Source organism: Camelus bactrianus, chromosome 29 (assembly GCF_048773025.1).
Source record: "Camelus bactrianus isolate YW-2024 breed Bactrian camel chromosome 29, ASM4877302v1, whole genome shotgun sequence".
Lineage (NCBI taxonomy): Eukaryota > Metazoa > Chordata > Mammalia > Artiodactyla > Camelidae > Camelus > Camelus bactrianus.
In genome coordinates, this window is record NC_133567.1 from 25,906,441 (window position 1) to 26,050,619 (window position 144,179).

The 144,179-nt window shown below is 43.6% G+C and overlaps 1 protein-coding gene, 1 long non-coding RNA gene and 2 pseudogenes across 3 annotated transcripts; 2 read left to right on the top strand and 2 right to left on the bottom strand.

Moving 5' to 3' along the window:
• The first annotated feature begins 23,123 nt into the window (after positions 1 to 23,123).
• Positions 23,124 to 46,507, top strand: LOC105064736 (uncharacterized). Of its 2 annotated transcripts, XR_012503193.1 has the most exons (4): positions 23,124 to 23,527; positions 39,032 to 39,114; positions 44,736 to 45,403; positions 45,805 to 46,507. It is a non-coding gene; the product is annotated as an uncharacterized LOC105064736 (long non-coding RNA). The 2 variants fall into 2 exon arrangements; XR_012503192.1 differs by having other exon boundaries at positions 23,133 to 23,527; positions 44,736 to 46,507.
• Positions 46,508 to 47,629: 1,122 nt separating this feature from the next.
• Positions 47,630 to 55,636, bottom strand: LOC141575558 (eukaryotic translation initiation factor 1 pseudogene; annotated as a pseudogene).
• On the top strand, positions 54,388 to 68,334 carry LOC105069317 (tubulin-specific chaperone E). The gene is made up of 14 exons (XM_074354984.1): positions 54,388 to 54,776; positions 55,261 to 55,509; positions 57,216 to 57,346; positions 57,663 to 57,759; positions 59,033 to 59,135; positions 60,229 to 60,305; positions 61,462 to 61,557; positions 62,060 to 62,124; positions 62,213 to 62,277; positions 62,595 to 62,747; positions 63,143 to 63,296; positions 64,514 to 65,145; positions 67,789 to 67,949; positions 68,049 to 68,334. The coding sequence occupies exons 1-12, from the start codon at positions 54,388 to 54,390 to the stop codon at positions 64,609 to 64,611; spliced, it is 1,677 nt and encodes a 558-aa protein (XP_074211085.1). The 3' UTR covers positions 64,612 to 65,145; positions 67,789 to 67,949; positions 68,049 to 68,334.
• On the bottom strand, positions 68,327 to 116,320 carry LOC105069318 (UDP-GalNAc:beta-1,3-N-acetylgalactosaminyltransferase 2-like; annotated as a pseudogene).
• Between the last annotated feature and the right edge of the window lie 27,859 nt (positions 116,321 to 144,179).

A 144,179-nucleotide genomic window follows, 5' to 3' on the forward strand; every position in this document is an offset into this window, starting at 1 on the left:
TGAGTGGTCTTCAGACCTCCTGCCAGTTGTTTTGGTACAATCTTGAACAAATATCAGGAAAGATTAAGGAAAATACACTTGGGGAAAAGAATACATTTTGAAGAACTTTTTTCTGATACGAATTCACGAAGTGCTAGTGTTCTCACCTTTTCTGTTGCGCATCCAACATCTCTTTGGATCTCTTGGTGGCTGAACAAGGTAGGAGTTGTGATAACTGAATCTGTACCTGCGGTGGCACTAGACTCACCATGATTAAACTTCCCCTTATCAGCTACTGTTATTCTGAACTTGTGATACTTTTTTTTTGATGTGTGGTATTTCTTTTCCTTTATCTAAATATAGAATCTGATACATGATCTTAATGGCTATCATATTTACTAGATGTTGAACACTGCTGCACACTGTAACTCATTTAGTGCTTACGACAGCTCTGTGGGGCAGCCCTAATCTCATGCATGTTTTACAGATGGGGAAACTCAGATGTGGGTTAAATTATCCAGGGCTCTGTGGTTAGCATGTGCTAGGAGAGGTGGAATTTCTCTCCAGCAGACTGGCTGCATGGAACGTCCCTAGAACATTAAATTGGAGCAAATATGACATAAATTCTTATTTATTTTTCAGGATTTTTTCAGTTGCAGGAGAAAGAAAGCCAGCTCAAACTGATGTAAACAAAGGAAGGAATTTGGTGGTTCATTTAACTGGGCTGGTGAAAGGCTTTGCGCACAGCTGGATCAGCTCTGCTTTCCTCTTTGGCCTTAGTTTCAGACAAGTTTCTTCCATGTGCTGGCAGGCGTGACCCTCAGCTGCTCCAGGTTTAAGTGGTCCTTTTGTCTTCAGGTTTTGGGAAAGAGAAAGATGAATCCTCCATTCGGGGTCCTTCTTGTTGACCGAGAACAAGTACTGCCAGCTGTTTCTCCAGTCAGGATGGGTTAATTTGGGATCAGCAGAGAACTGTGCTTTGGAGTCTGCGGTGCTGGTGGGCCGTGGGGAAGGAGAGTGCTCTAACAGAGAGAAAGGGAAGTTGGGAGCCTAGATGAACAGTGTCCATGGTTTTCCGTTGGCTGCAGCCATGCAAGGAAGGAGTCTTTCTTCTTCCTGCTGGGCTCCACTGTCGTCACAGGGTATGAGAGTCCCCTCTTCTGGTCCTTTGACTCGGTTTAATTGATGTTTGTGTTTATTAATTTTTATGATGTTATTTCCTAAAAGATTGGCTCTGCTTGGGTTAGGATCTCCACAAGGAAATGGAGGTGAAGAGTCATCACATCGGCTGCCCTGGACACATGTCCTCTGCTCTAGTGGGGGAGGGACAGCCCACTGGACAAAGAAAGTGCACTTCCCAAAAGGGGAGAGGATGTGGGGCTGAAAGGGGCAGCAAATAGGTGAGGACCATTTTGGCAGGGTAGGTGGGGCTCCTGCTCTTGGTTCGCGTGCCTTTCCCTAGTTAAGATTCTTCCACTGCAAAAAATTAGTTGTTTTTAGAGAACATGTTAAAATTTTGAATATTGTACAATTAGGATAAGGAAAATGAAAGCAGTTTTGTCAAGTGCTGTCATTTACTGTCAACAATATGTTTTGTTGTTGACGCTGGAGTCTCACCACTGAGTTCCTCTCGTGTCCTCCTGTCTTCTTAATTGATTCTTTATCTAGGATAAAGACCCTTTTAGCAGTCTGATGAGGCCGGTGAACTCCTCCTTACAGTGTTTTTAAATACAGAAAAACATGGGATTTCACATGAAATCCTTTATGTGAAATAAAGTTATCAAATTACTTTAAACATTGTAATATAATAGTATGTGTGTTTCAGTATCAATATATTAAATAACAAAATCCAGGGGCAGGTCTAATAACTATTGTAATTTTGAAGTGGTGATGGATGTAAAGTTCATTTCAAGATGTCTGTAACAGCTATAATATGCTATAAAATACTTGTGATCACAGGTGCTGCTAATCCATCTGATTTTTTCCCCTATTTTTATAATTTAGGGAAGTGCTAAATTTCAGTTAGAACTTAGTGAAAATCTTCAGGTAGAAGATACGTTAACAGTCCACTGACCGCGGGTGAAGAACACCTTGCTTAGGCTCTGCGTGGGTGATCAGACTAGCCCTCCAACTTCCTGGTGAGACTGACGTCCCACTTTCCTCTTGCTAGTTGTCCCTGGTTCCCTGTCTGATGACTTCTGTTATGTTTCTTCGACCAGTGTTCCTTGGTGCAGCCTTTGGGTTTCTGAGAACTGTCCGCTTGGACTGTCCATTACAGAGCTCTCCCCACTTTCGGGGAGAGTCATCTATGTCTTGTTGAATGCACTGATGCCAGTTGTTAACCTTGACCTTCCTCCAGCCTGAGTTTCTGGTGTTCATGGCTTAACTGCTGAGACACATTCCCTCCCAGATTTCATTCCTAATAAACATATGTAGTAACTCAGATCTTGGCCTTGCTCCTCCTTTCTTGTCTACCCAGATAATGGTCAGCTTCATTCTAAAGTATTGTGCCTCTCAGGAATTGGGGAAAATAGTAGAATCTGAAAAAAAAAAAGACACAAATGAACTTATTTACAAAACAGAAACAGACTCACAGACGTAGAAAGCAAATTTATGGTTACCAGAGGGGAAGGGAGGTGGGAAGGGATAAATTAGGAGTATGAGATTTGCAGATACTAACTACAGTATACAAAGTAGGTAAACAGGTTTACACTGTAGAGCACAGGGAACTATGTTCAGTATCGTATAGTAACCTGAATGAAAAAGAATATGAAAAGGGACATACGTATGTATATGAATGAATGAAACATTATGCCATGCACCAGAAATTGACACAACATTGTAAGCTGACTACAATTAGAAAAAAAAAGAAAACATGATTGAGGAGAATGGATGCTAAAATTTTATGAAGAGGGAAAAATTGTTTGTGAACCATTGAATTGCATGCTGTTGGGAAGAAAGAGTGTGACATATAACCAGAGCAGTGGAGGAAATAGCCAGCAATTTTGATTTAGGAAGAGATATTATAGCAAAAGCACAGTAACTGAACTTGTGGTCTCAAGTGTCCTTTCTAGGAAGATATATGCAATACTGTGAATATCACTGAAACTTGCTGGGATAGAATGGACTCATTATCTGAATTAAAATACTTATCTTTGTTCCAAACAATCCAGTGTAGAACTTGGGAGATGAATAGTGTGTATCAGGAAGATCTGTGTACTTGTTTGGGGCCAAGAGTATTGGCATTAGAGTGGAAAGCATAAAGGACAAGGAACAAGAAGTGGGAGGATCCTCAGTGATGCTACAGATCATTTGGGAAGGAGGAGAATAAGGTGGTTTCTCGCCTTACACAGATTATAAAAGTGGCACAAAAGTAGGTTAGCTTTGTGATGGAAGATGTCAGCTATCTTAAATTCTGCTAGAGGCCCATTCCTTTCTAGGGAAAAGACCTGATTCTGGTTTTGTGTGTGTGTGTGTGTGTGTGTGTGTGTGTGTGTGTGTGTGTGTGTGTGTGTGTGTGTGTGTGTTTAACCATTTAAGTTCCTTGGAAGAAACAAAAGGAGAGGAAAGATTTCTTCAGTTTGAAATCTCATTAACAGGAAGGAGGAAACAGGTAAAGGAGAAGACCCTGAAATATTGTGGGAGAAGAAACTGGAATTTTTGAGAGTCTTCCCAAACAAACAAAATGTTGAGTGTAATCAAACTGCTCCCTTGGGTATTAAGAAGGTGTACTTTGAAAAATGGAGAATAACCATACTCTTAAGATTCAGTGTCCCAGTTACAACTGAATCAAATCAAAGTTCTATAAAACCTAAACTTTGGGGAATTACATTCTAGATTTTTTTTTAACCATAGTAAAATACAGATAATATAAAACTTACCATCTTAGCCATTTTTAAATGTGCAGTTTAGTAGTGTTAAGTATATCCGTATTACTGCTCAACCATCGGTATCATCTGTCCCCAGAACTCCCTTCATTTTGCAAAACTGAAAATGTTGCCGTTAAATAAATCCTCACTCCCCTTCCCCCAGGCAGACCACCATCCTGCTTTGTCTACGAAGTTGACTCCTCCAGGGACCTCTTTTAAGTAGAATCATACAATATTTGGTCTTTTGTGACTGGCTTATTTCACTTAGCATAATGTTTTTGAGATTCATTCCTGTATGATGTGGCAGAATTTCCTTCATTTTTAAGGCTGAATAATCCATTGTATGGATAGACCACATTTTGTTTATCCGTTCATCCATCAATGGACATTGGAGTTGTTTTCTGCCCCTTGGCTGTGGTGAATAATACTGCTGTGAGCATGAGTGCAAATACCTGCTTGAGTCCCTCCTTTTAATTCTTTTCAGAATGTTTTATTTGGGGAATTATGTAGTTATCTCATCATTAAGACCATATAGGAAACAGTTTAGATTTAAAAACTAAGAAATAAACCAATAAACCCATGGGAAATGGACAAAAGATTGTGAGCTGGTGGATCACAGAAAAGGAGATCCAAATGAATGGATCAATAGATGCTCAGCTTCCCTCATGAAAGGAAAGGCAAATAAAATATGTATTTAATGTATCAGACTGATAGGTAACCTAAAGTTTGTTAATATTCTGTGAAAGGTGAGGTTGTGATGAAATGGGGGCTTAGACACTGCTGATGGGATTGTAAACTGGTACAGCCATCAAAAAGGTGGCTGTCATTGTCATTGTCATTACTTCTCAAAATAAAAATGCACATACCCTTTGAGTTAGCAATGCCCACTTTGAGAATGTTTCTTACAGATATTTTTGCACAAGTGTGAAAGATAAATATGCAGGGTTAATCCTTGCAGTATTATTTGCAGTAACAGAAACTTGGGAGTAACCTAAATGTCCATCAGTTTGAGGACTAGTTAAATAAATTGTTATATCTATACAAATACTGTGCAGCCATAAAAAATCTGAAAGCTCCTGATATGGCTATGGATAAATCTCTAGGACATACTATTGAATGAAAATGTAAAGAATAGAAGCACATATACATTATGCAATCATTTGTGTAAAGAAAGAAAAGAAGCACGTACTTGCTTATATCTGCATGAAGTATGTATGGAAATACACTTAAGATACTAGTGAGGCTGTTGCCAGCGGGAGGGGATGATGACCGGCAGGAGTGGAAGGGGAAATTTCAGTGTATTCCTTTTTGTACTTTTAAGTGTCATCTATTCCAAAATTAGGTGAAAAAGATATGCATAGAAAAATGCAAAGGGATTACTAAAATGGAAAAAGAGTTTTAAACCAGTGACTTTTAGACCCTTGAAAAGACCTTTTAAGAAAAATATCAGTCGGGGGAGGGTATACCTCAAGATGTAGAGCACGTGCGTCGCATGCACAGGCTCCTGGGTTGAATCCCTGGTACCTCCTCTAAAAATAAATAAAATGAATAAATTACCCCCCCCCAAAATATCAGTAATGTTGAACCTCAAAATCAACTTATGAAAATATGTGAAGACAAGAAAAAAGCTTTTAGGATTGATTTAGACTAAAAAGTAGTATAAGAATACATTGGGTAGAGTAATATATTTCTTTTAACTTTAAATCCTGAACATTTTTAAACATAAAAAAAGAAAAACACAGGAGCCCTCCTTATCTGTGGGGGATATGTTCCAAGATCCCCAAGGGATCCCTAAAACTGCAGATAGTACCAAGCCCTAATTATACTCTGTTTTTCCTAAAATGTATAAATTAAATTTATAAATTATAAAAATTAAATATAAATATAAATTAAAACATAAATTTATAAATTATAATATATAATTCATAAAATTTAATTTATAGATTAGATACAGTAAGAGATTAATAGCAATAATAATAAAATAGAGCAATTATCATATAAAAATAATAAAAATTATGTGAATGTGGTTTCTCTCAAAATATTTTATTGTACAAATTTAATGCCTTTTCCGCTTAAGCCCTTATCATGCACATGGCCATAACTTTTGCAGTTCGAGGTATGACAGAGTAAATTTCTTTTTCCTTCTTCACAAGTTCATGGATAGGTTTGTTCTTAATGTAGATCTTAGCGACTTCAGCATGTGATTTTTTTTTCCCTTATTACATGGAGCACTGTCACCTTTTCATTTAAAGGAAGCACATTGTGGCTACTTTCTGGCATCCAAACTGCCAGCGTCGTTGCACTCATGCTTTGGGGCCCTACTGAAGTGAAATGTGGGGTTACTGGAACACAAGGTCTGTGACACCTGGACAGTTGATCTGATAACCCAGACAGCTACTGAGTGACTGGCAGGCAAGCTGGAAATTTGATGAGAACAGTGCGTTATTCCTCTTGCTTTTCAAAATCATTCTCCTTTTCCTCCTCATTGTTATTAATAGAAAAAAATAACAATTACTTGTTCTAAAAACTCAACAACTCAGAGGAGTCTAAGTTAATAAATGAAAGTATTCTGTCCCTTACCCCTTCCCTCCTCTGCCTGATTAAGAGTGTATCATCCCCAGGCCGACAGTGTATTTTGATTTCAGTGAGACATTTGATAAAATTCATGACACTTGAATGTGAGTTGGATAATAGAAAGGCTTGTAACTGTAAAGTTTTACCCGTGGGTTTCTGTCTTTGGTCAGTGTCTTACATTCTGTTTTTTGTTTGTTTGTTTGTTTTGATGGGGGAGGTAATTAGGTTTCTTTACCCTTAGAGCAGGTACTGGGGATTGAACCCAGGACCTAGTGCATGCTAAGCATGCACTGTACCGCTTGAGCTATACTTTCCCCCCTTATATTCTCTTTTTGTCTTTGTTTTTATAAAAATTGCCCAGCGCAATGCTGGGAGAGATGGTTAATGTGTTGGATTATTGTATGTTTAATATAGATAAATGTAAAGTCCTATATTTATAATAATATTATAATTTATTAACTTCCACCTCAAAAAGTAGTTATTCAAGTACAGGATAGAGAAGACCTGATTGAAAGCTCTGGCTGGGAACTCCTAAGACTTTGTAGAAATAAGTAAACAAGTAGGTTTTCTCTTGGTGCCAGTGCCAATAATTAACTTTTTTTTTTTTGATGGACAATTTGGCCATGGCTTTCGAGAATCTTAAACATAGTTATTTATTTTGAATAATTGTCTCAAGAATTTTTCCCAAGGAAATACTTCAAAGGATATCAATAATTTAAAAATGAAAGATCTTTTTAGCTGTTTTCTCTGGGATAGTAAACAATGAAAATATATAACAGTAGAGAAGTGATTAAGTAAACTGTGGTATCTACATGTCAAGATTAAAGTGGTTAATATGATTACCTTGTGGCTCCATAGAAAAATGTTCACAAAATGTTAAAATAAGTAGAACAGAAATTATCTGTCTTTGTATTATAGTAAAAATTATATTTACATGTTAATGAAAATTGAGAGGGCATTTAAAACTATTGTAAACTGTTTTTTAGGGTAATGTAATTATAGTGAAATTTTAACATTTTAGTTTTATGGTCAGAAAGTGATGGTAACTCAAAAATGGCTATAGAGTTTATTTCATTGCAGTCTTAATAGCAAGCAACCGTCGTTTCCATGAAAAGGGGGAAAGTGAATGTAATATTAGGCTGCCTTATTAGATGAGTGATTTTCAGACCATTGAACCCACACACAGGTCAAGTCACATTTGGAATGTGGTTTTAAGTTTTAGGTGTTGTATTTTAAGAAAAGAATCGGTAAATGAATTGTGAAGGAGAACTTGGAATTCCAATGAGAATGGTTTATCCAGGGAAAGAGTTTTAGGAGGTGGGGACAGGAAGCGGAGAGAGGAGAAACAGTAACATAATGGCAGCCTTCATATATGTCAGTGTCAGCTGGGAAGGGGAGTAGTTTGATTCTCTGTAGCTGAAGAGGGCAGAGCTAAAGTCAGTGTGTAGAAATGATTGGGTGGCATGTTTCATCTCTTTAAAGAACTATTCTTACTAGTGGGGTCACCTGAAAATTAAGTGGGCCATCTTCGTTAGTGAGCCTGTATACTTAAAGTAAAAGGCTTGGCTGGCCCCCAGAAGAACCTAACTGAGGCCCAGTGCAGTGACTGGGAGAAGGCCCAGTGCAGGCAACTAGGAAAAGTCTAACTAGCTGGGTGCGCTGGCTTCAGACAGTCTGACTGGACACTGACATGGGGGAGGGCTTGGGTTGGGGTGATCAAGGCGGGGGTGTTAGCAACAGACCGTGGAGGTCCAGGGTGCACCCATCATGGACGTCAAGTGGGTCTAACAATGGGGAGTCACTGGGTGACCGGCCAGAGGGAGAGGGAACAAAAGCCTCAGTCTCCAGAACCTCCCAGATCACAGTATCAAAAAACAATTATTAGAAGAATCAAGAGACTAGACAGGGTCGTCAGAAACAGTGACATGACACACAGCCAATAATTACTGACCTTAGACCCCTTATACCTAATGGTCTCAGATCCTGTGGGCACGACTTACAGGTGGGCGTGGGAGCTGTTACGAGAGATGGAAGGGGACCAAGCAAGTGAAGGAATTTGATAATCTATGAACTGCTTGTATACGTTCAAGGAGAGTGAGGATGGCTCCCTGATGTCCTCTCTCCACACTTTTGCTATTATGTCACTTGGTTTCTCACCAGTTGACCACTGCCCCGTCCTCCTCACCAGGCCGTTGTCACTCTTAGCCTCTCTGCAAGGTGGGGCCCTTAGGCTGAGCCCCAGCCAGAGCTGCAGCCTGACTGTGGGGCTGGTTGTGAGTTTCTGGGTTTGGAAACCCCCCTAAACTCCAGTTCATGGAACCAAGCCTTGGCCTCCTGCTCTAACGTCTCATGGGAGCAGAGTTCTGCAGTAATCTTACTAGTTCTCTCCTTGGGGCCTAGAACTTTGCATCTGAACACAGGCTTGTGATTAGGGCCCTACCTGTAGACCAGATGTCTCAGCTGCTGACCATGTGTGTCTGAGCTTCCTCCATGGGAACATGGCTTCCCCACACCCATCCTACCTTCTTGTTCATTCTGTCCTCCAGTTACCAGAACTGTCTTGACTTTTCCCACCAAGCTGAGGTTCTGGGATGCTTTCCCTTTTGCTTTTCTACCCTACCAGGCAAGTTTAGATCTAGATTTTGGCCCCTTCCTGACTGCCCTATCCTCCCATATTTAAACCGTCAAAATTCAGCCCCATTTTGAAATAGGGGTCTTCTCATAAGAATTGGGGAACATTTTTTTTGTAAAAAAATTTTTATGAGAAACTAGAGAAACTGACTGAGAGAAACCAATACTGAAACTTGATAAGAGATGGCAATGCTCAGATTATTCTGTTTTATGGGAAGAGCAGGTCAGATGTGACATAGACAACTCCAGTAATAGAGGAAATGTCTACAATTTCTTTAAAAAAGATAACATAAAGGCAGAGAAGTAATAAGTTAGAGACCTCAGCTATCCAGTTAGGGTTTATGAGTAATGAAAAATGTGTTTTGAATCCCAAAAGATGTAATTAGCGGTGTATGTTTTTCTTATATTGTGCACCTATTATATGATAATATTATTAAAATAGCAAAGTATATTTTCAGTAGCCCTGAAACGTGGTCTTTTCAGAATCTTTGCATTGCAACATTGCTAACTTTTTAGGAACTAAGTTTCATTTAGATGAAGATGAGGGTCTAGTTGAAAACCATATTTGTGTCAGCAGAAGGAACACAAAGTTTTTAAGCTCTAGGCTCACACGGCCTGATACAGTTGCTCCATTTTTCCTACTGCAGTCGGATGCTGACACCAGGAATCTGGTTTCCTCTTACCCTTTCTGGCTTTCCCTCCTCTGACCCTTTAGGGATTTCTTCCTTCTCCCTTTTAAGTACTATATTTCCCCATGGTTCTGTCACTGATTCTCTTTCTTTCCATCTAATACACCTTCCATCTCATCCACTGTCATTGGCATCAGTTATAAATTGTGCTGATGACTCCCAAATATACATTTCTAGTGAAAACATGTCTTCTGAACTGGAGACCCCGTCCATCGTGACGTTCTATGGACACCTCCAATGAACTCTTTCCTCCCAAACTTGAACCTCCTGTTGTATTACCCATTTTGGTGTATGGCACCACCATCTACCCTAGACAAAACATTGAGTCTTCCCAGTCCTTGATTTTACCATTTCTATCCATTTAATCACCAGACCCTGTTCCAGCTCTTAACTTTCCCTGAAATGCATACCCTTCTCTCAGCTCTGATGGCCACTGGACTGTAAGCTTCTAAGACAGGAGTCACACATGCATGGTCAGCTGTGATGTCACGTCCAGCACAGTAGCTCACGTGTCATCAGCACTTAGCATGTGTTGGATGAATGGATGGAGGCCAACGCCTTGGCCTAGGCTCTCATTGTTTCCACCTGCATTCCAGCAAAGTTTCCCTCGCTGGCTACTCTGCCTTTTACTTTCTTTCAGTGTGTTGTTTACACTACCAGTGTTGGGATACATCTAAAATACAGCTTTAAAAACTCTGTAAATAAATATGTGTATCTCTAAAAGATAAAGGCTTTTAAAGAGTCATAAGCACTATACCATTGTCACAGCTCAGAAGTTAACTATTATTCTTCCCTTTTTTCCAAAACAGATTATTTGTTAGCCTTTTTGAAAGGTTATTCCTTAAATATCACCAGCTATCTAGTCAGTGTTCAAATGTTCAAATTTCTCATCATTTATTTTGAAAAAGTATTTACAGTTTAAAAAAATTTTTAGGTTCCAAATAAAGTCTATACATTGAAGTTGATTGCTATCTCTCTTAAATTTCTTTTTTTTAACTTCAAAAAAATTTTAAATTATTTTTAGGGGGGAGGTAATTAGCTTTATCTATTTATTTTTTCATGGAGGGACTGGGAATTGAACCCAGGTCCTTGTGCATGCTAAGCACATGTGCTCTACACTGAGCTATACCCACCCCACTTCTCTTAAATTTCTCTTAATCTCCTGTGTTTCCCCATCTCTTTTTTTTCATTTGTTGAAGGATCCCACTTGTTGCAGCAGGAATTCTGTCTATTTTTAATTCCTAGAGAGATGGTACTTTTCTCCTGGGCTCCTTTTAAGAATTTCTCCTTATTTTTAGGGGTCTGAGTTTTTCATTATCCGTGCTCCTTCCTATGTCTGTGGGTCTGTGTGTTTCTCCTTCCTGGGGGGAGAACAGTGCCCATGTCACCTGTTTCCTTTCCCTTTTCTCTGGCTCCTTTATCCCCATCATCTATTTTCCTCTCCTTCCCACCCCCTTCAGTAAATGACAGACTACACAGCCGTGTGATGTGAGCTCACTGGAGTTAAGCAAGATTTTAAAAACTGCATTAGATTATCAAAATGTAGTTAGACAGTGAAGTAAAATCAAAGTATGAGTGTGCGGCGCATAAACCTTTAGATTCTTGTCTGCACCAAATACGAAGACTAAGTTGGGCAGAAGCGTTGACCTCATGAATATGTACTCGAAGTTAAAATACATCATTTTAAGAGAATTTTACTAAGTTCTTGTCAATGTTATATTTTCTTCCTAGGTCTCCTCACACTTTGGATTCTGGCTGTATGACAATGACTGACACTTTGACATCAGATGTCATTGGTCAGAGAGTTGAAGTTAATGGAGAGCCTGCAACAGTGCATTTCTCTGGCATTGTCCCTCCGGTGGCAGGTAATTTAAGATGCCGTGTGTGTGTGTGTGTGTGTGTGTGTGTGTGTGTGTGTGTGTGTATGTATTTACTTTCTGGTTGTTTCTGGGTCGGCTCCTCAGTAGTGCTTTATAACACCAGTTTTGGGGAAACTAACAGCCAAGTCATATATGCCTCTGATATACAGTTTTCTTTTGGTGACAGTATCCTGTGGTATATATACATTTATTTGATTATATACTTATCTAATTATTTAGTATTGCTATTTTGTATTAGGTCAACCTTAAAATATCTTCTGAAAAAACTTTGAACAATAACCAAAAATACTGAATTCCCATAAACCTAAGCTCAAGAATGGAGTAATTGTTTGGAAATTTCCCTTGTCATTAATCCATGTGTATATGTATTTAATGTAGTTTAAATTGCTATACATACAATTTTGTGTTACCTTTTTTCACTTATGATTTGTTATATATTTATCTGTGTTGCTATAACATTATTTTACATGTATTTCTTCTTTATTGACATACAATTTACATATATTAGTTTTGGATATGCATAATGATTCAGTATTTACATATTTTGCAAAATGATCACAACAATAAGTCTACTTAACATCCATCACCACACAGTTACATTTTTTCTCATGATGAGAATTTTAAGATCTGCTGTCTCAGTCATTTTCAAATATACAATACACTGTTACTGACTGCAGTCACCATGCTGTATGCTGCATCCCCAGGACTTAGTCATTTCATAACTGGAGGCTTGTTGTCTTTTTATCCCTTTCACTCGTTTTAGCCTCCCTGCATCCTCCACCTCTGGCACCACCCATCTGATCTGTTCTCTGTATCTATGTGTTCTTTCTTTCCTTCCTTCCTTCCTTTTTTTTTTTTTTTTTACATTCCACATGGAAGTGAGATCATAGGTATTTGTCCTTCTCTGTCTGACTTATTTCATTCAGCATAATGCTCTCAAGGTCCATCCATGTTGTCTCAAGTGGCAAGATTTCCTTCCTTTTTGGCTGAATGATATTCCATTATGTGTGTGTGTGTGTGTGTGTGTGTGTGTGTTGTGTGTGTATACTATATACACACACACTACACACACACACACACACACTACATCTTGTTCATCTCTTCATCCATCAGTGGACACTAGGTTGCTTCCATGTCTTGGCTACTGTGAATAATGCTGCAATAAACATGGGGTTGTAGATACCTTTTTGAGTTAGTGTTTTTGTTTCCTTTGGATAAGTACTCAGAAGTGTAATTCTGGGCCCTATGGTACTTCTACTTTTAATTTTTTGAGGAACCCCTATACTGTTTTCCATAGTGGCTGCACCAGTTTACATTCCCACCAACAGTGCCTGGGGTTTCCCTTTTCTCCATAGCCTTGCCATCACCTGTTATCTCTTTGTCTTTTTTGATAATAGCATTTCTGTCAGGTGTGAGGTGATAGCTCACTGTGCTTTTGATTTGCATTTACCTGGTGATTATTGATATGGGGCGTCTTTTCATGCACCCATTGGCCATCTGTCTGTCTTTGGAAAAATGTCTATTCAGAGACTCTGCCCAATTTTAAATCAGATTGCTTCTTTGCTGCTGAGTTGTATGAATTTTTTAATATATTTTGGATATTAACTCCTCATCAGATGCGGGATTTGCAAATATCTTCTCCCATCCAGTAGGTTGCTTTTTCATTTTCTTGATGATTTTACTTGTGGTTCTTAATGGTCACATTTAGTGCAGTACATAGTTTGTTTAATCATTCCCCCTTTTTAAACATTAATTTCATTTTTTTTTTTACTTTTGTAAATAACAGTATTGTAGACTTATTTATATATCTTCATCAATTAAGAAATATTTAAGTATCTTCTCTGTATTAGGAACTGGCCTGAATTAGTACAGGTAGGTTCTGTGATAAACTTACACCAGAGGGAATTTCAAAGTGTGCTCCCTGACCAGAATCAGCCTCACTTGGTTACCTGTTAGCAGTGCACATTCTAGGGCCTCGCCCCAGAACTACTGAGTCAGAAACTCTGGACATGTTCTGGGTCCATGGGGCCCAGCAGGCTGTGTTTTAAGAAGCTGTGCAGGGTATTTTGCTAAGTTCACTAAGGGTTGAGAATCACTGAACTGGACAGATACGGACTCTGCCTTCACGGACCTACGCTTCACCCGGTTGCTTAGTGTGGAGAGGGTTTCTTCCCTTGTTTGACTTGGATTATTGGTAAATTGGAAGAGAAAGTAACATGTAACTTTTTTTTCTAATGGTCAATTTTATGTTACTTTTGTTTACCACAATTTAAAAAAATTCAGCAAAAAAATGTTAAATGGTATTGAGAACCTATATGTACAAGGCAGAGTGAGAAAAACAGATTCAAAGGACCAGTTCTTAGTACTCAAGAAAGTAACATTTAATTTTTTTTTTTTTTGGTGGATGGAGGAGGTAATTAGGTTTACTTATTTTTAGAGGAGATACTGGGGATTGAACCCAAGACCTCATGCGTGCTAAGCATGAGCTCTATTGTTTGAGCTATACCCTCCCCCACCAGTAACATTTAATCCTAAAGTCAGCTGATGATCCAAACTTACTTGCTAATTAAGCAATCATTGTGTACCAGGTGCTTCTACATATGCACTCCATTTGGAACAAGAACATTGTTACAACTCACAAAATATAATAGCAACTCCAAAATACAGATACTGTTAGTCCCATTTTTATTGATGAAGAGATCAAGACTCAGATCTCAAAGATTCCCTGGCAGAACTGGGGTTTGAATGAGTGCTTTAGAGGCCATGCCTTCTCTTCTCTATTGCTTCTTAAGAAAATGAATATTTTAAGATTCCTAGTATATATTGCCAAGTAGCCATCTCAAAGTATTGGTTCAATGTCCAATTCTTGGAAAATTTCTAATACTCTAGTTCTTGGGGAAGCTGAGAGAGACGGAGATTCACATTTAGGAATTGGAGGGTTCAAAAAGTTTATTAGGAACTACTCTTAGGATTGATGCTCATGGAAGGGGAGGGGGCTGGATTGGGCTGGGTGGGGGGTACAAGCTGGGCTGTGAAGTTGTCTCCACAAAGGTTTCAGCGATGCCACGGGGGGACTCTGAAGCTGGGATGGCCTTCAGTCTTTCCTCGTTGAGGTGGGGAGCTGGGCATTGGTACCCCTGTGATGATCTGTCATTGGGTTCTGGTTACCCTAGGAGGGAGGCGTGCCCTTGGCCAGGGTGCCTTTTTCAGTGGAGGCAATTCTAAAAGAAGGCCCACAGCTGAATGCTATCTGCCAAAGCCAGGACTCCCAGCAGGTGAGGGGAATACATCCCAATTCCTAAAAGCAGATTGCAGTGGCAGATCACAAATACAGTAATTTAAATGGAAGCTATTTAATGGTAGTTCAGCAGATATGAAGTGGTATATATTATTTTCATTAATTAAATTGCCTGGGAGTTGTATGCTTTCTTTATATATGTGTTATCAGGCAATGTTTTTTCCCTGAAAATTATAATTCTGCAAAGAGAAAACTACTGTGTGTCTTTATTGCTTATATCTCTAGGGCATTCTCTCCATTACTCGACCTCAATTGGTGCTACTTTTGGATTTCTTTTAGAGATCATCTGATGGGATTGGTATGAAGATGCAGAGAAATTGAACATATTTAGTAATTACTCCTGTGGTTACTTCACTGCATGTTGTTATAGGGCTGTTGTGACAACTAAATGAGTTAAAGGATTAAAAACACTTAGACCAGTTCCTGGTGTACCCTGAGCAGCGGGAATGGTGGCGCCTAGCTCTACAAGTGCCTAGTAGGTGCTCAGTATGTTTGTTGAATGACTGAATGATCTCACATCCAGTGGAGTAGACAGCATAATCCCTGTTTTCTGGATGAGGGAACTGAGGCACAGAAAGTTTAAGTAGACCTGATATCACCTAGTTAGGAGTTGATAAGGCAGGCTTTAACACCAGGTGCTCTGACCCTTAACCCCTGTGCGGAGTAAAATGCAGAAGAACCACAAAGTAAGGGCATATTCTGAGCTGCGAGGGGCTAACAGTGCTCAGGGAGATGTCAGTTCAGAGGTTGAGTGACCTGGGCAGCAGGGATTGTGTGCTGTTGTGGTGGTGATTTCTGGGCCCTGCATTTTATCTGCTTTAGGGCTGCACAGGGCAGACCTACCAGCACAGATTCCCAACACTCAACAGGTGGTCACAGGGCTGGGAACTCTCGTGAAGTTTCTGGGCTAAATCTCGAGTGTAGGCGGGGCTGTTTGCTGAAGCCCCTCTGCGGGATATGCCCGGGTTCCTCCCCAGAACTCTCCCTGCCCTGGGGCACCTGCTAGCAGGCCTGCGTGCACCCTGTTAGCATCGAGTCCCTGGAAGTCCAAGGCTGTGGCTCCCACCAGCATACGAAGACTCCAGGTCAGATCTCTGGGCGGCCCTGCCCTTGCTGTAGTTTGGGGGAACAGGAACTTTGCATAAAAGAGCCCCACTCCTTTGCTCTGGTCCATCACCTGCTAAAGTCACAGAACCCCAACATTTGACAAATGGTGGCTCCGTAGTTTAGAGGAAGAAGCAGGAGGCACCCGGGCCCTTGGCGTGAGAGTGACCACCCGACTGAGGGCTCCCCGCCTGCCCAGCCAGGCCCCTTTCCTGGAGGGAACTGGTTTTGTTCTGCTGCCCGGTGAAACAGGCTCAGAGGGAAATCTGTGAGTTGTCCGCAGCTGGGAGATGAAGACGGCTTGGCCTTCTCTTCCGTGGAGAGCCCAGCTTCAGTGCGGGCAGGTGGGGAGGAGGAGGCCGGGTGGACCGGGCTGGGCAGGGGGAACCGGGCTGAGTAAGGAAGACCGGGAAGACCCCTCGGAGCCTTTGGGCTGCACTGCTCGGCTCAGGATGGGGGCCTGGGGGCCCTTGTTCCTCTAGCCCCTCACTGCCACCTGACCTCCAGTCGGCCCCTCGACCCCTCCCTTCACCCGGGTGTGAACACCCGACCGTGCCCCCTCCCTTAGGTGAGCAGAGAGCTCCCTGACCGCCCCTCAGGGCCAGGACTCGGCCCTCTGCACAGCCCCAGGTGGTCCTGATGCTGGGGGCGGGGGCCACCGAGCAGGCCACCTGTTAAACCACGAAACTGCCAATCCACTGCAGCCCAAGAAAGCGTCCCCTCGACACCCCGAAGCCCACCAAGCCCTGGCCGCGCGGGCCTGGGGGTGCTGCGCAGTGGGGCGGGGGTGGGGAGGGGAACTTCTGGGACGTTCCTGAAGCCTTGCTGTGGTGTTGTCTTTTTATTTTTTTAGTGTTTATTAAAATAATGCATGAACATGTGAAAATGTAGCCCGGAAGGGCTCATGATGAAAGCGGCTGGTCCAGGTGTGGCTGTTTCTTCACTCATTGCTTTGGTGTTCTCTTGATTAATCCTGCTCAAGCTATTTTTTGTTTTTGTTTTTTAATGTTTTTATTAAAGTGTAGTTGATTTCAGTTTTAGTTTCAGGTGTACAGCAAAGTGACTCAGCCATTCATTTACATACGTGTATTTGTTGTTGTTGTTGTTGTTGTTTCTTTCCTTACAACTTATTTGTTGAAAAATTTGTGTTGCTGGTCTGGTGAAATTTCTCAGGAAGCACATGCTGTCTGGTTGCGTCTCTTTCTGCTGTGGTAGCAGCTGCTGGTGTGGATGGCTTACATCCCTTCTCTCATTCAGGCTCGTAAAGTGGTGACATTCTGATAACTTTCTTGTATCATCAAACTTCTGGTGGAGGAGATGTGTAGCTGCGCAGATTATATCATGGAAAACTTCCCCGTGTTAATTACTTGCTTTTCAAAATAATTGGGTGACTGAAAGGCAGGGTAAGTGTTTGATTCTTTCCTTTTATCAGTCTTCATCATCATGAGTTGACTCACTAGGAGACTAGTGACCTTAAAAAGAATCTTTATTAAGTCGTGGGTTTAAACAAATTTGATGTGTTTCCGTCCATTGCTGCTCTTCTTACCGACGCTCAAGTTGGCCCGTCTCTGGCGTGCAGGAGCCCTTCCACGTTGGCCTCATGGTAGTTTTGGTGTGACCCAGTAGGTTTTCTTTTATTTTTGACTCTTTTTTTTTTTCTTTAGTTTTTTCTTTTTTTGTAGGGGGTAGTTGGAGGTAATTAAGTTTATTCATTTATTTTTTAAATGGAGGTACTGAGGATTGAACCCAGGGCCTTGTGTGTGCTGAGCACATGCTATGCCCCACTCGCAGTAGTTTTTTTGATACCTTATTCCTTATAGGTTAAGGAAACCATCAAATGTGCAGGTTCATCTGATACATTTTTTGCCCCATACCACGATCAGCCATTTCTCCAAGAGCCTGATTTATTTTTTCCTTTTAAAGCGGCAGAGAGTATTTGAGGCCTCAGTCTGAGCTCTAAGGTGCTCATTGCTGCTGGGTTGGTCATTGTTTCTAGGCCGTTAAGTGGCCAGAGCTATATTTGTAGGGTTAATTCCTAGAAGCAGAATAGATTTAAGGAGGGTGTGTGTATTTTTTTTTTTGGTCCTTACTATAAAAAGTTTCAGACGTACAGAAAAATAGACTAATACAAAGAGCACTTCTGTATACGTGTTCTGTTGTTAGTGTTTTGCCATATTTGCTTCATTTTTTTATTCTTTGCTTAATTATTTTAAATTAAATGATATATATATATATATTGGCATTTCATCCCTGAATACCTCACTATGCTTCTGTAAAAAATTAAATACATTTTCTTACAAAATACTATATATATTTTAAACTTAAATTTTGATTCATACTGTCGAATTGGTGAATAGAGTTCTTTTAAACCAATAAAGATACCAGATTTTTGAAAAACTGTGTTTATTAACCTCTTGGTTTATTGTTCTTAAAGATTAGTCCCAATGTGGAATAGGTCCCTTCTTTGATATGGGTAATGATATGGTCCTTCAAAATTACATGTCTTTTAATCTGCTGTTAATGTCGTTAGAATTCTACACTAGCTTTTTTCTTGATTAATGTTAGATATGAGTTTCTTGGTATCTCATGTAAAGAAAATGTATATCTAAGCTTTACCACTGTTATACTCTTTTTTCCCCAAAGAGGAAGGTTGTTTAACATTTTAAGACTTTTATGGGATTTTGACACCACTGTAGGCCATTGACTTCATTGATAAGCTGACTTCTATTGCCCAAGGTATTTTAAAAAATAACATTTACTGATTGTATTTTATTAGTGTTGTTTTGTTGTTGTTATTCCAAAATTTTTAATGTTCCTTTTTTCATAGCCTTTGTTGAAATAATACCATTGAGAATCAGAGTCTGCACAAATTATCTGTATAGTAAAACTCTGCATTGAGTATGTATAAAGTGTTCTTTTTTGAGCATTTTGGTACAGTTTTCAGCTAAATCATGCTTTTGTCCTACTGCCAAAGCAGATAGAAAGGAGTATGTGTGCTTAAATGTCATAACATAAAAAGTTTTCATGTTCTGGGAGTAGATGGAAGAAACAGCTGAACTTATTGTTGTCTAAAAGAAGATTTAAGCATCATGTCAAAATCAAAGTCCTTGTCTTTGACAGACACATGATAGTATTCTGATGAAAACCTGTAAATAATGTAATGAATTGAATAATGAATTTAATTATTTCAGGATGCATTTCATAACTTACTTACCCCTGGGATGTAACCCTACTTAAATTTTGTAGCAGATTTTATTATCAAAGAAACAAGCTTTTGGTAATTTCTAACTTCAAGTGTGTTTTAGGCCCCATATCATCTCTTCCATATTTTATGGATGCAGGAAATTTGGTACTCAGGTGTTTACTTGTTTGAGGCTTTGAACAGATGTGGGGTTGCTTCCTGAAAGAGAATTCTTGATCCTGTAAGTTAGTGGTGATTTGTGCAGCTCATAATCACGCTGAAATATTCTACCTCAAGGGTTGTTAGGAGGATCTGATGGGTTTGTGTGTATGTGTATATAAATAAATAAATATATATATAAAGTGCTTAGAACTGTGCCTGACAGACAGGGAGACCTTTCAAATGTTAGAGATAATTGTTTTTGCTGTTATGGTGTTATTACTGTGAATTAGAAAAAAAAAAAAAAGTACTCCTTTCTTAGGACACTTAATTTCCACCTATAGGGAAATCATCATAATATATCGATTTTTGTTAGAGCCTGATTCTTCATTGTCATTGGCCAGAAAATCAGTGTAATAAATACAGAAAGCTATAATTTATGGCCCTCAAGGCTAGAAAATGTGGTCTTTAATTGTCAGATTAAACTATTATCCTTATCAACCATGTGCCTTGTAACTAGGAATAGCCAAATAGAATCAATGTTCTTCAGTTTATTGTAAGGTACTTCAGCTTGGAATTGCTGACATCTGACTATGGAAGGAAGCTGAGGTAACATGTCGAGGAAGGAAAGTGATGTGGTGCTTGTTAAATGTATGAATTCTCAGGGGGTGGGGGTGTAGCTCAGTGGTAGAGTGTGTGCTTAGCATGCGCAAGGTCCTAGGTTCAATCCCCAGTGCCTCCAATAAATAGACTGAGTGATTTTAAACATATGAATTCTCAGGTTGTATACCCAGAGATTCTAAATGCAGTAGGTCGGAGTTATGCTCTGAACTCATCATTTTTCACATGCTCCCTAGGTAATTCTGATGCCCCATTTTGAGAATGGTTAAGTTTTTACTCCTTAGGTGGCACCAATGTACCAGTGGATAAGAAATCAACAGAAAGTGAAATAAAAATCACCTGAGCCCTTTGTATAACTGTCTTTACAAAACTAGGGTTTCTATCCTGAGCTTCGGCTGAGGCTCGAGTTAAGACACAGCCACTTCTGAAACCCCGGTGAATGTATTATAAAGACACTGTAAGTGGGATGTGTTCTTCACTACCTTGTTTGATGCCCCTTAATCACTCTTGTGACAAATTACTGTTAGCTGAGAGACAGGGGAAAACTGAGATGGTTCTACAACGGTCAAGAGAATTGATCTTTTTTCCTTGCTGCAGGGAAGCTCAAAGCTCTGTTTTATACTTCACTGCTAGTTTTTCAATTACTCTCTTCTGTTCTCTTAATGTTTCTTATCCATCCCCCCCCCCTTTTTTTTTTTCTGTTAATGGCTTTTGATCTTTCAGTGCCTGGTTTTCTTTACCCAGAATTTATTTTTTTTTAATTGTAAGTTATTGTAGATCTTTAAAGGACATTCTCAAGTTACAGATTCCAGAAGTAAGAGACTGCCTCCAGGAGGCATTGGAATATTCCGAAGTCAGGACTGCCTAGGGTAGTGCTAAAAACAGCCTACTTCATAATTTCAAAGACTCCAAGGTTTTTCAGACTAACCTCATAGTAAAATGATTCCAGCTACTGGAGTATTGACACTTTGACTGTGTTTCAGTTCTGAGCCATGGACAGTATTTGGAGGCTCCAAGCTAGTGCTGAGAGTCATTTTGTAAATTCACAGAGTTAATCAAATTAGCAGCATCGCTTAATGGAGACAGAAGATTCTTTCTGAATTTCTCAGACTTGGATGACTTGAGTGTAGTTTTTAAAGTCTTAACTAACACTTTGGGTTTTTGTTTTTTTTTTTATCTCAGGAGTTGGTCAGCCCAGGAAGTCAAGGAGCAAAAGAACCACCGAGGCAGATGTTGGCAGCACCCATTTTAGATGCCTGAGTGGAAAGGTGGAGGAACTGTATCCTGGGTGCAGTCCTGGTGAGGAGATAGACCCAGGAGTGAAGCCAGGGGACTTGAAACGACTCCTATCCCATTGTTAAGATTACTGACCTTTTGAGATAGACAGGTTTACATATTTTTGCCAAATACCGTTAATTATTCCACTTACGGAATTCCTCTAGTTTGTATTTTATGCTCACCAAGCAGTCTTCTGATTATGGTGTGGCTTCTTGTGTTAGTCTGTGTATAGGAGTAGAATATATTGATCATGTATATGGAATCATCATTTTTTTTTCAAATAGACTATTTCTTAGAGCAATTTTAGGTTCACAGCAAAATTAAGCAGAAGGTACAGAGATTCCTAGATTCTCCCCTGTCCCCCCAGTTGTGCAGCCTCCCCCGCTGTGGACACCCAGGACCAAAGTGGTACATGTTTTACAACTGATGGACCTACATTGATACATCATCATCCAAAGTCCATCATTTCCATCAGAGTTCACTCCTGAGGTTGTACGTTCAGTAGGTTTTGGCAGATGTGCAATGACATGTATCCACTATTATAGTACCACACAGAATAGTTTCACTGACCTACAAATCTCCTGTGCTCTGCCTGTTTGTTCCTCTCTCCCCTCTAAGCCCTGGTAACCATTGATCCTTTTACTGTCTGTACAATTTTGTCTTTTCCAGAAAGTCATATAGTTGGAATGCTACTCTAGGTAGCCTTTTCACATTGCCCTTTTTCACTTAGTAATATGCATTTACGTTTCCTCCATGTCTTTTCATGTTTTGATAGTTCATTTCTTTTAAATGCTAAATATTCCATTGTCCGGATGAAATATTTGTCCATGCATCTAAGTTTTGTCCATTATGAATAAAGCTTCTGTAAACATCCGTGTGCAGGCTTCTGCATAGACAGAAGTCTTCAATTCATGTGGATAAATACCAAGGAGTGTAACTGCTGGATTGTTGGATTCACTATTTTTAGTTCTTGTGATTTCAGTGAAGTTGGGTCTGTTTACAGTTGGTTTTTCATGTGTATTGATGTCCAGGAAGGGAATGGAGTACTCGTTGGCCAGAATATTTAGGTTTGTGTGACAGTTTTATCATTGTAAATTAGTAAACCTGTATTCTAGTATCTACTTCAGAAGCATGCCTTAGAATTTGCTAGGCTGAGGCCACCCAGGGTCTTATCGCCCTGGCAGGTAGAAAGCAGAAGCCTGGACCTTACACTGCTGGGGTGACTGGTGAGGGAGGCCTGCCCAGCCCCCACTCCTGTCTGCTCCCCAAGATGTGCTTGGAGCACTGCTGTACTTGCTACACTCGCCCGTCTTTAATGGGCTGGCTCCTGGGTAGCAGCTCGCCAGAAAGCAGGTGGTCCTCACGAGGGTCTCCGCTAATCACCACGGGGTGCTGGCAGTGCCCTTCCCACCTGGCAGCTGGAGATGTGACTTCTTCTCTGTAATGAGCAGGAGTGGCCTTGTTTGTGGGTTCTTGGTAATGTCCATCACCTCAACTCATTCCGGTAGCTTTTATGATTAATAATATTATCTGTATTTCTTATGTAAAGGCCTTTGATAAAAAGTATATTAGGACATACATTTGTGTGTGCTAGCACGCGTCTGGTTCTTTTTGTCTGTTGTCTTGGCAAGTATGAAGGTAACAAATATGTATTGGGCTCTGTCTTAGGGTCCTGACACGGAGCTCCTAAAACCCATTTAATTTCCAGAGTGTAGCCATGCTAGGCACCTCTTTTGTTCTAATATTAGATCTTTGACCCCATTTCGACCCAAGAGCTTCTAAGGCCCTTGGCATCGCCAGACTGGTAAGTCTTTTTGAATGCTGATAGTGCCTGGGGGGGCTGGGGACCCCGGAGAGCCTCAGGCTGGGGCTGGTCACGAGAAAGACCACACCTTGTGAAGAGGTTGGAACTTGCAGCCCCACTCCGGTCCTCTGGGGCGGGCAGAGGGTTGGAGGTGGAGTTAATAATCAGTCGTGCCTCCATGATGACGTCTCCGTGGAAAAGCCTAACCTGTGGGGTTTGGAGACCCTCCAGACTGGTGAGCGCACCCACACGCCCAGAGAGAGGTACGCCCCTGACGCCGCAGACAGACTCTTGCCTTCCCTAGCTCGTGATGTCGCTGTTCCTCTGCGTCCTTTATTACACCCTTCATGACAGACCAGTCAGCGGGTTTCCCCGAGTTCTGGGAGCCGTCCCGGCGAGTTCTCCAGCCTGAGGACGGAACGGGGGTCCCGGGTTTGCAGGCCGGCGCTGAGCAGCACAGGTAACACGCTGGGACTGGCGGTGGGGCCGCCCTGCGGGGCCGAGCCCTTCACCCGTGGGTCTGCGCTGACCCCCGGCAGTGGGTGTCCGAATCGGGTTAAACTGCACGTCACTTAGCTTGGTGTCGGGAGTGTTGTGGGACTGGAGGGGGAAGCAGTTCTCCCTGCAGTTAAGTCACCCGTGTTCTCTGGGCTTCAGTTTTCGGCTTTAAAATGTCGACCCTGCTTCTCCGTGCTTGCTCCGCAGGTTCTCTGGGGAAGCGGGTGATGTTCAGTCGCTTTCTGCACGCGGGCGGACCTCTGCGGACCCCCCCGCCCGCGCGCCCGCCTGCCGGCCTCCGGGCAGCGCGCTCCGCTGCAGCTGCGCGGGGCGCTGTGAGGGTCCGGGGTCGGGTGGCGCGGTCTCACGGAGGCGGGCACGCGCCCTCGCAGGCCGGCGTTCCCCGCCCCCACCCCGCTCCCCCGACCTCCTCCTCCCTGGCCCTGCTCCCGTGTCTCTCCCTGCGCCGCTCCCCGCAGCCTTGCCTAGCCGTCCTGTCTGAGCTGCTTCCATCGATCATAACACTTTTAAGTCTATGAATTTCTCTCAGAATGGAGCTTTTAGCTGCATTCGTCAACTTTTGATGTGTAGTGTTTTCATTATCATTCTGTTCAAAATATTTTCTAATTTACACTGTGCTTTCTGTTTTGATGCGGTGTTGCTTAATTTCTAAACATAGGATTTTCTAATGAACGTTTTGTTACTGACTTCCAGCTGAGGTCCACTGTGTGAGAACCTGCTCTGTAACTTCACTTTTTAAATTTTTATTTATTTCTGATTGTGGTAAAATACACATAGCATAAAATTTACATTTTTAAGTGTACAGCTCATTGGCATTAGGTACAATCATATTGTTGTGCAGCCATCATCATCATCATCATCTCCACAACCCTTTTTAGCTGCCCAAACTGAAACTTCATAGTCGTTAAACAGCAGTGTCCCACTCTTCCCTCCCCCAGCCCCGGGCAGCCACCGTTCTACTCTGTCTCCGTGAATCTGACTCCTCTAAGGACCTCATGTTGGTGGACTCACACAGGACTTGTCTTTTTGGGACTGGATTATCTCACTTAGCATCATATCCTCAAGGTTCATTTGTGCTGTAGCACGTCAGCATTTCCTTCCTTTTTAAGGCTGAATAATATTCTGTTGTATGTTTATACCACACCAAAATACTTAGGAATTAACCAAGGAGGTAAAAGACTTGTACAGTGAAAACTATAAAACACTGCTGAAAGAAATCAGACACAAATAGATATCCTATGTTCATGGATTTGAAAGTTAATATTGTTAAAATGCCAGTACTGCCCAAAGCAATCTACAGATTCAGTGGCAATCCCCATCAAAATCCCAGCCACAGTTTTTCCACTTTTTTGTGTATATACAATGTATTTTTATTGAAGTATATTCACTTGACAATGTGTCAATTTCTAGCATACAGCACAGTGCTTCAGTCATACATGAACATACATATATTCATTTTCATGTTCTTTTTCACCGTATGTTACTACAAGATACTGAATATAGATCCCTGTCCTACACAGTATGAACTTGTTTATTTTATATACAGTAGTTAGTATTTGCCAATCTCGAACTCTCAATTTATCCCTTCCCACCCCATTTCCCCTCAGTAACCATGAGTCTGTTTTGTATGTCTTTGAGTCTGCTTCTGTTTCGTAAGTAAGTTTGTGGTTTTTTGTTTGTTTAGATTCCACATATAAATGATGTCTGTGGTATTTTTCTTAATATTTGTGACTTGCTTAACTTAGAATGACAATCTCCAGGTCCATCCATGTTGCTGCAAATGGCATTATTTTATTTTTTATGGCTGGGTAGTATTCCATTGTATAAATATACCACAGTTTCTTTATCCACTCATCTGTGGATGGACATTTAGGTTGCTTCCATGTCTTGGCTATTGTAAATAGTGCTGCTGTGAACATTGGGGTGTATGTGTCTTTTCAAATTTAAGTTCCCTCTGGATATATGCCCAGGAGTGGGACTGCTGGATCATATAGTAAGTCTTTTTTTTTTTTTTACAGACTGTCTTTTAATTAGGACATTTAGTCTATTTTTGTTTTATTTAATTGTTGAAAATTTGGGTTTATGTCTACCATCTTATACTTTTTATTTATCTTTATGCTTTTCTTTCTCTTCATTGGATTGACTGGTTTAAAATTTTTCTTCTCTATTAATTTGGTAGTTAATACATTTTTTATTACTTAGTGGTTACCCTAGAGATTAAAACATGCATCTTTGACTTATAAAAGTCCAATAAAAAATTAGTAACTCTTCCTGTACTCATGCAAAGATCTTAGAACACTTGAACATTAATTCCACTTACCTGCTTCCTAATTCATATGCTAGATATTTTAATCTATGTATTTTAAACCTGAAAAGCTGATACTATTACTTTATATTGTCAATATTAATTTCTTTTCTTTTTTTATTTGGTAGCGGGGATGATTAGGTTTATTTATTCATTCTCAGAGGAGGTACTGGGGATTGCACCCAGGACCGCATGCATGCTAAGCATGCACTCCACCACTGAGCTATATACCTCCCCCCAGTATTAACTTAGATTTACTATATATTTACCATTTTGTTGCCCTTTACTCTCCTCTGTATCCTTAGGCTTCCATCTGGGATAATTTTCTTTCTTGAAGATCACCCCTGTCAATTATTTATTTGTTGAAATTGCTTTTATGTTGCCTTCTTTTGGGTGTGTGGAATTGTGTTTAACGTCTGTGCTCTCTGCAGGCAGTGAGCTCCATCCTGAGAGGTGTGCTGTGTTGCAGACCCAGTGTTTAGCACAGAAGCACACACAGTAGGTGCTGCCTTCTTTTTTTCTTTTCCAGCTATAAAATTGTTATGTATAAAACATAAAATTTGCCATTTTAACCAATTTTCCATTAAAATTTAAAAATTGTAGAATACATGTAACAAAAAAAATTATCATTTTAACCTTTCTTTTTTTCTTTATTGAAGTATAGTTGACTTACCACATATTAGTTTCAAATGTACAACTTTATAGTGATTCAATATTTTTATAGATTACACATCATTTTAACCTTTTTGAAATAGACTTTACTTTTTAGAATAGTTTTAGGTTCATAGCACAATTGAATGGAAGGTGCAGAGGTTTCCCATGTACCTCCTGCCCCCACACGTGCATAACCTCCCCCATTACAGTGTCCCCCACCAGAGTGGTACGTTTGTTGCAGCTGATGAACCTCAACTGATAACATCATTACCACTCAAAGTCCATAGTTTACATTAGATGACACCAAAAGCAAAAGCAACAAAAACAAAAATAAACAAACGAGACTACATTTAACTAAAAGCTTCTGCACAGGAAAGGAAACCATCAACAAAATGAAAAGGCAACCTACTGAGTGGGAGGAAATATTTGCAAATCATATATTTTGCAATATATGAAGAACTCATACAACTCAACAGCAGAAAACAAACAATTAAAAATTGGGCAGAGGAGCTTAACAGATATTTTTTTCAAAGAAGACATACAGATGGCCAACAGGTACATGAAAAGATGCTCAACATCACTAATCATCAGGGAAATGCAAATTAAAACCACAAAGAGATAGATGTCACCTCATACCCGTTAAGAGTGGCTAGTATCAAAAAGACAGGAGATAACAAATGCTGGTGAGGTTGTGGAGAAAAGGGAACCCTGTGCACTGTTGATGGGAGTGTAAATTGGTGCAACCACCATGGGAACAAGTATGTAAATCAAAAAATTAAAACTAGAACTACCAGATGATCCAGCAGTTCCACTGCTGGGTATTTATCCAGAGAAAACAAAACACTAAATAAAAAAAAAAGTACCCCCATGTTCATTGTAGCATTATTTACAGTAGCCAAGACGTGGAAGCAACCTTGGTGTCCACTGAGGAATGAGTGGATCCATTAGAGTTCACGCTTGGTGTTGTGTGTCCTACAGATTTGGGCAAATTTATAATGACATGTATCATACAGAGTAAGTTCACTGCCCTAAAAAAGCTCTGTGTCCCACCTATTCATCTCTCCTTCCCCTCCAAACATTTTAACGTTTAAAAATATTTAATTGTGGTAGAATATACATAATGTAAAGTGTACCACCTTAACCATTTTTAATTGTATGGTTAAATAGTGACTACATACCTCAAATAGGTAGAATCCAGTAGCGTTTGTACTTTTGGGATGCCGTATTTCATTTAGCATCATGTCTTCAAGGTTCATCCATGTGGCCTGGGTCAGAGGTCCATTCCTTTTTATAGCTGAATGCTGTTCCATCCTATGTATATTGCACTTTGTTTATTCATCAGTTGATGGACATTTGCGTTATTTCTACCTTTGGCTATTGTGAATAATGCTTCACTGAACATTGGCATACAAGTATGTGTTTGGGTCCCTTTTTCAGTGCTTTTGTTTGTATACCTACATGTAGAATTGTTGAGTCATATCATATCGTAATTCTATGTTTAGCTTTTTGTTTGAGTTTTGGGACTGCCAAACTGTTTTCCACAGGGGCAACACCATGTTACATTCCCACCAGTGATGTATGAGGGTTCCATTTTCTCCACACTCTCACCAACACTTGTTGCTGTCCATTGTTTTGATCATAGCCATCCTATTAAGTGTGAAGTTGTTGTATCTCATTGTGGTTTCTTTTTTCTTATCTTTTTTTTTTTTTAATGGAGATACTGGGGATTGATCCCTGGACCTTGTGCATGCTTAGCACGTGCTCTACCACTGAGCCATATCCTCCCCCTCATGGTGGTTTTGATTTGTATTTCCCTGATGATTAGTGATATTGAGTATCTTTGCAAGTGCTTACTACGCCATTTGTACATCTTTGGAGAAATGTCTGTGTTAATCCTGTGTTCATTTTTCAGTTGGGTCGTCTTTTTGTGTTGATATTTTTATTGAAGTATGGTCAGTTTACAATGTTGTGTCAATTTCTCATGTACACCATAATGCTTCAGTCATACATGAACATATATATATATTCATTTTCATATTTTTCACAAGTTACTATTAGATATTGAATATAGTTCCCTGTGCTGTACAGTATAAACTTGTTGTTTATATATGGTAGTTAATATCTGCAAATCTCAAACTCCCAATTTATCCCTTCCCTTCCTCTTCCTGCCTTGGTAACCATAAGTTTGTTTTCTATGTCTGTGAGTCTGTTTCTCTTTTGTAAGTTCATTTGCCTTTTTTTTAGATTCCACATGTGGGTATTTTTCTTTCTCTTTCTGGCTTACTTCACTTAGAATGACATTCTCCAGGTCCATCCATGTTGCTGCAAGTGGCATTATTTTGTTCTTTTTAATGGCAGAGTAGTATTCCATTGTGTAAATATACCACAGCTTCTTTGTCCAGTCATCTATCGATGGACATTTAGGTTGCTTCTATCTCAGCTATTGTATATAGTGCTACTATGAACATTGAGGTACATGTATCTTTTCACATTAGAGTTCCCTTTGGATATATACCCAGAAGTGGGATTGCTGGATCATATGGTAAGTCTATTTTTAGTGTTTTGAGGACTCTACATACTGTTTTGCATAATGGCTGCACCAGTTTACATTCCCACCAGCATTGTAGGAGGGTTCCCTTTTCTCCACACCCTCTCCAGCATTTATTGTTTGTGGATTTTTGAATGATGGCCGTTCTGACTGGTGTGAGGTGATGTCTCATGGTAGTTTTGATTTGCATTTCTATGATAATAATGATATTGAGCATTTTTTCATGTGCCTATTGGCCATTTGTATGTCTTCACTGTAAAATTGTTTCTTTAGGTATTCTGCCCATTTTGGGGTTGGGTTATTTGTGGTTTTTTTCTTATTAAATTGTATGAGCTGTTTACATATTCTGGAAATTAAGCCCTTGTCAGTCTGATCTTTTGCAAATATTTTCTCCCATTCAGTAGGTTGTCTTTTTGTTGTGCTTATGGTTTCTTTTTGCTGTGCAAAAGCTTATAAGTTTAATTGGGTCCCCTTTGTTTATTTTTGCTTTTATTTCTGTTTCCTGGGTAGACTGCCCTAGAAGAACATTGCTAAGATTTATGTCAGATAATGTTTTGCCTATGTTTTCTTTAAGCGGTTTATACTATCTTGTGTTACATATGTTTTTAAGCCATTTTGAATTTATTTTTGTGAATGGTGTGAGGGAGTATTCCAACTTCATTGATTTACATGCAGCTGTCCAGTTTTCCCAACACCATTTGCTGAAGAGACTCTCTACTCCATTGTATGTTCTTGCCTTCTTTGTCAAAGATTAATTGACCAAAAGTTTGTGGGTTTATTTCTGGGCTCTCTGTTTTGTTCCATTGATCCATATGTTTGTTTTTGTACCAATGCCATGCTGTTTTGATTACTGTAGCTTTGTAGTGTTGTCTGAAGTCAGGGAGGGTTATTCCTCCAGCTTCATTCTTTTTCTTCAGTAATGCTTTGGCAATTCTTGGTCTTTTGTGATTTCATATAAAATTTGAGATTATTCTAGTTTTGCAAAAAATGTCCTGGGTAATTTGGTAGGGATCACATGAAATCTGTAGATTGCTTTTAGTAGTATGGCCATTGTAACAGTATTAATTCTTCCAATCCAAGAATATGGGATATCTTTCAATTTCTTTAAGTCATCTTTAATTTCCTTAATCAATATTTTGTAGTTCTCCACATACAAGTCTTTCACTTCCTTGATCAGATTTATTCCTAAGTATTTTATTTTTTTGGATGCAATTTTAAAAGGGATTGTTTCTTTTTTTTAAGTGTTTTTTCAGCTTTATTGAGATATAATTGACATATAACGTGGTGTACAACATGATGATTTGACATATGTATATATTATGAAATTATTACCACAATAAAGTTAGTTAACAGATTCATTGCCACACATAGGTACAATTTGGTGTGTGGTGAGAACTTTTGAGATTTACTCCCTTAGCAAATTTCAAGTATATAATACAGTGTTGTTAACTATAATCATCATGCTATACATTACATTCCCAGAATTGATTCATCTTATAACTTGAAGTTTGGGGATTGTTTCTTTACTTTCCTTTTCTAATATTTCATTGTTAGTGTAAAGAAATGCTATTGATTTCTATATGTTAATCTTGTATCCTGCTACCTTGCTGAATTCTTTTATTAGCTCTAGTAGTTTTTGTGTGGAGCCTTCAGGGTTTTCTGTATATAGTATCATGTCATCTGCATATAATGATAATTTTACCTCTTCTTTTCCAGTCTGGACCCCTTTTATTTCTTTGTCTTGTCTAATTGTTATGGTTAAGACTTCCAATAGTCTATTGAAATAGAAGTGATGAGAGTGGGCATCCTTGTCTTGTTCCAGATTTTAGTGGGAAAGTTTTCAGCTTTTCACTGTTGAGTATTATGTGGCTGTAGGTTTGTCATAAATAGCTTTTATTTTGTTGATATGTTCCCTGTATACCCACTTTGATTAGAGTTTTTGTCATAAATGGGTGTTGAATTTTATCAAATGATTTTTCGGCATCTATTGAGGTGGTCATGTGATTTTTTTCCTTTTGTTGATGTGGTGTATTACATTAATTGATTTGCATATGTTGAACCATCCTTGTGTCCCTGGGATGAACCCAACTTGATCATGGTGTATGATCTTTTTTCTGTGTTGCTGGATTCTGTTTGCTAATATTTTGTTTGAGGATTTTTGCATCTATGTTCATCAGCGATATTGGCCTATAGCTTTCTTTTTTGGTAGCATCTTTGGCTTTGGTGTCAGGGTGATGGTGGCTTCATAGAATGAGTTTGGGAATATTCCATCCTCTTCCGTCTTTTGAAGCAGTTTGAGAAGAATTGGCATGAGCTCTTCTTTGTCTGTTTGATAGAACTCCCCAGTGAAGCCATCTGGTCCTGGACTTTTGTTTTCAGGGAAGCTTTCTATTGCTGATTCTGTTTCGCTTCCAGTGAGTGGTCTGTTCAAGTGATCTATTTTTTCTTGATTCAGTTTTGGTGGACTGTATGTTTCTAGAAACATGCCAATTTCTTCTAAGTCATCCAGTTTATTGCCGTGTAATTGTTTATAGTATTCTCTTATGATATTTTTGTATTTCTGTGATGTTGGTTGTAATCTCTCCATTTTCGTTTCTTACTTTGTTTATTTGTGTCCTCTATTTTCTTGGTGAGCCTGGCTAGAGGTTTGTCAATTTTGTTTACTCTTTCAGAAAACCAGCTCTTGGTTTGATTGATTTTTTTCTATTTTTTTTTAATCTCTATTTTATTTGTTGCCTCCCTGATCTTTATTATTTCTTTCTTTCTGCTGACTTTAGGTTTTGCTTGTTATTCTTTTCAAAATTCTTTTAGGTGGTTGTTTATATTTGAGATTGCTCTTTTTTGAGGAAGGCCTGTATCACTATGAACTTCCCTCTCAGGACTGCTTTTGCTGCATCCCATAGATTTTGTGTGGTTGTATTTTCATTGTCGTTTGTCTCAAGGTATTTTTAAATTTCTTTGATTTCATTGATGACCCATTGGTTTTTTAGGAGCATGTTGTTTAGTCTCCATGCTGCCATTTTTTTCTAATTTGTTTTACTGTGGCTGATGTATAATTTCATGCCATTGTGGTCAGAGAAGATGCTTGAAATAATTTCATTCCTCTTAAATTTTTTGAAGCTTCTTTTGTGCCTGAGTATGTGGTCTGTCCTAGAGAATGTTTCATGAGAACTTGAAGAGAATGTATATTCTGTTTTGGGGGGATGTAAAGTCCTAAAAATATCAGCGAAGTCCAACTGTTCTATTGTGTCATTTAGTATCTCTGTTGCCTTACTGATTTTCTGTCTGGAAGACCTGTCCAATGATGTTAATGGTGTGCTAAAAAGTCTCCTACTATTATTGTATTCCCATCAATCTCTCCCTTTATGTCTGTTAGTATTTGCTTTAAATACTCAGGTGCTCCTATATTGGGTACATATGTTAATGAGTATAATATCTTCATCTTGTATTGCTCCTTTGATCATATATAATGTCCTTCTTTATCTTTCTTTATGGCCTCATTTTAAAGTCTATTTTGTCTGATATGAGTATTGCTACTCCCACTTTCTTGTCATTTCCATTTGCCTGAAACATCTTTCTCCATCCTATCACTTTCAGTCTATGTGTCCTTCACTCTAAAGTCAGTCTCTGGTAGGCAGCATATTGTAGGCTTTTGTTTTATTATCCAATCTGCCACTCTGTGTCTTTTGGTTGGAGCATTTAGTCCATTTACATTTATAGTAATTATTGATGTGTTTATTGCCATTTTGAACCTAGTTTTCCAGTTGATTTGGTATTACTTATTTGTTCCTTTCTTTTCCTTTTTGTTTTTCTTTTCGTGGTTTGATCATTTTCTTTTGTATTAGCTTGGTTTCTTTTTGTATTTTGTGACTATTGTATGCTTTTGATTTGTGGTTACCCTGTTTTTCAAATATATTAACCCCTTACTATATCTATTTAGTTTAGACTGTTATGTAGGCTGAAACACATCCTAAAAAGAATGAAGAGGGAAAAAAAAGAAAAGAAAAAGTATATTTTCTTGCTCCCCTCTCCCACCTTCTATGATTTTGATATTCTTTATTTTTGTTTCTTTCTTTATTTACATCTTCATGTTTATTCTCTTGCAACTCATAGTAGTCATTGCATTTCCAGTTATGGTTTTCTCATTTCTATTGCTTCCTGCTTCTTTTCTGTTTAGACCTTTCAATATTCCTTTTAGGATAGGTTTAGTATTGCTGAATTCTTTGTTTTTGCTTGTCTATGAAAGTATCTCTCCTTATACTCTAAAGAATAGTCTTGCTGGATAGAGTATCCTAGGTTGCAGCTTTTTCTCATTCAGGACTTTGAATATATCTTGCCACGCCCTTCTGGCCAGCCGTGTTTGTGTAGAGAAATCAGCTGAAAGTCTAATGGGGGTTCCTTTGTAACTAAGTCTTTGTTTTTCTCTTGCTGCCTTTAGAATCCTTTCTCTAACTTTGACCATCTTAATTATAATATGTCTTGGTATAGGTCTGTTTGGGTTCTTCTTGTTTGGGACCCTCTGTGCCTCCTGTACTTGGATATCAGTTTCCTTCTTAGGCTTGGAAAATTTTCAGTCATGATTTCTTCAAAAACCTTTTCAATACCCTTTTCTCTTTCTTCTCTGTCTGGTATCCCTATTATACTTTTGTTGGCACACTTTGTATTATCCCATAGGTCCCTTATATTGTTTTCATTGGTTTTTACTTGCTTTTCTGTCTGCTATTCTGATTGGGTGACTTCTGTTATCCTGTCTTCTAAGTCACTTATATGTTCCTCTGCATTATCTAGTCTGCTTTTGTCTGCCTTTAGCTTGGCTCTCAATTCAGCAATTGAGTTTTCTGTTTTTAATTGACTATTTATAGTTTCAATTTCCTTTTTAAAGTATTCTCTGTCTCTATTCATATTCTCTTATTTCCTTCAGTGCATTGATCATTCCCTTTTTGAAGTCATGATCTAGTAGACTGTTGAGCTCTATCATTGTTTATTCTTTCAGGGGATTTCTCTTTTTCTTTTAATTGGGAGTGGTTTCTTTGCTTCATTTTGCTTATATTTCTCTGGCTCTGTGGATTTAGGAGTGTCAGTTATTTACTGTGGTCTTGAAGGGCTGTTTTATTTTTTGTTTGTTTTTATTTAAGGTGGGAGTGTTCCTGTGTGGACAGTGTACATCTAATAGTTTTGTTGCAATGGCTGTTCTTAGTGTGGACAGTTGCCACATCTTTCTTCCTTGAGTGTTGACTGTTATCCCTTTGATTGGGGGTGTGGTTGGTGTTGTGATCAGAGGCTGCCCTGAGTGCTGTTGAGCATGGCCTCCTTTTTTGTTCTGTAGTTGTCACAGCCTTGCCAGGGCCTGGTCTGCTCCCTTGTTGCAGGAATAGAGGCTTCTAGACCCATTTCTGAGCTGTGGTGTGGGATAGGCAGGTCTGGAGTGCTTCAGCTGGGAAGAGCAGGCAGGAGGTGTCTACAGGGAAGTGCCCCCTGTGGTGCTGTCACTTAGTGGGCTTATAAAGCACTCTTTGTTGATGCTGCCCTTGTCCCTGCCGTAGCTGTGGGGCTGTCAGCCACCTGCTGTGATGTCCCCCAGGTTCTGAGCCCCGGAACCACCAGTGCAGATCCACCAACATCAAGAGCTAAGACCCACTGTAGTGAGCGTCCAGTCACACACCAGAATCCGTGGTGAACCGCAGGGTCAGCGCAGACCCAAGCCCCGCCTCCACATGTGGTATAGAAGGCTGGCCTATTGTAAATACCTGTACTCGCCCCGAGTCAGAACTCTGCTCACTGCCCGTCCCTCCCAGAGGCTCAGGTCCACAAAGGGCCCAGAGACAGCATATCTGCCCCCTCTGCCTGGGGGTGTAAACAGATCCTGTGAAGTTGCAGGGCTGCTGGGTGGGATTCAGCTTTCAGCCCCACCTCCATGCAGCAGGGATGGCTATGACCGAGCCCCACCTCTCTTCTCGTGAGAACACACCGGCAGTGGAGCCGAGTGGAGACAGGCTATGGCTCGGCTGTGTTGTGGCCCTCCCCACCATTCATACCAGCAGTGGTGCTTTTTTATGGGGGTCCCATGCTGTTCTGTTCTGCACACACCCCCAGCCAGAGCTCACATTGCCCTCCAGTCCCGAGGCTGCCTCCATGCCATTGGCCCCAGGCTCCTCACTGATCTCCCGCAGCCCTTCTCGGCTCACATCTAGGACCAGGGATCCATGGACCCTCTGTGTCAGTTTCCTTTAGTTTTGTCAAGCAGCTGCCACTTTCTCGTTCAAGACATGGAAGCTCCACTTCTGTCCCCGCTGACCTCCCAGCTAGAGATGGGGTGGCCCAGCGTGAGGATGCCTTTCTTCCTATGCTGCTCCCTCACTGCAGGACCAGTCCTGCACCAATTTTTTCTTTTTTCTTTTTTTCTTACTGGATTTTGTGAGAATCCTGTATTTTGAAGCAAGAGACACTCTGCCAGAGTTCAGTAGGAGTTCTGATTTAGTGGGTATGTAGATGTCATCTTTGGTGTATTTGTGGGAGAGGGCGAGCTGTGAGTCTCTCCACTCTGCCATCTTGGCTCAACACCTCTCATCTTTTTGTGTTGAGTTTTAAGAGTTTGTAAGTCCTTATGAGATTTGTGATTTGCAGATATTTTGTCCCATTCCATAAGTTGTCTTTTCTCATTTTCATGTACAAAAGTGTCTAAATTTTATGAAGTCCAATATATCTGTTTCTCCTTTTGTTACTTGTGCTTTTGGTGCCATATCTGAGAATCCATTGCCAAACCCATGGTCATGAGAATTGACCTCTAAGTTGTCTTCTAAGAGTTTTAAGGTTTTAGCTCTCATATTTAGGTTGTAGACTTATGTTATTTTTTTATCTGTGATGTGAGGTAGATGTCCAAATTCATTCTTTTGTATGTAGATATCTAGTCATGTCTGCACCATTAGTTGAAGAGACTGTCACTTCCCCTTTGAGTGGACTTGGCACTCTTGTCAAAAATCAGCTGACTATGTGTGGATTTATTTCTGGACTCTCAGCTCTGTTCCTTTGGTCTAATCCTTCGGCCAGCACCACACTTTTTTTTATTACAGTAGCCTTGTAGCAAGTTTTGAAATTAGAAAGTGTGAGCCCTCTGACCATGTTCTTTTTCAAGACTGGTTTGGCTACTCAGGGCCCTTTGCTTGCCTTCACTTTTTTGAAGGATATCTTCACCAATTATAGTGTTCCAGATTACCAGTGTGTTTTTTTTTTTTCTTCAATATTTGAATATATCATTTATTTATCTTCTGGCTTTTGCTATTTCTGTGGAGAAGTCTGCTATATCAGATTCTCCTTTGAGGGTAATCTGTTCCCTCTCCCTCATCCCCAGGGCTTTTTCCCTTTGTTATGTGGCAACTGCTGTGGGTTTTTGGTTGTTGCTTTTCTTTTGTCTTTTTCTTTCTTTTTTTTTTTTCTTTTTTTTGCATTTGTACTGTTTGTTCTTAGAGCTTCTTAAATTTGTGGTTCAATGGCATTCGTTAGTTTTGTAATAATCTCCGTCACTATTACTTCAAAGATTTCTCCTTCCACAGTCTCTCCTGCTCTTTTTTGGGGGGCTGCAGTTATATATACTTATGTCTCTTATGTGCTAGTCTGTTTTTCATCACTTGTTACTGTGCTTTGTTCTGTACATATTTTTTTCTGGTCTAACTTTTAAATTGTGTATAATCTATGATAAAACTCTATCCATTGAATTATAATCTGAATTACTGAATTTTTCAGTTCAGAATTCCCATTTAGGATTTTTAAAAAAGTTTAAAAATTTCCTGCTGCAATTCTCACAGTCATCTTTTAGTTTCCTAAAAATATTAAACATAGTTAAAACTCCGTCATGCAGATGTCTGGTGAATCTGTTTTTGTTGGCTGTTGTTCTTGGTTTTCAGTCACACAGTCTTGTCTTTTTCTATGCTTGGTTGTGTGTGCTTGAGTGCCAGGTATTGATTATGAAGAATTATAGCTGAGCTTTGCAATGGTCATATCTTCCTCCTGAGAGGACAGCGGTAACTCTGGCAGGGGGAATTCCAGATCACTGTAAACAAATCTGGGAATGAGATTATTTGAAGTAGGCCTTTGGTCCCTGCAAGGTCTAGTCTGTTTAGAGTTGGTTCCTTATTACTCATAGGATGAAGATGTGTCAAGCCCCTGTACAAAACCGAGTTGCCTGCAACCTTCCCCTTCCTGGGGAGGCTGTGCTGTTTAATATTGATCCTGTAGCCCCTCAGATTTGTCCAAAGCTCTATTAAGCTTTTAAATTTCTTAACCTTTTCTACCAGAATCAGCAGATGCCTCATGGAGAAAAAGTTGCTCTAAATGCTTTGTTCCCAACTCTGAGCTCCATGTCTGCACTCAGATATTGGCCATGTAATTCTTCATTGCCTTGGTAGCGCTCTGGTTCTTTCAGAGAAATATATTGTATGTATACATATTTTTAAATTGTGTTAAGTTATACATAACTTGCGATTTAATCACTTTTAAGTGTGTAATTCAGTGATATTAAGTACAGTAACATTGTTATGCAGCTGTCACCACCATCCATCTCTAGAACTCTCTTCTTTTTGCAAAACTGAAACTCGATACTCATTAAATGATCATTCCCCAGCCTCCCCTTCCTTCAGCTCCTGGCAACACCCTTCCACTTTCTGTCTCTATGGATTTGAGTACTGTAAGTATTTCCTGTGAGTGGACTCATGTATTGTTTGTTCCCGTGTGTCTGGCTTATTTCCCTTAGGGTAATATCTTCAAGGTTCATCCATGTTGTAGCAGGTGTCAGAATTTCATTCCTTTTTAAGACTGAATAATAGTCCATTGTATGGAGATATACCACATTTTGTTTATCCATTGATCCATCAGTGGGCACTTTGTTCATCCATTCATCTTTTTGGCTATAATGAATAATAATGCTGCTACAAACCGGAGTATACTAACATCTGTTTGAGTCCTTGCTGTCAGTTCTTTGGTGTATATGCTCAGAAATAAAATTTGTAAATCATATGGTAACTCTATGTTTAGCTTTTTGAGGCCCCACCGTACTGTTTTGCATAGCGGCTGCACCATCTAACATTCCCACCAGCAGTGCCCGAGAGCTCTAGTTTCGCCACATACTTGCCAATGCTACTTATTCTTTTGTGTTGTTTTGTTTTTTGACATCAGTCATCCTAATTGGTGTAAAATGAGTTTTTAAAATAGTTTATCTAGATTTTCTAGTTCTCAGCAGGAGGGTAGATCACAAGTGAATGTCTTTGTCTTACTCTTGTACCCAGCACAGTGCTAGATACACAGTGGGTACTTAGTAAATGTGGGCGGAAGAGAGGAGAGAAGGTAAAGAAAATGCTCTGAGGACTGGAAGGTGGTTTGCAGATGTAAGACACGAGTTACAGATGGCGTGGTATGATGTGTGAGTCCTGGCTTCTGGAGTTAGAATGACCTGGCTTTGAAGATGTGTGACTCTGGCTGTTCTTTTATCTGTATTGAATAAGAATACTAATTGCATACAGAACTTTATCTTATGAATAGCAAATTGCTAGACTAGGACTCAAAAAAGTGTGTGTGTGTCCAGGAGCTGTTAAAAAGAGGATAACAAGAATGCCTCCCTCATAGAGATGAAATTAATGTCTGTTTTAAGGATAACATGAAATTCTGCAAAGAAAAGTTCCTGGCATTCAGGAAGTGCTCAGTACATTTTAGCTGCTGCTGTTCCCTGCAGTTGTGTTATTGGTTGGCTTTTGGAACCAGACATGCTGTTGCATTTGCTGACTGAAGTCCTGGGTCTCAAGTTAACTTGTTTTTCAGAGACATTTCTTCCCCGCCCCCACTGGTGTTGGTGTGATATAGTTTCCATGCCAACTGGATTTGCTTGTAGGAAAGTGGAGCGTCTCCTGTGCCATAATTTATTGCTCATTTGGTTTTTCTTGTTCTGCCAGGACACTGATTAGGAGTGGAATGGGACAATCCTGAGAGGAAAGCATGATGGAAGCCACGAAGGGACTGTGTATTTTAAATGCAGGTAATTTTCCCTTATGAATTGTATGGTTACTTAGGATAATATTTAATAGTTGAATAAATGAGGAGGGGGGAGAAGCAATGTTTGGCTCTTGGGATAGTCACAATGTAGAATTTGGTGTGTTCTTTAAAAAGACGCTTCTATTAGTGGAATTTCTTCCTTGTTTTTAAAACTCTTGAGTCGTAACCTTACAGGTGGCATTGCTTTCTTTGTCCTTCTTTGTGTTTTTGTTTTGTGACAGTTTTTTCTGTTGGATGTAAACATTTCTCATTGATTCATTAACAATTTATCCTTTAAGTGAGTACTAGAGAAGAGAAATGGCCTAGGTAACCAATAAGAAGCGGTTGATTAAGCAAAATACAGAACATCCGTAGTAGAGTGGCAGGCGGCAACGGGAAAAAGCCCTTGTCATGGAAAGAATCATACTCGTACTGCACAGCTACTGGTATTTCTAACTGCTTGTTTTCAGAGAAACTGCACGAAGCTCTGAAAAGCGTGGTGGAGAATTTCAGGCAGAGTCTATCTTTTAGATTTTTGCTGTTTGTTTTTTTCAGGTTTCAGTTTCTCATAAGAATTTTTTAGTAGTAAGCTTATTATTCTGTATATATATTACAGTGAACACAGTTCTGGCCTAGAAATCGAGGCCTCTAACGTTGCTTTTAACAGTTTTTACGACCCTAAACAAGATGAAATTTACTAACCTCTAAGATGACGGTCAGAATTAGTAACAAAGTATGTGTTCTGGTCCACTCTCCTGTGACTTTAGGATTGGCACATTCCTAGAGGCCAGCTGTAATGACAGTGGCCCGGGGCCAGCTCCGAATCTGCCATGAGTTCATGAAGGGTGGAGGGAGCAGTCCCTGTGTAGAGAGAGATGGTGGAAGTAGAAATTTCTTAGCTTGGCCTGGTGGTCCCTTATCTGCCTGGACCGCAACCTCCCAGATCTTCCAGTGCAGGAGCGTCCCCTGCGGAGCATGCCCCAGCACCTGCCACGTGGCCTGTGGTCACACTGTCCTTAGTGGTCTCTGGATGTGATGATGTTTTCCGTCTTGGTTACTCTGAGTCGGAAAATCCAGACTTGGGTCAGTCCTGACAGACCCAGGGTTTGCCCTGAAGTGCTGATGGGCACAGACTTAGCGTCTGGGTTCTTCCCTTTGGAGTAAACATTTCCTCTTCTAGTGTAGTCATGCCTGAGCATTCACATGTGGGAATAAATATTCTCTTATTATAGATTTCTTTTATCTCAGTGAAATGGGCACTTTGTTGACTTTGGAATCCTATATGGGTGGGTAATTCCATCGCAGGTTATAAAGGGGGCATTGGTTCTGACATGGAGAACCCTCGTCTGGACTGAAGGACTCACCCTGTGCTTTGTGGTTGTCAGTGCTTGTGTTGGTATTAATTAGAGCAAGGCCTCAACTAGTAAAGACTACGCCAGTATCTCAGGGTCTCTAAATCAGAAAGAACAGATCATACCATGCGCACTTGTTGTCAAACTAGCTCAGATCTCCTCCTAATGCGTCATAGACACGTCTTCCCTTTTAAGAAATTCATTGGAGTCTTCTTTTGTATTTTTCAAATTTTCCTTGGAAAGTCATAATGGCAAGATGTTTTACCGCAGTAAACATTTTTCAGTGTTTAGATGCTGTTTTCATGAAGGAAAAGCAACAACAAGTTGTCAGGTCATAAATTTTCACCACTGATACGTGTGAAATAGGTAAAGGCAAGATGGTGATATTCCCACTGTAAATGAGGGGAAAAGTCAGAAGCTGGCGTGTTTACAGTGGAGCTAGGACCCGCGTGTCTTCAGAAGCACGTGTTAACACCCCGCGGCTGGCAGCGCCTTACACGTGGTCTAACGAGGTGGTTACACGGTGTGGCACATACATCTCATGAATCTTGGCTTGCTGTCCTGTGCATTCTAAGCAGGACATCAGGGTAGACTGAGGGGAATGTTTGAGCTCCCTCTCGCAACTCCCCAGCATCTCAGGGGGCTGGGGTGACTCCCTGCTGCTCCAGGACAGAACTGTGGGGCAGACGGTGGTCTTCTGGGCCTGGCTCATGGCATACATTCTTCTCTGTGTATTTTTCCCCAACCAGTCCAGCTCAGCTTGATCACATGAGACTCCAGTTTAGATAGCATAACATTTGCAAGAGTGTAACCTAGGTTTTAACAGTGACCTTAAAGAATTGTTAAGGCTTTCACCCAGAGAATAAACATTTTTACTTTCAGCGTTTCTGTATTTTGCCACAGTCGTTCCTTATTCTGACCCTTTGAGATGACAATGACAGGTACAGATGACCAAGCAGGTTATGAGTATAGCTTGAAAAACTGGAGTTGAGCTCAACTCCTGTCTGGGAATGGACTCCGCTTCAGTGCAGGTCTCTAAAAATGGGGTGAATCTTTTTCTTAGTTGGTGTAACATGGTGAGAAGAGGATCAGGGAGTGGACCACACACCTCGGAAGGCCCCCCTAAACATGGGTGTTGATAATTTCACATCACTCTTTGGTTTTAATCTGAACTCATATAACCTAAGGTAACTGTGGCCATCTCCTGAGCTAATATTACCTATAATCAATATTTGTGACACTCCTAATTTACAGTAGTAATGTTCAGGTTTATCCAAAATTGATGGCTGTGAACCCATCATCAGTGTTTCTCGCAGGCGCTTCTATTTCCGTCTCATGTCTTTTTGGCGAGTTGAGAGGTTCGGTGAAGGCGATGAACCTTGAAGTTCTCTCTGCCTTGTTCCTAGAGTTCCAGTGTTTTCCTTTCAACCTAAACTAAAGCGTATACTGTAAATAGAGTTGTGTGGTCAGTTTTTCACCCTCAGCTTTTATTTAAAATGTCCTCTTTTGAAATAATTACATGATTTCTCTTTTCTGGTGAGCAAGAAATCTTAAAATCTTTTCTTTGACACCAGTGAGTGGAATTTAACTTGAGTCCCTGGCATCAGAGGGGACACACTGTTCCAGACCATGGCCACCATACGGGAGGGCTTGAAAAAGGGAAGCCCCAGTTACTTACCTGTGTGTGTCGTGGGACTGTTGCAAAGTGTTTGGAGGTTCTTGAATGAGCATTAATGGGTCAGTATAAAATATCCCCTGGGATGGCATAAAGTGTTAGAAGAATTGAAAAAAAAATCAGTATCATACGTGTGCTGAGAGGATACAGACAGGGCGTAGCTCCATCAAAATGAAGAGAGAGACTCCGTTTTGGGACGCTGCCCGTGAATCAGGGCAGAGGAGAAATCGTGTCATTCAGAAGCAGTGTCCAAAAAGCTGCTCCTCTGCTGGGCTGCTTTTTTCTGTTTGGAAAACAAGTTCCCCAGGTTAGTTCTTTAGACATGACAGAGACGTACGTTCAATGAGAGTGAGTCTCTCTCCTCCCGTGGTGGACAGTCGTTATGCAAGCTTGCAGAAAAGACTGCCAGTGCCTGTAGCAAACAGTGCAGCTAGGACGAGGGTGTGCCAGAAACTCCCCAGTGGGCCAGTCTTTCCCAGCCTCCAGTACCTACACATGAGCCCCAATCAGCAGGATGCTCACTAGGGGAGTTTGGAATCTGTTGAGGACCCTTTCTCTTTGAGTAAGTGTTGTCAGATTCAGCAAATAGAAATACAAGATGCACAGTGAAATTTGGACTTCGGATAAGCAGTAAGTCATCTTTTACTATAAGTGTGGGGAATGCGTGGTACATATCTGTACTGAAAAATGGTGGTTTATGTGGGATCCAGATTTACTTGGGCATCCTAAACTTTATTTGACAGCTTTGTTGGGCAGATTGAATCTTGATTACAGGACCTGCTGAGAGTCTTCCATTTCTGCCAGGGCCGTGGTCAGGACGTTACTTTTGTGGGCTGCCTCAGTAACTGGGGGGCGGAAGGAGGCGGGAACTTGAACAAGTTTAACGCTTACAAGAGAAGAAGTCTTGGGCTCTCTTCCTCCCACCTCCAGTTTTTTTTCTCTTCAGACAGGATTCAGGATTTCAGGTTTGGCTGCAACGTGTTGATAGAAACCTAGGATCTGTGGTGTCCCTGTGAATTACTAGTTTACCTCTGGAGATGTGTTGTTGTTGACGGGCACGCCCTCAGCCAGTTTCCTTATTTGCTGGGCTCTTTTGTTTTCTGAGCAACCTGCCAGCAGTGTTCCAGAGGAGACAGAGCTTCGATGTTTTCCTTTGATCTGTAAAGGGCGCAGCGCCTGCTTTGCAGCCTCTGAGCACCACTGCTCACTCCTTTCATCTGCCTGCAGCCAAGCTAAATGGGAATAAAGGTCTCTCCTGGCATTGTTCATTGTCACTGTTAAGAGTGTGGGTTTAGTACAGAAGTGAAAACCATGGTATTTGTTTTAAATTGTTGTTTTCTCATTTATTATAAATGTGCTGGTTTTAAAATTTGTGTCTATTTTTTTTAATTTAAATCACATAATATTTGAAAGGTAGATTTTCCTGTTTCTATTTCCACCCCCTCTCCATGTTACTCCTTTAAGGAAAGCTAATACTATGTCATAGACTTCATAATTTCATTTCACTACAATTTCAAATTTCACTGTTCCATTAACCAAAACCTATTTCATAAACGAGAGACTCTAGGAATAGTCAGATGCAAAACTCATTTGTTGGTATACATTTAGATAGATGGAGGTACATGAATTAATGTTCTAAATTGTCTGGAATTATTTTTCCAACACCTAACAGCATACTTTGGGATTTAGTTCCACCATGTACAAGTGTAGTCTTCACATTTGTAATAGTCAGTTGTCAGTAAACACAAGATCTGATTGTGTGCTGTCGGAATGGAGAGTTAAATGAGGTGACCTGACAGTGACCTTTGTAATTTACTTCATTAAAAGCACCTTTGTTTAAACTGTGACGTGTTATGTCCCACGTCACAGCTGTGTAAGTGTTTTGTGGTCACAGTGCTGCCATGGCTGTGCTTCCTTTTTTCGTGTATTGACACGTAGGATCTCGTTCTGTGCTCATGGGAGGGCAGAAGTACCACCACATTGTCTTCAGACCCCTGCTTGTGTGTTTCAGGGTCCACGTCAGATTCTTCTTCTCTGTGGAATATGCACTAGATCAGGACTTTTTTTGTGCTACGTGTCCTTTTGGGAGGCACAAAATAATATTTTTAAAAGCGGGAAAAAATACATTGTGTTACCGAGGAATATTTGGTCATGTTGAAGTAATAAAAATATTTTAAAATTATGATATGGTTATATATATATTTTTGTACTAAGTAACATTAGATAATAAGATCTACCAACAGATCTAATAGCTACTAGAATTTGAGGTAGTGATGAAAATAAATATATTTTTTAAGATCTCTGCAAGGACTGTAAAGCGATACAGAAGTGTCTGATTTCTGTTGGTGACAAAGTACGGCAGATACTGCTGTGGTGTGTTGCCTGGATTTACAATTACAGGGGGTCCTGAATTTTAACTAGAGGTTGTTGAAAATAACACATTTCCCCACCTATTTCAGTTAGCTATTTTTTAATTTAATTTAATTTTTATTGAAGTCTAGTCAGTTTACAGGCAGTGTCAGTTTCTGGTGCACAGCATCATGTTTCAGTCATACATACATATACATACATTCCTTTTCATATCCTTTTTCATTATAGGTTACTACAGGGTATTGACTAGAGTTCCCCGTGCTGTACACCAGTTAGCTGTTGACGCATGACAGACCATCCTCAAACCCGAGGCTGCAGACAGCTGTTTTACTGCTCTGACTCCGTGTCTCAGGGATTTGGGCAGATCTTAGTGGAGACAGTAGTCTCTGTTCCAGCGGTGCTGACCAGAGGATCCCAGATGGCCTTGCACGATGGGGCTTGGTGTTGGTTGGTGGGGGTGGGAGACCTTGGGTCTCCTCTGCATGGGGTCAGCCTCTCTCTCTCCCGTGGCCTTTCACCGTAGCCTAGAGCTTTACACAGTGCCTGGTTTCTCGGAGGGTGAAAATGGAGACTTCAAGGCCTGCCAAGGCCAGTAAGAGCAGGTCGCTGGGCGAGTTCAGACTCAAGAGGAGGGAAACAGACAAGCAGCAAAATGCCCAAGGGCGTGTGGGCTGGGAGTGGTCGTGGAGACAGCCCACCACCGCTCACCTGCTGCTCACAGTAACTCAGCTGCCTCCCCTTGCAAAGTTCGCTGACCTGTCTGCCCCAGGCTTTTCCCCTTTTGACAGTGGCTCGAGGTCCAGGGCATCACTGTCTGAATTAGTTCCAGAGGCTCCTGGGTCCAGTTCTCCTGGTTCAGATGCTGCGCCTGGACCCAGAGCTCTGGGAAGTACAAGGTAACTGCCCTCCAGGTGCCTGCGGGGCAAGGTCCAGAGAGAGAGGGGGCACTGAGCTCAGCATGCTCTTGTCTGGAGGAGTTTCACTGGGCAGGGGACAGGCGAACAGGGACAGTCACTGAAGGGAGAGGAAGGGTGGGAAGGGGAGGTGTTTTCAGATGGGAGGAAGTACCAAACTTGTGTGCTGCTGAAAGGAGCCCCGTGATGCAGGAAATTCAGTTCTGTGCTGCAGCTGAAGCAGGTTCTGAGTCTGGGTAGTGCCTTGTGCTGTCAGAGGCTCACTGGCTGCTGGAAGCTGCCTAGAAAGTACTTCGTTTTACCTCTAGGAAAGGCTCTGTTTTAATAAACACAATTGTGTCACTCAGCTAAGGAGATTAAATATAGCTAGCCTCATTTTTCAGGAGTTCAAGAGGATCTACCTAAGCAATGCTCTAGTCCAGGACGGACTTCTGAAGCTTAACCTGAAAGGCAGCCAGGCGCCTGGCAAGCTTACTGGAACCAACCCCAGATGTCTGTTCACTGGGTGGGACTGGGCTGGGGCCCACGAATCTGCTGTTGGAAGCAATGTGCCAGAGGTTCTGATGCAGGGGCCTCGTGTCCCACCTTAGGAAACTCTGACCACGTGACCCGGTTTCGGCCGGGGGTCCTGGGGTCACTGGACAGTCTGCACAACCAAGACCAGGAGTCTTGGATTCCTGGCTGCTAGTGCACCATCATTTCCCGCGTTTCTGTCTTGGCCTCCAGACCCAAATCACTGTGTCTCTGTAAATTAAACACAGCCCTTAAATAAAAACCTTAGCTACCCCGTACATTCCCAAGACGGGAGGAGGGGGCAGGATAAGGGTGGGCGCAGCACGGGCTCTGCAGCTCAGCAGACCTGACTCCGTCACTTAGCTGTGTGACCTCAGGCAGCGGAGGTGCCAGGTGCCGTCCTCAGCCTGTTTCCTCATCTGTAAAGCCCTCTCAAAGATGTTATTTATAGGGTTAAATACGCCGTGCTGTGCAAGCCACCACTGTGTCACCTGGCATAGGCTGTGTGTCCTTTACCTACAGTTAGTGTATCTAATACACTTTAAAAAATAAATCCACACATTTTGAAATACTGGGCCCAGAGGCCATATTCTCTAAACTTGAGCATTGGCCCCCACACGTGTTCAGGTGGGCTCCTGTAGTAAGTAGGTACGCCACGAACGATGACATAATTGCAGATAGGAGCTCTGTGCAAGTTTGCTAAGAGAAAATATGGTTCTGAGGACCTCCGAGCCACTTCTTACCTGTGGCATCACATCTAACTTTTTGAGATGACAAGTTCTTTCCACAATCTGGTCATCTCTCTAGACTCACTTTGCGGAAGAAAATGTATCAATGTTCATATTGATAAAATTGATCATCAGTGTTACTTTCATTCTCTTTAATTATGGTGACTTCTAGGAAAGTTTGATTTCTTTCAGAGTTAAAGGCTGTAAGCCAAAATGGTGTTTATAGTACAGGTTTTGACAATTCATGTATTTCATCATTTATTCTCTAAAGTGATCAAATGATAATATTAACATTTACAACTGTTTTATAGGCATACTTAGATTTCCCTAAAGTAAGATCATCATTGCCATGATATAATGCTGAAATTTAACGTGTCTAAAGGCCTGTTTGGAATCTCTTGGAAAGCCTGACAACAGTCCTTACATACAGCAATATGATTAATATTTTCATTGAATTCTGCTACAGATTATTATGAAAAATTACTATAAAACTTGAACATAAATGGTGCTAAAATATCCTGTATTTCTTTAGAATTCTTCCTACATGCTCTATTTTAGCCCCATATTTAAACTGTTATTTCATTCAATTTTGTTATCATTTCAAAGATTTTGTGCATAATCCTGTTATCCACAAATGTTTTCATTTCTCTGTGTCCTTATTCGATCTGTCTGTTAATATGATTCCTCTTTACTTGTGTCATGTGCAATTTGGTTCAATTTTTAGAAATCTTGACATTATTCTGTAAGTAATTTTATTAAGTATTACAGCTAGAATATTTTAATGAGTACATCTATCTGGTTTACTTAATAGTTCCTGTCCAGCTGGGCATTTTTATGGTTCCAGAGTCCCTCAATTACGAAAAAAATGCTATTACATAGAATCTCTGTAAATACAGTTTAGTTTTTATTTTTAAATTGTTGCCTGTTGACAAATTCCCAGGAGTATGATTATACAGTCAAAAACTAGGCCAGTTTTGTAGTCTTTGTGGTGTTGTCTTTTTATTTTTTGCCAGTTTTGTTGAAAATACTCTAATTATTTGAATTTGCATTTCTTTTCTTTTTTTTTAATTGAAGGATCATCAGTTACAGTGTATCATTTCTGGTGTACAGCACACAATGTCCCAGTCATGCGTATACATGTATATATTTGTTTTCATATATTTTTTCATTTAAGGTTATTTACAAGATACAACATAGTTCCCTGTGCTGTACAGCAGAAATTTTTTTCCAATCTGTTTTTATACATAGTTGCTAACATTTGTAATGAATTTGCATTTTTTAATCATTAACAAGATAAGACTTTTCCCCCATAGAAATGCTTTTAATACTGCTGTTTCCTCTTGTGGATTATCTGTTCTTTATTTCTTGTCTGTTTGTCTGTTGAGATTTTATATGCTTGCATAGTAAGTTCACAACACTTTATGGTCAATCCTGTTGCTTATACACTTTTTTTTAGTGTATTACTTTCCCTTTTGAGCTGATTTTGCTTGTTCAGCATACAGACAGTATTGAAAACCTTCAGAACATTGCTTTATGGCCATTCTTGTTGGATGATAACTTCTTGTTTTAAATTGTTTCAGTTGCTTTTATTTGCTAATATATTTGTAAACACAGACCTTTTACATTTGTGACAGTCTGACAGCTTATAAAGCAATTCTTTATATGTATTTCCATTTCTCTCCTCTTCCAGGCACCCAACAGGGGGATCCTTCATTCGTCCAAATAAAGTAAATTTTGGAGTGGACTTTCTCACTGCAATTAAGAACCGCTATGTGTTAGAAGGAGAACCAGAGGAAGAGGAAGAAGAGGAAATTGTGACAATTGGCAATAAACCTGTAGAAACTTGGTTTTGACTCTGTTGTAAAACAGCAAAGGTAAGTGGAACAGACGGTGGTAGAGGTGACTTACACCTTCATCAGGGTTCGGGATAGAAGTTATCTGACTGTACGTCAGTGCCCAGAACTTTGCTCCCAGACTGCTGTGTCTGTTCTGCAGAACAGAGGAATCCGAGGACTTAGGGAAATTAAAATCCTTATTTTAGCACAGAGTGGTTGGACTTTTCCAGACTGGAAAGAGAACATTGATTTGCCGATCGTCAGTATTTACACCGTGCTGCATTGTGTTGACTGATTATTAAGTAGCCAAGGTTGGCATCTGGATGGTGAGGCAGGAATGGAATGGATGTCTCTGTTGCCCTGTGCCCGGCAGCATGCTGACACCACCTCGTCTGGAGGAGGCCCCATCTCTGGCCACACACCCTCACCACCGGGGGGCTTCTGAAACACGCAGTCCTGGGTCCCACCCCAGGCCTCCTGAATCAGAGAACCATGGGCTCTTGCTTTTAGGAGGTGCCCCAGATGACTGTAGCCTACTGCAGGCCAGTAAATAATGCATTTTGAAACTGCTGAGTTGGAACATTCTCTGATTCTTGTCAAGCACCTCACTGCCCGTTCCATGCGTTGTGTAACCCAGAGAGAGTGGAAGCTGGTATGTCCACCAGACACTCACGGCTTTGTGAGAACCTCCCGGGTTACTCGGGTTTAGCGATGCTCAGCGCTGTGCTGTGGGCCCCCGACCTGGACGAGGCGGCCTGGTAGCGACCCCTGGTGGCCGCTGTGGAGAGCAGTTGATTTGCCGCTACTTGGCGTGTTTCAGTCTCTAAAGTTCCACTTGACCTGTGGTTCAGTTCACAGTAAATTTCCTTGCTATCTTTTTGTTGCTCTTGTTGTAATTATTATTAAGATTTAACATAAAACAGAGTTTAAGTGCATATTAGGACAGTGTTGAAGAGTAAGTTCATTTTTTTTAATTGAAGTACAATTAGTGTGTCAATTTCTGGTGTACAGCACAGTGTCCTAGTCATGCATATGCATACATATATTCGTTTTCATATTCTTTTTCATTAAAGGTTATTACAAGGTACTGAATATAGCTCCCTGTGCTGTATAGAAGAAACTTTTTTAAAATCTATTTTTATATATAGTGGCTAACATTTATAAATCTCAAACTCCCATATTTATTTATCCCTTCCCACCCCCTTTCCCTGGTAACCATAAGAATGTTTATTATGTCCGCGAGTCTGTTTTCTGTTTTGTAGGTGAGTTCATAGTGTCTTTTTTTTTTAGATTCCACATATGAGTAGATACATAGTATTTTTCTTTCTCTTTCTGGGTTAGCTCATTTCTTGATACCTCTGCTTTTTAGTATAGATGACCAGCATTTAAACATAAAACAACTCAAAAAGAATATGAAAAGGAATATATGTATGTATGTGTATGACTGAAACATTATGCTGTATGCCAGAAATCGACACATTGTAAACTGACTCTACTTCAGTGAGAAAGAATGCAAATTTTAAAAAGTACTTTTCACAGTATTTAATATAATTAAAATAAAACCTAATATTATTTTTAAAAACTCAGAATACATCAAGATTTTTTTTAAAAGCAATAACTTGACTGTTACTTACAAACAATATACATTCGTTGTTGAGGATTTAGAAAATATAAATTGAACCAGAGAGAGTCATGACTGTTGCACCCTCGAGAGATAACTAAGGTGAATGGTTTTTGCTGCTGATTTCTAGAACTGTGTGCTTCATGGGGTTAGAGTTCTTTGTTTTTTTCCACTTGAAATGCAAATATTTAAGTATCTTTTTCCCCAAAAGAGTCACTTTTTTTTTTTTTTTCTCTCTAGCTGGTTAATGTCTCTGAGAACACCATGGGCTCTGTGAATATTAACAAATTGCAACAGATTTTCCTCCCCTAGTTTATGAACAACCGGTAGCTCGTGGAGTTTTCTGCTGAAGGACTTCCTGCTTGAACATCATCACGGTCAATAATGAGCTAGTGTCCTTCTTGAAAAGAAATACTGGAGTCAGTCAGGCTGGGTCCAGACGTCAGCTAAGCCACCTTCTAGCTCCGACAGCAGTTAGAGCTAGTTCCTTATTGTTTCTGAGCCTCGGTTTCCTCGCTTACAAAGTCGTGCCTAAGCTGAGAGAGCGGTGGGGAATGCTGAAATCCGTTTCTCTTTGGAGGTGGCTGTGGCTCTGGAGTGGTGGCTGTACTGACCCCCGATCCCTAAGCTTTGCACCAAGGTCTCCGGGCACTGCAGGGGTGCAGCGGGCTGTTGCAGGGGTGCAGCAGGGCACTGCAGGGGTGCAGCGGGCTATTGCAGGGGTGCAGCGGGCTATTGCAGGGGTGCAGCGGGCTATTGCAGGGGTGCAGCAGGGCACTGAAGGGGTGCAGCGGGGTGTTTTTAATTTTGGATGGAAACTGACGCTTGTTGGACGTGGTGCAAATTGCTAGTTGGAGGTAGTTCATAGTTTCATGATCTTCCTACTACTGTTCCTTTCAGGGTGTGATGTCCCTGCACAGCAGGGCTTTTTGGCAATTCCTGTGCTGAAAGAAGTTTCTCCTGAAAATCACCATGGTGCAGGAAATGGAGGTGGTGGGGCCAGTCTGATTCTAGGGTTTGGGAAGTTGTGCAGTGCTCAACAGACAAGAAGTTGTCAGGACAGAAATCATCGCTAGGTTGTTTGGCCCTGACTGCGTACTAAATGGAACCGTGAGGTGTTCCTTTTGGCCTTGGCACTATGAAAAAATTACTGACCCATCAAGGGCCCCGTGAACTGAGAAAGTTCGGGAGCCTCTGCTTGGTTCTGATGACCATCACAGCTCCTGTCCTGCCTGGCGATCTCAGTCTTCCCCCAAAGGTTGTCAGTTTTATGTTTATTTTTATAAATATTTATAAAATGATTTACTACATGTCAGGCAGTATTGATGGTTTCGCAGATACAAGCTCACTGTTATCATAGCGTTGAAAACTTGTGGAATATACGTAACACCAGACGTACCTTTTAAGCATTTTCAAGTGTGCAGGTCAGTAGCGTTGGGTACGTCCCCAGTGTGGTGCAGCCATCCCCACCGTCCCTCTCCAGAACCTTCTCATCTTCCCAAACTGAACCGCTGTCAACTTAAACCATCACCTCCGCATCTCTCCTCCCCCAACCTGGCGATCACGGTGCTACTTCTGACCTGTGGGGTTGACGCCCACCTCAGTACCTCCTATAAGTGCAGTCGTTTGTGCTTTTGTGACTGGCTTATATCCCTTAGCATAGTGTCCTCAAGGTTCACAGGTGTTGGAGCGTGTCAGACTTTCCTCCCTTCTTAGGGCCGAGTAAGACTCTGTTGTGTGGATTTACCACGCTTTATGTCTGTTCATTGGTTGGTGGACACTTGGTTTGCTTACATGTGACTGTTGTGAACGGTGCTGCTGGGAACCCAGGTGCACACATGTGGAATCTGAGGCTCAGGGAGATCAGCTCAGCCAGAGGGGAAGGAGGGCTGGAGTCGGGATTGGAACCCAGGCAGCCTGGCTCCAGATGCTGTGTTCTAGACACTCTGCAGCGCTGTAATGCGTGGGCTTTTTTAATGAGTAGGAGACACAGATTCTCTCCACTTCAGAGGTGGCTTCTGGGAGGATCTAAAAAAGCTGAAGACACGCATGCTCTCCAGATGCATCCCTGGAGAGACTTTCCCACGTGAGTCCAGACAGCACCGCTGGGAGTCACCCCTGGGTCACTAGAGGGGTCAAGAAAGGAACCGCCTTTATTCCATGGTGTGAGGTCTGGGGCTGGAGCACGCGTGTCCACCGCGGACGGGGTACCGCTGAGGGGGGACGTCAGCTGCAGGTGCGGCAGGCCCCCGTGCATGGCAGGTTTCAGAGTGTGCGAAAATACCGTGATTGTTGAGGGCCATGGACATAGGGTAGTAAAACTACTAAGAAATGCTGCAGACGAAGTAGACGCCAGCCAGCCGTGGTGGTGCTTCCTGCGGGGTCGGAGGGCGGGTGGGTCGGGGTGGTTGGAGGGGGTGCCGAGGACACCGCTTGTGTTTGTGTGTTCGAGATGCTTGCTGGCTGGCTTTCTCTTTTTCTTTTTTCTCTTTTCTTAGTAATGCTTTATTTCTGAAGTTGAGTGGTGGGTACTGGATTTCTTATTTTTGGCGGCTTCTCCTAATGTCTGAAACTTTAATTTTTTGAAGGGCCGCTGGAGAGCCTGCGTGTTTCTGCATACATGTGAACTATGTGTTTTTCACGCAGTCAGCTGAGCAAGTTGCAAGAAGTGTCTCTGAGGAACTGCGCAGTAAACGGTGCTGGGGTCCGAGGAGGAATTGCCGCCGCCTGCCCTAGTGTCCTTTCCAATGAGAGCTTGTCACTGGGGCCTGACTGGGTGTGACACTTGGGCCAGGCGTCCCTGGTCGCCTCCACAGTGCCCACTCTTCCAACTTCTTCCTCACGGGGACTCACTCTCCCCCGGGTAGTCACCGCCCAGCTAAATGACTGCCTTCCCGGACCCCCTGCTTTCAGGTGAGGCCATGTGACTCGCCCTGGCCAGTGAGATGTCAAGTGGGCGCTTCGAGAGGGACAGACATGGCGGGCGTGTGCCCTGTCCACTGACTTTCCACCCCCTGCCTGGAGCGCAGACGGCGTGTCCAGGGCTCAGCAGACGACCTGTGGGAAGCAAGTTGCCCGGGGAGGGATGGGGGCGCAGGGATGGAGAGGCTGGCATCCTCGATGGTCCCTGGGCTCCTGTCCATGCGGCTGAAAGCGGTTTATTATGGTCCCTCAAAGCAGGCCTTACCTGCACTTTCTCTCTCATCAGCGCGTGTTTTTGGTTTTTGCTCTCTATGTAGTCATATGCCCACAGCTAAAAATGGAGGTGGTAAGTTTAAAAGAAAAAATTCCCAATACACTTGCCCCATTTTGTAGTCTGGTGGAACACGATTCATTCAAGTGCCTCTTGGCTCTGTGTCCCCTGGGCTGCAGTCCTAAGAAAGCCCAAATAAACACTTTTTTTTTTGGCCTCAAAAAAAAAAAAAAAAACAAACCAACCTAGTGGCAAATCAGATAAACTTTTTCTAATTTTATTATTTATTTATTTAGGGCTCTTTTCAGTTTATTGCATGAAGGAGTTACACTAGTGCAAGTTAAAAGCAGACCCCAAATGGTTATATTATACAGGCTGTGAAGTTTTTAAACTTGTGACAAGAGACAGAAAGAAAAATCTACTCATTGCAAGGAAATCTTCACTTAAGCTTCAGTGAGCCAAAGGCACTTAAAACCCATGAACCTTCAGCTGGTCGTCCTTAGCCAGTCCAGCCTCTGCAAGGAACTGCCATATGTTCTTGTGCTGGTCACCCTTCTCCATATTCTGGATGTTCAATTACAGTACCACTGCAGGCAAGTTTCTTCTTAAACGTCTTCACTAGTTTGCTTTTATCGTAATCATCAGCGATCCCTTGGGCAGTGTTAAGGGTCTTCCTGCTGTTTCTCTGTTGAATTCTCATATGGATATAATCTTCAGTGCCAGCAGGAAGCAGATCCTCACCCATACTTACATCAGCGAAGGGATCAAAAGAGTGGAGTTCTGGATGGCGGACATGCAGTACAATTCCTTTTCCTTGGTGGAAATGGCCTGCGGAAGGTGGACGGGGGGATGGGGTGTCAGGGCGGGAGGGGCCTTGCGGGAGAGCCCTCAGCGGTGGCTCAGTGACTGGGGCAAACTTTCTCTGACTTTAAAAGATCGTCTTCCAGTTCCTTAACTTGACCTAGACTCTACGTAATTATGCAAAAGATAGCTTATAATCAGGTTTCTCGAGTGAAGAGAATATTTCTAACTACCTCGACAGTCGCTCCTTTGTGGTGACAGGGACTAGAGGAGAGATGCCGGTCCCTTGGGCCTTGGGGGGGGGGGTCTGTTGGGACCTGTCTGTGAGCAGCCCCCTCCCCACCTTGGCCCCAGATGTACATGTTTCCTCTGCAGGAGAGGCGGCCAAGTCGAGGGTGTTGACGTGGGTGTGGAATCGAGCCTGGTCGGGAGCAGAGTGCCCCACAGCCTTTCTGGCTGCCTCCTCAGTGATGTCAGAAGATTGGGAATTGGGCTGGTTCAAAGCTGATTTCCCACACATCAGGAGCGATCTGGTCAGCAGAGGGCTTTGGGAACTCGGCCGTGTGGCTGGTGGAGTTGTCAGCAGTGTGCTGGTTCAGCCTGTTCTTGCAGGGGAAGAGCGTCCCCCAAGACTTGAAGAAATGGGGTTTCAGGAGATAATCAAGTAGCAGTGGATATTTGCAGACCCAGTGACGAATGTCTCATGCTTCCTGATTGAATTCTTGCCCGAAGTTGAAGTGCTGCCTGTGTATTTAATCTGGTCACCATTTTTGGGCTCATCTCTCTTGGACATCATTGGTTTCGCAGGGACTGAAGTCAGTGCGCGTGCAACCAACCTCAGCCGGTCAGGTCGGGTCTGAGGGCTCAGATCAGAAGCAGCTGCTTCATCAGTTGGCTCTGAACTTCAGGAAGAGCACGTGCCCACTGGCACAAGAACTCCCTGGACTGTGTGCATGTGTGTGTGTGTTGGGGGGGGGGGCGGAAACTGCATTCGCAGCTGCTGGGTGGTTCCGCGTGGATGTCAGGCGGCGGTGGTCCCTGTGATCCGTGCAGACCAGTAGAAATGTGTCTAATTCCAGCCTCCACAGTGGAGGGTGTGAGTGAGTGGACTTAAACCACTTTGAGACCGGATGGCCCCGGGTGAGCAGGGCTAGTGGGCATGTGGGGTCGGTGGACGCCTGGGATGCGGCGAGCGCGCGGGGCTGGGGAGGGGTGCATGAGGCGCCGCGCCCCAGGGACTCCGGGCCCGCTGCTCCGGCCGTCGGGGACCCCAAGAGCGGGCGTGTGCCCAGGTTGCTGGAACAGGAGTGGACCGGCCGGCGCTCGCAGCTCGTTGACCCTCCCCGGACCGGACCTCTAGTGGGAGCCGGTCCACTCGTGGTGGAAGCTCAGGGATTGTAGCCCGAAACCCAGTTGTTCTCTGCCATCCCCGCCCCTGAACGTCACTCTGCATCAGAGTTCTGTCCCCGGGCTCTGGGCTTATCTCCCGACCCTCCTGCGCCCCGTGTCTTTGAGAGCCTCAGAACCGGTTAAAAACGCAGAAACCGGCGGTAGCTTTCAGGCCCCGTACCCCACCGCCTGGAGCCGCCCAGCTCTGGTTCTGGACGGCTGAGACCCATCCGTTCCTGCGGGTTCTGCCACCTTCCCTCCCTCCTTCCTGCCCACGTGTAGAGCGTTCTAATCTACCGCCTAGCGTCCTCTCCTTTCCAACCAGTTCTGTCCAGTGATGCCGTTTTTTATCAAAAGCTACTTTTTCCGTGTTTTATGTGCAAAGACCCCCTGCTGCATTATGGGGTGTAAGAAAATGAGTTTGGAACTGAAGCTGATTTGGGTTTAAGTTCACACTTGTTGATCTGCACAGAGGGCCTGGGACGGGGTTCTTGCTGACATCATTGGGTCGCAGTTCACTCACTCCCTCCCTGGCCACTTCCCCTCAGTCTGTCTTGCAGAGGTGGGAGCGCCCAGCCCAGACCTCCGACCCTGTCTCCTCTGTTCACACTCACTCCCAGGGAGACACATGCTGCCTGCAGATGCTGGGCTCCTGCGCTCTGGCCTCTGGCCCAGACCCGTCCCCTCCCAGGCTTTTCTCCCTGCCGTGTACCTGAGACCTCTGTTTGGGTGTCATCTCGAATTTAACACACCAGAACGTTAAGTCCCCGTAGCCCTGCTCGTCTGTGGTCTTACCTGTCTCAGTAAAGGGCACCTCCCGTGGCCCAGGCCAGGGACTGTTCAGGTAACTTAACCCTTCTGTTTTCCCCACATCTCCCATCTAAATCCATCTGCAAGCACCCCCAGCCCCGCTTCCTTATCGAGAGACGCAGCCCAGCACTTCTCCTGCCCGCTAGCACCGTGGTCTGGCCCCAGCCCCTCCCGGCCCCTTTCTGCTCTCTCTCTGACCCTGCAGCCTGCTCCCCGACAAGCCACAGAGCCTCCTTCTGAGGGCCTCGGTCAGCGCCCACCCTAGGTCCTGTCTCAGGCAGGGACTAACACGGGCAGTGTGGGTCCTCCAAGGCCATCTGTGGCCTGGCCCAGCCTCTGGGGCCTCATCTTCAGCACCCCAGGCACCCTGAGTCTGCCATCCCTGCTGCAGCCAAGCCGTCATGACCTCAGGGCCTTTGTGCTGTCCTTCCCTCTGCCCGGATGCTCTTCTCCATGGTGGCAGCCCCTCATGCCCTCTAGTTCTTTGCTCTGATGTCACCTCATGGAAAAGGTGGTTCTCTGTGCCCCCTAGGCTGCAGGCCCTGCCTTCTTGCTCCGAGAACAGGTCTGTGTCTGGCGCACTTGGGGTGCATGTGTTCATGTAGTTATTTGCGGAATCGGTGCATGAGTGGAGCAGTTCCCACACACATCAGAGGAGGGTGGAGACTCTCTCTCAGCCCCGTCCTGCCCCAGGCTTCTCTCTGCCTGGAGTTCTGCCAGGCTCAGCCCCTCCTTGATGCCACTGCCATGTCTTCCCCATCACATCAGCTCAGGCGCCTTTCTCTGTCCTGCTGGTCTCCTTCTCTGCAGTCCTGTGCCAGGGACACTGATGTCACTAAGCTCACTCAGGCCATGGGAGACCCTGATTCCAAGCCATCCTGAGCACGTTCCAACGTTTGTCCAGGTCACCCCGTTGTCCTCCGGAGGCGCACTCAGCATGTGGGGATCCGTGCGGGGCAGAGCCCCCCAGTGCCCAGAGGGAGAACAGTGTGTGTCCATGTGGGACCACGGCCTGCGCGGCACCTTCTGTGCTGAGTACGTCAGCGCCCCCAGCACTGTCTCTGCCCTCTCTCTGGTTTAGTGTTAGGATGTTTGGTTCTTACTCATTGGATTGTCGATGTCTGTCCCAAGTTTGCAGCACGTGACAATGAACTTTATAGTTTCTGGGTGAACAGTTGGATGATTTAAAGGGGATGGATGACTTAACATATGTGCTCGGGGAAGAATTTCAAGCAGAGTAGAGGGTAGAAAATGAAAAGTTAAAAATTCCATGTTCTAGAACTAAGAGGTAACCAGTATTACGTCTTTTATGAATCTCTGTGTGTCACTGTTTCTTAACATGTGCATTTAGATATTAGAAGCATAGATTTGTCAAAAAATCTGTCATCATGGGATGAAGCCGTAGCAATCGCTGACCAGCTCAGATGCCTGGAAGTTCTTAATTTCAGGTATGAGCTCGCAGTGGCCTGATTGTCACCTCAGATAAAAATCCTGGTCTCTCCTGCTCCCTCATGGCATCTCTGTAGGGATGAGGTGGGGCGTGGGGGTGGGAGGAGGGGAGCGGCTTAGTTGAAGGTAAGTTTAACTTATTCTTTGTTACGGTTTTTCAAGTGGTCCCACAAGGTGATTAATAGGGAGTGTGCTTTACTTTTGATCAGGGAGGTGGGGAGGTTGACATATTGAACTGGAAGGTCTTCCTGGTTCTTATAAGCCTGACCTTAAAAGATGGACCACGCGGGGACCTGGGGAGGAGAGCTGCTCCATCCTGCAGCTTCTGGCAGGTACCTGGTTTAGGGGTGAGAGTCTCACCAGCGGCTGCTGAATTTGGCTCTGGTGAGGATTTTTCATGGAGCTCTGGGTTTCACTGAGGTCATAGTGTTCCCAGCCTTCTCGAACATCTGGTTAGCTTTGATCTCAGACCCTCACTTTGCAGGGGCTGCGCCAGGTTTCCCCTTCTGCACCTGAGCCACCTCTGACACGTACCGGGGAGTTGGCAACAGCTCAGGCACATCCAGGGAGCAGGTGGGCGGGCCTGAAGGAGCCCCGCGTCCAAACAGCCAAGTGTGCTTGGGCCCGTGGTGCCGCCTCCTGCGGGGCTAAGGGCTCGGGTGCTTCAGTGGCGTCTTCTTTCAAAATGACTGTCAAGCTGCGAGCGCCTTCTGAGGTTAGGACTTGGGAGAGCACCTCCAGGGCAGTGGTTTATCTCGTCTGTCCTGATGGCAGAAGGGCGGACCCTGCTCAGAAGCCAAATTCCAGCCCCCGGTCCAGCACAGCAGTCAGACTGCTGAGGGCAGGGCTTCCCATCACAGCGTCCCGCCCGTGGCTCATCAGGCCTGGTGACCTGGCAGGGGATGCTGGAGCTGCCCCAACCCCGTGCACTCACGCCAGGCGTCAGAAAGTTGTATATTGTTAATGTCAAAAATTAAGTAGTCTTCAGGGGAGGGTCAGCTCAGGGGCAGAGCACGTGCTCAGCATGCATGAGGGCCTGGGTTCAGTCCCCAGGCCCTCCATTCAATCAGTTGATGAGTCAGTCAGTCTAATGACCTCGGCCCCCAAAACAAACAAGAAGTTAGATAGTCCTGACTAACTTTGTTTTTGATTTAATTGCATTTGAAAGTTGAGACAAACCAAGCTCTGCATAGTAAACTGCAGACTCTCGGTGACTGTGTGAGTTGGGCCCCCCTACGGCAATGAGCACTTTGTGTCTCTTCTTCCACACAGTGAAAATAAACTGACATTTCCCTCTGGCTCACCAACTCCATCCAGAACGTTCTCTGCACTGAAGGAGTTGGTCCTGAACCGGACAGGGATAACCTGGGCTCAGGTAACCGTATTTCTTTGCTTTATTAGCCAGTAATGGGCGGTTTCAGGTTCTTGGTTTACCAGGGGATTGAAGCACAGTGGTGACTTTGTTTTAACCACCTCATTATCCAGATAACAGGGCTCTGCAGTCTGCTTTCCAGGAAGGAGGCAGCAAGTCCTGGTGGTTGTGGGTGGAGCCTGGGGCTCCTCGGGCAGTTCTATGTCTTCCAAGCCTCTCGTTCCACCATGTCTACAGCAGACGTGTGCCAGAAGCTTCTGGCCGCCCCGCTCCCCGCCAGGGTCCCTAGGGTGAGTCCGAGCCCAGGCTGGGCCCTGCCGCCTGCTCTCGCTCGCAGTCCACCCGGGAAGGCACCACTTGTGGTTGGTGTTCAGCCCGGTCCCAAGTGGATGTGAGTGCCCCTGCCTGGCAGCCTCCAGGCCTCGGAGCCGGAATTGCCGTGTTCTGTCGGGGTAACTGACCTCACACCCCAGGACATCCCAGTTTCCAGCCAAGTGCAGACAGGTCTGTCCCAGCAGTCATCCATCTGGGACTTGCTGCTGCGGCTGCCTGATTTCCTTACGGCTCCTTCCTCAAGAGCTCCTCCCTCCCCGGACAGGAGGAGCCCCTGGAAACTCGGGCAGTGGAGATGCCAGTTATGGTCAAGTGAGAACATTGGACTCGTTGAGAAATCTTGTCCTGTTAGTAATATTCTCCATAAAACCAGACTGGCACTGAGGATTGAGGAGGGGGTTTAGCATCAATTTCCTTCCTTTGGTTCAACAGACTACATCCAATAATAAGAAGCTGCTACGCCACCACCTCCAGTGCCACTTTGTCCAAGTCGGGATTCACCTGAGCGTGGGCTGATTCCTGCCTCGGGGCGTTCTGAGTGCACAGGGTACATGCTCCCGTGTCACTAAAGCCCAGCCCTGGAAGTTGTTCATTCTGTCACCTGTCCACCAGCACCACTGGCCCCGAGGTTCTGCAACAAAACGGCCAGAGGGACTTCATTTCTAAAACAGAGACTGAACTGAGCTCGCATGGAGAGTCTAGAAATACACACACAGAGAAAAGAGCAGTGAGGCCGCTTCACCCTGACTTGTTTTCCCCCCAGGTGCTCCGCTGTGCCTCTGGGTGGCCAGTCCTGGAGAAACTGTACCTTGAGTCCAACAGTATTGTCATTTCAGAAAGGTAACCAGGGTTTATGTCGATGCATCTGTCACCCTTCAGTCCTTCTGAATAAATAAATGGTCTCATCATACCTCAGTAAATTTTAGAAGGATTTGCAAATAAGAATTAGAAAAATACTCATTACGTTTTTCCTTCGCAAATCAGAACGTCAACTCAAACTTCACTAAGAGGTACTAATTAAGGAAACCCCATCAGAGCGAAAGCCTTGAATTAAATGTTTTTGAGGACATGAATCTTATCAGTTTTACGTAAATATGTTTAACTTCTATTTCTAAATGGAAGTTCTGTAGGAAATGCTACAAGGATTAAATGATGGAGTTTAAATTAGCGTTGTCTCCGTATCCGCAGTTAACCACATAGCCAGCCGCAGATGGAAAAATATTTTGGGGGAAAATTCCAGAAAGTTCCAAAAGTAAAACTTGAATTTGTGGTGCACTGGCACCACTCACGGAGCATTTACGTTGCATCGGGTATTGTCAGTGCTCTGGAGATGACCTAAAGTCATCCACACACAGGGGATGTGTGGAGGTTGAATGCAAATACCGTGTCATTTTATGTTAAGGGACTGGAGTGTCCTCAGAATTTGGTGTCCGCAAGGGTCCAGGAACCAATCCCCCATGGATACTGAGGGACGACTTTATATATAAAAAGCCTGTTTGGTAAATTAAATATGTTGTTGCCTCATCTTCCTCTTTGATTGGTATCATTAAATTACTAAGTAAAATAAATGTGGACAAATTTACATGTTCTCAAAGGATTCAAAATAATTAAATTTTACTGTTCAGAGTGATTTTATGTACTATACAGGCAAATGCAGGTTTTTAAAAATTTTAATTTTGAGGTAATTTTAGATTCTCATGCAGTTATGAGAAGTGATACCCAGAGATCACGTGTACCTGTTACCATGTGCCCCGCTGGTAACATCCTGCAGAGGTGTGGTCCAGTGTCACGGCCCGGACCTGAGACTGGTCCATTCGAGTACGGAACACGCCCTTCACCACCAGCACCCTGTCCGCTGCCCTTTTAGAGGCGAATCACACACCTGCCTCCCACCCCCAGCCCCTCCTTAACACGAAGTGGCAGGTATTTTAAGGCTATATCTTTGACCACAGTAAAGAGATTAAATTTATGTTGAAAAATGTTGTTTTCCATACAGGCCCGTGGATGTTCTGCAGACCGTCAAGTTACTAGACCTTTCCTCTAATCAATTAATTGATGAAAACCAGCTGTTTCTAATAGCACATCTGCCCAGGTAATCTAAGATGCCTGTTCCCGTAGTGTTTAGTAACATTTTAGTGAGTGGATCATATGCTGTATGTACTTCCTGAGTGGAAATATGATGGTGGTGGAATTCCCAACCTGAGTCATTCCATTGGGGAGGTTTTTAGTTGAATTCATTTGGATAATTGACTTGTGAACTGTGTCTCTGTACTGGATAACTGAAAAATTTGGCCCTGGGGCTAAAATTAAGTCTGCCTTCGTTAAGCTTTGGGAAGCGAGACTGTGTCTCTTTCCTCCCTGAGACCCATTTAGCACCTGGCGCAGCAGGAGACACAGGAACTGTTTGATGATCACGGAATCATCAGGAAGTGGCAGAGTCCATGCCCCATGCGGGACTTCCTGGTTTCTAAGCATTTCACATGGGACGAAAGCCTGGGGTGTAGGAAGAAACTTGCCAAGCCAGTCTGAATGATAGATAGCCCATAGTGTTTTACCTTGTTCTGTGTAATCAGATTTGACCTTTTAAATTTCAGATTAGAGCAGCTCATCCTTTCTGACATTGGGATTTCTTCCATACATTTTCCGGATGCTGGAATTGGTACATGAGATGATTAAGTAACCCCGACCTGCCCCGTGCTTGAGCTTGCTTCCCCGTCCACTGTGTGACTGAGTCCTCCTTTTTCTAGGGTGCAAGACGTCCATGTTCCCGTCCTTGCAGTACCTCGTTCTAAATGACAATCAGATGTCACACGTAAGGGCTCCTTCAGAATGACCAGACCTGGTTGTCCACTCTCATGGGGGTTTGTAAGCTCCTTCTATTCAAGAGTATTTTAAATTGAAAGAGAGATGCTTCCTCAGGGTGAAACTCCTCATACAAACCCCAGAATATTAGCTCGCATGTATGCAGCCCGTCGGTCGCTTTCACGGCTCCCCGGGGCGCTGGCTGCAGGAGACGTCCTGGGCTCCCGGGCAGCATGGGCCTGGGCGTTGCTGTCGCTGGTCCAGATAATCTGGAAAAACAGCCTGAAACGTGTTTCTTTCCGTGTGTCCTCTCTGGCCGGGTGGCAGTGGTCAGTTATCAGGGAGCTGGACAAGTTGTCGAGCCTGCACGCCCTGTCATGCACCAGGAACCCCCTGACCGAGGGCGGCAGAGACCCGCAGACCACCCGCCAGCTCATCATCGCCAGGGTCGGTCAGCTCCGAACCCTCAACAAGTGCGCGGTGAGTGGGACGGGCGGGCCCGCAGGAGGGGGAGGCGGGCTGCGTGGGGCCCAGGGAGTCGTAGAGCTGGCCTGTCCTTGTCGCCATAGTTCTTTGTGGCTCCTCGAACGGCTGCCCCGCTCCCTCGGACTGCAGGGCGCACCGTCCCTCTGGACTGCTGTGTGAGGCGGGGCAGGGTACTGGTTCCTCCTCGGTGGCCGGCCTTGGCCGAGACCTGCGCCCGGGGCAGGGACCTGTGTGAAGGCGGGTGCACCCCTAAACCCATCTTCTCTTTTGAATAAACTCCTGTATTCTGTTAGTTAGAAAGGATGTCGCCCTGTCCCTCTGGTGTGGCTCCCCTCCGCGTGGCGGGGCCGGGGTGGGGACAGTGTCACAGCCCCGCTTCCTGCGCGCAGGTTGAGCCAGAGGAGAGGCACGGGGCAGAGCTCCACTACTGGAAAGCATTCGGGACTGAGTGGAAGGCGGCTGGCGGCCACCAGGACCCAGACCGGCACCTGCCGAGCGCGGACTTCCTGGCCCCTCACCCCAGATACCAGCTCCTCTGCCACAGTGAGTCCTCGTCACCGTCGCCAGGGCCCTGGCCGCGCGGCTTCCTCAGGCGCCCCAGCGGGTCCCCGCGTTGTCGCTTCTCTGGGGGGTGGGGGGTGTTTCTCGCTCGTCTCAGTGGGCGAGAGACCCCTTCCTGGGCTCCGCAGCCCGTTGGGAGCGGGGACTTAATGAGGCAGTGGCCTTGAGGAAAGATGATCAGCAGCCTCCCCGGCGGGGGAGCTGGGAGCCCCGGGGCGCCTGACAGGGAGAGCCTGGCACCCAGAGGTGGGGGGAAGCGGCTCTGAGCAGGCCTGCCGCGTCCCAGGAAGTGGGGACCACTGGTCAGGAGGGGCAGGGGTTCTCCCGCGACCCCCACCCTGGGGGGTTTGGACATGAAGAGCACTGAAGGTGTAACCAAGGCTCTGATGTTTCTTTGTGCCCCCCAGGTAATTTTACTGTTCCTGAAAGTCAAGTGCTGTCCTGGCGCCCGTGTGCCCAGTGCCCGCGCCTCCTCTCTGTCCCTGGTGGACTCGCCATTTTGTTTTGACTTCATTATATTCCGAATTTCCCTTGTATGTGATTTTCTTTTTTATTTATCTCCTAATGTGAGAGGCTCCCATGTAAACGCGTCTGGCTGGAGCGTTATCTTTGAGAAAGAAAAGCTGCCTGTGGGAAGCGCTTTCCAGTGGGGCCCTGAGGCTCCTGGTCTCAGTCACTGCAGGTGACTTCTGTCACTGCTGGTGGGGAAGGGAGCTCCTAAATAAAGCAGCTCAGCAGGTAGGGCCCAGGGTCTCCCTGCTCAGGACAGAGCAGATGCAGGTGCAATTACACCCAAGTCACCCAGGGCCCAGCCCCGGCTGGAGCAGAAGGCACGGCTTTCCTGTGCGGATGGCTGCACCCTGGGAAGGTGTCCCATGACCCGGGGAGAGAGGGAGCCGTTACCAAAGGTGAAACTGAGAATCGCAGTTTGAAGTATTTGGAGGTGCAGCTGGTGGGCGCTATCCCTCGGACGGGGGACACAGGTGCTGAGGAGGACTCCATGCTCGGAGGCGGCTGCTGTCCATCCCTCCAAAAATAAACGAAGTAACTGAGTGAAAGGGAGCAAGCAGGTCCCAGGTTAGCGTCCCCGCTGCCGCTGGTCCATCCAGGAAAGGAGAAGGCTGTGCTGACACCTACCTGCGTGCTTCTCTCCTCGCAGTGGGCTTTGGGTTTATTTCATCCTTTTGTCTCTTCCACAGAATACAGTGCACCTGAGGATGTGGAACTCAAAATGCAACAGCCATTTCAGCTCAAAAACCAGCTACGAAATAAGAACCTCACATTCACAGCCTATTAGCACCAAGTCCCGAGGGGCTGAGATGACCTGGGGGTGGCTTGTTTCTCTTCAGGACGCCCTGAAATGAGTACTTCAGTTTTTACACAAATGATGGATTCTCAAATATGTCTACGTTCTTAGGTTCAACATTTTAGCAAGTTTCCATGCTTGCAGCTCACTGACTAGTGTGATAAATGCGGGAACTAGCCAAGCAGGGAACTGAGCTGTGATTTGGAAATGTGAGTGTACTTGCGCTTGAAAACCTGGATGAATTGTCCGGAAGGCAGTAGTAAAGGGAGAGGGGGAAGCGGCAGAATGTCGGCCCGGCCGCAGTGGTGCTGGTGGCGGTGACTCAGCGAAGCCCGAAGAGAAGGCACATTCAGCGCCAGGCCTCCCACCTGTCCTGGGCGCCGAGCCTGGCTGCCCCTAGTCCCTGTGTGTAACTTAATCCTTACAGCACAGGGCTCATTCAGTCTCTTCTTTTTTTCTTTCGAGCCCTGAAGATAAAATGTCCTAATGAACTTGATCAGGAAGTCATAGAGAAGCCCCTGCCAGGTAACGAGGAGTCTGCTGCCCCTCTGTGTGCTTCAGAACTGCGTGCGCGTTGGCAGGAGGGAAACTGCGTCGTGTGTAAACGTGGACTTAGGCAGCTTACGGCTTTTCGCTAGTCTCTCACGTCCTAAAATACAGTCGATTGTGCTACCGTCACTCCCCCTGAAAGCTCAGGTCCCCCATAAATTTTCAGCTTGTCTGGGAAACAGCTGTGTTAGGATCGGAAGCCCCGGGTGGCCCCCTGCGTGCGCCCGGCCCTGGGTTCCAGGCCTCTGTGTGCCCCTGGCTGTCTAGTTCCCACGTTGTTGCTCTGGGGGTTTCTCAGCCAGGGAGATGGGCGCCCTGGGCTCGAGGTCTGTCTGGCTCTCCCTTCATGAAACAGGAGGCAGCCCCAGGGCGCTGCATTGTGAGGGGGTGGGCGTATGTGGCTCGGCATGATGCCTGCTCCTCGCCAGTCAAGGGCCCTGCACAGACAGCTCCTGGGCGCTGTCTTCTTATGGAAGCACTGAGCTGGTTTTCCAGGAAAAAAACAACTTCAGAACTTTACATCTTGATGCTACTTGAACTGAATTCATTTTATTTGGAAAATAAATACTTTTATGTCAACAAATTAGTTCAATATAATTTACCCTAAATGTGGACTGAAAAGAAAAATTACAGTCTGAATCTTTAGTACACCATGAATCTCAAGATTAAAATTGATTCACAGTTAAATACAAAAATATAAACAGCTGAAGTTTAGCATAGCAAGGATTTGAAGAAGAAATAAGATGCCTATCACACCGTAAACGACTCAGGTGAAATACCTTTCTGTTTGCCTGTCTGTGCCGTGAATGCACATTGATTTTTAAATTCATTTTATCATGTAACACAAGCTTATCACAGTCCTGCTTGTGGAAGGTTTGGGTTGTGCCCATGATTGACAGCATCGTTCAGTACCAGTTACCAGCATTACTCCGTTTTACTTACTAGCAATCCAGTTGCTATTCCTCTGATGTGGAATCTGCTGCTGTTGCATAATGACAAATCAAAATTAGCAGTTCCCCTTTCGTTACTTTGTTTCAAACTTGACTGTCAGGAAAGGCAGCCCTGGGGCCGGGCAGGTAAGAGGGACCCGAGCCTCCTGTGTGGGTGGCTGGCTGTGGACATCTCTGCACCTGTCCTCCCCTCCAGACACTGCTGGGGAAGGTTCTCATTAGATCTGTCAGGCTTTCCTTTCTGGGGCCACTCTGGGAAGGCCCTGAGCCCCCGGGCAGGGACTGTGGCCAGTGGTGAGGGGACACGGCCCTGGCTGACAGTGACAGTGGGCATCCCTCCCCGCCTGCCCTGTGCATCTGACCGCAGCAGGTGCTTCTGAGAGTCAGTCACCCGTGGGTGCGCCTGAGCTTGTCACCTCCAGGTTGAACTGGCAGGTTAGCGTTCCCACAGAACTTCCATGTAACAGCTACGCTTCACCTTCAGAGCCCGAGTCCTGTGTACTGCAGATGTTCTTATTGTCATTCTGAGGGCATGTGCTGTAACATACCGAACCACGAACATAACAAACCTTTACAAAGTGATAAATGTAAAATCCTGCAACATCATTTTTTTGCTCGTCAGATTAGCAAAAACAAGACAGTCATGTGAGGCTGGCATGAAATCCACTATCCCCTTTCTGTAAAGTCACATGGGAACTGGTATAAACAGTTTGAAATACATACACACTGTGACCAAAATGCCTCGCAGCACTTGTAGTAAAAAAATAAACACAATCTAAATATTTACCTGTGGTAGGATGGCTGCGTCAGTTCTGGGAGAGCCAATCCTCGTCCCAGGATGAGGAGAGCTGGTCCCTGACAGCTTCTGAAAGGGCAGGACTGCCTGTCACGTGTCACACAGCAGAGCAAGTGAGGTTAACTGCCATGACTTGTGTCTCTGTCGTCACTTAATACACACACAGAAACAGGCCAGTTTTATTCTAAAATAAAGGTAACATTTATTATCACAAGTTGCATAAAAACACAGAGGTTTTAGAAAAATCATTTTTGATAGAAAAATACGTGAATACATGTGACATTTGTAGGAACACCACACTACTGCTGTACCTCCAGCTAAAGCTTCAAAGACACTACATTTCTCTTGAAGTATCCAGTATTTACAACCATCTTTGGAAAGAAGTTCATAGCATTCTCTGAACAAACCAAAGCGCCACTCGTTAGGTGCCGCTCTTGTGCCTGGGGTCACCTGCCATGTGCGGAGCGCACTCACTATGATGGTGACAGACGGTGGCACTGGAGGGGGATGTGGGTCATCAGTCCACCCTTCACGCGGAGACGAGGGCCAGAGACTGAGACGTCCTCTCAGTAACTCACAAGTCAGAAGTCACAGAGACTTAATGACTTCACTCACATTTACCCCTCTGTGCTGCGAAGGGGATTTCTGGTTTATCCAGATTGAGGAGCTAGTAACCACCACTGAAAGGGTGTGAAAATGCAGTGTCCAAGGGCACTTAGGTCAAATGTCGGCTCTACCTCCCACCGAGTGGTGTGAAACCAAGATCTGTGAAACGAACTGACAGCTGTGGTGACAACTGCAGCCTTGTCACGTGAGCCAGATTGACAGGGAGCTGTCACTTGAGAGAACTGATGGGTTTCTTTTCCTTGACAGAATCCATGACCATCCAGAAGGTGAAAGGCTTCCTGTTATGTCTTCTCAAGGTCCCCGTGGCACAGCTGCTCCTGTCCTATGAAAGTCCCAAAGTTGCCCAGCAGAACATGAAGTCAGTGAGTCCCCGGCGTGCTGTGCTGTTGAACGCCACCTCTGCCCAGGTGCTTTAAGTGGAACCACACGTCTGTGCTCAGAGGGGAGGGCACGGAACAGGCTGGGTCACATCTGTCTTAATCACCACCTGTCTGTTCTAATTTTAGATGCCGGGCAGGGAGATTGAACTAGAAAATGACCAACAGTCATTACAGTTTTATTCTGTGGAAAACGGAGACTGTCTGTTAGTGCGATGGTAACAGCCAGCTGATAAACCTCAGAGGTTAGGCCGTTCATGGTGGCTGGGTTCCTGGGAAATGAACGGCTTATGAGCCGTGCTGTCAGAGGCTTTATGGCTTGCCCTGAGTAGAGAACAGCTCTTGTCTTTAGAGGGAAGAGACCATTTCTAGGCTTGTACGTAACAGCAGTAATAAAGACTCTGCCCCACTATGATTTTCTGATTTTATTTCGTATTTATTTTATAGTTCATGACTGTTTCATGATGTGAAGATTTAAATACTAAATAGAACCTCTCTAGTCTAATGTCTAAGAGCAGTTTTAATGGAATCCTCTATTGACGTGACAGGTGTAAAAGTCGCGCAGTGACTGGGTGGTGGTCTGGGCAACATCCCTTCAGCGCCAGGAGGCGCAGCCCCCGTGCTGCAGGAGCGCTGGACCTCCCTCAGCGCCGCTGTTCCCAGCGCCGACAGGCTGCACGTCCTGCTTTTCCCCAGTTACACCTAAGCTGGTTCTACAGAATGTGCCCAGCCCTGACGGACCATCACTGAGAACAGGTAAACAGTAGGCAACGCTGGAAGGAAGCAAAACTAATTCTTTCAGCTGAGAAACAGCCTTTCCTGCGGCACTGAAACCCCGCGAAGTACTGGATTTTACTTACGACATGTGAGCATTTTCTTTGCTGGGAGCAGTAAACTGATCTTGGGGAAACTTGGGTGCTATTCATCCACTTCCTAAATGAACTTTAAAACTTCACCAGGCCCAGAACTGAGAGTTACACTGGCTCCTTCTCAAGCTGCCCACTTCATTCAGAGCCACAAAATCTGTCATGACTTCCAGAAACCCCAAACTTTGGTGTAAGTGACACAGATCATAGAGCATTTCTGTGAGTTCTTTTTGGCTCTTAATTATTCTAAGTATGCTCTACAGAGCTAGTCTGCAATCCAGGTGGAAAGTCAAACTTCAAGTTACTAAAGATTTCTGAATCAAGCTGAGTTTTAACCAAAAATGACAGGCAATAAATTACTAACTAGAAATGATACACTGGGGTTTAGAAATATTATCTTTTTATAAACTGGCATTTTTTCAAAGTGTGTTCCAATATGTAAGTAACATTTTTCTTATGCTACAGTATTCGTTTATTTTTAAAAAGGAACTTTTGTGCAAATGTTAGGAAGTACCACGCTGGGTTCAGCAAAGTGCCAGCAGAACCGTCCTGAAAGACCAAACCTCAGCTGGAGAGCGCGGGCGCCCTCACCTGGCTGCGCACTGGCAGGGGTCCCTGCCCGACTCCTTCAGCTCCCACAGCGCGGCCAGCTCCCACAGAGAGTACTGCGGGGACGACAGCATCCCCGGCTCGCATGTCTTCTCGCACAGCCACAGGCTGTCCTGGTGAGAAACAGCAGGCTGACCTGGGTGCTGCAGGGCCCCGCTGTAGACAGAATAGCGCATCCCAGCCGCCCCATGGCCCAAGGGAGATGGGGTCACTGCAGAGACGGCCTGGGGTGTGGTAGGAGCTCGCCCAAGGAGTCCAGTGAAGAGGACGCTTGGAAACCACAAATGGAGTCTCACATTTGCTGTTGAAGGCGGCCAAGCCGTGGTGTGAGAGCAGCTGTTCGGAGGGAGTGCTCACGGTGCTGCCCCAGGAGTCCCGTGAGCTGGGGAGTTTCCTTTGTACAAATGAGAAACTGAACTAAGACGACACTTGCTCAGGGTCACAGTGACGTTAAGCTGGTAAACTGAGCCAAGGAAGGACCATACCAGGCTTGCTGGACGCCTGGGCCTGCATCCTCCCAGCCAGCCGACCTCCCACTCCACGGCCTACAGGACGGCAGCGCACAGATCCATCGGGAACACAAAAATGGAGGCTGTCGTAAAACAGGCCCTTCTAAAGTGTGACTGACTGGGGAGGGAGGAGAGGGACTGGAGAGGGTGCGGCCTTGGGGTTGGCTGTGCCCTGAAGATGCCGCGGTGCTGAGAAGGCCACGCCAGGGACCTGACCACCGCTGCCTCCTGGGAACTGTGCTCCCGCAGCCGAGCCACTCCACAAGGACTAAAAACAAAGCTGTGCAGAGGAGGCTGGTCTGTCTCTCAGCCCTGACCCCGGCTGGGTGGGTGTCTGGGCCCCTGGAACCACGGCCCGCACACACGTGGGCCTGCAGCGGGAGGCGCATCCTGTAGCCCCAGGAGTCCCAAGCAGAAATGCAGACTGTGACACCCTTAGGAGCGCAGCACCCAAAGTGGCAGTCCTCTAAGGCCTGCACCCCGAGTACAGAGCTCAGCTTCCAGGAACAGGAGGTGACAGTATAAAGTCTCAACACACCAGGAAATGAGCTCGGTGAGCAGCGGTCTGCAGGGACGGCTTTGCACCGACCGCAGCCGTCAGAGCCATCAGACCTGGAGTGATGGCGCTCATCGGGAAGGGCCAGGGAGGGGCCTGGAGCAGGAGCGCTCACCCAGGTTCGCTGCTGCTCCCTGCCCGAAGCTGCAGTTGGAGCTCGAGAATCAGCAGAAACTTCTCAGGCGGAGGCCAGCCCTGTGCTTGCCACCTTCCCAAGGGTCCACCTCTGGTCTCTGCACGTTCCTCTTTTCCCTGGCTCAGTTACCAGTGTATTTTAAGACAACTCACAGTATGTTATCCAAGCTCTGCATCAGTCAGAAGAGCTGAAGGGCTCCTGGACCCTCTCACTGCTGGAATCTAAAGTAAGCTGATTCTTTACATTTTAAAGCTGCAAAAAATTTCTGATGAAATCTAAAAAACCGAATTCTCCTTTGTGGGTAGGAAACTTTCCATTCAAAGCATTTCCTTTAGTTTTAAACTCAGAAAAATGCTACATGAGACCGAGGAGGCTCACTGTGAAGCCAACCGAGAGCCCAGTTCTGATGCCAGCAGCTCTTTCCTGCCCGGTTCCCGCCCAGGCTCTGACGGAAACCTGGCTGCCTGAACTCCCTGGAACCCGAGCCCAGCCCCACGCAGACGTGCTCACCTGGTACCGTTTAGGTCCGATGGCCGCCATCCAGATGCCCATGCTCACGTCTTCACCCTACACGTGCCTGTCAGGTTTAAGATGCAAGAATGTCAATGTGGTTTCATCTGGAAGGGCAGTGCCACACCCATCCCATAAGTAACCTTTCTCTTCTGGCTGGTGATTACCCTAAAATGAAATGCAAAGTGTGCGTCAGCACTGACACAGAGTGAAAGCTACTGGGCGTTCCACGCAGTGCGCACACCACAGTGAGCTCAGACTGCGTGTGTCACCAGCCCCTCCGGTGGACCCGAGTCCACCTCAAGCAGCGGGAGAGGCTCGGGTCGGAGGACAGGCAGCCGTTGCTGACACTGTCAGCAGAATCGGCAGAGAAGGAAGCTTCACCTCCAGCCTCACACCCCTCCAGGGACCAGATCTTTCCATGTAGCTGAAGACAAAATAAGCGGGCTCGAAGAGGGTTCAGGAATAGAATTTAGAGCTAGGATTTGAGGGACAGGAGTATATCCTGGGCCTTTGAGGCTGGTTCCTGCAGAAAGAATAACAGGCTTCTCCCCAGGGCAGGCAGCTCTGGGTCCAGGGGCGGGATACGGGCCAGACAGGACTTCCTGGAGGATTACATTCGTGGGTCAGTACCCCGCCCTTACCTAGTAGGTCTTCAAGTGCCCCGAGTTGCTGGCCAGCCAGTGGACGATGTCCTTGGAGATCACATACCCCGACCTGCACACGAAGGCAGGGTACACGGGGCTGGGGTACTCCAGCTCCTGCCATTTCCCAGTTCAGTCAACCGCCCAATTCAGCCTGAAACAGATTCAGAGTAAGCATCTACCACTAGACACCGACTCCTGAGTCATCACTACAGACGAATGCCCTGCAGGAGGAGGGGAGAGGGAGAGGTTATGTTCTAGGGAACTCTCTATCTAGTGGTGGTTTACACGCAAGACCAGTATGTTAAATTCAAAGGCCCAGCTGTCGAGTTTCTGAATCATCTTGTGTAGACACTAAAAAAAATTTAAAAATGAATCACCAGTCCATACTGCATTCCTACAGAGACAGAGAAAACGGCTTCAGAAATGGGTCACAAGTTTATTCTCATGCAAAACTTCAGCCCAGCCGCTTCTAATCTGAGCAGCACTTACTTGTCGGGCAGGAGGACAAAAGCCACAGTTTCCTCCACACACGTTAGCTGGAGGTTTTCCATTTAAGTGTTTTCCCTCCTCTAACTGCAGATGAGTAAAACACAGTGAGCCAGATAGGGACACTTCCTAGCCCAACAACATTTTCTTACGGAAAATGGTGTCTATATTGCATTCTAAGTAAATGACATTTGGTCAGGGACAGGAGATGAACACCAGTGGCCTCACAAGGTTCAACTTACTTTCCCCACCAAAAATTAGGCCCGTCCAGATTCTTGAGGGCAATTCTGTTAAAAACGGCTTCTAAGTCTATGTAACAGTCATCATCTGTCTTCAGCAACAAATCAAAGTTGGTTGTTTCCACGGTCCTGTTGGTGAATAGGGGGATGAGAGTCAGTGTGTCCCTGCAAGGAGACAAAGGCACACTGACATCACCAGCTTCTGTTCCTCCAGGGTCGGGAACGCCTGCGATAACAGGACACTGCTGCGCCCAGCTGCAGGCCTCACTTTGTCTCCACTGAGCAGCCACACCGGTTTTAGAAGGTATAAAGGGAAAAAAGACTGAAGATCTGGCTTAGTGGAACATAAAAGCTTAGGCACGTCTGAGAGACATGTAAACTGGGCCCAGTGTTCTCAGGATGAGGGGACAGGAGTCCCCCAGCTGGCACAGAACGCTGAGGAACAGCAAGATCTGTGCTGCTGTTCGTGTGACACTCAGTTCATGGTTTTTACAAAGTTGAGTTAACACACTGAAATGCATTTTCCCTTGGAAACGGTTTCTAGCAATTCAGCTACTAAAAATGACCTTCTGGAGGGCACGAGAGAGTGATTCCATTTATCTAGACAAAAAAAAAAAAAATATAGTGGCAACCAGAGACAAAACTGACTCTTTCATTTCCCATTGCCAGTCCTCTTTGTTTAAAAAACCCAGACTCTTGCTAGGGAACCAGCTGGATGACAGAAATATGAATTAAAGAAACCTGGAGAAAGTTTCATTAAGTCACAAAATGGTGAATTTACAAGTCCACAACAAAAAGCATAACCCTATGTTTCTAAAGTTTATTTCAATTAACAGCATAAGCCATGCATAATATTTGCTAGTAAGAGATAAACTTTTGTGATAAAGGCAGTGAGGCCACTGATGAATCGACTGACTCAAGATGAGTGAATAATGAAGGTCTTCTTTATGGTGTGGAGGGAAGATAGGGGTGGGCTGCTGGGAATCAGGTCCCAGGAAACAAGCTCACTGATAATTAAAAAAAAAAAGCCAAAGGCAGAGATGTAAACATACTTTATAGGTTTGGTCTGGACAGAGAAGCAGATTTTCATTCTGCTGTCAGGGTGGACAGCAAATTGTAGGGCCCTAGAGGAGCTCAGTAATATTAACAACTAAGTATCCAGTGAGTAACAGTTACTATTACTTATGTTGTTGTTGGTATTATTACAAAGGTAGGAGTTAACACCTGTGACCCGAGACACCTGGGAGGGTCGGGAAGTGACAGTGTGACAGCTCTAGGGGCTGAGGAATTTCATCTCGCATAAGCGTTCTGGGTTAGAGCGGGCAGTGTGTGGAGGAGAAGTCTGCTATGGATGCTCAGATGAACAGACTCGGGCCAGGAGCCTGAGAGCCAGTGACTAAATGGGGGACGTGGTGGTGGGGTGACTGGCTGACAGTGGGCTGTTTTCACATTCGCTGATTTAATCCCATGTGGGGCTGAGACAGCTACGGCCAGCGGGAATGACTCAAAGTGAATCAATTTCTGCCTCATTTGTTTTTGATAGATTAGTGTCATTCACACTGTGGACCCGCCAACCTGAGCAAGAAAACAGCAGCATTTTAGATCAGTCCACATGAAGAACCAGGATCTGACAGATCACAGCCCAGGTGGTCAGGGCTCTTAGCTGTTTTTTAAAAGAACTCAGTGGCTTGATGTCGATGAGTTCTTTCTACATCAGAAGACAATAAAGCAGCACCTACCACTGATAGAAGTTCAGTAACTTTGCAGGGACGTTCCGGTAAGTGTCGATAATGTCCACGAAGACAATGTCACCATGGAGGCGTCCTCTTCCTAGAGATTACTTATGTGGTCAAGGAGTCTTCGGGGGCGAGAATGAAGGTTTTTTAAGAGAACTTCACCTTCTAAAAAGGAAAAGAGAGTTGGAGAAAGATGCTATAGCAAACTTAAGACTCAGAACTTACAACATAATGTGCACTAATACCCTGTCCAAAGTACCCCAGCAGAAATACAGCTGTTCGGCACTGGGAGGCAGGGACACGGGAACTTGGCACATGGCTAGTGCGAGGACAAACGGGCACGCTCCCTCTGGAGAGCGACTCCGCAGCACCTTGCTAGGCCAGGCTGAAGGCATGCTGGGCGACGTGTTAAGTCCACATGCAGATGTGGCCCTAGACACTGTATGTGCCACGCTCACAAGGACACTTACTGCAGCAGTGTTACTGACAGCAAGAAAATGGAACCAGCCTAAATGCCCAGAGACAAGGGCTACACTGTGGTATGTTTACGTGATGGAAACACAGCAGGTAAAAAACCTAACCCCATCTCGCATGTGAACAGCGATGGCACCGAAAACCAATGCTGAGTGAGAAAAAGAATCTTGTCAACTGAAACATACATATGATACCACAAATTATAAATGACAAAGTACCAGAAACTCCATGTGATGAACAGCTACGTACACGGGTGGTGGAAGGCAGAAAACTAAGAACAGGAGGGCACATGGGAATTTCAGGACAGCGGGGTCCTCTCAAGGGGAAGGGAGAGGGACAGGGCAGGGGAGGACTAGGGGGGCTTCGACTATTTCTAGAATGCTTTTTCCCTGAAAAAAGGAAAGGAAGCAAATATGACAAAATGTAAATGTGTGAATTCTGCAACAGCCCATGGGCGTTCCTTGCAGCAGCCCGTCTTTGGTTTATTTACAGTATCAAAACACACATGGCTACTGTGTGCATCACAGTTTAACTACCGCCTCCTGAGCTGACCAGTCACTTGTCATGTTTGTGGATGACTGTCCTCATGAGGCAGCTCTTTCTCTAGGGCAGGGCTTTCTCAACTGTCTCAATCAAATTAGGAAATTTCTGAATAAAAAGTGGCCGAGGGCTGGGGAAAGGAAACTGGGAGGGAACTTAGCGTGCTGCTCTCTATGCCTCGTACATGCAGATGGGCTGGGGCTGGGGGTGGAGGACTGTATTTGATTTCTACCCCCGCCATGGTCTGCGAGGTACGGGACACATGACACGTTTCTGGGCCTCAGTATTCTCACCTGTGAAAGGAGGAGCAGGGCTCCATCAGTGGTTCTCTCAGAATGCTCATTGAGATAGAGATTCCTAGGCCCCAGGCCTAAAGATGTAGCAGGTCCGGGGTGGGGCCCAGGGAGCTGTATTTCTAACCCGGGACCTTCCTGTAACTTTGCTGCAGTTGGACCGCAACTACCCTTGAGAAACACAGGCCTAAATGACCTTGGGTCCCTTCCAACTCTTACACTCGACTGTGGCATCTTCACAGCTCAGCGGTAGAGCACGTGCCTAGCATGCACGAAGTCCTGGGTTCAATCCCCAGTGCCTCCTCTAAAAATAAGTAAATCTAATTACCCCTTTCCCCCCAAAAAGCTAAAAAAATCAATTAAAAATAAGGATAGATATACACAATTTAACACCAGAAGGAAAGTGAGAATGTTACAAAACTGCAGTAATAGGGAAAGGTTGATAACAAGATCAGATCAGAAACTAAATACAGAATTTTTCATTCACAAATTGTACGTTTTGTTTTGTACTAATGCACGTATCTGAAATGTATGAGTATACAGTAATATGTCTGCGTGTGTTTTAAGTCTGATCATCTGTCCAGGTGCTATTTAAAAGAATTACATGGTTACAGCCTCTCAAACTTCAAAGGCATCAAATCCATTTAGGGAACTTGTTAAAATACAGGTATCTGAGCTCCAATCCTGAAGATTTTTAACTCTGTAGGTTGAGGTAGGGCCCAGGAGAGACACTAATGCCCAAGAAAATTGGAAAATTTCTGTACCATGTGGTTCTTTTAAATACCACATAGATCCTCAGCTTTTTAAAAAATTATATACAGATTTTCAGATATATCCAAGTACATTAGAAGAAAACCTATTCATTTAAATTCCCTTTACCCTAAAACTTGAGTTATTTCTCTCTTGTTTGAAAGGGACTGTCCTCAGACAAGGCTTAATCCATTAGCTTCAGTGAGAGAAAATTTATGCTGAACAGCTGTTTCGGGCACAGGAGCTGCTCCCTGTAGACCAGTTTGGTGCCAGAAGTCTCGAGGGCCCCTCAAGGTTTTCAGAACTCCTGACGGTACACACCTGAATTAACTGGCAAGAGAAAGGAAGCTGCTAGACATTAAGATGGTGTGATACACTTGTACCTGGCCCCCAAGAGTGGCCTGACCCCCTTGTCTGAGTTCCCCAGGGCCTGGCCATCAGCTGGCCTCTGTTGAGCTACACTGATACCTTCCTTGACAGAGTGGTTTCACGGTTTCATGAAAAATCTCTGGACTAAAATTAAGGATCCCTAAATTTTTAAATCTCTCTCTTTTAGTGGCAAGCTTGTGGGCAAAACCTATGTACCTGTTCCAACCTAGTCTTACGGCTGATCTAAGAACAGAAATACTTCTAATGCAGAAACACTGGAAGATAAAAATGTTAGAAATAAAAAAGCCACGGCCCATTCACATCCTCAGGCTGCCGGCAGAGGCCTTGAACAGAGGGTCTGCCCACCCGCAGCTCTGCGCTGCTGAGGGAGTCCCCTGGAGACTTGCCTCGCAGAATCCGGCCTCTGCCTTCCCAGGCACTGTGAGCCTTTGGGGGAGCTGTCCTGATCCTTTTACAGGAATCCAGGATCTGCAGGGCTTTGCGAGCCAGAGAGAAGCACTAAGCAGAGCCTCTCTTCCCCAAGTGATGACCAGGACACACGGCCAACAGCAAGTGTGTGGACAAGAGTTTTTCCTTCTGAAAGATGACAAGTGCAGAACTCAGGATTCACAGATGTGGTGAGTAAAAGGAGCGTCACTCAGGAAGACAAACAGCCACTTCTTTTTGGGGGTGATGGGAATGGTCTGGAATTAGTGGAGAGGGTTGCAGAACTCTGAATATACTAAAAACCACTGACTCAAACACTTAAAAGAGGTAAATTATAGGGTATGTGAATTATATATCAAAACTATTACTTTTAATGACAAAAAAAAGATTACCTTTCATGTTCAGAGTATGAAGATTAGGTAGGTGAGAGTACGTATGCTGACTTTCAGCCAGCTGACTTACCCTGAATAGTATAAATAAAACCGCCTGCGACTCCCTCCACACCTTCCATGAATTAATTCATGGGGCAACGCCCCCTCCCCAGCCTGAAAGGTAAGAGAACAGAAGTGCTCAATGTTTCATTACTGAAGGTACACTTCTTATTTTTGAAAACTGAGTTGGCAAAACTCATCATGTGACTGGTCCACAGCACACAAAGCTGCCCAAGGTGCTGGTCTACCAGGCAGCTCTGCTGCGGGGTGACAGCAGCGTTCTCCCACTCGCACTGTCGACAACAGTGCCCACGATCTGGTCCAGCAGTCCAGACGGTGCTCTGAATTCCAACTCACATAGTCATGTATTCTTGAACTTGCCACTGACAATATCACAAAGACTGATTTTATTTTACATCCTGGCCCCACCATGTGAAAAAATTATTGCCACCTTTGATTTCTTGGACATTGATAATGTCCATGAGTTCAAATTCATCAGATTCCTCGAGGCACATGTTTAAACATCACTATTACCCGGCAGAGAAGAGCCCCTCCAAGCACACAGTTCAGATGAGCCCGATCGATTACTCATGTTGCTGCAGGAGCCTGGAGGTGCCTGTGCCCACTGCCAGCAACAGTCCCTCCTACCTCCGGGGGCTGGGAGACCCTTTGTGACCAGAGACTGACTTCTCCTCCCCTCACCAGGCACCCGATGCCCCGCCTCCACCTCCACGCTGCACACCCCTCACCCCACCGGCCCTGCCCTGGGTCTGGGTCTGCTTCAGCTTGGCCGCGGCACTTCCTCCGCACACTCACCTAAGAGGGCTTACGGCTTGGCTGTTCCTCCTTTGAACAGATCCTTCTAGCAGAGCTGTGCTGCACAAAGCAGTTACTTCAAGGCTGGGAGAGAGACAGTAGTGCTCGGAGGCCATCTAATTCCGAACACCCAGCAGCTGAGTGCGGAGGGAATCTCCGACGGTGAACGCTACAGATTCCAACTTTGCAGTCCCATAAAAGACTGCATGTGCATTTTAAAAATTGTACACTCTGTATTGTTTTGGCTTGTTTAGAACTTAACAGTACTTTTTGGTTTTTAACTTCTACCTAAAAGGTCACAGCCTGACTTTTGTCTTTAAAGTTTTTGTGACATCGCTACTTGCTGGCAAGGGGCAAGACTTTGGAAAACTTTGGGCTTTATACATTTATGATGAAAACTTTTACTTATTTGCACATGGGTTTCTTAGAACAGGCTACTAAGTCATCTGCCTTTCTGGGGGTTAGCTGAGTGTTTAAGCTGTCTTTCGTCCTCCACAACCATATTCACCCAGAGCAGGTCCTGTGAATCTTTATATTTAAACTGAGCCCTCAATTCAGAAGTGAACTGATTTCCTTTTGTGCAGACAACTAAATATTACAGAATTCTGGCACATTTTGGACTTTTTAAACTTTCATACACAGAAAAGGAAGCAAGATATTAAAGTCTTTGAAAATAAGGAAAGAAAAAAACACCTAATTACATAAAATATTCTATCTTAAATAAAAATTTTCATAAAGTCAAGGATGAAATCCTAAACCTGGCCTTCAAGGCTAAGGTTGTAATTATCCATGAATCTGTGGGTCTGTCTTTTTTCCTCACTAGACTGTAAATTCCACTGTGGGCCAGTCCTGGGCCTGTTCTGTCCGCAGCTGTGCCTGGCTGACCACACGTGTGCATAAATGTTTTCTGAATGTGTAATAACAAACCATGTGATTTTCATTTCAAATTCAGGGATTAATTCAAGTGAATAAAGGTAATATCTAATGAAAATATACTGAGCTTGTGAGTTTAAATGCCAAGCGCTTCCAATGATACTGTGACGTCAGCACACACACCACTTATTTCAGTTTGCCTACACTTTCTTTGTCATCCTGCATTTACTGTGAGAAACTTACCTGTCAAACTGTTTTAAATTTTAAGAAAATGTGGTAACTGAAAAATGTAACTCAGAAACCCCAACAACATAAGCAACGTAAGTGACAGTGAGTACTCAGGCTTACTTTCTGATGGTTTTGTCTACAGTATTTTAACTGACATCATACCATCAAGGTGAGACCATGAATATTCTCAATACTGTATATAAAGCATGTTAACTCAAAAACAATTGAGAAATAAAATACTGCACTTTCTAAAAAGCACTAATCTTAAGGCAAAACTATATATTTACTCAGGTTGAAGTTATAAAATCACAGAACATTGGAGTTTTTCATCTTTACTACGGTGACTCAACATTTTCTAGTACGTATGTTCTAGAACACATAAGAGTCATTGTTCCATATGAGTTGGTATAAAAGTAAACTTAAAGACCCTTTCACAAGTTAAAAAACACGAAGGTCCGCCACCCCCTCACACAAAGGACTGACTCACCGTAAGGACTCTGAGAACCCCTCCTCCGTCATTTACTGCCACCCTGTGGAGGTTCCTGGACACCAGGCCTTGGAGGTCTTGGCTGTCCCACACGTCGTACCTTCGAAGCTCTTTTGTGGAACAAGATGAACAGTGAGTCAGTTTCTTTATTGCTGTCATTTAGGTTTTAAGTACATTTTTGGAGAGAAGTTTTTTCTAAGACACAGATTCTTAGTGCACGCTGTAACGTACCAGTGCTAACACTGTGGTGTGTATCTTAGAGGCATTTTTTTTTTGTGCTCATCTAAAATACCAAAGACCAGTTTCACATGCTGCTGTCTGTCTTTGTCCATTGTCTCAAAGGCATTTCCTCACATGCCTGCAGCTAACCACTCTTTTTCAAGTCGCTTGTAACAATGCCACTGAGTGGAGGCATCCTGATCCACTCATAGGTCCCTGCTGTCCAGCATTTTCAAGCTACCAGATACCTACTAAAATAATCTGAGGCATGTTCTGATGTAAATGTTTATTTTTCCCCCAACGCTTTGTTTTTTTATTTAAAATAAATTCCCAGAGGTGAAATGATGAGGAAAGAACAGATATGTTGGATATGGATTTTAATACACATTGCCAACCTGCTTTTCAAAAGCAAATTATACTTGGAGGGTCATTAGCAATTTGTGAGAATGCCCGCTGCCTGTACTCTTCCCAGTGTGGGGTATTAGTCAAAGAAAAGAAGGTCAGCCCAATTTAGTAGATTTAAGAAATGGCTCCTCGTTTAATTGGTGCGTCTTCTGATTTGTAATGATGTTTATGAATTATACAGTCTCTTCTGGGAATTGCCTTGTCATACTTCTTTGCCACTTACCTAGTGAGTTTTATGTTTCTTATTAATCCATTAAATTTATTTTAATAAATTATCTTAATAAGAATACTTTTTTAAGAATTGTTTGCTGCTTAATATGAGTTTTTTTGAAATTCAAAAATCCATAAATTTTATCTTGTCCAATCTGACAAGCTTTTTCCTTTGTGATTATTACTATTAAATTTGGAGCTTAGAAAGTTACACTCCATGCCACATCTGAATTCCAGTGTCTCCTAACTTCTCCACAGTCCCATTTGGAGCATCTGCGCTCAGCTGGCTCCTCAGTGCCGCCACGTCTCAACTCACCGTCACCTCCTGGGGAGGCTTTCTCCACAGACCCAACAGAAGACAGTCAACTCCCGATTTCTCTCTCTCACATCAGCCCGTCTTATTCTCTTAAAACCACTTACCACTCTTGATATTTATTTTTCTATTGTCAAATGGGCTCCTCCCACTAGACTGCAAACAAAACACCACAAGAGCCATGATCTTGACTGTCCTACCAACCTCTATACCCTAGCACCTACGATGCCTGGTGTATAATAGGCACTCAAATAAATAAGTTAGTAAAATGGAACTCAAAATCAATTAGAATTAATTCTGGGCATATGTCTGGAGAAAACTCTAACTCAAAAAGATACATGCACCCCAATGTTCACAGCAGCACTATTTACAATAGCCAAGACATGGAAGCAACCTAAATGGCCACTGACAGATAACTGGATAAAGAAGTTGTGGCATATTTATGCAATGGAGTACTACTCAGCCATAAAAAGAAAACAATGCCATTTGCAGGAACATGGATGTACCTAGACATGATCATACTAAGTGAAGCAAGTCAGACAAAGATAAATATCATATGATATCACTTATATGTGGAATCTGAAAAAAAAAAGATAATAAATGAACTCATTTACAAACCAGAAATAGATTCATAGACACAGAAGGCAAATCACAGTTACCAAAGGGGAAATGGGGTGGTGAGGTGAGGGATAAATTAGGACTTTGGGATTAACAGATACGCACTACTACATATAAAACAGGTAAACAACAAGGACCCACTGTACAGCACAGGGAACTATACTCAGTATCTTGTAATAATGTGTACTGGAAATGAATCTGAAAAAGGATATGTATGCATATGTGTAGCTGAATCACTGCTGTGCACCTGAAACTAACACAACATTGTACATCAACTACACTTCAATAAAAAATAAAATAATTCTGGTATACAGCCGGAGATTAAAGATTCAGCTTTAGTATTCTAAAAGCACTTCACATATTAAAATTAAAAGATAAAGGAATTTCCAGTAATGTCTCATTTAGCCAGCATTATAAGGAAACTATGCAAAATTGAATTTGTCCAATTACCCAGGTCAACGGTTTGCAAGGTTTTTTTTGTTTGTTTGTTTTGTTTTTTTAAATAAGACTTCTCTACCAAAGAAGATACAAACACAGAGACTCTGGACTCCTCAGGCAGTGTGCTGTTCAATGCTGACCTAATGTATCTTTGAACTTCATCATTTGGGACACTCCTGGTGGCCTCGGGCTCCTCAGAGCAGATCCTGCAGATGTGCCTGGTGTCCTCATTCCCCAGCCTTTGAAACAGAGAACGTCACACTCACCTGAGGGGCTGTTGGAGGACGACTGAGTGAGTGATGATGCGTACAGGGAGGTGTCTGCTTGGCAAGTACAGCTTTTGTGCCACAGACAGACACAGTCAAGCAGCCCTTGACAAGATTCCACGTCCTCATCTGGAACAGCTGCTGCTTATTTCTGTACTTCCCTGGCTGGCCTCAGCTCTTTACTGAACTTGATGTTCATGAACCTCAATTCTTTTTGTAAAAACCAAAAAGCATTCTCGCCAATAGATATATACACAGAAGAACCAAAAAAAGACCAGGAAGGAAGGAATACACCAAGTATGCTGGACAACAGACGGGTGACTTCATATCCTTTTAACTTTTCCCTATTTTAGTGAAGTTTTCAACAGTGAATATGTATTACTTTCATACGTTTTCCTATTTTTACAATCAGGAAAAACATTTTTGAAACTAAACATATGTACATGACTAAACCTGAGGGTCAATCTACTTTCAGACATGAGCCATTATTTCAACTTTTGAGTGTCTACTGTACCAGGCAGTGGGCTCTATATCTGAAGATTGAGAGAAAAAAAGAATCAGCCGTATCTTTAAGTAAGTTTAACATGCCAGAAGAGGCTCAGCAAGGAAGGGAAGTCATTCTGCTGGGGGAGGTCAGACAGCATGTCTAAAGCTGAGAGCTGAGCTACGTCTTAAAGGAGTCTGAGTCAGAAAAACAGGCGGTAGAGAAAATAACATATGAACAACTATATGGAAACAAATTGGACAACCTAGAAGAAATGGACAAGTTTCTGGAAACATACAGTCCACCAAGACTGAATCAAGAAGAAACAGACCACTTGAACAGACCAATCACAAGAAATGAAATAGAATCAGCAATAAAAAAAACCTCCCTACAAACAAAAGTCCAGGGCCAGACGGCATCACTGGGAAATTCTACCAAACAAAAGAAGAGCTCATACTGATCCTTCTCAAACTCTTCCAAAAGACTGAAAAGGAGGGAACATTCCCAAACTCATTCCATGAGGCCACCATCACCGTGATACCAAAACCAGACAAAGACACCACCAAAAAAAATTACAGGCCAATACCATTGATGAACATAGATGCAAAAATCTTCAACAAAATATTAGCAAACAGAACCCAACAACACATAGAAAAGATCATACACCATGATCCAGCTGGATCCACCCCAGGGAAACAAGGCTGGTTCAGCATAGGCAAATCGACCAACATGACAGACCACACTAACAAGAGAAAGGACAAAAACCACATAATCTTTACAACAGATGCAGAAAAAGCATTTGATAAAATTCAGCACCTATGTATGATAAAAACTCTTACCAAAGTGCATATAGAGGGAACATATCTCAACATAATAAAAGCTATTTAAAAAAAAACTACACGAACAGGCAGACCTGAAACAGCACTGCGTGTTCAGAAAACTGTCAGGTAGTGTGGCACCACCAAGGCGCCAGGCTGAGGAAGGGAGGGAAGGGGAGGTGGGGCTGGCCCTGCTGGAGCAGCCTGCCCCCTCCCGGAAGGCAGTGGGAAGCACAGAGCAGGAGGGCGACAGCATCCCGCCTGCGGCTTTAGAGCCACCCTCCAACACCAGAGAGGCAGCACGCGGAGGCCGCAGGGAGAGCAGTAACGAGGCTATTTCAGAGCCCAGGTGAGAAGTCAACACCTGTCTTAGGAATTAAGACTGCCCTCTGAAAAAGTAATGAAGACACAAATAAACGGGAAGATATTCCATGACCATGGACTGGAAGAATTAAAAACTGTTAAAATGGGGGGTTGAGCCAAGATGGTGGAGTGGAGAGACTCTGCTCGCCCTCTCCCACAAACACACTGAGAATTACATCTACAAACCCATCAAATCGCACAGAACACCTGCTGAACTCCGGCAGAGTGTCTCTCGCTTCCAAATACAGGATTCCTTACAAAATCCAATAAACAAGTTCATATGGTATAGCACAAGGAACTATATTCAATTCAACATCTTGTGGTAACTTTTGGTGAAAATATGAAAACAAATATATGTATGTTCATGTATGATTGAAGCATTGTGCTGCACACCAGAAACTGACACATTGTAAGTGGACTAGACGTGAATAAAAACAAAATACATATATACAAAAAAATAGCTTTTGAGGCATTGAAAGAACTTAAAATATCCATAAAACACAAAGCAACCTGCAGATTAAGTTTAATCCCTATCAAAATTCCAAAGGCATTTCTCACAGACATATTACAAACAATCCTAAACTTTGTGTGGAATCATGAAAGACCCCGATGGCCAAAGCTATCTAGAGAAAGAAGCACAAAGCTGGAGGCATCATGTGCCCCGATTTCAAACTGCACTACAAAGCTACAGTCATCAAAACAGTACGGTGCTGGCCTAAAACAGACACATAGATCAATGGAACAGGACGAGCCCAGAGATAAACCCAGGCATATATAGTCCATTAATTCACAGCAAAGAAGCCAAGAATACACAATGGGGAAAGGATAGTCTCTTCAATAAACAGTGCTGGGAAAACTGGACAGCCACACGTTGAATATGAATGAAAGTGGACCACTAACTTATGCCATACACAAAAATCAACTCAAAATGGATTAAAAACTTGAATGTAAGATCTGACACCATGGAACTCCTATAAGAAAGCATAAGCAGTAAGCTACTTGACATCAGTCTTGGGTATGACTTTTTGAATTTGACACTAAAAGCAAAAGCAACAAAAGTAAAAATAAACAGGTAGGGCTACATCAAACTAAAAATCTTCTGCACAGCAAAGGAAACCATCAACTTGAAAAGGCAACCTACCATATAGGAGAAAATATTTGTGAAATCATGTATCTGATAAGGAGCTGATATTCAAAGTATATAAAGAATTCATACAACTCAATAGCAAAAGCCAAAGAATCCAATTTTGAAAAATGGACAGAGTATCTGAATAGAAATTTTCCAAAGACATACAGATGGTCATCAGGTACATGAAATGGTGCTCAGCATCACTAATCATAAGGGAGCTGCAAATCAAAACCACAATGAGATGTCACCTCACACCTGTTAGAACAGCTATCATCAAAAAGACAAGAAATAACAAGTGCTGGTGAGGATTGTAGAAAAGGGAACTTTTGTGCACTGTTGATGGAAATGTAATTTGGTGCAGCCACTATAGAAAAAAGTTTGGAGGGTCTTCAAAACATTAAAAATAAAACATCTGATCCAGCAATTTCACTTCTAGGTGTTTACACAACAGAAATGAAAACACGATCTCAAAAAGATACCTGAATCCCCGTGTTCACTGCAGCCCTATTTACAACAGCCAAGGCAGGTCAGCAACCTAGGTCTTAAGTGTCCATCAATGGACAAATGGGTGAAGAAAATGGCGTATCTGTCTACAGTGGAGTAGTACTCAGCCATAAAAAAGAATGAAATCAAATCCTAATGATTTATATTTAAGAGGAAAACAAAAGAGGAAACAAAGTACAGGGAAGAAGACCAGGCCAGATGAAGCTGAACCAGAAGAAAGGACATCGTACGAGCTGAGAGAAAACTGCAGGCCCCCAGCTCAAGGACTAAAGTGTCCCTGGGAGTTGGAAGTAGGTCCCAGGAGTCTTAGTGACTGTAGTGCCAAATGAACCGTGCCAGAGTAAGAGCCATAGGAACGAAATCAAAGCTTCACCTGGAAACTAGAAATCTAGCAAGTATGATGAAGGACAAGTAACTCTCTGTCCAGTCCACTCAGGTGACACCTGGCACCTGACTGCCATTTCTCCTGCCCAGCACCCAACTCCATTTTGTTTGATGGGGTCATGATTAACATCAACAGTGTTGACTAGATTGAGTAATTACTGGAAAAACATTGGCCAAGAAAGTGATCCTGGTTTACTCACTCCACTTACATCACCCACCAGCTGTTCTGTTATTAGGAAAGGGAGATGCTCTGTCCTCCCCACCTCTCCTGCACCTGCTCTGTGTCACAGTTAAATTTCTCCTTCCCACTTCCTTTTTTACATGCCTGCTTTTTCCTCGCTGGTACAAAGTCATCACAAAGCCAATAATCTCTGCAGATGTGAAACAACCTGTCTGTGGCAGTTCCCTGCTAAGATCACAGAACCACAGTAAAAGGGAGGAGAACACAGCATGGTACAGGTTGGGAAAATGAGTGCCGCCAAGTCCTGTCCCCTGTAACAGAAGCAGCTCACGCTGTTCATTCTTCTGTGTCTTATTCCAAATAAGCATGTAAGTACCCCTAACGCTAACAAGAATGTCTCTAGTGACTCGGGTTGAATGAAAATAGTCTTTTTCCTGAAATCAGTCTCAGGTGCACTACACTAAAGAAAATATGAAATTAGAGAAGTAAATATTTTAAGTGAAACACACAGCAGTCTCCACTTAAGCCTGTGACCCCTGCTGAGATTTACGCTCTAGTGAGTCACAGAGAAAACACCACAAGAGACCTGCTCAGCAGACATATGTTCCTCCAGCGGCCTGTGAGGTGTGGGGGGCAGGAGATGACGGACGTGCCATCTGCCTCTCCCCCTCGGATGGGGTGAACGATCTGTGTCTCTCCTGCCGTCCTTCACTGACAACAGGCAACAGGCAGGCAAACCCACCCCTTCTTCACTTTCATTTCTCTCTGTGCAAATCAGCCCACTTAGGCTTGATGCAGCAAAAGTGACTGTCCATGTGAAATTAAACACGGTTTCAGCAAAAATAGGATTTTGTGTAAAAGGAAACAATATTTTATGTTAAAAAGTTTATTTTTTCTTTTAATAAAGCTAATACCTATTTATTTCAGAACATTTAGGAAATAGATACCCAAAAAGAAGGAAATGAAGATCTGTAATCTTACTCCCTCAAATGGAGACACTATTAAATAACTGCATGTTTATAAAAGAAAAAAGCATTACTCAGATGTAATGAGAAATCAAAAGCCAATGTAGCTTAAAGCTCAAAGGGAAATGAAGATCAAAAGGCTATGTGAAAAGACATATGCAACCCAGTGTTCAAAGCAGCACTGCATACAGAAGCCAAGACATGGAAGCAACCTAAATGCCCATCAACAGATGACTAGATAAAGAAGATGTGGTATATTTATACAATGGAATACTATTCAGCCGTAAAAACTGACAACATAACACCATTTGCAGCAACATTCTAAGTGAAGTAAGCCAGAAAGAGAAAGAAAAATACCATGTGATATCGCTCATATGTGGAATTAAAAAAAAAAAAAAAGACACTATGAGCTCATCTACAAAACAGAAACAGACTCACAGGCCTAAACAATCTTATGGTTACTGGGGAAAGGGGGTGGAAAGGGATAAATCTGGGAGTTTGAGATTTACAAATATTAGCCACTATATATAAAAATAGATTTTAAAAAGTTTCTTTTGTATAAAAAAAAAAACACAAGACTTTAGCCAGTGCAAGTCTTAAAAACGTAAAAGGCCGCCCACTGATGTGGCCGAGTGTCCCCTCAGCAGTGCCCACGGCCACATATACCATCCTCAACACTGGCAGGGAAGGCAAGCCCTTGCCCCAACCTAATTTTTATTTTGATAAACTTCAACCCTACAAAAAAGTTGAAGATTAACACCCAAACACTGATGGCAGACATTGGCCACGTGTGCTTTATTTCTGTCTGTATGCACAGACTTTTCTGTTCGTTGTTGAATCATTTGAAAGTAAAATGCATTTCACCTTTACTTCAGCATGTATTTCCTAAGGACAAGGACATTCTGACAGAAGGGTAGTATTTTGTTGTGAACAAAATCAAAAACTGTAATTCTTTCTGTGAGGCTGACTGAGATAACGGAGTAGACCCCATAAAATTGTGATTAGCCTAAAGTTAAGGTTAAAGCTTATCTTCTCCCTTGCTGCCCCACACTGTGACTCCTTCCTCTTCGAGTTTCACATCCGAGGCACCCCTGACCTCTTGGGCCGTCACTCTGCTGTGGGGACTGTCCCGTTCAGGGGAGGCTGCTCAGCAACATCCCGGCCTCTCCCCACAAGATGCTGGTCCTCTTCCACCCCCAGCTGCAACAGCTAAACATATCTCCAGACACTGCTGAGAGTTCCCTGGGGGCAACCTGCCCTAGGCGGGGAAACACGGCTCTTCAGGAAGAGGAACTCCCCATCCTCGGTACCAGCAGTAACAAGGACAGCATATACCTGTTCACTGACTGCCTGCCACAAGGCAGCACGTTCTCAACATTCTACATCCATTCAATCGTTTACTCCCTGAACAACCCTCTGAACTGGGTCGCTGCACAGAGGAGGAGAGAGACACAGTGGGGTTAAGCAGCCTGCACAAGGTCACAGGGCCATTGAGGGGCAGAGCAGGGACCCACACGCAGCCCCGCTGCGCTCACAGGTGTCCGCCCTCATGCACTTAACTCCCAGGCGCTGCGGAGCTTCCCATCCTGCTTGGGCCAGTCCTCGGACGCTGTCCGTGAAGACCAGTCCGACGGCAGCTTCAGACCTTTCCGATTGTGCTCGACACTAGGTTAGTGCCCCCGGTCCTTGGAGTCCCAGGACTCTCCCCTGGGTCCTGCCCTCGTTGGCTGTCAGTGGAAGAGCTGGACTCTCACCCGTGACTTGCTTCAATCCCAAAGAAGCCTGCTGACCAGTCACAGTGTAGACATCTGCTTACAGCTGTGCCTGGGACGCAGTAAGTTACGGCAGGGCCATGTCAGCTTTTCCTCCCCGACTATCATGAGCTGCTTTAAGGGCAGGGATCTTTGAACTATGTCATTGTACAGCCCCGGTGCTCTATACAGAGTCAGCTCTCAATAAACAAGTCAACAAACCAGACGGCTTCCTTCAAAAACAGATCCAACACTTGGCCAGTGCTACTTAGTTGAGCCACTATCCTTAACTAAGAGCTACCAGAGGGAGGGTACAGGTCAGTGGCAGAGCACGTGCTTAGCATGCACGAGGGCCTGGGTTCAATCCCCAATAACTCCAATAAAGAAAAACAAAGAGATACCTTTGATAGTACATACTTCATTTAACAAAGAAAAAATTCATACATGAAATTTAGAAAGGATATAACACAAATGGCATTCTCATATAATGCTGACAATTACTCAGATTGATTAAAAACTGCTAAGTGTCCTCGAGAAACAAATCATATGCCTCAAAACTGTGTATAAATTTGAGCCAACAATTCATCCTGATAACCAGCTATGTACACAAGCGTGTCAGGATGCTCACCATAGTCTTTTTTGTAACACTGAGAAACTGGAAAATTTTTTACAGTATGTTTAAGTTTTGCTTTTATTTCACATTTCAAAAAAATAATTTTTCTTTTTTTTGAGAGTAATTAGGTTCATTTATTCATTTATTTAAATGGAGGGACTGGGGATTGAGCCCAGGACCTTGTGCATGCTAATCTAAGCATGCACCCTACCACTGAGATATACCCACCCCCCACTATTTCATGTTTTTAAACAGAAGTTCACATATAGGTGAGACGAAGGAGCTCCCTTTGACATTTATGGAATTAACACATATAGTTTAACTACTAGCACTCAACTCCGGAGGGCCACAGCATGTTATAAAACGTGTGATTTTGCTGTTGCATAAACGTGGACAGCACCCCCTCCCTCCCCATGAAGGGCGGCAGGAAACTCTTTCCTGGTTAGTGCAGGACCTGTCCACCATCGAGCTCTCGCATCTTAAATCAGCTCCGATACTGCCAGATGAGCCCCAGTGCTGAGCTACAGTGACCAACAGAGATGACCGGGAAACTGACCCCACTGCGGTTCCAAAGCCCTGGGCTCAGAACTGCCCTCAGACTAGACAGGAGCAGCCTGGAAAGCCCGAGATTGACAGATGAATGATCTGTAACACACTGAGACGCAGCCACATTCCAGTTAACTCCAGGCCTGATGAGGGAACCTGGCAGCTGAGATGGTCTCCAGCACACATCTCCTTAAGACTGGACCAAGAGCTACAGCCTTGTTTCAAGTATCTTCCACACCTCGGAGTAGTTTTATTAACCCTGGAGATGTGGCTGATCGCTCTGCTGTTATCTGCCTGCACTTCCCTCCACCCTGACGCCTTAGATCCCTAACTATCCGCTTTACTCCAGTGGCAGCTATGTCTGGTCCATCAGCACACCTTCTACTGTCCTTTGTCATTAAGGCAGGCACATAGTCCCCGGCCCACTAAATAAACCACAGCAATGTGAAACACTTCTCAAAAGCCGTGGTGTGGAACCCATGGGGCTTCGTGAAGCTCTCCGGGGGCGTAAGGGCAGAGTGCCACATAGAGCTGCCTCCCAGCTGGTGGCCCCACCTCCCGCTCTGGGGAGCGGCCCCGGGACAGGAAAAGGTAAGCGCCCGCTTTGAAAGCACACGCCCAGGACTGGGAAAGCCCACATGGTACTGGAGCCTTCTCGCTCTGGCCTGTACCTCTGGTAAGATGAACTGCTCCACAGGCTTGTACCAGCTTGTTCACCTGCACCCCACAGCTCGGAGGGCTGAAGCGAGCGACAAAGAGGGCCTCCTGCAATTGCGGGGGGGAAGGAAGACAAGAAGAAATACCTCACGTCAGTCACGGCAGATGCAACGGGTTTCCAAACAGCTTATGGCTCGGTCAGCTAAACTCTCAGTGGCCCCAACCATGATTACGAACATGGCTCCACTTTGGTTTCGGAACCACTTGGGTTTTCTAGTGCAATCATGGTTATTAAACAAAGATATTTAAGATACGAAAGTTGTCAAGAAGTTCTAAGACACTAAATATATAACCCACATAACCTCAAAAAAGCTACCTTACAATGAGGGGCATTAGGAGCGGTATAAGTTGTGTTGAATTAAGCCGACTACCAGGCTTGACCCCAGAGAGTCAGGAATAAACTGAAAGATTAGAGATTTCTACATAAAACAGAGGTACCCAGGAATCTCCCTTCAAAAGGACGCTTTAGAAGAAAAAAACAAAATCGAAAAAGGGAACACAAGAGAGGGCTAACTGTCTTTGTCTATTGTTTTCTTTGGGTTCTTTCTCCCTGTTTTAGGCAAGAATATCTCCTTATTCTCAAGCCTACTCTTAGACACCAATTTACCACAGGGGAAGCTTCTGTTAAAGCTATCAAGGCCATGCAGAAAGTCAGAATGAAGGGGGTTTTAATAAATTATACATGTTTCTTTCATTAACATCAATTCTTGGCAATGCTGTGGTAAGACTTTTTACATGGTGACAACCTGTGAACCCAGAAGGGTCTACCTTAGATTACGCCTTTCTTGAGGACAAGGATTAACCTCTCCTTGGTTAAAAATAAGGCAGCTCAAAGTTAAATCAACATGATCAAGAACTACATCTGAATCAAACCACTTGACTGATAAGCACTGTGAATGGTTCTGAAAAGCCTACATATACTACAATTAACTGTTAAATTCAACACTGATGCTACTTTCTAGATAAGGCTGACGGTGGAATTCAGAGTGCTGCTGTCCCAGTCACCTGTCTGAGCTGCGGTGTCCACGAAACCCTCAACCACAAGAATACACGAACGCCGGCACTTGAGTAACATGATACAGCTCTTCTGGCAGGAACCATCACTGAGCGCTGCTCCCTCTCTACATTTATATTTATGTCATTAAGCACGCTTACAAAAGACACAGGTTCTTTAGAGGACGAAGGAACAGGACAAACTGCAAACAAATTTAATCGTAAACTGATCTGCGTTTATTGCTGACTCTAATACTGTTATCCATCAGTAACAATCAATTTTAGTAATACAGAAACATTTTTAAAGATGCCTTGAAAAAACTGAACAGAGTTCTGCTTCCAGGGATATAAAATTCTCCTAAAGATAACAATTATGAACAGTAGATGAAACATTTTAAAAAATGATCTGAAGGCACTGGAATGCACACAAAGCAGGCAGAAACTGGAGGAAAATCAATACCAAGAAGATGAGAAAGACACTGGGTGCGTGTGTCCCCACTTTTTTTCTTTAATGGCTTTTTGTCTGAGGCACACCTCAGGGGGCTAACTAAAAATCCGAAAAAACAAACAAACAAAAAACAAAGCTGTGGCCTTTCTGGCTGCAAATCAGAAGACAGAGCAGTGGCAAACAGATGAGCTAACAATGCGGAAGAAAACCCCAGAAAGGAAGCAGTCACAGAGAAAGCTCTGAACTCTTCATATAAATTCTATCCTAACCCGTGGCTGACTCGGAAATGCACAAAGAAGAATCCAAGTGCCCGTCTAGACCCAAATGAACAGAACAGAGATTTCAGCCACTGCCCACTACAAGGATACAGGACTGAGAGCCTGAGCCCAGCTAACTTAACTGACTGCTACAAGAAACAAAAAAGTCAACACTCCTCAAAGAATAAGAGGATGCCCAGATCCTACAGTGAACCATTCACAATACCCAGGACACAACCCCAAGTTACTCGATATAAAACAGGAAAGTGTTACCATACTCGAGAGGAAAGATAATCAATAAAGACAGGCCAAGATGACTCAGAGCAGCAGACAGGATCTTACAGCCATTAATCACACTTAAGGTCAAGGCCATAGAGAACACATGTTCAAATTGAACTCAGAAAAATACAAAATTTAGAAAAACAGGAAATTTTAGAAAAATAGAAACTTCGAGAATTAAATGGAAATTTTAGAACTAAATGTACAATATCTTAAAAAAAATCATTGGCTAGGCTTAAAAGATTTGAGGTGACATAAGAGTCAGTAAACGTGAATATAGATGAACAGAAATCAAATTTCAAATCAAATTTGAAAAACAGGAAAAAAACTGAAAAAAATGAACACAGTCTTATGACCTGTGGGACAATATGGAAAAGTCTAACGTACATGTAAGTGGAATCCCAGAATGAGTGGAGAGAAATGAGGTGAAGAAAAACCCAGCAAAAACCACACTAAGGTACAACACAATCAAACTGCTTAAAACCAATACGTATAAAGAGAAAAACTCAAGAGTAGCCAGGAGAAAACAAAACCAAACCCACACTACATACATCATACACCAGAACAACCATCCGAAGGCAGACTGACTTCTCTCCAGGAAACACAGAAGCCAGAAAACACTGGAGTGCTATCTTTAAAATACTGGAAAGTAAAGAAGGCAACCCAGAATTTCAATATCTAGAAAATACCCACAAAAATAAAGGAGGGGAATAATAAAGGCAAAATAAAAACATGTTCAGAAAAATGAAAACTAAGCAAATTCATCACCAGCAAACTTGCACTGTAAGAATTAGTAACGATTATGATTTGGGCTGAAGGAGAAGGTATCAGATGGATATTCAGGAGGAATGAAGAACAACAGAAATGGTAAGTAAGTGGGCAAATATAAAAGATTATTCTCTCTAAATTACTGTAATACACATTTAGCTTTTTAAAGCAAAAACCATAGCACTGTATCGTGGGGTTTATAGCACACAGAGATATAAGGCATATGACAACCAGAGCAAAGAAGATTGGGGACAGTAAATTGGGTTATACAAGGCTCTTACATTTTATATGAAGGGGTACAATGTTAACTTAAAGAAGATTGAAAAGTTCAGGATGTGTTGTAATTCTTATGTCAATCAGACACAAAGAATTATAGTACAAAGAGCTGTAGCTAAAAGGACAAGAGAGAGATTAAAGTGGAATTCTAAAAAAATACCCAATTAACCCAAAAGAAGGCAGGAAAGGAGGAAAAGAAAAACAAACAAAAAGTAGAACATGCAGAAAACATAGCAAAATGAAAAACTGGAAATCCAAACACTTTACTAATTGCATTAAGTGTAAATGGAATAAACACTCCATGTAAAAAGCAGAGATTCTCAGACTGGATAAAAAGGAAGACCTAACTATATGTTGTCCACAAGAAACACAATTTCCAGCAATATATAAAAAGAATAATACATCACACTCAACAGGAATACGAAGTTGGCTGAATACTCCAAAAGTTAATAAACGTAATTCATCACAGTAACAGAATAAAGGAGAAAAACCCTGGAAACATTCCAGATGTCCATCAAGACTAGATAAACATTGTACATTGTTGGAATACAACTTAGCAATTCAAAGAAGGAGAAGGAAAAATTTACTGATACATACAATGACATGGATGAATTTCAAAAATATGTTGACTGAAAGAAGCCTTACACAAGAGAGTGCTTAGTATATGATTCTATTTATATATGAAGTAGGATCCTACAACAGGCAAAACTAGTCAATGGTTGGGGAAAAAAAAAAAACTGGTTGCCTCTAGGGAATAAGATGAGGTGATAGGAGTTTAGATTACACAGGCTTATGCTGTTCAAAAAACTGAATGCACATTACACTGCATGTAAAATTTTAAAACCATAAACAAATATTAAAGTCTAGTTAATGATATGCACACTAAAGTGTTTAGGGCTGAATTGTACTGAGGCCTGCAACTTACTCTAAAATACATTTCTTATAAAAGATCGATGAACAACCACAGATATCACAAAGGAAATACAGCAAAATATAACTATTGTATAAACTAGCTGGTGGATATATGGATGTTCACTGTATAATTCTTTCAAGATTCATGTAGTTTAAAACCCAGGAACAGATCTTTTCAAGTACAATTCCTTGTTACACACCTTCCGATACACTCTGGGAACAATCACGCTTCCCCAAATATCAGCAACAGTAACCCCAGTTGTTTTAAATTTTTATTCCCTCTACACCCTTATCACAAAAAAGGTTTGAAGCAGCTGTTAGTCTGTGTTACGGTGACAGACTTTTCAGGTTGGAAGAAAGAGGCAGTAATACTTGATTATACCTACAAGTACAAAACTTTTAATATTTATTATCAACTTGTGAAACTCTTTAGACTTTAAGGGATTGTCCAACTCCTCCTTCCCTAGATATAACAACATTTACTCATTGGTACCCTCTCCCCAAACCAGTGCTGTAACACATTACACCATCATGTGTCTAATCGACAAGGCAGAAAAGTGCAAGTCTCCCAACCTAATAATTGCCATGAGGAAAAGCTGACGGTTTTGAAAAAGAAAAATGGGGAAAAGCGTATACAAAGCAGTACGTACCTCCTGATCTGCCTGGTAAAGCTTGACGGTGATGTTCCTCTGGAAACCCCCATCACTGGCATCATAAAACACCCCGAGACTGGTAATGACGATTGGATAGAGAACGTGGAAGCTCATGCTGACAACTCGATCCTCAGAGAGCCCTGATGAAGTGTCTTCGGAAAGACTGAATGCTTCAATTTCCTGATTCAAAACTACGGAAGCAATGAGAAAAGGAGTCTTACATAAAGAAATATACTATTTTATTTTACTACTATGCAGTAATGAAGTGGGCTTGATAGCAAAATCTAGATAATTATTTGTTATATAGTTCTTTCACAAATGGCAATACATTTTTAAAATATTTCAGAAAAATGGCTGCTTCTGGGGCGGGGGGTAAAATTTATTTTAAAATTTAAGAATGAAATTTTCAGCCACATCTATGTAAAATATTTATCAGAACTACTGTAACAGATTTTTGTACAAACATGTACGCATGTGTATATACAAACGCTACAGGGAATATTAAATTTAAAGGCATCTATTAGGAAAGGCTAAATGGGAGTACTGACTGCAGTCATAAATAATGAGTAAATTCCGTCTTGCTCTGCAAATTCCCAAGATCCTACTTCTTGCTGAGCAGTTTTTGTGGTGTCGGGCAATTATCACAGTACAAAAATAACTGAAATCACTTCAACACTGAAAACCTCTTGCTATACACTATCAGTAAGAGATAAGCACATCAAACGTGGTGAGCATTTCTGACCCCTACTTGGTGTTATGTCCCAACACATTTAATTTGCACAACTACCCTGTGTGGTCATGACCTTAGCTCCAGGTCACAGATTAAGACAATGAAGCCCAGAGACGTTAAGTAATTCGATCAAGGTCATAGAAAGTGGCAGAGCCTGGATTCAAACCAGATTTACTGCCTTCAAATTTGAAACTCTTTCTATTCCCCCTCAGTTGTCTAATCAAAGCCCAAAACAGTCCTTTTCAAATAATTTTCGCAACTACCATAAACAGATCAGGAGATATTACATGAGGCACTTAATATGGCTGAGAATATCAGTGCCACCTTGAGAAATAATATAAAAATTTATTTTAAAAGATTATTATATCAAAGTTCTTTGTATTTCTTAAATCTGTGGTTTTCCAACTTTGCAGATCACACAACCTCATCAGTTAAAAACATTTGTACACATACTCATTTATTTACAGAATATACATGTTATTATCAGTTAATATATTCAATATTAATAAAGATTAATTTTATTTTCAGATAATTTTATTTTCAGATAAACAGAAACCATTTTCTTCCCACACCCCAGTGGATCATTTAGATCCCTAGAATGCTATTTTACACTTAGTGGATGCTCAATAAAATGTGACTAAATGGAATTGATGGCTCGTAACCAATCACATACATAAGCAGGAGGAAAAAAAGGAGGATACAGATTTCATCACGGGCTGGGCAAGCACTGGCCAGAGACTCTAGACTCCAAATATACTGGACAACAACAAAAGCTTTTCTCTTTAATATACTTGGTAAATAGGATACCCAAGCTGAAGCATGTCTACTAGAGGCAGTAGGTTAAGCACATTATGACATGCAACCTGTTTTCTATCTAAAACAAATGTACCTTGAACTTCAAGCTCCCTGGACACAAGGGATCCTGCTGCTTTGACAATGCTATTAATCAGAACCTCGATACACCCTGAGTATCATGATGACCTTAAGGTACTGAAGTAAATCTAAATGCTATTTAAATCATCAAAAAGATAAAACTAGGTTTAATCTTAATTTAGTTATACCTATTTTAAAAAACTGGTAACCTAGGTATTACATATATGTAAATTTTCTATTAAAGAAAAGCTTCACTCCTTTACTATTAATGAATAGTAACATTTAAAATAAAAGTCTGGTTAATTTGAAGGTAAGTTTTCTTTAAATTTGGTTTGGTTTGGTTTTGGATTTCAAACATAATTTGTTCTAAGCTATTTTTACATCATTAGTAATACAGCATTTTGTTAGGTTCCTGATCCCTTTGCGCCCCCAGTGAAAAGCTAAAGGACTCTCTCCCCTAAAAAACACAATTATACACAAAATTTTAACATTTAATGATGTGAGCTAAATTCACAGACCTCCTAAGTAAGAAACCTCTGCTGTACAATAGACCTGAATATATAGTCCCCAATTTATTAAAAAAAAAAAAAAGCTGATTGAAACACAATTTATAAAAAGGCAGGTTCCTTAAAATAACAATAAACACTTATCATGTCCCAAGAACTATTCTAAATATTTTATATGTATCAACTAATTTCATCATCATGTCAATCCCTTACAGGTTAAGTACTTTTATCCCCAGTTTATGGAAGATGAAACTGAGGCACAGGGGTAAATAACTCTTTGAAGGTCATACAGCCGGAAAATGGCATAGCCTAGACTTAAGCCAGGAAGCCTGACTCCAGAGCCCAAGTTGTTAACCACTATACTATCACTGCCTGCAAAAGCAAGGTGCGGATAATTACATAGGTGTGGCAAATCTTAAAACACCTCAAGTCATAATCAGCACATGTAAGATTTGGAAAAGCTTAAGCTCCCTTAGAACCACAGTTGAACATAATGGGAAATACTAATAAAACAGACAGATACAGTTATCAGCTTCCTAAAACTGGTTCCCTGGTAACAGAGAACCTAACTGGGATCATTCTTCATCCTCATCAGAACTCCCACAAGTTTTTTTTTTTTTTTAACTGAAATACAGTTAGTTAAAAAATTTGTGGAAATTGACACAACATTGTAATTGCAAGGAATAAAAAAATATTACCTGTGTCTTCTATGTTTCTTTTTACTATGTGTTTTACTATATTTCTTTTGCAAAAGCTTAGGCAATAATTCTTAGAGAAAGTTAATTCACAATATTTGTATCAAGGGTATTATAAATCAACAGGCTGGTGAAATCAGCAGTTTTCCATAAGTTTAAAATTCAGTAATTCAGGATTTAGTTATGCACAAGGATTTCCAGATGCATCTGAATCATACTAAAAAATAAACTCTCCTGGATCCTAAAATTACACAAATCTATAAAGAATCTTCACAGATGCCCAGAGTGTTTAGTCTGTCTGTCAAAAAGGATGAAAGATAAATTTTAATGAAAGTTCTATTTTAGTCTGCTAAAAATAGACCACTGTACTCTCCAGCTCAGCTTCTTCTTGATATCAAACATGTACAGTACTCCTCCCCTCTGGTCGGTGGTTTCACTTTCCAAGGTTTTAGTCACCCACAGTCAACTGTGGTCCGAAAGCATTAAGTGGAAAATTCCAGAAATAATTCCTAAGTTTTAAACTGCAGGCTGTTCTGTGCAGCATGACAAAATGCCTGGCCATCCAGCTCTGTCCCACCTGTCATATGAACCATCCCTCTGTCCAACGTATCCCACCCAAAGACACTCAGCAGCTGTTCGGGTTAGCAGATCAACTATCAGAGCATCCGGGTGCCTATATTCCAGTAAGCCTTATTTTACTTCAGTGAGGCCCCAAAGCACAAGAGCAATGACGGTGGCAGTTCGAATATACCAAAGAGAAGCCATAACATGTTTCCTTTAAGTAAAAAGGTGAAAGTTCTCCACTTAGTAAGGACAGAAAAAAAAAACAAAACATGCTGAGGGTGCTAAGATCTACAGTAAAAACAAATATTCTATCTGCGACATTGCCAAGAAGGAAAAAGACATCTGTGCTAATTTTGCTGTCACACTTCAAATTGCCAAAACGAAGGCCACGTGCATAATAAGTGCTTAGGTAAATGGAAACGGCATTACATCTGTACAATAAGCTATTTTGAGAGACCATATCACATAATTTTTATTCAGTTTGTCTTTATAACTGTTTTATTTTATTATTTATTGTTGTCAGTCTCTTAAACTTTATCCCAGTCTGTCTGTATAGGAAAAAACATAGTCCCTGCAGGGTTTAGTCCTATGCAGGGTTTGAGGCATCCAAAGTGGGGTCTTGGACCGGGTCCCCAGTGGATAAGGGGGCACTAGTGTATATGGAGTCGCAGGGCTGAGGACAAGGAAGACTCACCTGGGTTGGTGATGTTCAGGAGTCTGCAGGGGTAAGGATCCTCCCTGTCTTCCACAGGCACTTGGCAGCCACGAGCACCCATTACAAACTTCACAAGCACACTGAGAGAAGTGTTGGCGTTAATAGCGGTTCCCCTTGCACACACACATTTCCTCAGGCCCATTTCATTTTACTTTCAGACACAAGTATTTATTAGGATGAAATCTAACTGCTTCTATTCTAGCAAAAAGGGGAACCAGCAAACCAAAAGTTGCTAACTACCAAATGACTTACGCGTAAGCCCTCTACTGCAGTACTATATTGAAGCGAGCATGAAGCTGTCTGGCCTGGCCACCAGCAAAGGCTCATGTCTTTTCAAGGCAAGCTACAGCAAAGTCAGCTTCTCCTGCCCATACCCACAAACACATCTGTATCTGCAATCTTCTTTACTGGCTTTCTTCTATTTCAGAAAATGTTCCTTTTGCTCAAGATTAGTCTTTCTTTGTTGTTTTGGGGGGGTAATTAGGTTTATTTATTTTTAGTGGAGGTACTGAGGATTGAACCCAGGACCTTGTGCATGCTAAGCACACACTCTACCACTGAGCTACACCCTCCCCCTCAAGATTAGTCTTTCTATCCAAGAGGAAGTCCTCTCCTCTCCTTGACCTTGCATCACTAGCTACCTGCGCCCATGGCTCCTTCCCTATACGTTATAAGTATGATGAAGCCTGGACATTAATTTCTGTTTACCTACCATCCCTCCTGGCCCCCATCCTTTCTTTTACAGTGAAGTCCTACAAAGGAATAACTAAAATTGCAGCTCTAGTTGCTCATTTCACAAAACAGATTTTGGCTTCAATACCCACCATTCCCACTGAGACGTCTACCACCAGTATAGCCAGTGATCTGCTGCTAAATCAGCAGACGCTCTCCAGCCCTCACCTATGCGGCTTCCTGTGGCTCTTGGAAGAGCTCTCTCCCTTCTCCACGCGGCAGCTCAGCAGGCTCCGCAACTCTCCTCGCCCAGCTGGTCCAGTACAAGTGGATATAACCCCGGGGCTTTGCCCTGGGACCTCTTCTCACTTTACTCACTCTTTTCACTTGCTCTCGCTGGACAATTTTTATTCCCAAGGCTTCAACTAGACTGAGAATGATTCCTGAATTGGCATCTCTAGTTTGGCCTCAACTTCTAAGTAAAAGACCCACCAATTCATGGTACATCTTCACCCAGATGGCCCAGACAGTGGCTCTGACTGGGTCACGGGGGCCAACTGCAAAGTTCTCAAGAAATCTGTGAGCTGGTTATGAAGCACAGCCTTTATTAAAAATTAACTTATATAAACTTACAGTTAAGTACATTAAAAACAGAGGAAATAATTGGATTCACGACTTCTTAGTTACCTCACTCCTGCCTGTGCTCCTGAGCTGGTTTGCACCGACAGCACCCACGTGGTGGAAACCCCACAACGCAATGCTCCCACCTGTCCTCCCCGGCCCTGTAGTCAGAGATATCACGTTAGTAGCTTGAAACTGGCTGTGGTGGGAACATGACAACATGGAAACTGGCAAACACTACAAATAAGGGTTTGGTTTATTGTTTTGCTGACTGTCTAGATTTAGTGACGGAGAAAATGTTAGTAATGCAGGTTAAACTTAAAAATGCGAAGCAAAACAAAACGACAACCTATGGAATGGGAGAACATTTTTGCAAATGAAACCAACAAAGGCTTGATCTCCAGAATATATAAGCAGCTCATATGACTTAATAAGAAAAAAACAAACAGCCCAATCCAAAAATGGGCAGAAGACCTAAATAAGCAATTCTCCAAGGAAGAAACACAAATGATCAATAGACACATGAAAAAATGCTCAATATCACTAATTATCAGAGAAATGCAAATCAAAACTACAATGAGGTATCACCTCACACCAGTCAGAATGGCCATCATTCAAAAGTCCACAAATAACAAATGCTGGAGAGGCTGTGGAGAAAAGGGAACCCTCCTACACTGCTGGTGGGAATGCAGTTTGGTGCAGCCACTGTGGAAAACAGTACGGAGATTCCTCAAAACACTAGGAATAGACTTACCGTATGACCCAGGAATCCCGGTGCTGGGCATATATCCAGAAGGAACCCTACTTCAAAAAGACACCTGCACCCCAATGTTCATAGCAGCACTATTTACAATAGCCAAGACATGGAAACAGCCTAAATGTCCATCAACAGATGACTGGATAAAGAAGATATGGTATGTTTATACAATGGAATACTATTCAGCCATAAAAACCGACAACACAATGCCATTTGCAGCAACATGGATGTTCCTGGAGAATGTCATTCTAAGTGAAGTCAGCCAGAAAGAGAAAGGAAAATACCATATGAGATTGCTCATATGTGGAATCTAAAAAAAAAAAACAAAAAAACAAAAAAACATAAATACAAAACAGAAACAGACTCACAGACATAGAATACAAACTAGTGGTTGCCAAGGGGGCAGGGGTGGGAAGGGACAGACTGGGATTTCAAAATGTAGAATAGATAATCAAGATTATACTGTATAGCACAGGGAAATATATACAAGATCTGGTGGTAGCTCACAGCAAAAGAACTGTGACAATATATGTATGTTCATGTATAACTGAAAAATTGTGCTCTACAATGGAATTTGACACAACATTGTAAAATGACTATAATTCAATAAAAAAAAGTTAAAAAAAAAAAAGAACAAATATGAACCGCTTAGAGGAGGTACCCAGAATACGCAGATTCATAGACAGAAAGTAGAACTGAAATTACCAGGGGTGACAGAAGGGGGCAGTGGGAGTTATTGTTTAATGGGCAAAGATTTTCAGTTTGGGATGATGAAAAATTTCTGGAAATGGATGGTGGTGATGACTGTACAATATTGCGAATGTACTTACTGTACACTGGAAAATGATTAAAATGGTAACTTTAAAAAAATGCGACCTGTTTGTGGCCATTCCATTGTGAAGAGTATGAAAAATTGAGGAAATACTCTTCCATGGTTCAAAACCTATTATCTGACTCAGCAAAGACGTCACTCACTTCCTCACTGAGGGTAAAGTCCTGTCACACAGCTAAGCTGTCACTTCAGTCTTACCCTTTACCTTACAGGGAACAGTCATGTCAGAGCTACAGGCATCAGCTGCAGCTGTGAGGAGGCTCCAGTGCAGTGGAAGCAGCCTAAGAATCGGTCGGCTACATGGGACTTCATAAGGGCGAGTATGACGTGTGATTATGGCTCCATCACGTGGTTCGCCGCCTTCACAGCGATAAGACACGCAGGAAACACGCAAGAACGGGTAAGCATGCCTTCTCTTTAGAGAGCCGGCTGCCAAACATCCCCAGTGCACTGCCACCGGCAGGCACCTCGGACTGCATACAGCTCCCTCCCCGTGAAGCCTGATTTTTGTCTTGACTGACGATTTCATTCTTTCTCATGTTTGAAGCTGGCAACCACCCTCGAGTCCGCCTCCTTTTACATTCAATTATGTTACTTCTTAAAAGGTCAAGGCTTTAGCCCAGCCCCTCAGCAGCCCCAATCTGCACATGCTCACCCCCTGCCCGGCCTGGGCACCGGCGCCGCTCCCGGGTATCAGCCCTCCCGCCTTCCCTCGGTGACAGCCTCCCTCTCTGCCCCTCTCCCCTTCCCTCAGGCTCTCCACCCTCGCCCTGAGGTCTGCACTCCAGCCACACAGGACTGTAAGGAGTCTCCCAAACACTCCAGGCTATTTCACACCTGTTTCTACCACAGGCACAGAGAACATCTTATTACACTGCTACACCCATTTCCTTCTTCTCAACTCCGACCCCCCATGCAGACTCAGCCTATCCCGTACCTGTGTATCCACTACACACAGCACACTACCTGTATACACAGCACTTAATAACTCCTTGTGAAATTACAGCTTCAGTACAAAGGCTTCTAATTAAATAATGTCTTTGAAATATATGTAGAATCTGGCTCCTTCAGTGAAATGCAAGATTTGAAAGTAAGCCAGAAGCACAGAAATGTAAACACTTTCTTTTTACTAATGACCAGTTAAGGCAGAACACCTTTTATAAACAACCAGCATTTAGAATAAAAGTATAAACAGCCTTGAATAAATCTGTTAATTAAATTATTGCAGATATTTACCAAATTTGTTTTTTTAGTTACCATAGTCTTACTAGATCCACAAAATTACTCTGCCCCAGGAAGAAGTTTTTAGCTAATATCTGTCTCTATACAAATATCCCACCATTTTTATAAAACAAATCACCAAGCTTACTAAATTTAAAGAAAATATACTATGATAATACATAAATTACTGGTGATTGCCTGAAATGTCCATATTACTCATTATATTTAGCTCCTAGTCATTCCCTTAATAGTTGTTCAGTACCTTACTCTGTGCCAAGTTGGGTTTTAGGTTCTGGAAATACACCAATGAAAAAAATTGAAGCCCCTAGGCTCACAACACATATTCCACTAGGGAAAGACAAACAATTTATAAACATACAACTAAATATAATAAACATGCTAGTCAGTGATAAGTACTTATAGAGAAAAATAAAGCCAAGTAAGGGAGGACAAGGTTGGAATGGTACTATTTAATATGGTGCTGCTTGCTAAGGTGGTATCCGAGCAGAGACCTGAGGAAAGTGAGGAAGTGAGCCACACAGACAAGCAATGGAAGAGTGGGACAGGCAGGAGGAACAGCAAGCGCAAAGGCCCTGAGGCAGGAGCACATTTAGTATACTGAGGCACCGCAGGGTGGCCAGTGCAAGGGATGTAGATATAGATGAGGTCAAAGACCACAGTGAAGACTTGGAATTTCACTCTGAGCAAGAAGAGAAGTCAGCAGAGGGATGTAAGCAGAAAACTGACACAATTAGACTCACTTTAAAAGGACCACTCTGGCTACTGTACAGAAAATAAAACATAAGGGATCAAGGGTGGAAGCAGGAAATTCAGACCGGGAGGCTTCTGCAATGATCTAGGTGAGAGGTAACGGTGACCCAGACCAGGACAGCGGTTCTGACAGTAGTGGTAACGGTGGTGAGAAGTTGGACTCTGGATATGATCTACAGGCAACAACAAGAAAATACGCCAATGGACTGGATGTGGCATGTGAGACAAAGAAGAATGAGGTAACAGTTTGTAAAATTTTAAAACCTTGTATTTTCCTGATGCCTCAACACCATGACCAGTGAGCATCCTCTCCAGATGACTGGGTGCACTGGGGACAAGGCTGGGCCCTGCCTCCTTGCCCCGCCCTGGGAGTGACCCAGTGACAGCCAAGCCCAACAAAGAAATGCCCTCACGTTTTCTGCTTGTACTTTTTTCACCCTGACCTCAAATAAAGGCACCTGCCCGCGGTCCTCACTCTCTCGGCGCCCCACCTGCCTGTTGAGCCTGCTCTCTGGACGCTCCTCCCATGTGGCGCTATGCTGCCCTCTCAGGACCCTCTCCCAGGGTAGTCTTCATTGCCCTGGTGGAATGATCCATGAAGACCCCACAAGGGGGACTTCCTCCACCATTCACAACAAAACACCGAGGTTTCTGGTCTGAGAACCTGGGAGACAGGGGTCATATTTTTTGCACCGGGAGAGACTGCAAGAAGTGCAGGTTTTCCAGGTGGTTCTGGCAGGAGTGATGATTCTCAGTCCTTTCATGTGCTGGGCAGTGGCTTCTGTTCTCACTGCGATCATGAACTAGAGAAACCCGTCTTGAAGAGGAATGGAAGCTGCTCTGAGTTAGGCAGGAAATCTATAAATGTTCACTACTGGTGACAAGAAAATTCACAACTGCAATTCCCTTGTAGTGGTACTCAGTCACAAATGTGCAGGTTTAATGCCACCCTCAGGGCCTTCTCTGCGTATCAGTGACTTCACACGAGCAGAGAGGTATCATCACATAACTAGAAGCCCAAACTTCCACACTTTTCCACCAGCCTTCACTACGTCATCTTCAGAGGCTGGTTTCCCTGAGAAGACTAAGGCCTTGGGCTTCTAACCAATCACGGAGTCACCTAACATCAATGTGTGACGTGCAACCAAGGCTCGGGCCTGGAAGGGCACTCAGGAAGAGCAGGGCAGACTACACAAACCACAGACCACACAACTACCCGGCACTACAGGACTGAAGGAAGTCAGGTGTATCTCTGTAAAGTTAGTCAAAAGCATGTATAGACACACACGTGTCTAACAGAGAACTACCCAGGACAGAACTTTTAAAGAACTGTTAGTCTAAATCAAAGGAAAAAAACCAAAAAGCCAAAAAACAAAAACAAACCAAACTAGGTATCTATAAAAACAAGATATGTTGGGGGAGGATATAGCTCAATTGGTAGAGTGTGTGCTTAGCATCCTGGGTTCAATCGCCAGTACCTCCACAAAAATAAGTAAATAAACCTAATTACCACGGCTCCCCTCCTGAAAATTATTTTTCAAATGAGGTATGTTAACCAATGAATATATTCTTCTCCAACTTTCGGCTTCAAACCTTGGTTAAATTGACTTTTTGGGCCCCTCTGTATGGAGGAAAAACAAAACAAAATAGCCACTTCTCCCAGGAAAGGAGGCCACGTATCTGAATTAACATCTTGGACTAAGCAAGAGGAGGTTTTTCGGGACACTAATTCAGCACATCAGGCAGGGTGTGAAATCAGGAAACCTACTGCTGGCTCAGTGCTGGATGCTGTAGTGAGTGCTTCAGCCACGTGCTTCTTATAATGTTGCGAAGTTCATGGTTATTGTGAGCAGACAGCACGCCAACCACCACATCATAGTGACTGGATTTCCATTGAGGAAGTAAGGTCAGTTGATCTAGAAATGAGCAACAATAAATCAGAAGAGTCATGTCTCAATGACTGTTAAGTTCAATATGTAACATAAAAATGTTTATTATAATATGAACCTATGTTCATGTCTGCAGAAAATGCAACCAAATACAAAAAATTTTTTTTCATTTTCTACATTTTGGTGTAGAGTCTTCTTGCTTCCACACCTAGCTATGCATCCATGCTCATGTAAGTATGTAAATTCTTCAAAGAAAATAAGGTGTGTCTGAGAAGGATCAGTTTGGAAAGTCAATGTGGCATAAACCATAAAACAGTAGGTAGTAAGAGTCAATTAGACTGTGGTCAGAATCCTGGCTCTTTATTTAACTTCTTGAGCCTCAGTTTCCTTAAGTAGAAATGGGTACAATAATACTTCTCATAATTGTAAGAACTAAATGAGATGATGTGTATAAAGGTACTGGTTTGGTACCAGGCAAATAGGAGGCATTCAACAACCACTAACTGCAACAATCAATGTGCTTTCAACAGTGAAGTCCCACATTAATATTAGTTATTAAGTTCAGGAAATGAAACTGAAGGACTACTGGAAAGAATCAGAATGCTATTTATGTCAATAAATTCTACAGCCAGTAAACATTTATCACTTAAATATTCTAAAGAATGAAGGAGGGGAAAAACATTTCTAGTTTAAAAAAAAAAATCAAGTGACAAGTCATTTTTTGCTGTCATTTTTATAACTCATTTTCTTTACTGTCATATTTAATGGGCGGGATTACATTTTTAAAATTTGCCCTTAGAAAAAGACAGAGGGAAAGATACTCTGTTCCTGTTTTTCATCACTAGTGTCAAAGCTAGAGAGCTACAAGCTTATAATATAGCTCTGATTACAGACCCCATTTCGTCTCTCCCTCCAGGGGTGGAAACTCCTCCAAAATGTTTCCAAAAATAACTTACTGAAGGCCAGAGGTCTTTACTATACTCAATGCGATGTTTTCATACACCACAGGATCTAGGTACTCAAGCAAAAGACATCAAAAGCAAGTTGATTATTTCTTCAAGGGAGAATAATTTCAATGCTTATGTAAAACTGTCAGTGATAACTCATTCCACTGCTCCCCAAGTTTTTGAGAGACATATTAGTAGGAAGCACGTTTCATTGACAGAAGCGAGGCAAATGCAGTACCCAGACACACCTGACATGGATTCTAAAGCTAACACGCTGCATTATATCAGTAAGAAGTTATTTAAATCCTTGTGCCTCAGTTTCCTAATCAGAGAAAACTGATACCAAGAAAAAGTCTTTATTTCATCTGTAAGAATAAGAAGTTCTCAAAGATTAGAAGAGCAAACATTGTATGTATCCTAAATGCCTCATTTATCTGACACTGCAAGAAAACAAGGTTGTTGCACAAAAGTAAAATTTCAAAATAACTGAAACATCCCTTTAAATGCCAAACATCACTACCTTATTTGTGATGGGTAATCAAGATAAGTCTTTTAGGGATGGGTTACATGAGACATATTTTAACCACCTCCTGATGACAAAATCATCTTAAACATGTCTCCAATCTCTCTCTCTCATCCTTAATTCCAGCCACAGCTTCTGCTCAGAGTGTCTCACCAGGACCAGGACCTACAAGGATACCCTAATGGTTTCTCCCAGACTTCTCCATATCACTGCCAAAGAAGATTCTTCTATAAATAAATAAATGAGTGGCTATGAAGATACCCATGTGGTATGTGAAAACCTCACGGGTTACAGCTGTAAAGTACTTTTTGATCTTATTCCTCTTCTCTGTCACTGCCAACCCTCTCTGCTTCTAATCCATGGCTAAGCTGCTTCTGTTGAACTGCTTTACTTTACATGTGTTTCTTTCTCTTGCAGAAGAGAGGTACACGGCAGATTTTGGCCTTTTAGAGAACTTCTACTTCCAGATATATGGAAAAAAGGGTTTCTAAAAGACTCAACCAAAAAACTGCTAGAACGAATAAACACTTTCGGTAAAGTTACAGGATACAAAATTCTATACAATAACAAATGATCAGGAAGAGAAATTAAGAAACAATTCCAATTTCAATTGCATCAAAAAGAATAAAATACCTTGGGATAAATTTAACCAAGGAGGTAAAAGGTCTGTACACTGAAAACTATAACACACCGATGAAAGAAAATGAAGAAGATGAAAGTAAATGGAAAGGTATTCTATGGTCATGGGTTAGAAGAATTAATATTGTTGAAATGTCCAAACTACCCAAAGCAACCTACAGATTCAGTGCAATTCTAATCAAAATTCCAACGGCATTTTTCACAGAAATAGAACAGACAATCCTAAGATTTGTATGGAACCACAAAAACCTCAAACAGCCAAAGCAAACTAGACAAAGCAGCACAAAGCTGGAGGCACCATGCTTCCTGGTTTCAAACTATAGTACGAAGCTGCAGTAGTACAGTTTTGACATTAAAACAGATACACAGATAAATGGAACAGGATAGAGAGCCAAGAAATAAACCCATGCATGTATGGTCAATTCACTTACAACAAACGAGCCAAGAACACTCAGTGGGGGAAAGGACAGTCTCAAGTGGTGTTGGGAAAACTGGGCAAGGAGATGCTAAACATGAAAGAAAGTGGACCACTAACTTACGCCACACCCAAAAATCAGCTCAAAATGGATTAAAACCTTGAATGTAAGACCTGACACCATAAAACTCCTATAGGAAAACACAGGCAGTAAGCTCCCTGACATCAGTCTTGGCGATGATTGTTTGGACTTGACACTAAAAGCAAAGGCAACAAAAGCAAGAAATAAACAAATGAGACGACATCAAACTAAAAAGCTTCTGCAGAGCAAAGAAAACCATCAACGAAATGAAAAGGCAGCCTACTGAATAGGAGAAAACATTTGGAAATCATGTATCTGATTAATACCTAAAACATATAAAGAACTCATATAACTCAAGAGCAAAAAACCAAAGAATTCGATTTAAAATTGGGCATAGGATCTGAATAGATATCTTTCCAAAGACATCCAGACGGCCATCAGGTAAGTGTGAAGGTGCTCAACACCACTAATCATCAGGAAATGCAAATCAAAACCACAGTGAGATTTCACCTCACATCTGTTAGAATGGCTATCGTCAAAAAGACCAGAAACAACAAGTGTTGGGCGAGGACTTGCAGAAAAGGGAACCCTTGTGCACTGCTGGTCTGAATGTAAACTGGTTCAGCCACCGTGGAAAACAGTATGGAGGTTCCTCAAAATACTAAAAGCAGAATTGATCCAGCAAGTCCACTTCTGGGTATTTTGCTGAAGGAAATGAAAACACTCACTAGCAAAGATACATGAGTGGGGATCCTATGTGTGATAACAAACACAGGCTTGTTCACTGCAGCATTATTTTCAAAAGCCAAGACACAGGAGCAGACCAGGTGTCTACTGACGGATGAATGAAGAAAGAAAGTTGTGTTTTCTATACACAATGGAATATCATTCTGCCATAAAAAAGAAGGAAATCCTGCCATCTGCAACAACATGGATGAACCTTGAGGGTATTATGCTAAATGAAATTAAGTCAGATGAAAACAAATACCATATGATCTCATTCATATGCAGAAACTAAAACAAAACATCATATTCACAAATACAGGGAACAGACTGGTGTTTGCCAGAGGTGAGAGGTAGAGAGTGGGCCTGACAGATGAAAGGGGTCAAAAGGTACAAACTTCCAGTTATAAAACAAGTAAGTACAACACAGTGACTAGAGTCAAGAATACTGTATTGTATATTTAAATGTTGCTAACGAGAGCAGATCTTAAAAGTTCTCATCACAGGAAAAAAAGTCTGTAACTATATGCAGGGATGGATGTTAACTATACGTACAGTGGTGGCTGTTCTAGAATACGTATGTATTTTGAATCATCATGCTGTACACCTGAAACTAATGTAATTTGTCAATTATATCTCAAAAAAAACCTGGTTTCTTCTACCATGTACCATCAATGTAAATCAGTCCAACACCTGGGAGTACTGTGTTACACAGTATGAAGCCCAAAGTGAATTTTCAGTAACTGCCTGTGTAAGAATGCTGCCCAGCTTCCCAGTCCCCTCACCAGGACTGGGCTGTACACTTCCGTCACCCTCTACTCAATGTCGCAAGTATAGGGCACCTAGTTTGATTCTGGTGTTTGGAAACAGAAAAACAAAAAACAAAAACAAAAAAAACTAAGAAATAAACACGAGGCAAAAAGAAACAAAGATAATTTACAGAATAAGAAACACAAATAGCCAACAAACCTATGGAAAAAGTTTTAATTTCACTAGGAATCAAGTTTGAATTAGAGCAATGAGATACCACTTTTCTCCTAGATTCAAATGGACAAATTATCTTCTTAAACTTTAATACCCAAATGACTGGAATTTTGATAGTTATTTCAAGGAAATGGCTACTTTCCTCTGCTGCTGGTAGCAAAGTAATTTGGTACAGTATTCTGCAGGAAAATTTGCCAACTTATATCAAATAGCTCAGAACTGGGGCAACGGCATAGCTCAGTGGAAGAGCGGGTGCTCAGCAAACGTGAGGTCCTGGGTTCAATCCTCAGTACCATCAGTAAATAAACAAACAAATCTAATTACCCCCCCTCAAATTTAAAAAAAAAACACAGAAACAAAAAAACCCAAATACCTCAGAACAGCATAACTTTTGTCCAGCAATTCCACAGCTAAAGAGCACATTGTAAAGAAATAATCAGTGATACACTGGAAGATCTCTATCCATCAGTGTCATTTATTAATAGTGAAAAACTGAAAACTACATTCATGCACAAAAAAGGCATTAGTTAAATAAATTATGGTGTATCTGTATGCTAGAATACTATGCAGCCATTAAAATTGTTTTAAACATACCAAATGCAGTTGTACATCATATTAAGATAAGCATGCTATAAGAACTAGGCACATGGTTCCATTTATATAAAATACAAAAGAAGGCAAATCTCTGCCATCACAGACCAGGTAGCGGTTCCCACTGCCAGCAGTGACAGATGGGACCATAAAGGCAGCTTCTAGCAGGGAGGATATAGCTCAAGTGGTAGAGCGTGTGCTTAGCATGCACAAGATCCTGGGTTCAATCCCCAGTACCTCCATCAAGTAAACCCAATTACCTCCCCCTCCAACAAGAAAAAAGAAAATGTAGACATTATTACCAAGTCTGCAGAAATAAATTATTAGAAGACAGTACTATGAACAATTGTCTGCCAACAAATTGGATAACCTAGATAAGATGCACAAATTCTTAGAAAAATTTAAAAAACTACCAAGACTGAATCACAAAGAAATAGAAAATCTGAATAGACCTATAACTGTCAGAAGATTGAATCTGTAATCAAAAATCCACCCACTCTCCCCCCAAAAAACCAAAAAGAAACAAAAAGAAAAAAAAGGAAGCTTCTGACATGTTGGTAGTTTTCTTGTTTTTCACTTGGGTGCTGATTAGTTGGGTGTATTCAATCTGTGAAACCGCATCAAGCTCACGTCTACATGGACTTTTTCTGAATGTACATTATAAGTCCAAAAACAACTCTTTTTAAATACTAAATAATTCCCCCAAACATGTTTTATATTTATGTGCATTCAAAAACTGCTCAGTACAGATCATTTTTCTTTTTAAAAAGTAATTTCAAATTTTTCTATAAAGCACTTGTTTTACTTTAATAAAAAAATTCCATCATAAGATCATGAAACGTGACAAGATTCATACTTTGCCAATTTTATTCTTTTAATTCATTCTTTCAAATTACTGAGCACCTCCTATGATCACTGTTCTAGATGGCAAATACATAGCAATAAACAAATCTTCATAATGTTAAGAATAATTAAAACCCCACCCAGGCTTCCTGAAGGCAACGACCATTTCTCTTCTTTAATATGTAATATATCCTGAGAGTCTGGCAACCGCGAGACTCTGCACTGGAAGTGGACATCCAAAAGTTTATTAAAGGCCAGTGGAGGCTGACTTCAAAACCGATGGTTCACAATCAGCCCAAAATATCCAGGTGGCAAACACTGTGCTAGCAAGCATCTGCATGGCGTTAACTTCACATGTAGTGAGGAGATGGCGGGGGAGGGAGAAATTAGGAGTTTGGGATTAACAGGTACACTAAATATACTATATATAAAATTACATATATGCTATATATTTACTATATGTAAAAAAATATATATATATATATACTATAAATTTACTATACCTAAAATAGGTAAACAACAAGGACCTACTGTACAGCACAGGGAACTATATTCAGTTTCTTGTAATAACATGATAGAAAAGAATTTGAAAAGAAAAAAATATGTGTATGTGTATGTATAACTGAATCACTATGCTGTGCATCTGAAACTAACATTGTAAATCAACTACATTTCAATAAAAAAACCCAACAAAATAAGCGCAAAGATTCTTAATCAGACCAAAAGTTCCACTCTTGTGTACATGCTCTCAGATGGCATCAATCACAGATGGGCAGAAATCTTGAAAATGAAGAAAATATGCAAGTTCCTCACAGATCTACGGAGAAGGACAATTACACACACTGCCAGTGTGCTCTTGCCAATTTCAGGTCCCACCCAAAACACTTCCCTAGCATCCGCCACTGTCACATTATCGCTCCTCCCTAAAATTCACAGGGTGTTCACTATGAATCCTGCGCTGTCCTGGGTGTTAACCGAATCTTCACAATAACCCTATCAGGTCATCATTTTATAAATAAGAAAACCAAAACAGAGAGACAAGATTAGCATGTAAGGATCATTTTGGACAAACCAGCCCCAGACCAAACTGCAAAGCCAGCTCAATTTGTCTTTGACCTTTGACTTCAACAAACTGTGAGCTCCTTGAGAGCAAGAACTAGATACCTAGCACCATACCTGGAGCTCTAAGCATTTGTTGAGCAGATAGGCTTCTTTCGTTTCTCTTTGGTTCCCTTCTTTCCAAATATCCTAGAAACAGAAGGCTTCTTGTGTCACACCGTTTTTCTAAATTAACTGTTAAATAATTCCTGTGAAGTCATTACCTAAAACTAATGTGTTCTAACCAAGATCTCCTGTATCTCTACTCTCTGGCCCAATGCTTGTCTCCGTCTCCGCTTTCCTCACCCCAGGGGCACTGCATTTCCCGGCAGGAGCCCCGTTTCCTCCTCACCAGTGGTTCTCCCGTCTGTGCTTCACCTGCTTAAGGTGAGCCACCACATCAGACAAGCACGGGGGGTGGGGGGTGAAGGTGACCGGGATTCCTGCCCAATCCTCCCTTCTACACAGTGGCCTCCTCCAATTGCCCTATTTAAAACAAGAGCACATCCTTCTCTATCCTCTTCCACTGCTTTACTTTTGTCACCACACTTGTCTTTCTCCCCTATGACATTTAATCATTGTTTTCTTATGTTGTCTCCCCTTCTAAATCGTAAACTGCACAAGGGCAGGGACTTTATCTTGGTTGAGCTGTAATTCCACACCTACAACAGGAGTTGGCACAGAGGAGGCGCCCAAATATTTGTCGAATCAACTGCAAGTCAGAGGGCCTTTTTCAATATTCAGGGAAGGTAAATCTCCCTTTCAGAAAAGACTGCCATGACTTAATGAGACTGAAAACAAAAGAAGGCAGAAGAGTAAAGAGAACAAAACCAAATCTTAAAATGTTAATTCAAAGGAAGAATACTTAACAAAATCTTGGGTTTTCTCTCTTGCTTCAGGCTTAAGAGATAAGCAGAGTGTAAAAATGCTCAGATGTTTTAGTTTGAAGTGGTGACAACACAATGAGAAAAGCTGCTGTGGGAAATTTTAACAATCAAGATGCCTCTGGGGGGAGGGGATAGCTCAGTGGTAGAGCGTATACTTAGCATGCAGGAGGTCCTGGGTTCAAGCCCCAGTACCACCATTAAAATAAACAAATAAACCTAATTACCTCCCCTTCAAAAAAAAAAATTAAAAGAAAAAAAAAGATGTTTCTACTGCTTTTAGTTTTCAAAGTATCAAGTGAAAAAGGAAAGGAGTCTGCAAGGTTTCACTTAGAATGAAAATACTTTGTTACTTGACTAGATGCACGATATCCAACTAAGGTCAAAGTTAATTTATGTTACCAGTACTGATCTCCGCACCGATAGCCCTGTCCCTTTCCAAGGTCTACTTCCTAATTTCCTTAATCTAGCCTGGTCTCATTGGATGGCAGATAGTGTCTAGATGATGACCTAAGAGACAGGGAAAAACTTATTGCAAGAAACTAAGAAATTTCCAGGCTAACCTACTGAGTTTTAAGCTTGATTATAGGGTTTTTGCTTCTTTATGGACCCTAAAAGGTACACAGGTCATAAATATCCCAAGAAAGCTCTACAAGTAGCTTCCAGTAGAGCTCATTCATTATCCAAAAATCCCCCCAAACCAAAAAAAAAAACAAAAACCTAAAAACCAAAACAAAACAAACTTGTAAAGTACAAACAGACATTACAAAACATTTTTTACATATGGCACTCTTTCCTCAGCTCACCTTACAAAACCCTAAAGAAACAAAACATAAAAGCCTAATCTGTTAACAGGTTAAATGCCCTGTAACATTGCGTTTTCAATTAAATCACTTATATGGTATCTTAATTCGACTCAGGTGACACAAGTAACTTTTTCAAAGAGCTTGTGGTTTGTCTAATAGAAAAGGATTTTCAGCGATTGCTACTGAAATAAAGAACTCCAATTACAACAATGAGTTTCAATACTTTCTACTTATAAGTTAAGGCATAGAGCCATCTCAGAATTGCAAAATTTCAATTCTAACTCTCAGAAATATTAGATAACAGAACAACTGTTTGGGGGAGTAGTGGCAAGAAAAAAAAATCCCCAATGTAGTTAAAAAAAACAAAACAACTATTACCTCATCTTTAAAACTGCCTTCTAAGCTGCTTTCTGTGTCTTAGGGCAAGCCCTTAAAAAAGAAAAGGAAAAAAAGGAGGTGGGAACCTTAAGAAGTGTTCAGAGCGGTGAAGTTCATTAACAAAAACAACAACAAAAAAAGTCCACTGGGCGGTGGGCAAAGCATTTCTTAAGTTAGGAAGCGAACATGCACAAAGCCTTTCCCATGAGAGGGTAACTTTTAGAGCAGAGGGACAGGATCGTTAAAAAAAAACTTGATAATCTCGTGCACATTTCATCAGGAGGCTTTGCAAACCAAATTCCCAGGAACAACTCCACTCACGCCCTATTTCATACCTAGATTTGCTGAACCGACTCCCATCGCAGAGTTTGCAAAGGATACCGAATACTGTGTACCCTTCCAGCAAAGTTACTCCTTAAAAGCAAAACCCGGCCACCTCTGAAGACACGCACCAACGTTAGACGCGGCGCTCAGACTTCCGAGCCCTGAGCGAACCGAACCGACAGCTCGCGGAGGGAGCAGGCAACCCGGCGGCCCGCCGCCCGGCGCGCGCGGCTGCAGCTCATAGGGCTGGAGGGCAGCCGGGGCTCCGGCCACTCCGGCCAGGCCTGGGGACGGCCGGAGGAAGGGCCCACAGGAAGGGCGGGGAGGTGAGGATCGGCCCCAAGTTCGCCTGACTTTCACGTCCCGGGGATGAAAAGGGCCGTTTGTTTCGCCGGGCCCGCCCGCCCGCCGCCCGGGACTCCCCGCCCGCGCGGCCCCCGGGCCTCACCTGCCGGGCCGGCCCCCGAGGCGCGGGCGGGCGGCGGGGAGCGCAGCCGCAGCCAGAGGTGCAGCGCGGCCCCGAGCACACGCGGGCACATCAGCACAAGCCAGTTTCGCATTGGCCGACCCCGCCGTCTCCACCTCACGCCCCCGCCGCGCGCCGGGCTCTCCCACGTCCCGGCAAAGACAAAGGGAGACGCCGGAAACAGGTCGAGGGGCGGCGGCTGACTCCCCCGCAACCGCTCCGGGAACGCCCTTCTCGGGCCCGCCGCCGGCCAGGCGCCTCTCCACTCGCGGCTCTGCTCCTCAGGTTCCCCAGACCGCGGGCGGCGGCCGGAGCCCCGCCCCCTCGGCTGAGCCTCCCCCTCAGGCCCGCCTACCTTTTCTCTCATTGGCCCCACCCCCTTCTCTCGCGTCCCCTCCCGCTCCCGCGGGCCAGCCGGGAGCTGAAGTCCCGCTCTGGGCTCAAGCGGGGAGCGCCGCCGCGACCCGGACGCTAGGAAACACTCTTCCCATAACGCTGCGCACTCTTCCGTCACGCTCAGCGGTTGCGCTTGCGAAGCGCGAGGCCCCACACCGAGCACGCGCATTCCTTCTCGGCGCCTACTGCCCCCTGCTGGCGGAGGTAAGGTAGCGCCGGACGCCGTCGAGCTCAGGGGCACCCCCAACCCCGGGACCGGAACACAGCGGACGTGAAGGGTGCCGGTTGCCTAAGATTTAAAGGAGATCTGAGGGAAAACGCTCGTTTTCACCCACGCCGAGCTTCCTTCTGCCGAATGCCAGTCTCGTGTGGGGGATGGGAGCTTGCTGACGTCTCCTTGGCCCGAAGTGCAGGGCGAGGCAGCCCAGTTACCTGTGTCTTCAGGAAGGACTCATCAAGTATCAATTCTGGTGTAGGTGGATCCGGCTCTCTGCCCAGTTCCGTCCGCTAGGAACTCGGGAGGAGTAAGGCCGCGCCCAGGGGATCAGGCTGTGGAGACGGGCAGCTACGGTCCAATGGAGGGTAAAGCCCCACGTGCCCTGGTTTCGAAGGGGCTGGGGAGGCTGCAAGCAGCACAGGTGCGCGTATCTGCAGTGGGAACCGGGCGGGAGAGATGTCTTAGGAACGTTAGTACCAGCTTAATTCCAGCAAAACGATCCTCTATTAAAATGACTGGCTTTTTATTGGATTGTTTTGTCGTAGGGTCTGTACTAGATTGGATTTTAAAATTTCTTTTGAATAAAAGCGATGAGCCTAAGAATATAAATTCCTTACGTTTGTACTACTTAAGGAAAAACTGAAAAATAATTAATACGAGGGCAGAAGTCATTTGTCCCTTCAAAGAGATTTGCATATTCGTTAGTTATCGATTGCTAGCTAACAAATTACTCCAAAACTCTTTTTTTAAAAAAACAATAATCACTTACTATGTCTCACGGTTTCTGTGAGTCTGGAATGTGGGAGCCGAGTTCTGGCTCAGGGTCTCCCACAAAGTTGCAGGCTGGGCCGTTTCCTAGGCGGCTCACTTCCAGAGCTGCCGAGCTGGTGTTCTCTTTGGCCTAACTGGGCCTCTCCAACAAGCTGCCTTAGAGTCCCCTCCCCTGGCGACCTGCTTCCCCAAGAGCTGGAGACCCAAGAGACCACTGCAGGTGGTCGCTGCCCCTTATGATGAATCCCTGGAAGACACACACTGTCACTTCTGCAGATTCTATTGGTCACACAGGCCGGCTCAGATTCACTGTGGGAGGGACCCCACAGGGTGTGAATACCAGGAGGCAGAGATGATTGGGGGACATCTTAGGGGCTGGTTACCCCAGGCTATAATGCAAATTTGAGAAACACTACTGTTTCTAAACAGCAGGGGAGTCTTTAGGACCCCTACATGCTCACCATGACCCCTGAAAACCCTGAAGACAAGAAAGAGCAATTTGTCATTCTTGCGGGAAAGGTGGAATTAGTAGCCTGAGATCCTTGTGACTTAGGAGCAAATGTCACCAAGACCTGAGTGCCCTTTTCCCAGGGGCAGCTGTGTACACATTGCAATAAGGAAGGAGAATATATAGTGGCTACAAAATGTCTTGTTAGACATTCTTCTTTGTTTAGAAAGTCTGCTGAACTGCTTTCTCCATTTCAATTAAAGAGATTGTCAAGAAAGTAGTAATTGGTTGTCTCTAAGGGTGTCCTGTTTTTTATTGTCGAGAAAGGCATTCACATGCCTCTCTTGATGTCTAAAAATTTTCATCTTGTGATTGAAGAATTATAACTTAATCCCCAAAGAGGAATAACCCCTGATTTAGGCAGATCTATTAATTTATCAAATACTTATTGCACACCTCTTATGTGCCAGGCATTTTTGTAGGTACTTGGGATACACTGATGAACAAAACAAAGATGCGTGTCCTGTGGTGATGCAGGCAGGGGCAGACTATAAACTGTAGATATAATAAAGAAATACATTTTACCAGCAAGTAGAAGATAAGTGCTACAGAAAGGGGGGAGGGTACAGCTCAGTGGTAAAGCACATGCTTAGCCGCCATGAGGTCCTGGGTTCAATCCCCAGTGCCTCCATTAAAATAAATAAAGAACTTAATTACCTCCCCCCAACCAAAATAAAGTGCTACAGAAAATAAGAAAAGTAGAGCGAGGTATGGGAATTGGGAACGTGGGACTGAAATGGGACAGACTGCATTATTAAATAGCAGAATTAAACAACTGTTCAGAATTACAGTGAGCACTAAAGGGAGGGATACACAAAGCCATCCTAACACATTAACTGATCAAGATGTGCCTTCCAGTTACCAAGATGCTTTCAGCTACAGAGGAAAGCTCATTGCTGTCTGCCAGGCCTAGGACAGAGAGTCGTGAGTAACCCTTTAGCATCATCAGATCTCACCACTGTGGCGGGAGCTGCCCATACCACCTACTGATAGATCCAGTCAGCCCTCCGCCTACTTGTTACCTGTTATCTCCTGATAAACTTCAGATTCACGTGGGTAAAGATCACAAGACAGACAAGGTCGATAGTGGAAAGGATAAAATGTTTAAACCCGGAGATACTGTAAAAGGTCTGTGGAGTCAAAGTGCTCACAGACTAAGATGTGAACAAGTTAACAGAGAATTAGATTCAGGGAGAAGCAAACCAGGACAGTTGGCCACCCTGACTGCAAGTCAGTGTGATGGCATCACCAAGAGTGACTGCAGGGAAAAGGAGGAGGTATCTGACCCACCCCAAGGCACCCCCGAGGAGGCTATCTCTTGAAAACACAGCGCTGGGACTTGAAATCAAAGAGGCCAAAGAGTTAGCAAGTCCAGAGAGTGAGAAGGGCATTCAAGAGCATCCTAGGCAAAAATAAATAATGAAAACAAACCCGAGACAGTGATGACATGGCCATCAGGGAAAGGCAAGCATTGTGGTATGACCTTAGCAAGGTGAGACCGGGCGCTGGTGAGAAGGCGAACAGGGGGCTAGGGCCAGATACTGGTCACATGCTTCTCTAAGGAATTTGGATTTTATCGGGAAGGCTCTGGGGAAGAATTTTTTTTTCCAACTACAAAAGGAATACATAATTATAAAAAGGAACTTAGAAAATAGTTTATAAAGAGGAAATGACATCACACCAAATACAAATCATATATTGCTTTTTTTCCATTTAAAAACCTTTGCAATCATCCTGAAAATACAACTTTATATCCATCTCTTTTCACCTAACATCTAAGCAGTTTCACATTTAATTAGTAGTAGAAAATATAACTTAATTGTGTAATCACTTGTCCACACTATAATTTCTGACCTGGTCCCCTAATGGACATATGGGTTATTTCCATTTTTCTATAATAAATAACAATGGCACTTCTGTGTATAATATTTTACCCATATTTCAGATGATTTCCTTTTTATATATTATTTTAAGACTCTTTGTTCATATTGACATGGTATCAATGTATGTGCCTGCCTTTAACAAGTATATTTCTATCTCATCCTACTTACCCTAGCATTAAAAAAAATTCTTTTCTAATTCAAAGGGCAAACATTTTTTCATTAATGAGATGAAATATTTTTATGTTTATTAGGTGAATCTATTTCTTATATGGTAAATTATCTGTGTATTTTGCCTTTTACTTATTTCTAAGAGTTCTTTATATATTAAGGATATTAATCCTTTATATTTGTGTTTGTTGAAAGTAGTTCTCTCAGTTTCTTTGTCTTTTAATTTTTTTGCAGCTTTAACAACTTTGTAATGTTTGCAAATATTCCTATTTAATAAAGAGCAATATAGGTACATATAAATGAATCACTACGTTGTACACTAGAAATTAACATAACATTGTAAATGGACTTTGATAAAAAAACAAAGAAAAACACTTTAAATTTTGATGAGTTCAAATCATCAATATTCTCTTTCTTCTGAAATTTTAGGCCATTTCTGATCATGAGATCTGATCAACATAGGCATATCTCAGAGATGTGGGGTCTGTTCCAAGCTACTGCAATAAAGTGAATATTGCAGTGAAGTGACTCATGAGTTCTTTAGTTTTCCAGTGCACATAAAGTTATGTTTACACTATATTGTAGTCTATTAAGTGTGCAGTAGCATTATCTCTAAAAAGAAAAAAAAGTGCGTATCTTAATTAAAAAATACTCTGTTGCTAAAAAATGCTAACCATCATCTGACAACTCAGGGTTTGAATAATACCCAGCAGTGGAATTGCTGGATCATATGCTAGTTCTATCTTTAATTTTTGGAGAAACCTCCATTCTGTTCTTCATAGTGGCTGCACCAATTTACATTCCCACCAAGAGAACACAAGGGTTCCCTTTTCTCCACTCCTCGCCGACGCTTGTTACTTCTGGTCTTTTTGATGCCAGCCATTCTAACAGGCATGAGGTGACATCTCATGGTGGTCTTCATTTGCATTTCCCTGATGGTGAGTGACCTTGATCATCTTTCCATGTACCTGCTGACCATCTGTATGTCTTTTCTGGAAAAATGTCTATTCAGATCCTCTGCCCATTTTTTAACAGGGTCCAATCCTCATTTGCCAACCAATGAAGTAAAAACTACCCGTGAAAATCTCTTAAGTAGCCAAAAATTATATTATGTGTATTATACAGTTTTTTGCACACACAAAACCAATTGTGCATAATATGGTTTTTGCACATAATATGCACATAATATGGTGTGTGCAAAAATCTGTGGATTTTTTCCTTCTAATTCTTTATCATGGCCATCAGGGAAAGGCAAGCATTGTGGTATGACCTTAGCAAGGTGAGACCGGGCGCTGGTGAGAAGGCGAACAGGGGGCTAGGGCCAGTGTTTCTCTACAGTTCTTCAGTTGCTCACGTTCTTACCCAAGGAAACCATCTTGCTTAGACACCTAAACAATAAAGTTCACTTTTTTGGGAAGCCTTTAAAGCCAATCAAGCTTTCTTTTCAAGGGTTTCAGGACTACTGGCATCCTTTCCCTAGGGCACATTGCTGCCCGAGTAACGTGTACTATTTAAGTGATTTCTTCTCTTTTTCAGCCAACAGTTGAATTCTTTTAAATTGAGAATGAACTTAAATGACGTGGCTCAGATCATCTTTGCAGAAGACAACCTTTTTACACCACCAGATGGGAATGCTTAACATCTCAGTCTGAAGCATCTTGACTCTTGTTTTTTGATTATCCTGCTTGTTCAGGGCTCCTCCAGAAAGAGTAGGAAAACAGATACTGCCAGAGTGTCTTACAAAAATGTGTGCAAGAGGGAGGGAGGAGGCTGGTGTAACGGGAGCTGAATGAATGAGAAGGGGAATAACAGGGACGATGAGGTTAGGGATGCAGCCTCTAGCAAGAATGTGGTACAAAGCAGAAGGATGTTAGCTTTTATAAACACTGATATGGAGAGTAGTTGCTTGATGCTTTTGAGCAGAGGAGTGATGTGATCTGGCATGCTTTAGTAGGACCATTCACATTGCTATGTTGAGAATAGATTGGCTGAGGGTGGGGTTAGTCTACCAGGGGTAGCAGAGGAGGAAGAGGATGGGTAGCATGTGCACTATGAGACGAGCTGCAGCAGCAAGGACCAACCAGAAGATGGAGGGTGGAACTCAGCTTCCATATGGGAACTGAACGGTGAGAGGTGCAAGGGATGGATTGAGGGGATGCTCTGAGGTACCACCCAGGTGCCCCCTTCTGGATGGAGAGTGGACTGTGATGACTCTCTGTTGACTCTCCCTTTGGGAATGGCTCTGAGCTGAAGGATGCTGTTTGCCCAAGGGTATAACTCTCCTCAACTGAGGCAACCTGCATCCATGACTAATTAAGTTCAACTGCATCTCCCCAGTTCTGCTTTGTTGGCTCCCTTCCACGTGTCTCCAAGAGTGGCCCCCCGGAAACCTCCTGCACACTACCTGAGTTTCAGAGTCTCCTTCACGGGCAACCCAACCTAAGACAGTGATTCTGTTAAAATGTAAAGAAGACTGTCCCATTTCTCAACCTGAAACCCTGCCATGACCACCGGTTCACTCACAAGAAAACCAAAGTACTTATGATGGCCTACAGGCCCTATAACCTCATTCCCCGTCACCCTCCCCCTCACTGCCTTGGCTCCCAAGCCACACCAGTCTCTGCCGTCTCTTGAATATGACAGAGACCTTCTTGCCCCCAGATCTTTGCACTGTCTGTTCCTTCTGCTTTTCCTCCAGATGTCTTCATGACTTGCTCCTTCTTCTCCTTCAAGAAAGCTAAACTGTCACCTTCTCAAGGAAGCCTAATCTGTCCATTTCACTGAAAATTACAGCCTCCCCTCCACACCACTGATCTCCATTACTCTACCCTACTTCCCTTACCACCTTCTAACACACTGTACAATCTACTCATTTTGTTGCTGCTGCTTATGGCCTATTGTCCTGCATAGAGCAGGGACTTTCCCCCTCCACTTCGTTCACTGACATATCCCAGAACATGGCACTTTGTAGATGTTTCACCAGTATTGCTGAATGAATGACCAAACGAATGAATTTAGAAATCCTTTTCAAGCTGACAGTAGTAGAACTCATGGCATGTGGTTACATAGGGATAGGGCGCAGAGCAAAGATGAACAGAGACACAAGCATTTATGTGCAAGCAGAGGAAGAGGAAATTGCAAAGGACACTGAGAAGAAGCCAGAAAACAAGAGAGTCACTGAAGACAGGGGTGATGCGAGGAGGAGAAGAAGCCACTGTGAACAGCGTCGTCAGTGAATGAACAAGGTAAAGACCTAAGACTGAACGTGTCCCCCAGATTCATCTATTAAAATCTAATCCCCAACATGACAGTATTTGGAGGTGGGGCCTTTGGGAGGTAGTAAGGTCATAAAGGTGTAACTCTCATAAGATTAGTGCCTTTATGAACCCTCCTACACTGTTGGTGGGAATGTAATTTGGAGCAGCCACTGTGGAGAACAGTATGGAGGTTCCTTCAAAAACTAAAAATAGACTTACCCTATGATCCAGCAATCCCACTCCTGGGTACATATCTGGAGGAAACTCTAATTCGAAAAGACACATGCACCCCAATGTTCAAAGCAGCACTATTTACAATAGCCAAGACATGGGAGAAATCTGAACCTCCATCAACAGATGACTGGTTACAGAAGATGTGGTATATATACACACAATGGAATACTACTGAGCCATAAAAAGGAATGAAATAATGTCATTTGCACCAACATGGATGGACCTGGAAATGATCATACTAGGTGAAGTAAGTCAGACAAAGACAAATACCATATGATATCACTTATATGTGGAATCTAAAAAAATGACACAAATGAATTTATTTACAAAACAGAAACAGACTCACAGACATAGAAAACAAAACTTGTGGTTACTGGGAGAAATGGGGGGTATGGAGGGATAATTTGGGATTTGCAGATACTAACTACTACATACAGAATAGATAAACAACAAGGTCCTACTGTATAGCACAGAGAACTATATTCAATACCTTGTAATAGCCTATAATGGAAAAGAATATGAAAAGGAATATATGTATCTATATATATATATAAATCACTATGCTGTACACCAGAAACTAACACATTGTGAACTGACTATACTTAAAAAAATTTTTTTAAAAAAGAAAATGTTAGTTTCCTTTCTTCTATGAGGCTGAGGAACAAAGAGGGTAGAGAGCTGTATTAGTCAGTGACTGCTGCGTAAGAAACCACACCCAATAACCTTTAATGAAAAAGAATATGAAAATCAATATATGTATATATATGCATGCCTGGGACATTGTGCTGTACACCAGAGATTGACACATTGTAAAAGACTATACTTCAATAAAAAAAAAATAAATAAGATAAAATTAAAAAAAAAAGGAAACCACACCCAAGCTCAGCATTCACTCTTGCTTGTGTACTGGCAGCTCAGCTGGGGTGACAACTGTAGACAGTCAGTTGGTTGGGGTGGCTCTGCCTTGCTTATCTTGTTCTGGGGCCCATGCTGAAGGGACCATCATTCCCTGGGGCACATCCTTTTATGGCAGAGTCAGAAACGCAGGAGGGTTGAGCAAACATGTGAGGCCTCTTAAGGTCAAGGCTCAGAACTGGTGTGATGTCACTTCTACCCACAGGCCACGTCCAACATCAGTGCACGATGAAATACACACCACCTCCAGCAGGGGGAGCTGTGAAGTCACATGCAAAGGGCAGGATGCAGGGAGGGTGAGAACTGGGCAAACCAGGCCATGTCTCAGAGAAGCATGAACAACCCTCAGACAGTGAGGGAAGGGGACTGGGCCAGTCAGGGCCGGGCTAATCCCATGCCCCTGCACCCTACGAGTGGAGGGATCAGGAGGGAGGCTCATGCAGTCCAAAGGGACAGGGTGGCATGAAAGTGTCAGGCATTTCACATTTGCAAAGCTGTGAGCAGAGTGACTGGGATGGTGATGCAGACACAGCACAGAGGACCCTGCAGGGCAGGCGAGCTCCTTGGTCTAAAGATAACCCAATGAGGATGAGGCAAACAGCTGCTCTGCTGTCACACGTATTTATCCCGTGACGTTTACAAAGAGATCCGTGGTGATTTCGGCTTTCTGAATTGATGGACACACACGGGCTCTCTTCTCTTTGATCTGGCCTCAGGGAAGACTTTAAGGCCTCTCCCTGGCCCTCATTTGACTCTCCAGGAGGAGCTCTTATATGATTCAAGGGAAGAAGCGAGCTGCTGGAGAACACATGCTAAGACTCTTGGGTGAGGTGGGGAGAAGGATGGGAGGAGGACAGGGCCACTGTCCTCATCCCCTACCTGGGCTTCTCCCCAGCTGCCCACATGTTCAGAGGGACAGGGCTGGGCTGGAGTGTCTTCTGCTCAGGAGAGGCTGGGCTTCTAAAGGCACACAGGATCACAGTGAAGCTCAAGAGGAAGGAGACTGGATGCCGAGCCCTGCCTCTGTTCGCTCCTGCACAAATGTTGACTGGAGCATCTCGCCTGTAGCCGGCACGAGCGGACAGACTAGTGAGGCAAAGCCTAGTGGGGAGATGGACTAATAAACAAACAATCACAATGTAACGTGATCAGCACTGCAGTAAAAGTGAGCTGGGGCGGCTGGAAGACACCAGCTTTGGGAAGCTTAAGGAAGGGTTCGCAGGGAGATGGGACTCAGGTTGAGTGCTAGTTCGAGGTCACAGGAGGAAAAGGTGAAATGTTATATGGAGTTTTGAAGCACAGCTCATGCAGACCAGAAAGGACAAAGTCATAGGAGATAAACTCTAACAGGGAAAGAGAACAAGGACTCACTTATAACACTTCATGTTAACACGTCTGGTCACTTCTTATAGGGGTAACTCCTTCTCAGTCATTTAACAAATATCAGGGGGAGGGTACAGCTCAGTGGTAGAGTGTGCGCTTGGCATGCACGAGGTCCTGGATTTAGTCCCCAGCCCCTCCATAAAAAAAACAAACTGCCTGCCCCATTCAAAAAATAAAATAAATAAATCTATTAAAAAAACCCACATAGTGGCTGCACCAATTTACATTCCCACCAGCAGTGTAGGAGGGTTCCCTTTTCTCCACACCCTCTCCAGCATTTATTATTTGTAGGCATTTTAATGATGGCCATTCTGACTAGTGTGACATGATACCTCACTATGGTCTTGATTTGCATTTCTCTCATAGTTAGTGATATTGAGAAACTCAGCACCACAGTATAACATGCTGACTGTAATAGTAATCTTGACAGCTCCCTCCACTATGACAGATGCCTCCACTATGACAGATGCCTCGAGTCTTTATAAAAGGACTCTTCACAATTGCCAAGGGACAGAAGTGACCTCATGTCCATCGAGGGATGACTGGATAGACAAACTGAGGTACGTCCGGACAATGGAATATTATTCAGCCTAGAAACAGAAGGAAATCCTGTCCTCTACTACAACATGGGTGAACTCTGAGCACGTTATTATGCTAAGTGGAACAAGTCACGGTAGGACAATATTATATGATTCCACTTCTGTGATGTATCTAAACCAATCAAAATCATAGAAACAAAGTAAAATGGTGGTTGCCAGGGGCTGGGGCGGGGGTAGGGCAGATAGGAGTGTAGAATTTTAGTCACGCAAAATGCAGAAGTTCTAGAGGTCAGTTATACAACAATGTGTACATAACTAACATACTGTACTGCATACTTAAAAGTTGTTCAGAGGGTGGATTTATGTTACGTATTTTTTACCTTCCACACACACACACTGAGCCCACCTTGCTGGGTGCAGAGTTGGGGTGGTGGTGTCTTTGATTTTCAGGAACTCCACTCCACCAGGCGGCCAGCTCAGCCTCCCAGGCCCGCGGGAAGCCCACGTGGCAAGCAGGTGGCAAACACCAAAGCAGAGGACTTGTGCATGCACACCCCACCTTATCGCATCACCTGCTTTCTTGTGCATCCTGGCAGCAGCCTCCACCCCAAACGTGGGAAACACCTGAGGAAGGTCCTGGGCCCTTTGCTTCTTTCTCTCTCCATTTTCCACCCATCTGCTTCCTCCTGGTAAGAGGATTCTCAGCTCCTTAAGGACACTCGAGGGCCATGTGGCTGGTGAGGGTCCATGTCCCGGCCCCAAGGTTACTCAGCTTCTGTACTGACAGCCTCTCTTTGACCAAACTCCACTCTGGCTCCCCTGAACTCTCTTTCACCTAGGCCTGCTCTTTGGCCTTCTTGTCGTCTCTGCATTGTCCAGTTTTTGCAAGAATCCTCCCCCCTCCTCCATATCTGATCTTCACCCCCCCAGCACCCCCAGGGGAGGTCTGGTCACCCTGGCCTGCCTTCAGCAGGAGTCCTGTTAGGCCAGTTTAGCCGGAAGCCCCTTACTTGCCCCTGATGGCTCCTCTTAGTAATTTCCCACCCACTGCCCCCTACCCTGCTCCTTGGCTGTAAATTCCCACTTGGCCAAGCTCTCTTCAGAGCTGAGCTGAACCTCTCCCAGACTGCAGGACCCCACTGCAGCCGTCCCTACACCTGGTGCCATGGCCCTGGAATAAACTCCCAAGAGTCACGAATGTTTTTTTTCTCCTTAATAGTACTCATGTGGGTTTCAAAACGCAACAGCTCACGACTCTGCCATGGACTTCCTCAGATGCTGGGTAGGGGGCTGTTTCTTGTGTACAGAGCAGAGTGAGGGCTGCTCAGGGACAGTGTTGCAGATACTGCTTTTGAAATGCACACGGCCATGAGCACGAGCTGCCGTAAGAGGAAAAGATTTGTATTTGTAATGGGAGCAGCTGTATTAAACTAAAACTTAAGTGGGGGATAGAGAACATGGAGGTGGGGGGGTCCTCACGTGATTTCCAGTTTCCCCCTCCCCACTGTGGTGGCCGGGAGGGTCCAAACTGCAAATCAGACCATGCCACCCCCACCCCAAACTCTCTGTGGCTCTCTGGTGCCCTGGCAGAAAGTTCACACTCACTGGCTCAGTGTAGCAGGCCCCTTGTCATCACCCTCTCAGCTGCCCCCGGCCACGTCCCCAGCTCCTTTTCCAGGGCCCTGTAGGGGCCTGCAGCCCCCAGACGCCCCCTCCTGCCCCAGACTTCTGTTTCTGCATTTGTCAGGTCCTCAGCCTGCTCTGCCTTCTTACAGCTCTTTGTCTGGCTAAGTCCTACTTATTTTTCGAGTCTTAGCAGACATGGAGTATTTACCACGAAGCTGACGGCACTTAATCTTCAAGGTCTGTGCCAAGTCCTTGCACCTAATTTGTAATCTGGTATTTTCCTTTTCTGAAAGTGGGCATCCCCAGTTGTATAAGCTTTAGGTAGGCATCACAGAACCTGAGTCTGTTTCTGGATCTCAGTGTAGACAATCCCACCTCCCTAACCCCTTAAAATGGGGATCTTGATCTCCTCTGTGGGTCCACTGATCCCACGCCTGCTGGGACAGCCTTGACCATGACAGACTGCAGACAGTCTTGGCCCTGAAACTCGTAGAGAAAAGGAATGTTATCTGCCTTTTACCTTTGAGTGCACTGTTTGAGTGTTAGAGACCAGAAAGGACTAAGATGAAACAATGCGTTATTTGATCAGGAAATACGTGCCATAAGGATGGGCATCATAAATCAACTGTATTTCAATATTTTAAATGGGCTTAAAAAAGAATTCAGATGACTTTGGATTAAAAAATATTTTGTTAAAAAAAGAATAGCTTTATATCCTTTTTCTTTAGATTCCACATATACGTGATACCATATTTCAATTTCAGATCTTATTTACAAACCAAAAATAGACTCACAGACACAGAAAACAAACTATGGTTACCAAAGGGGAATGGACAGGGGAGGATAAATTAGGAGTTTGGGATTAACATATATACACTGCTAAATATAAAAGTGATCAACAAGGACCTACTGTACAACACAAGGAACTGCACCCAATTTCTTGTAATAACATGTAATGGAAAAGAATAAAACAAAATGTATGTGTATGTATAACTGAATCGCTTTGCTGTACACCTGAAACTAACATTGTAAATCAACTACACTTCAATAAAAAACAAAAATTAGAAACACGTGAAGAAAAAAAAGTGGCATCAGCTACAAAGCACTGACGTCACCAGGGGCAGTGGTTTCCCTTATTCTGCCCGGGGGTTGGTTTATACTTAACATTGAGTTAAGTGAAGTTTACTTTAACTTAAAAAAAAAATAGGAATATAACAAAAATGTAAAAGCACCAAGTAAATGATAAGAATTTTCCAAGCACTTGGGAAGGGACAAGTCAGAGAATTAGCCCTTGTGCACACACCTGGCCATGCTAATAATAGGTCACTTTTCTCACGGAAATACTTCACTCCACCTGCGCCAAACAATAGGTGTTAGGTGTGAACTAAACTGATTAACGTTTCCTTCAGGCTTCAGGGGACCATGTTTCCTCCCTCTCCAAGTTGTTCTTTCACGGCTGACCCAGAAGCCACCCTCCCCGGCCCGAATCACTACAATTACCCCAGTGGTCAGCCTCACGGGGTGAAGGTGCGTTTACAGCATGCAGGTGCTTTATGGTTTTTAAGTGGCCAGAAAGGGCAACCATCCTATAAAGTCAAGACACTGCCCCTTGGTTCTCTAGCAGCTTTCAAAAAAAATTGTGGGCTGGAGGAATGAGACTCATTTGGATCTCAGACTCCTTCGTTTGCCTACGGGCAGGCACTGTGATGGTGGTGCTGAGTGGGGAGGACAGATTGGAATTCAAATCCAGTCACTCAGTACCTTCTCTGATCTCTGGCAAGTCCCTTCATTCAAATTTAGCTTCCTCATCTGTATAGGAGGAGTATGTGTCCGCAGAATGAGCATAATTAGGTTCACAACACAATTGTGAGGATTAAAAAGTGAACTCCAGGGGTGGAGAGGTTATAGCTCAGTGGTAGAGTGTGTGCTTACCATGCTCAAGGCTCTGGATTCAATCCCCTACACCTCCATTAAATATATACAGTGTATATATGCTCTATATTGTACATGTGCAGTCAAATTGTAACAATTCTACCCGATAAAACTAACAAATAAATAAGCAGATCTAATTATCTCCCCCCACCCAAAAAAGTGAACTCCTTCATTGAGTACGTGTCTTTTTTTTCAATACATTATCCACGTATAAACACTTAATGGTTTCCCTCCCTCTTTCCCTTGGTTACTGTTTCACAGCATCTTCAGAGGGCTGGTTCGCCCTGGTCTGCAGCCTGGCTAAGGAGAAGCACTCAGGGGTACAAAAGGACTGGTCGTGACTTTCACTGATTCACTGGGATGATGCTTATCGAGTGTCTCTCATGGACCAGGTGACAGGTGCTGGGGATGACACCCTGGCCCTCACGGAGTTTGCATGGTAGTGGGGGACACAGGTGGGCATCGAGCGACCACGTGCACTGATGTAAAATTGTGGCAATGACAGGTGCTGTGAGGACTGCTTCCCGGTGCATGGTGTGCATAGGGTGTGCCCCCACCCTACCCGAGGAGATGGAGCTGAAACTCAGAGCAGGCAGGGAGTGTCCTTCTGGAACTCCATAAAAACTGGTGTCTTCTCACCACCATGAAGAGCTGAAGGAGATGGACGAGGAGGTAAATTCTATCACCCACAGCCCGTCCTCTTCTTAGGCCAAAACATGAGTTGCTCGTGTGATATTCGTTTCAAATCTGAACAGTCACCAGAACAAAACTCCTTCCGACCTTTGGTTTGCTCCCCTCCCTCGGCTCCCTGGGAAGGTGGCAGCTGACCATGCAGACTGTTGCTAAGTTCCATGGGGCCCAGTGCCCAGTATCAAAGGGAGACCAGCTGGCTCCTGTCCCAGGAGACCCAGCGTGAAGTTATCCTGTGATTGCCCTGGGATTCAATGTGTCAGAGCTGCAGGAAGGAGCTGGTGGGGCCACGTGGGAGCCGACAGCAAAGGAGGCAGCCCCGGGGACATCAGCATTGATCAGAGGTTTGGAAGAGGGCCCAGGACCCCCACGAGTGGGTGCAGGGTCCAGGGAGCCACGTTTGCCTCAGTGTGTCTACGGGTCAGGGGGCCTGGGAGACTGGGTTCTGTTCAGAAGATGCAACATCGCAGAGCCAGCTGGTGCCTCCGCTGCGGCTCCCTCCCCCAGAGGTGGTGTCACTGTGGCCGGCCAGCCCCTCCATTCATTCCAGAAGGCAGGAGAGGCTGAGAAGATGTCACCCGCCTCATTTACAGAGAGGCTGAGCCAAGTGGGAAGCCCCAGGAGGGTTCCCCACTGTCCGCCCCAGAGACACAGATTCCATGTGAGGCACCCACATATTCCATTCACAGGCCACCGTCTACAATGTGCTGAGAGCCTCTGGATTGTAAGTATTCCGCATCTCGGCGTGTTGTCAAGTACATTCAAATGCCCCATGAATGATGTTACACCCAAGCAGGAGTAAAAAGTTGAGCCAAATGGCAAAAAGGAAAAGGGAACCATAGGAGCCTCAACGACTAGCCACAAAGCCAGCGTTTTATTGAAGTACAACATCGATACAGAAAAGGGCGCACGTGTGGAGAACTTTCACAAACTGGACACACCCAGGTAACCAGCAACCAGACCAAGAAACAGAACATCCGAGAAGCTCCCTTGTGCCCTTCTGGTGACCAGGCCCCCAGAGTCACTCACCTCCCTGCTTGCCACAGCAGAGGTGAGCCCTGCCGGGGTTCGCACTTGATAGATGCAGAACCACCCGGTCCCGGACCTGCCTTCTCTCATGAGATGTTGTGTGTGCACCTGCCGAAGCATCCCAGGACTTCACGGTGTGGACACACTATGATTTGTTTATTCATTCAACTGGGTGCTTTCCAGTCTGGGGTTATTATGAGCAATGCTTCTAGAACATTCTAGTACCCTTCTTTTGGTGAAAATACATACACATTTCTGTTCACTTGGGAATGGAGTTTTTAGGTCATGTGACACATACATTCAACTCAGGCTATTTTGTAGAAGAGGAGGGAATTTCTTGGATGAAGCTTGGAGGCTCAGAGAACTGACAGAAAGCTGGAAAGGAGACCTGGGTAGGGACCGAGGCAGCTCAGTGGGGCCAAAGAATGGAGCAGAAATGGTCTGCTTGTGACTCGGCCATCCCTCAACGTTGTTACCAGTGGACACAACATCCCTGCAGCCTACCAGTCCTAGACACCTCCCCTGCTTGACCACTGCCGCCCCCCAACCACTGCAGCTCTCATGAAATGAATCTCAGTATCCCTAAATTTTTGTGTCACTAGCTCTGAGCTCACAGTCCCAAGTACGGGAGTCCTAGGAGTTTGCCCTGGGTCACTGGGCACTCATGCTGGGAAAGGGGGGGTGCACCTGAGAGACAGGGAAGCTCTCCCCCACTTCAGCATCCACAGTGGGAGGGGGTACTGTATCCCACCCAATTTATACATAAGGGGTGAATTCCCCATTTAGGAAAGGGGTCAGGTGCTAGATAGCCAAGCTGCAAACACCAAATGACAACTGGTGCACCCCACTTCATCAGCTCCCAGCAACTTGGAGGGGAGGGGCTGGTGCGCACATTTGCATATCTCACAGCATGTGTGCCTGAACTTGCCTTTAAGGGACACATTAGAAGGGGCAAGCCACACAAAACGCCACAGGTGTGGAAGGAAATGGTGTCACGGAAGGACAGAAAGCATCTCATGGAGGGGTGCAAGGAAGAGAGAAGGAAAAGGGAAAAGTGGGAAAGGGAGAGGAGAATCTGGAGAGGCAGCAAAAAGTGAAAACAAAGAGGAGAAAGTTTGGTTAAGACCAGAAGCACATTTTTTTTTCTTGATCTTTAGCCAGTTTCTGGGCTGTCCCACTTTGTCAGCCTCTCTAATGTGCTTTTATGGATTGTGCTTTTGCTTTATCAGGTTAATGATGTTGACACAGAGCACAGAATAAAGAGAGCCTGGTCATCAACCGAAACAGAGGAGGCTGTGAAGTCTCTTTATTATGGACAGTATACAATTCCGAGACTGTCTGAGCACACAGCTTCCTAAGGACACTGGCATTATCAGGGAGCTTTCACGAAACGAAGAATGGGTTTTAGCCAAAGCAGCTGAGAATAAAAGCATCCTGAAACCATCTAACAAGGGCAGCAAGTCATTAACTGATCGGAAAATTACATTCACCTCTTTGTAGGCAATTTTACATGATTCCTCCAACTAAATTGTGGATCTGTGAAGTCATACATTCATCCTTCCCTATACTATACCGGGCACTGAGTGCATTTGTTTTAAATGATCATCAGAGCTGTCATCCACGTTGCACCGCCCTCTGCCCCAGACAGAAGGGCAGGAGGAGTAACTACCATCACCCCTGATTTGCAGGTTGGAACATTCCAGACACACAGTGGCCCACCCTGTATCATACAGTAAGCTGCTGCTCCCAGTTTCCAAACAAATGGAACAGAAGCAAACTTGGACAAAGCACCCTCTGCTCCTGTGGTGTGTTTCCCTTCCTTTCTTGGGGGCAGTAGGAGTTTGTTTTCGGTGGGGTCTGCAAGCTTGTCCCTCTAGCCTTTCACAGGGGCAGCCACGTAGAGAAGCGGGGTGCCAGGTGGACCGCCATGTTGATGCTTCGTGGCATGTGGCTCAGGTCGTCTGCATGTCTGCCTACCTACCTGCAAACAGGCAGACCTGGAAGGCAGGGTAACTCAGGGGTTCAGGCTGGGCTCTGCGGCCCAACTGTCTGCACTCAGGGCCCAGCCTCCCACCTACAATCTTAGGGAAACGGCATAGTCCTTCTGTGCCTCAGTTTCCCTCTTCTATACAGCTGTACTCAGGGTATTTATCTCTTGTCAGAGGAGTGGATCCGTGGGGCTGCTCTGACCCGCGGATGGTGCCTAGTGAGCCGCTGCCCTGCCTCACTCCTCTGGCTGGAGCCGCCCTGGTGAACCCCCACAGGACCCAGCACTGCGCCCAGAGCAGGTCCTTAGTAATGCAGCCCATGTTGGAACTACAGGGGAGAAGCCAGGACAAGATGCAACAGGGAGAGGTGGCCTATGGAGAGGGGAGACAGTCTCCCTGGCCATGTGGCTGGAGCACAGAAACAGATGCAACCGTGTGACATTTACAGTTAAGCTCTCTACAGTATCTGCCCAACACCTACATTTGTAGAAGGACCACCTCCGAAGTGACAGGTGACGGTCAGTGGGAAACGGGTCTGGGCCCTAGGAAGGCGCATGTTTAGAAGACCAGCCGATGATGCGCACTGTTTGTTTTTCAGCCGGAAGACTGGAAAATAGAAAGCTTCCAGAATGGCTGTCTCCAGAGAGCTGGAAGCTTGACCCATATTCTTCAGATGGTCAACGAGCTCTAACTTGACCCTGAATTTTTGTGAATGGGGGATTGTTGAGTACATTTTTTCCTTCTCCATGAATGACCCATTGCAGTGTATAAACTTAACGTATGTAAACTTGGGAATTAGATGCTTAAAAAAAAAAATTAAGCCCTTGGACCCACAATTATTTTTACTTGGCACATTCGTTATTTGGCTACAAAAATGTCTATTTTCTTTGCTAATCATGAAAATCACATGAAAACGAAAAGAAAAAGTGAAATCGAACGCAATGACGAAAACCAATGAGAAGCCGCGGCGGGCAGGGCCGACCTGGTCCTGGAGGGGCAGGTGGGCGGCCTCCCTACAGCAAAGAGCATGCGCGGCCTCTGCCAGAGATACTACGAAGATACTTTTGTTAACACTCGGAGTCAGAGGATGGTTTTCTGATGCAGGCATTGGGATGATGAGAGGGTCCTCCCACACGTGGGCCTCACAGTATGCCAGGAGGTCCGCCGCCTGGGAGACCTGGGGGGGGGGGGGTCACAGCAGTGGCGGGGTTAGAGGCGGGTTCAGAGCGGTCCCAGGCGGAGGTGACCGCGCAGGGAGGGACAAGACCGGGGACAGGTTGCCCTGCGTGCACGGCCAATGACAGGGCCATTCCAAGGCCTGGGGAGAGCACGTGTGCAAACCTGCCTGTGAAGCAGAGAGAGGTGGCCCCCAGGGTAGGGTGAGATCAGCACCTCAAGAGGAACCAGGAGCCCGCAGGGGGGTCCAGACAGCCTCATTCTGCTCTGAGCTGCGTGCTGAGCCAGGCTCCAGGCCAGAAGCTCACAACTGCTCCGCTAAACTGTTTCTAGACCAATAAAGCTGAGTGCTGGCCCACACTGACCAGTGTGAGGGTTTTGATGATTATTGCTGCTGGTATTGTTTTATTGCAGTCCACATCATTACCAACACAGACGCCTGACCCTTCTCAACAGAACATGTACAGAAGTACACAATGAAAAAGAATATGAAAACAATGATATGTTGTACACCAGAAATTGACACATTGTAACTGACTATATTTCAATTAAAAAAAATTTTTTAAAGCACATTACAGGGGGAGGATATAGCTCAGTGGTAGAGCGTGTGCTTAGCAGGCACGAGGTCTTGGGTTCAATCCCCAGTACCTCTGTTAAACAAACAAATCTAATTACCCCCCCAAAAAAACCCCAAAATAAATAAAATAATTTTTTAAAAAGATGTGGTATATTTATACAGTAGAATACCACTCAGCCATAAAAAATGAAAAAGAATGTAATAATGCCATTTACAGCAACATGGATGGATCTGGAGATTGTCATTCTAAGTGAAGTAAGTCAGAAAGAGAAAGAAAAAATGCCATATGGTATCGCTTATATGTGGAATCTGAAAAAAGGGCCACAAACGAACTTATCTACAAAACAGAGACAGACTCACAGACATAGAAAACAAACTTATGGTTACCAGGGTGGGAAGGGATAAACTGAGAATTTGAAATTCGCACCTCTTGGGGAGTGATGGTAATGTTAGCTATCTTGATTGTGGTGGTGGCTTCACTGGGGTATACATCTATCAAAACTCATCAAACTGTTCATCTGAAATATGTGTAGGTAGCAGGAGCTAGAATCCTCCAAATAATCCTAGTCAAGATAGGTAATGCATTTTTCCTTCAAATAAAACAACTAAAAGTTAACCAGATGCGTCAACCAAAATCTTGACAAAGCCTACATTTTGGGGAGTGTGGAATGGAGAAAATGGGTACCAATGAGCATCAGGCTTTCAGGTCTATCTCTGCCCCCAAGATGGCTGGGTGATCTTAGGTAAGTAACTCAAACTCTCTGAGCTTTATTTTCCTCCTTGGTCAAACTGGGAGAGTTAGATCTCTCCAAGGTCCCCTTTACTCTCAACAGGCTACGATTCTAGTTCTAAGAGCAGCATGGCAGTATTTTAGATTCCAAGTAAATGCATGCTGGGTGGAATGAGAGTGAAGTCTGCAGTCATGTGGACGCACATACAGGAATTTCCCAGGGGCGGTGGAGGGCACAGACAGAGGCCTGCAGAGGACCTGTGAAGCCATCACTGGGGACTAGAGCACAGGAGAATCAGAATCATGCAGTGAGGGCAGCCATGTGCTGGTGTGGAGCCTGGGGGACCGCGCCACCATGCTGCATGCTATCTGCCTGCTTCTGAACCCAAGCCAAGTGCTCTCCCCTGACTGCCTTGGTCATGACCTGCCTCCTGGCCGCCCCAGGCTTCTTCCCATGCCTAGAGAGGCATGGGGTCTCTTCCTTGGCCACCGTGTTAGGGCAGCCACTGTATTCATCCAGTGGTTCTTCTGGCAACCACAGCAAACTGGTTTTTGCAGCTGCCCAGACCAGCACCCACAAGAGGGTGGCATGGTTGGAACAACCACCTTCCTCTACTCAGAGTCACCTGTCCCCTCGGCTCGGCTAGGTCTCCGCCCCTGACACCAGTGAGCTCTTCCACATGGCTCATTTCAGAATGTCTGATCTGACCATCACCCCCTCTCTAGTTTCCTGGTTTCCATTTTCCCCTTTATTTTGGGGGGACCTGCCTCCCTTGATTCTGAACTCTCTATAAATCTCATTATCTTATCTGGGAAATAATGTTTTAGCGAATTGAGAGGATATAGAGGAAACGTAAGGCAAGATTTTTGCCCTCTGGAGATCTGACTGAGACGACTCAAAAATTTTAAAGTTACTATAATAATCAGCATGTGCTAAAACATCACAAAAGAACAGCTGCACACCACCGTGGGACCGTGGACCAGGGCAGGGAGACAGGGGTGTCTGAGTGCCCCACCCGGCTCCGCGTGGGGGCAGTTACCTCGGTAAACCTCCCCCTTTTATCCTGATGCTAGTCCCAGCCTTCTGGGTCCAAAAACATGATTTTCTGGCATGCCAAGAATGGATCCCCTCTTGGGGCAGGTCCGTATTAAGCCAGTTCAAGAGACGGCTGTATACAACCATTATTAAAATAATGGCTAACATTTACAGAGTGCTTCTTACTTGCCAGGCACTGTGCTAATGCATCATTGTATGTATTACCTTATTTAATTCTTCTAGGTACTAGTCTCCTTGTTTTTTTTTGTGTGACTTTTTTTTTAATTGAAGTATAGTTGATTTATAATGTGTTAGTCTCTGGTGTACAACATTGTGATTCAGCTATACGTATATATTCATTTTCACTATAGGTTACTACAGAAATTGAATGTCGCTCCCTGTGCAGCACAGTAGGACCTTGGTGCTTATGTGTTTTATACGTAGTAGTGTGTGTCTGCTAATTCCAAGCCCCTAACTTACCCCAGCCCTCTCTGTCCCCTTTGGTAATTGTAAATTTGTTTTCTGTGTCTGTGAGTCTCTTTCTGTTTTGTAAGTAAGTTCATTTGCATTTTTTTAGATTTTACATATGTAATATATATTTGTCTTTCTCTGTTTGCCTTCACTTATAGCAGTGATTTAATTCCATATACGTATTCTTGTTTTGTTCTTTCAGTTTACAGTGTTGTGTCAATGTCTGGGCATTAAGTTTCAGTCATGCATATAGTCCTTTTAATATTCTTTTTCATTATAGGTTATTACAAGTTATCGAATATAATTCATTCTGAGTCCTGTTCTTAAAGCCACTTTATAGATGAGGAAACCAACGTCTGGAAGTTAAGAAACTTACCCAAGGTCTCATGTCTAGTAAGAGAGAAGGCCGGAATTTGGAGTTAAGCAGTCTGAGCGCAGAAGCTATGCATTACAGCGGCCGCACGATTAACTGTTAATGAAGACCGTACAGTGGCCTGGAACGTTCTCGTATGCTGGGCCACACACACTCCATGTAGACCAGCTATCAGGGAACTCACATGACCAGACAGAGAAGTGTCTTGCCTCTAAAGTTTCTTAGGTCATTTCGCTTGATCCAGAGACAGTATTGCCAAACAAACCCTAACGGGGGAGTCTCCTGGGGGTGGGTAGTGTGGGACTAGCTTGTCCTCCTCCCTGGCACCCTGGGATGTGCTTGGACATCTCCTGCCAATGTCACCCCCGAGACTCTCCCTCCTAGAGGCTGTGACCTTCACAGTTATATTATTGAACAAGGAGGCTGTAAGACTGAGTTGGCTCTGATTTCTTGGTAGCCTCCGTGAGCCAGCCAAAACTTCAGCTAGAGTCAATGTGCCCAAATCTGAGAAAGTGACACTCAAGACCAACCAATCACAAAGAGCCCACGAGGTGCCCCCAAATAAAGCGACCTCTTAAGCTAAACCAATCAAACAACGGCTTGGCGTGGCTTCAGCATCTTCCCCCAAACACCTTGCCTACCTCCTGCTGGTGGACGGCGGCTAACTACCTTTGGTTTGGTGTTTCCTGATGCGACTCTGTGTGCCCAGATTAAACGCTTCAACATGTTTAATGTGCTTCCATTGACCTTTCAACCACACGACCTAGCCAGTCCGAAGATGGCTTGCTAAATTATCATTACAGCTTCCTTCCCCTTGATCAGTTTCCTTGTTCAGATGCTCGCCAACCTCCAAGGAGGGCGGATTTGACAAGTCATTTCCAGAGAGCAACCACAAGGGGGCGCTGCACCGCCAACCATCAGGGCAGGGCATGGGAGGAGGGGCTCAAAAAATGGGGCTTTGTGGGACAGCCTCGTAGGGGAGAGATGGGACTGGGTCGCTCTCCTGCCTCCCATCAGTGCATCTGCTCCCCTCTCAGCCCCGTGTCTGCCTGGCAGCTGTGCTGCTTATGTCTGGCCTGGCTAAGCTCTAAGCCGGTCTCATTTAGGCATTTTTCTATCACCTCCAAAGGTGACGCACTTGACTCCACAAGTTTTCTTTCAAGAAAACAAGCTGTTCTTAGATTGCCTCCCTTTGTTTTTGCTGCCATTGTTTTGGGGCCACAGGCCTGTTTGCTGAGGTATAACGATGCTCCTCTGGGTCGGAGTTCCATTCGTGTGCCTGTCCCACAGGAACGACATCGCAGCCAAGGTGGTGACAGCGCCGAGTAATTAGCGCCCGGCAGAAGGCCCAGTGTGTGGCTCCGGGTTGGCTCCACGCCATGTTGATTTCCTAGATGCACTGAGATTATTGCGAATGCTGTAAAGCACAGCACACGGGAGTGTAAGTCATCCTGCAACAGAAGGGGTTTTTCCACCTTTCCCACCTTAGCCATCAGCCTTATTTCATGTAGTGCCCAACCCCCTTGTTCCTGGCTAATCCCTGAAGTTTGTTGTAATGGGATCTGAAAAGATAAATACACGTAATGAACATCTTAATGAGCCTGCCACACGAAAGGCCACACCTTAATGCACAGCTTAGTATCCAGGCATAAATTAATCTAAACCTACTCCTGAGATGGAAAGGGAGGGTTTTCTTAATCAGCCCTAGACTGACTTTGATGATTGAACGTTTCCTTCAGTGCATGTGAAATAATGGCTTGCAGACACAGCCAAATCCCATAAACGCCTGCCACCTTTGAAACATAAAGTAAAAAACTGGCTTTCAAAGAGAAAATTTTATTCTGGTTGGAAACTTAAAATTCCCTTACTCTTGATGCTTTCTCATCAAGCCTGACGTCTGCTCTGCCTGAAGTCCTCTGTTACCAATGCCCAGAGCATTATTCCTGTCTCCTCTCTTGGTACTGAACTGCTAAGAGTTACAAGACAATAGAAGGTGAAGACAATCAGCAGCCTGGGAACAACTGTGGAACTTTACTGTTACATTTCAGAGTAAAAGAGGTGATTAAAACTGCCCAAGTTAGCACGTAATCCTGTTAGCTATGCTTTAATTACAAGCCTCAATGATGGGAGAAAACGCTGCAATTACTAAGGCACATTCCACGACAAGACCGATGACATGATTACTGTTCTGGCTGTGACACCCACTGCATTTATCCTTTGCATCTAAAGCAAAGTGGCCCACACCTATTTCTCAGCAACCCCGGTCTATTTAACAATACTGCTTGGAATCAACTGCAAGCATCCTTGATGCCTCTGCCGGTTCCTCCCTCCACCCCAAGAAAACAGCAGGATTGCAGTCGGGAGCACAGTCAGGGTGCAGCCCCAGGGCGCAGTGGTAGCTTTCACAAGGTCAAACTTGGGATGCACTCCTACACACAAGAGGTCACATGCCATTTATCCTGAGCAGAACCCTCAGGACATTACAGGTCTCTGCTTCCCCTCTAAGTTCTGAGCTAATGCTTCATGGCGAATCCTTGTGAATTTCTTCTTTCTTCTAATGTTTTATTTTCTGGTAGGGGGAGGTAATTAAGTTTACTTATTTATTTTTAGAGGAGGTACTGGGGATTGAACCCAGGACCTTGTGTAGGCTAAGCATGTGCTCTACCCCTTGAGCTATACCTCCTCCTCCAATTTTTAAAAAGTGTTTTACTTTATTTTTATTTGTAATGTTGGATAGTATTTGAGGTCAACACACCCGTTCTTAAGGGCAGTCTCAAGATACTTCCATATTTTGATGCTATAGACTGAATATGTGTCTTCCCCCACCACCTCCAATTCGTATGCTGAAGCCCTAATTTCCAATGTGATGGTGTTTGGAGGTGGGGCCTTTGGTAGGTAAGGGTTGAACCTTCATGAAAGGGATTAGTGCCTTTAGAAGAAGAGACAGGGGAGAGGTACCCTCTCTCTCCCCTCCATGTGAACCAGCAAGAAGGGCGGCCACATGTAAGCCAGGAAGAGAGCCCGCACCACAACCTGACCACGCTGGCCCCTGCTCTGAGACTTCCCAGCCTGCAGAGCTGTGAAAAAGGAATTTCTAGTCTACAATACTGTGTTACAGCAGCATGAGCTAAGACTTTGCTTCCCAGTGCATCCCAGCAACTATTCTCTTCTTCTTCTTTTTTTTTGGGTGGGGGGTAGGGAGGTAATTAGGTTTATTTATTTATTAAAACAGTTTTTAAACTGGAGATACTGTGGATTAAACCCAGGACCTCCTGCATGCTAAGCAAACACTCTACCACTGAGCTGCACCTTCCCCCTGCCCAGTAACTACTCTTTATTGACCCAGATCAATATAGGCAATTCTCAGTCACTGGGTCCTAGGTCACATATAGCATCTGGCTAGGAGCGAGTAAGGTTATTCCTGGGGGAAATCAGAGGGGGTAGGAGGTATGCGTGAATAAATGAATAATATAACAGAGAGTCCCTCTCTGAATTCTAAAGTCAAATGTCCAGAATAATGGATTAGCTGCTGTTTAGCTTTACCAGCAAAAAGAAATTTTTTGCCGCATCAAAAGGTAATTCTAAGATGCTTGCAAGAGAGTTTTAGTATCTCCAAGTTAACCTAAGTAAAAGCTTCTTATCACACGGCCTTCACCACAGAAATTACAAAGCTCTCACTTTGTTTAGGGCGGTTGACCCAGGTTCACCCTAGACCCTGACTTAACCAAACCCTTTCAAACAGACTGGTATGTGTCCTACATGACTCTGACCACCTCTCGTCTTTGATACAGCCCAGTATCCCACAGAAGTAGCCAGAATGCGGTCATTTTGCAAGTTCACCAAAAGAGTAATTTATGTGGTGATGGAAACTTGTGGGTCACTCAGGAGGTTTTTGGGACTGACTGAGAGGTGAAAGATGAACGTAATGAATGGATTCTAGCTCTAGGATTTCTAGAAAGCCAGCGGCATCTCTCAGAGAGGAAGCACAGGGTTGTGAGTCAAAAAGAATGTCCCCTTGGCAGATACACTACTAATATATAAAACAGATAAACAACAAGGTCCTACTACTGTACAGCACAGGGAACCATATTCAGTATCCTGTTAACAGCCTATAATAAAAAAAATGAAAAGGAATATATATATACGTATAACTGAATCACTGTGCTGTACACCAGGAATGAACATGTTGTAAATCATCTATAGTTCAATCAAAACAAACAAACAGCAAACCGCTTAGCTGGTTCAGCCTGGGCAACACCACGGCAAGCAGGCACTCAGTCCACTCCTGCAAACTGGAATTGTGGCACCTGCTTGTTTTTGGTTGAGTGATTACGCAGGCGCTGTTACACACACAGTGTGTCATCCATGACTGTTGGTAAGTGAGAAAGGGTGTTTGAGCCCTAGACACAAGGAAGTTTTCTCAGAAACAATCAGGACAATCTGATGCCTATTGTGCCCCCACCCAAAATGTCCCCTTGAAGTGGGATGAACTTTTCTTTTTTTTCTGGGGAGGATTAGGTATTTATTTATTTACTTACTTACTTACTGGAGGGACTGGGGATTGAACCCAGGACCTCATGAGTGCTAAATACATGCTCTGCTACTGAGCTACACCCTCCACCTTTAGAATTTTTTTTAATGCAATGAAAACTTTCACTCAATGAACTGTGGATTTTTTCCTTCCCAAACTCATATTATAAAAACATTTGCTCCTATATTCCTAGTACTTTGATGGTTTTATTTGTTACAGCTAAATCCTTGATTGAAGTTATGGACTGATATGTTTCCCAAACTCATATGTTGAAGCCATAACCCCAGTGAAAATTAAGAAAAGGAAACCTCAATAAAATGGAGTGGGAAGGCCGGAAGGGGGAGCTCTCGCCAATCGCACTCAAGCCTTGGCAATTTCAGACACCAACAGAAGAATCAACAGGAAAGAACATCAGTTTCAAGTCCCAAAAGGAAAAGAGGTGCGTGGCATCTCCTACAAGAAGTGGGCCACCCCAGCAACTCCGTTGATGAGAAACCGTCATCACTCTGAAAGGTGCAAGCAGACGGCCTTTGTGAAAAGCCAGGTGGGTGGAATGCTGAGGCTCACAGATGCGGGTCTGGTTTCCCTCTCTCAACGGGCATTTCATGAATGAAGAGACATTTCCCAGGCAGAGGAGGGAAAAACCTTGCAGATGGAGCAATGATTGTGTAAAAAGGCAAAACAACATGTTACAGCCTGGAATACTGAAGAAATGTTAGGGAAAGTGCATGTGCAGACTTGTGGAAGGAAGTACACAGAGATGAGGCTGGAGGAGTTCTAGTAATTCCCTGGATACAATGAGCGGGCTGATTAAGAGTCTTGGAGGTCATACAGAGCAATGCCTGTTTTATTCACTGCAGTTTTACTAATTTTTTTTTTTTAAATTGAAGTACTGGGGATTGAACCTGGGACCTCATGCATGCTAAGCACGCAATCTATCACTGAGCTATACCTTTCCCCCTCCATTTTTTTTTTTTTTACTAATTTTTTCCACTGCAGTTTTAAGTAGAGGAATTCACAGTCAGATATTTCTAGTAGAGTCATTTTGTGAAAGGGGAAGGATAGATCTGAGGAGGGAAGACTAGAGGCAGATCAACCACCTACAGCTTCTGCACTTGGCCAGGCAATAAAGGGAGACAGATCTCAGAAAGGTTCATGGAGCTAAACTGGTAGGATTTGGAAACAGATTAGCTATGGTGGTGGGGGAAGAGAGTTGTTGGTTTGAGAGACCAGGTGGTATAATGAAATGAAAGAGAATACACAAAAAGAACAGAATAAAAAGTTTTTTAAAAAGGTCAGTTTTGGATGTGCTGATTTTAAGGCTCTGGGGGGTTGACCAGCAGGCCCCTAGATATACAGAACAAAAGCTCAAGGTCTGCACTGGAGACACAATATATATAAAAAGTCACAGGAATAAGTGAGTTTATCCAAGACGCTAAAGGTTTAAAAGAGAAGTGGGCTTGGCATAAAACTGGAGGCCACTTGCACTCATACGGCAGGAAGGGATCTCGTAATGGGAACAAGAATGAGTGATCAGAGGTAGGAACAGAAATACTCTGGAGAGTTAGTATCTGCTCAAACGTGGGAGAGCAGAATCATTTCAGATCAAGAGGGGGAATTACAGGTTGTTAATTATGAATGGGTTTAAATTTTGAAAAAATAAACTGAAAAAATTTTTATCTTGGTTCTTAACTAAATGACATAATGGATTTTGGTGGATTAGACAGTTAAATGTGAAAAAAGAAATAATAAAAGAACTAGAAAAAATA

Excerpts from the sequence above, each read along its gene's own strand:
- LOC105069317 (XM_074354984.1), top strand. The coding sequence starts at position 54,388 with ATGCCGGTCCCTTGGGCCTTGGGGGGGGGGGTCTGTTGGGACCTGTCT. Across the intron at positions 59,136-60,228 it reads CAGGGATAACCTGGGCTCAG|GTGCTCCGCTGTGCCTCTGG; the intron begins GTAACCGTATTT and ends TTTTCCCCCCAG. Across the intron at positions 62,125-62,212 it reads TTTTCCGGATGCTGGAATTG|GGTGCAAGACGTCCATGTTC; the intron begins GTACATGAGATG and ends TCCTTTTTCTAG.